The following is a 122,048-nucleotide window of genomic DNA, read 5'->3' as shown; positions in this document are numbered from 1 at the left end:
TTTCCTATGCACTGATACTAATTTCCTAATTTAATCTAATAATTTCCTAATCATTTATACAAATTTGTACTAATTTCTAAATTTAATCTACTGATTTCCTAATCATGGATTCTAATTTCTACTAATTTTCTAATAAAAAACCCGGCTTACGTCAACAAGGCGGGGGCTTGCGTCAGTGCGTGTGGCACCGCGCCGCATGTACCAGACGGCGGCGCAGAGGGTCGGGACGGAGGCGGACGGCGGCGCAGGAGGCTGGGTGTCGGTGGACGGCGGCATCGGGGACCCGACATCGGGGAGGGGGCCGGGCGATAGTGAAAGGCGGCGGCCGGCAGGGGCGGCAGCGCTGCTGAAGTGGCGCCGGCGTCCTGGTGCTCGGCGCATGGCTTCGTGCCACAGCGGAGAAGCGGGCGGGCCGGGGAAGGAGGAGGGTGTCGGGACAGGAGGGCGCCACGCCGTGGAGCCGGGCGTAGAGGTGAAGGGGCGCTGGGGTGTGGAGATGACGGCCGTGGTGCGGCGACGGAGGTGACGATGCGGTGGCGACGGAGGCGATCGGTGAATTTCGCTAAGTCCCGATGAGGGGGAGGGCCAGGATATTTACACCACCCACCTTTAGTCCCGGTTCATAATACCACCCAGGACTAAAGGGTGTTTAGTCCCGGGTGGTATTACTAACCGGGACTAAAGGGGCGTCCTTTAGTCAATACCAATCGTGACTAAAGGGGGCTTTAAGCACGGGAGACGAAAAAAGTATTACCAACCGGGACTAAAGATTCCTCCTTTTCGCTTCCCGCTTGTCGGGGATAGATCCCCAGTACCCGCAAGGAAGGAAGAAGATGAACTCCTACTAGGATGTCTCTATAATCATACTAGGACTCATACCAAGTAATTCTACTAGGACTCTTACCTTGTAACCGACTAGTAATCCCACCTCCTGGAGTATATAAAAGAGGGCAGTGGTACCTAGATCGGTAGACCAACAGAGGCGAAGACCTCATAGAACCACAAGAGAGGACCAAATCCTCAACACCAAACAACACCACAAATAGGACGTAGGGCATTACGCTACTCTGGCGGCCCAAACCTATATAAATCTATATCTTGTGTCCTCGCTTTTACCTTCCAGGTCCAGCGATCCCCCACCAACCAATCTACTACCTCGGGATACCCCTCGGTAGGTTGACAGGTATAAAACACCGACATCTGGGGTGCTAGGTAGGGGTGATCGTCGAGATCATCGAGCGAGCTTGAAGGACCTCATCATCAAGATCAATATACTCAACAAGAAGTAAGTCGTCGAGTCGAAGTTCAGAGCAGACAAATCTACATCGAGATAGAATTAATGCGCTCCGCCTTCCAATCGAAGACTGAGTCGGTTTCTACCGTAGGCTGCTGCATACAGCTTGTCGATCAAATCATGTGCAGATTGAGGCAAATAATCAAGTCGCCGACGAGTAGTTTGACTACTCATCTCGACTAGAAAACTAGTCGAGGACGGTCTACTTCGACTACTCGTCTTGACTAGAAAACTAGTCGAGGACGATCTACTTCGACTACTCATCTTGACTAGAAAACTAGTCGAGGGTGTGTTCCACATGATCAACAACTAGTTGGAATAGACTCCGACTAGTTGGCTTCATCAACAATCGATACGGCTTCATCGACAATCGTCCACGAATCAAGCTAAGACACTTTTTTAATTATTTTATATAAATTTTCCGACTTGTTTTCCGCATGCAGGGAAACACACCGACTACTTATTTGTGTACACCTCTCAATGCGAATTACCCTCTAGAGCTACATTTTGCCAATTATTCTTCGGGGATGTTGACCGACAGCTATGTGCTTGGTACACCGAATTATGGAGGCTATAGCCACAGGTTTGATGCACTGAGTTTTGGAGGCTCCGTCACAGGTTTGGTACATCGAATTATGGAGGCCATAGCCACAGATTTGATGCACTGAATACCGAAGGTTCAGAACAGCTACACCTTAAGGAGGCACAAATCCTATGCGCACAACACGCGCTCTCCTCTCTAAAAGGTAGAATAATCTCAACGACTACTTTAAGCGCAATCACGCTCTCTTTTGGTCGTGCCGACTACTTATTTTAAAAGTCTTCTCTTAGCGGTCGCCGATATCCTTGAGTAGAACACGCCTTAATTCGTGATAGCCTCGGATCTTCTGTCATGCCTAAATACTAGGACGCGAGACAAAGATCTCTGTAGCGGTAGTGCCAGTACACATACACAAGATAAAGATCTCATATGCAGTGGTAATGGCTAAACATGGACTGAGAGCCTAAACGTAATAGACTAACTATTCGGGAAAAATATGGCCGAAACAAGAGCATCACACACAAAATTTACATTATATTCATCATTGAATAAATTGCAGTAGTTTGAAATTCTACAAATATGCTACATAATGTATGCATTTCTTTTTTCAGGTCAAGTTTCGGCGACAATTCCTTAGGACGTTCAGCGTACCTATAATGCTATTTTAGCTTCCAGGCTCGGGGCAAAGTGCCAATTACTACTCGGAATACCTCCGGTAGCTCCGCTAGCTCTCAAACTCAGGCGCTAAGCGCCAATAACTACTTGAAGTGGCTCCTATGACTCACCTGGCGCATAAGCTCGAGGACTGGGTATCGCAAAACAACTCGGATGATGACTTGTGTGAAGACTAAGGACCCTCGAATTGATTAATTAATCATTCCAAGGCTCGGGGGTTGATAAGCTACACCCAACAGTTGATTTTTTCAAGACGAAAAAAGAAGATTCAAGATTTTATTGACACTCTGCCTGAGTCTTCAATTCAACCTAAGGCTCGGAGGCTACTCCATATGGAGTGTGACTTCCGCCGCCCTCCATATCACATTCCAAAGATGAAGATTACAAAATTAAGACGATCAAGGGCTTGAGCACACCATAGCCTCATGACAGCTTTGAGGAACTTTGAAGATTCAGCCAGACAAAGTACTCGAAGAGCACCAAAACTACTCAGCGAGGATCCGAAAAGTACTCAAGGTTGTTGCATTTGACTATGAAGCGCTCGGGGGCTTGTCGGGGATAGATTCTCAGCATCCGCAAGGAAGGAAGAAGACGAACCCGTACTAGGATTCCTCTGTAATTCTACTAGGACTCATATCATGTAATCCTACTAGGACTTCTACCTTGTAACTGACTAGTAATCCCGTCCCCTAGAGTATATAAAGGAGGGTAGGGGTACCTAGATTGGTAGACCAACAATTGTGAAGACCTAAGCGCAGGGAGCAATATACAACACCCCAAATAGGACATAGAGTATTACGCTACTCTGGCGACCCGAACCTGTATAGATCCGTGTCTTGTATCTTCACTTTTACCTTCGAGTTCCAGGTCCGACGATCCCCACTAACCAATCTACTACCTTGGGATACCCCTCGGTAGGTTGCCGGGTATAAAACACTGACACCGCTGGTGCTATTGGTTTTGTAGTTTTAATTTATATATATATTAAGTTGTTTTGTACTGCTATTATTCAAGAAAAATAAAAAATTTACATATTTTGAGCATGCAAAATTAGATTAAATAAGAAAGTATATTTATAATAAATTTGAATCCATCATTAATTCTATACTAGTTTATTAAGTTTCTAAAATAATTATTTTAATGCATCAATCTATCAACAAACTCTTCAATTAAATAATTTGAACATGCAAAAATGCAATTGATGTATGTGGTTAAGTTAACATTGTTTATATTGATCGAATAATCATATGATGAGCTAAAAGCTCACATAAAGGATGATCATATATAACACATTACATAAAGGTTCACCATAGAACTTTACAATATAATTGAAAGGTTCTGATAGCCATAAAGCATTACATAAAGGTGTACCATATATAGTGCATTACAATGTAACATTAAAAAACTTCTTCTTCATGAAAGTTACTTGGTCATAATCGCCGCGTAAGTACGGAGCCTCTTCTTTGGGTAGCATGATGCTTGGGTCAACGTCAACAGCAAATGGAGGCATGCCATCAAAATGATCATAATCATCTGACTGGTCTGTTTTGTCCTTGACTCCCATGATTTTTCTTTTACTTGGAAGAACTTTGTGGTGTTTTGGCTCCCATGATTTTTCTTTATCTTCTGAAATTTTCTTGGGTTTGCTAGACATGTACTTCACATAGAAAACCTGATGCACATCATTGGAAAGGACGAATGGTTCATCATTGTATTTAGTCTTGGTTAGGCTCCCTATTGTCATTCCATACTGATCTTCCGTTACGCCACCTCCAGTCAGCTTCACCCATGGACAACGAAACAGAGGGATGTTCAGCGGTCCATATTCGAGTTCCCATATATCTTGTATGAAACCATAATATGAGTCCTTGCTCCCATTGCTGTCTATGGCATCTATACGCACACCACTTTTTTGGTCTTGAGCTCTCGTGTAAAATGTATAACCATTTATCTTCTAAACTTGGAATTTCACGATTGTGCTAGAAGGTACCCTATCTAACCAAGCGAGTTGTTCGTGAATTGTGGAGTTACCCATAAGGTGTTGATGCAGCCAAGAGGGAAAAATATCCATGTGATGACATATAACCTAGGCATCGTATTTCATCGAGTATTGGGAAAATAGAATCTGCTTGTGTTCCTCAATATACGGAGCCATAGAGGATGATTGTTGTAGAACCGTGAAGTGTGCTTTATGGAACAAATCACTATCATTGTTCAAACTTGATTTCCTTCCAAGGGTGCCCTTTCCCCGTAGCCTCCCCTCGTGACGTGATATAAAATCAACACAAAACTCAATGACCTTCTCTGTTCCATATCCCTTGGTGATACTTCCTTCTAAATGAGCACGATTAAGAATCTAGTTTTTTAGGACTGACATGAACCTCTCGAAAGACCACATATTGTGTAGGAATACTAGACCGGGAATAGTAATCTCTTTGACTAGGTGAACCAAGAGGTCCATCATAATATTGAAGAAGGATGGTGGAAATACCAACTCAAAGCTGACAAGATATTGTGCCACATCATTCTGTAGCTTTAGTAGCTTTGTTGGATCGATTGCCTTCTGAAGGACCGGGAAGGGACCAGAGGGGGGGGTCAATGGTAGCCGATTCAAATTTTCTCCAAGAACTTCAGCTAAAATCCCACAACCGTTTCTTCTAGCAAAATCAAGTCTACTTAGCTATGCATGAGCTAATGGACCTAGGAATAATGCTAGAAACCCAAAATGACAATAGCGGAAGCAAGAAAGAGTCCAAATGAGTCTCGGAAGGACGTTGAAAACCAATGATAGAGGATACAGTCATTAGGGCATGCGTGTATCTTCTGAACCTCCAATCCCAGAGGGCAAACAACCTATTTAGCTTCATATGTTGTGGATGGCAATTCATTATTCTCGGGAAGCATGTTCTTTACAATTTTCAATATCCCCTAAAATGCCTTATCGGACACACCATTTTTTGCCTTCCATTGCAGCATTTCCAGTGTACTACCCAACTTTTTATGCCCCTGCTTGCAATCTGGGCACAACAATTTTTTATGGTCATCTATCATACACTGTAACTTTTATGATTCCTTCTCAGTTTTGCAGTCTTTCTGTGCATCCCGTAGCACCTGACCAAGATCATCAATAGGGTTGTCTTCTACAAACTTTTCTTCATTAGCCTTGCCCATTGTAGTATCTACAAAAAGTTGGCCTGCAACCTAGTCCAAAATGTTGTTATCATCTTCCTCTTCTTCGTCGTCTTCCATTATAATCCCTCTTTCGCCGTGCTTGGTCCAAACCAAATAGTTAGGCATGAAACCGTATCTAAACAAGTGGCTATGAAGAGTCTCCCAGGAAGAGTAGTCCTTGTTACTGCATTGGAAACATGGACAACATATGAATCCCTTCTCTGGCTTGTTGGCTTTGGTCACTTCAAAAAAATAATGCAAGCCATCAACGAACTCCTTGGTCCGTCTGTCTGTGTTGTACATCTATTGCCAGTCCATCTGCATTGTATGACGTGAAAAATGGACATTCGTATCATTCACTAGTTCAACAAAAAGAAAAAATCTAGAATCCTGGAACAAGACAATAAAGATACATTAAATACTACATACGTTCTACAATGGACTTCATGGAGTCAAGAATCCTAAAATAATGGTAGAACAGAGCAGAATGTTCACCCTCCAAGCCATCTCTATGGTGACGGTTACCCCCAGTTAAGTCTATGGAGAGCCACCCTCGCTCCTTCAGTACTAGAGAATAGTGTAAGCACATTCATGCCATGTGCAGATACTGTTCTCTGGTATTGGAGGAGCGGAGGTGGTACACCCATTGCCGATCGATCTGCATCATACTTGATCAATATTAGGTAGGGAAAAAAATAGAGTAAATGTGTTTACAATATTTAGTCCTTGCAATAAACATGAGATAAATAAATTATTGGTCAAAGAAATAGAATTATTGTTAAATTAGAGTGACATGAAAATTACACCAGTCAACCTTCATATCATTTACTAGTTCGACAAAAATAAAAACGATTGAATTCTGGAACAAGATAACAAAAATACACTAAACACTACAGACACTCCATAGTGGACTTCACGGAGTCAAGAATCCTAAAATAATGGTACAACAGAAGATCTTTGAGTCCACATACTCTGGCTGAATATCATAATGGAATCTTCAAATTATTGTTCAAACGTCTTTTGGAGCAGGCCACATTTTCCTGATAGAAGTACGGTGGCCCAATAGCCTGTCTAGGCAAAATATTTGTTCACTGAGCATGGCCCATTTTAGCAATCCAAAACTGACCAAAAGTTGATGGGTCAAGGTCAGTGAACAAATCTCTGCCTGAACATGCTATTCGACCACCATACTTCTATTATGAAAATGTGGCTCCAAAATACGTTTGGAAAACTATTTCAAGATTCTTTTACGATATTAAGCCAGATTTCATGAACTCGAAGTTCTTCTACTCTACCATTATTTTATGATTGTTGACTCCCTAAAGTCCACTATGGATCGTTTGTAGTCTTTAGTGTATCTTCTGTTGTCTTGTTCCAAAATTCTAGCATTTTTCTTTTTATCAAACTACTGAATGATATGAAGGTTGACTGGTGTAATTTTCATGTCACTCGAATTTAACATGGAAACTATCCAAAAATTCTAGCAAGGACCAAATTCTATTTCTTTGACCTACATTTTATTGCAAGGAATAAATAGTATAAACACATTTATTTTATGTTTTTCCATACCTAATATTGCAAGTTCTTTATCTAATACGAAACATATATAACAAGCAAGCTATCCATGAAATTGTTGCTCAAAAACATGTATAAATAAAAAATCTCTCCATTCTCCCTAGCTCATTCTAAAAAACTCAATTTTCTCTATCTCTAAAGCATAAAATAAGCATAATAACAATAAATGATGGGATGATGAAGTAGCTAAGCTTTACAACACTTTGGATGAGTGAAATCCCCACGCAATTGAGGAAAAAAAATTGGGCAGCACCTCCCTAAGCTTGAAGCCTCGCCATGGAGAAGGAACCCGAGCTCTCGGTCCGATGAGTGGCTTGGGTGTGGCGAGAAAGAAGAGGATTTTTATAGCATGGGCGTTTAGTCCCGGTTGGTGTAACTAAAGGCCACTCATTTTAGCCGTTACTAGCTATTGCAATAGGAACTAAAGGGAGCTCTTTAGTCCCGGTTTATATTACCAACCGGGACTAAAGCTCCCGTCGGAGGTGGCCGTCGGTGGTGGCTATTTGACCCGGAACTGAAACTCGTTTAGCCCCGATCCAAAAATGTCCGAGACATGTCTCTGGATGGAACGCTGTTTCTGTACTGGTGCTTTTTTGGCTCGTTAAAACTCCAACATGACACGTGGCAAGCAAGTGGGTGTATTCCATAGAGACCGACGGTTACAGCTGGCCACCGAAGTCACTTGATCAAGAAAAATGAAGTCGGCATGCAAGCAGTACGTCGTTTCGTCCCTGATTGGATCGCTGGTGGCATCACATGATAAGATATTTGACTCCACATAGAACTGGATCTAGGAAAGTTGCATCACAGGAATAGGATGATGTGACATGATTCGAAGTAAATTAATTAGTACTCACTCCATTCTTAAATAAGTATATTTCATCTAAGACAAATAAATTATTTTATTTTAACTTAATTAGCTTGTTCTACGCATATATTTTTTTTAATGACACAGTAAAAAAATTCGTAGGTCTATGGCTCGCTAGCATCAAGTCAAGAAGTCGAATAAATGAATTACGCGTCCACATGCTAAAAGTAACTGAGATCAGATCGCATCTCCCACTGACTTTTACCATGTGACAAAGTTAATGACATGATAAAACATCGTAGTCAATGGAACATTTTTAACGTATATAGGATGCTCGAGGCCTATCTTCTTCACAAGTTCTAAAGCTGTCAAAGCTATAGAAAGGACTCGTAAAGACATCAACCTTTTTTATGTCAGGCATACCCAAAGACTTAGGAGGGACAAGTCAATTTTTCTTTTTTTTTTGTCGGGCCTACAAACAAGACGGGCTCCAGATACCCCAAAAGCAAAGACTTAGAAGGGGCCAGTCATTTTTTTTAATTCTTAAAACTCCAGCTTAGCTTGCCGCATGACGGTACATTCGATACTGCTGATCGACGAACAAATGCGATGATCACAATGGATGCTTGCAATGACCAGAGTACTTAGTCTTTTCTTACTTTAAATAACTACAAGACAACAATGATAAGGCATCACCGTGTGCCTTGAGAGATGACTTCCAACAAACAATAGTACACCTCACATTAATTATTTGCATGTTCGTAGGTCACACATGGTGGCATAATTTTAGTCTTTGATTGGGTCGGCGCTGACCGCATCATGATGCGAAACAATGCAGGCATGCTGCATGACGTAGATATGCTGACGTAGATATGCTGCCGTCTAGTACCCGATTTGATCGCTGGTCACATCACGGGATAAGATATTTGATCAAGACTGCATGACTAGAAAAAATAGGATGCTGTCAGAACAAGTTGGTGAGGCGGTGATTAAACTGATGACATGTGTATAGAACATTTTTCAGAAGAAATGACGTGTTACAAATAGAAAAAAACAAAGACTGCTTGGAGTGACCGAGGGTTAGTCTTAGTTTAATGACTACAAGATAGTCATATATAGTGCTTTAATATAAAATTAGAAGGGCATTGATCCTAAAGATGTGCATTCCGTCAAACAATGCTAGCCTGTTGGTGACATGCACATGTGTGAACTACCATGACACCATGGAATACCTGATTGAAATCAACCTTGATTGCGAGGCATGGATAGATATCTTTTTCCTTCATCCGTAATCTATGGATGGATTGAGTAGTATTTAATTAGAATGATGGCATTGGCACATGCACACGAAAGAGAAAAAACAAATTCTACTAGCAATGACTTGAGTTTGTCTTTTCATAGCCTAATGACCTGAGAATAATCCCTAAGACGCGGATTCCATCAAACAATGCCAGTTCTTTGGTAACATGCATGAGTATACTGTTTAGTCTCCGGTTGGATCACTGATCACGTCAGCAGGATAAGATATTTGACCAAGACTGCATGCAGATCTGGGTCAAGAAAAATACACATAGGATGCTGTCACATATATGATTCCATATAGATTTGTTAGTAAGTCAATCTGGATCCATTTTTTTGCTTCTTAATATAACTTCAAATTAGGCATCTGGCAAGCAATTTATATTCGATAGAGGCCAACAAATACAGCTGGCCACCGAAGGCAGTTGATAAAGAAAATGATGTCGACATGCGATTAGCCTAATAATTCTAGCAAGGACTTGTATTAAATCTAGATGGCATGGATTTTTTTTGAACAAACTCCCTCCGTTCAGGCATTGTATGGCATGTCACAGTCTACCAAATTAGACTTTGACCATTCATTTATCTTATATTATATTATTTATGGTTATAAAATTATATTCATTAGAGAGTACATTTGATTCCAAATCCAGTCATGTCAAATTTACATTACAAAAATAAAAAACTGTGACTAAATTATTGGTCAAAGATACTCCCTCCATCTATGTTTATAAGGCATAGCATGACTTAGCATGGTCTTCCAAATAGCACTTTAATCATTCATTTATCTTATGTTATGTTACTTATGGTTATAAACTTATAATCATGGTAGATTATATTTGATTACGAATCCAATCATATAAGTTTATATTATAAAAATAAAAAATTAATAATCGAATTATTGATCAAAGATTGCAAAGTTTGAATCTTAATATGCATGTGCACCTTATAAATAAAAACGGAGGGAGTAGTAAACTTTGAATCTTGATATATATGCGCGTACGCCTTACAAATAGAAACGGAGGGAGCATGTAAGTTTAAACCAATATCAGATCATCAGTTCATTTTACAGTGGGAAGATATGAAGTAAGTTAATATACTGACCGGCCAACTAGAATGTATTTCAAAAGATACTAGCTAGTAGCCAAACGACTTGTAGCGGAGCTCTCCTCCATCAAACATAGTACAAGAAAACTTATAATTTTGGACATGGGATCAGTTCATCACCTAGGTTTTTTTGTGCGAATTGAAGCACAATATAGATATACAGAGGCGGGCGCAGGATCTGGACTATGGGTATTCAAAATTGGAGATGGTAAGAAAAAAAATTTGATAGAATAAATTATAATTTTATAACACAGAATTAAGTGGTAGCATCATTGATTAATAAAATTGATCACAAATTAAAATTGTCTAGCTACTAATGATCAACATATAAAAGTGGCAACATGTGAAATAAATAGAGGCTAAAACAGCAAAATGGTAACAAAGATTACTACTTACAAGCTATAGGAGCTCAGGCCGCAGGGCGGCAGCCGGCCAGAACTGCAGCCAGGACTCCGGCAGGGCGCAGGCCGCCCGCAGCACGCTGCGGCGCTGCCCTCCAGTAGCCGCCGGCGCAGCCGCCAGCCCGCCCCTGAGCCCACCGCCCAGTCACCAGCACTAGCCGCAGCAGGCAGCACCGCCTGCGCGCCCGCCGCCGCGGCGCCGCCGGCCCGTCGGCAGCTGCGCCCCGCGGCGCCTCCGCTCGCCGCTCGGCGCCAATCGCGCGCCGCAGACGCGCCGGCCGCAGGCCGCCCGCCGCCGTCCTAGCGGCTAGCCCGCCAGCCGCGGCCTACTGCCGGGAGCCGCCACCGCCGGTCCGCCACCGCCGCCGCCGGATGCCGCCGCCGCCGGATGCCGCCGCCGCCGGATGCCGCCGCCGCCGGACCCGGACGCCGCTAGGGTTCGCGCGCCTGGAGCCCTGGACCCTGGACTCCTGGAGCCGTGCACGTGAATGTGCTCACGGTGGGGGTGGGCCGGTGGGGGACTGGGGGCGTGGGTAGGCCGGATGGGCCGAATGGGCCAATTGGGCCAGTCGAGGGAGAGCGAAGTTGGCCTCCGGTGGGCCTTTTCGAGTGAAATGTGTATGCTAGCTTTTGTATTTTTGTTTTTTTCATACATACACCTAAAATACACTATATATATGAAATTTTTTTGCAAAAATAATGGGTATTCAATTGAATACCCTTGAATCAAAGTGGGCCCGCCACTGTAGATATAGATGCTTAAAAACATGCATACACACTGACCCATACAAATACATAAAAGCAACCCAACCCCTAGGAGAGACCGAGCGACCGAGCTGGTGTTTCCTAAGATATATGAAGTCACCGTAGATGCCCACTGTTGACAGGCACGGCACCTACCACCGAAAGAATATTGCTAGTTAATTCTTAAAATAAATCTAGAAAAATACGATCACCCATGCTAAGTCGTGAACTCGAACCCAAATGGACAGTTCCACCACAAGGAACTAACCATCACCTAGTTTTTACTGTTGGAATAAGAAGTTTTATCTACTCATATACATGTCGAGTGCCTAATGGCTTAGAAGTATGACTTAGAATAGATCACCAATCTGTTGGACTATTTGTGTTTCTTCAAATTATTTGCAACTAAAATGTCACATGGCATAGAATATTTTTTAGAATAAATAACATGGCCTATGGCACCAAAGAGAAAGCAAAGAATGCTTGGAGTGACCAAGGGTTAGTCCTTTCTTAATTTAGAGACTAAAAGACAATCCTCATACTTTAATATTAGAAGGCATCTGAATTCCGTCAAACAATGTTATTCTGTTGGTGACATGCACGCCTGTGAACTACCAATTCCTGACTAGATCGCTTATCCCATCACATTACAAACTAATTTGATCAAGACTACATAAAAAAGAGGACCTAGAAAGAATACGCCATCACTTATATTTTTGGGATGGAGGGAATAGTAGTAAAATTGATGACCTATATGGACACAAGCACATAATGTTCTTAACTAACGGAAAAAACATTGCCTGCTTTGACACGAAAGAGAGAAAACAAACTCTGATGGACCAGAGTTAGTCTTTTCTTTGTCTAATGGTTAGACACTAGGTCACAAAAGATTTGTGCTGGCTGGTCATAGGATTTTCAGTACTGGCGGGCGATGTTGGCACCCGTCAGCATAAAAGGGTCTGGGCCCACTCCGTCAAAATCCGCGAGCACAGATGCATCTGTGCTGGCGGGTGATATAAGCACCCGCCAGCACAAATAACATCTATTTGTGCTGACGGGTAACATAAGGGCACACCACCACAAATGAGGATTTACTATTTTCTAAGGTTTAAACGATTATAAGGATATTTATTGCAATTAACATGTATTTGAAATAAAATTTTCACAAACAAGATAAATTTTTTTTAGAAAAATGATGTTAAAGATACATGTTTCATTTTAACTCAAACCATGAAAGTCCATGAAAGATCCACAAAGTTTTTAGGTACATTTCTCACTTTTATTAAAACTTTTAGTGAAAATAAATTCTAATAATATTTAAATGTGGTCCAAAAACTATATAAATTGGTATGGAATCATTTTATGATTTCACAATCTTGACATAAAAGTTTCAATATGTTATAAGAAAATTGGAATATATATTGTTCACAAATGTATACTTCATCTACAACATTTACTAAATTAGTACTATAGTAACATGTGAACTGACTAATTTATAAAAATTATGATTTTTATCCAATTGTAATTTTTAGATGCACTACGTGTGACATGTATGTTTATATGTACAAGTTTCAAACATGTTTAAATTCATTTACTAATTTTTTAAAAAACTATTTTTTTAAATTATCTGTGCTGGCGGCCAGCAGAGATCGACTTTATTGCCCGCCAGCACAGCACATTTCTAAACTTACGGTGGTCGCCACATCAACGATCCACACCTCTGAAATAATGATCTCTCATTGGCTGAACGAGGTTAGCTCGACTCAGCACCTTATCTCTCTCTCCCGCCCACACGCTTAGGCCTTATCTCTCTCAAACTCATCTCTCTCAATTCCTCCCACGCTCATTCTCACTCTCTCCCTAGCTGGCACGGGTGGCGAGCGTGTCCCGCGGCGGCGGGCGGCCCTAAACGCGGGGGATTCGGGGGCTGGCGCGCGGCCGACACTAGCTGAGCGACATAGGGGCACGCACGGCGGCTAAGGCCAGCCCCAGCTGTGGGTGTGTGGGTGGCAAGTACGGCGGCAGGCGCGCGGCGGTGGCAGCCCCGGTGCGGCGGGTCGCAGAGCCAGCACCAGGCGAGTGGCGCAGGCAGACGGCTGGCTCGACCCTGGCTGGCGCGGGCGGCGACGGCCGGCCAACCCCAGGCGCAGGGGCGTGGGCGGTGGGCACGCGACCGGCACCAGGCGCGGGGTGCGGGGAGCGGTCATGCAGAGGCGGCCCCGGCACGACGGGTGGCGGGCGGGGCTAGCACCAGGCGAGCGTCGCAGTGGCGAACGTGCCTGGCGGCGGCGGCGGCAGCCGGCCCCAAGCGCGGGGGCGCGGACGCGGGACGCACCGGCCTTTTTTTCTTTTTTTTCTTTTTCTTTTGATATTTATATATTTTTCTTTTGTTTTTATGTAGCACTGAATATGAATATTTCATATTTATGTAATAATGTTGTGGAATGTTTAATAGTATAAAAATTTATATATTGTTCATATTTTAATTTGCTTTGTGGTCGAAGATACCTATTTTAAATTGGCAGGAAATGATAATTTTAAAATTGGTAGGAAACAAAATTAGAAAAAATGGTGGGGGGAAATTAAAAATTTAAAAGGAAAACTATTTGTGCTGGCGGGCATAGAAAACTATTGGCATCTCTGGCCCGCCAGCACTTTTCCATTTCTGCTGGCGGGCGCTCACCCGTCAGCACAATTGCCCATTTCTGCTAGCTCAAGGCGGTTAGGCAACCCGTCAGCGCAATGTATTTTAGTTGCCAGTACAGATCTTTTCTAGCCTAGTGAGAGTACAATAGTGTATATTTAATACTGGAAGGCATCAGTCTGTAAGACGTGGACGGCATCAGTCTGTAAGACGTGGACAACATCAAATAATGCAAGTTCATTGGTAACATGTTAGGAATAGGACTAGTACCATTTAATCTCCGATTGGATTGGTGATCACATTACATGATAAGATATTTGATCAAGACTCCATACAGAACTTTATCTACGGAAAAAAATATATGATAAATTAAGGTCTATATTGTAAGGGTATCTTGGATACCCATTGCTAAACTTTAGCACCTGTCACATTGGATGTTTGGATACTAATTACAAAATTAATTGCACAGATGGAGTCTAATTCGCGAGATGAATCTATTAAGCCTAATTAGTCCATGATTTGATAATATGGTGCTACAGTAACCATTTGCTAATGATGGATTAATTAGCCTTAGTAGATTCATCTCGCGAATTAGACTCCACCTGTGCAATTAGTTTTGTAGGTAGCTCATGTTTAGTCCTCCTAATTAGCATCCGAACATTCGATGTGACCCTGCTAAAGTTTAGCACCTCGTATCAAACACCCCTTAAGATGCATTGTCACATGAATTAAAAGTTTTTTTTTATTTATGGAGGGAGTGCCATCTAGTCCTCGATTGGATTGCTGAAACATCACAGGATAAGATGATTCATCAAGACTGCATACAGAACTGGATCAAGGAAAGTTACATATATGGTATATATAGATATAGTATAGGATGCTATCACATGATTCCCAATATATTGATTAGTAATTCAATCTCTGTAGGACAAAAACTGATAGGTAGTTTTTTTTTTTTTTTTGCTTCTTAAAACTCCAACTCGACATGTGGCATTGGTACATTCACTAGAGACCGACGATTACAGCTGGCCACCGAACTCATCAGTTGATCAAGACAAGGATGCCTTCATGTCGACATGTGATTAAGTTTCCTGTCTATGCCGACATCTATCAAAGATAGGAAACAAAGAATGACTGGGACGACTTAATTACTACTCTCTGTCCTATTAAAAGTGCAGTTCTAGTTTTTCAGATAGATTAGCGTTGTAAAAAAACTCACATACCCTCATTAGCCACATGCAGTTAATTTTGACATGTACATATAGTGCGACACTAGCGACAAAATAACACGGAAGCTCTTAGAGAATACATGATGGCCTCAGCAAACAAAACGCAGTCCTTAGGTAACATGGATAAAAATTTCAACACCTTAATCTGAAAAAAAAAACAGAGAAGTCAACGCTGCAGGTAGTGGGCAAAATCATGGAGCAATCTTTGGACATGGTGACCGCGTTGGTAAACAGAGAAGGCGCGTTGGGCGTCTTCTTTTGCGAGAGTATGATTTTGGTCTATTAATTTTGAGACTTGGATGCTGCTAGGTCGAGGTCATCTTCTTTTGCGAGAGCATGATTTGGATCTATGAATTTTTAACAGCTAGCGGCAGAAAAACAATGACTCGGATATGGTGCTAGCTCGAGGTCAAGCTGACCAACTTTATAAATTTGGCATCCGAGCACATCCTCAGAGCATAGCACACAACAATCGATTGATCGAAGAAGAAGTCGCTTGCGCAGCGCAATGGGTGACCTCCGCGGCAGCATCGCCTTCTTCGGAACCTACAGGCCGCCGGTGCCACTCGACATCTACTCGCGCCCTGCCGATCCGGCGGCCAACTCCGACAACGAGCCGCTCCTCCTCACCGACGGCGAGTCGTACAACCACAACGGCCGGGAGATCCCTGCAGCGGCGCTCAAGGAGCTCGTCGCGTTCCTGCGCAAGCGCGACCCCAAGACGCGCGACGCGTCCAGGGGCCTCGTCTTCGTCTCCGAGAGGGACAACGGGCTCGAGACGCTGCACGTGGCCCTGTACAGCGACGGCGAGCCAACGCCCAGGGTGCTGAGCCTGGCCGACATCTACGGCGCCGGCACCTTCGGCGGCGTGCGCCTAGAGGACAGCGGCTGCTTCGGCGGCGGCTTCCAGGCCGGCGGCCGCACCGTCGGCCACTCGATCATCTACGTCTCCACCAAGGATCCTGTGAAAGCGCGCCGCACCCCGTGGACTGTCGTCTACAAGACCAACCTTGCCGATGGCAAGACGGAGCGCCTCACTCCACCAGGTATTGAACTGTATCATCATAAATTTACTGTAAAAGGGGAGGAAATTCCTGAATTAAAGTGTATGTTTCCTGCTGCTTGCAGATCAGTACGATTTGAGCCCGGCCGTGTCGCCGTCGGGGAAGAAGGTGGCGGTGGCCAACTTCCAGTTTCACCGGTGGAACGGCGAGATCGAGCACCTGAAGACCGACATCGTCATCATGAACGTGGATCGGCAGGCGCAGGGTGGCCTGGAGCGCAAGGTCACCATCAGGAACGCCGGCTGGCCGACGTGGGGCAGCGACAACGTCATCTTCTTCCACCGAGCCAACACGCCTGACGATACGAAAAAATTGGATGTTTACTGGGGCGTGTTCCGGTACGACATCAAGGCCAAGAAGGAGGAACGGGTGACACCGGAAGGCATCCGCGCCATGACTCCGGCGGCCATCAGCGAGACCAGCGTGGCCGTGGCGACCCTCATCGAGAAGTCCCCGGCGAACGTGTCGGCTGCTCCCCGTAAGAATGTAGAACAGTACCGCCACATCGAGATCTTCGACACCACCTCGCCTAACTCGCCGTTGAAGATCACCAGGGGAATGGCTGACCACTACAGCCCCATCGTGCTCGACGGCGGCAGCCGCATCGGCTACCACTGCTGCAGGACCGACAAGCTCATGCAGGTACTTTGCTTGTGTATTAATTATGATTTCCTGCTACAACCTTGCTGATTGATTAGCTAGCAATGACGATGCAATATATACACATTTGTACGTACAGGACAAGAAGGGGAATGCTGTGGCCCCAAAGAAGTTCGACAAGCTGCAGACCCCGGCGTCGCACAAGGACGTGGGGCTCTTCAGGGTGACCGGCGTGTTCCCGAGCATTTCCATGGATGGCAAAAGGCTCGCCTTCGTCGACAACGAGTTCAAGGCAGTGTGGGTCGCCGACAAGGACGGCCTGCGCGTCATCCACAAGGAGAACGGTGAGAACAAGGTCTTCTCGACGGCATGGAGCAACAGCAAGGAGAAGACCATCCTGTACATCTGCGACGGCCCGGCCTTCACCCGCGCGAAGACGGTGGAGATCAAAGCCATCGTGAAGAATGAGGAGACCGGTGAGTGGAACAAGCCGAACAGGCTGACCAAAGGGGAGTTCAACCATGCGTTCCCGTCGAGCAACCACGACGGGAGCAAGTTCGTGTTCCGGTGCACGCGCGACAGGACCCACGGCCAGAGCGTGAGGAAGCAGAATCACACGAACCTGTACATCATGGAGGACGCCGAGGAAGGGGAGTGGGGCGAAGGCACGGTGACGCAGCTGACCGATGGGCCATGGGTTGACACACACTGCAGCTGGTCGCCCAGCGGCGACTGGATCGTCTTCTCCTCCTCCCGGGATAAGGACCCCGACGCGCAGCCCGGCACCCTTGACGCCGGCTACTTCAGCATCTACATCGTCAACGCCGCCGAACGCGACCCCACCAACAAGACGATGCCGCCGCCTGTCCGTGTCGTCCACAGCGCCGATACCTTCATTGGGCACGTGAACCACCCCGTGTTCAGCCACGACATGAGGAGCCTCATCTTCACGTCCGACCTCGCCGCGGTCTCCGTGGAGCCCATCTCCATGCCCATCTTCATCCACTCCGTCAGGCCGTACGGCGACATCTTCTCCGTCGACCTCCGCGACGACAAGGACATCGCAAAGAACGAGAACATCACCGAGTTCCACCGCCTCACGCACAGCCGCTACGAGTACTCCACCCCGGCGTGGACGAAGTTCGCCACCGTCGATCCCAATGAGCAGTGGAACGTGCTCAAGACCATCAGCGACAAGGGCTACGTGCCGACGTGCCCGTACCTGAAAAACGGCGCGGAGGGGTGGCAGATGGCCGGTCACCTCACCATCTCAAAGAGGTGCTGCTAGAGCCCGGCTGCGCGCGGCTCCATGGCTATCCTTCGATCGATCCCTTGTCTCGTTTCATTAGTATATTTCCTCTCCATGTGGCCTTTTGATTTGAGGTTTCTTTCTGAATTTCCACCGCCAGAAAAATAAGAGGCAAAGCTCTGCTCTGCTCTGCTCAGCTCGCTGTTTATTTGTCTTTACAAGGGATTATTGCCCGTGTCACCTTTAATAACTATGTGTTGCAGTTAAAAAAATAAGGTAACGGAACGGCTTGAACTATGTAAACATACTTGCTGTTTGGTTGTATTTCTCTTGCAAAAGTTTGACCATGGAGACCCTCAGGTCCGGGGAATTGGCCTATCTGATTAGGTTGGCTGATGCAAGCAGGCCTCCACATCCTATCGGATATGAAGGGTTATGGCCGATCGAGCATATCCAATTGATCAAATCAATCTTTCTTTTAGTACACTACTTTTCTAACCTAGGTGCTATTGTTTTCGTGTCTCTTTGGTGTAAGGAAACGTCCTAGAACAGCAAGGTGTCCTTGCCTTGCATATCCCACCTAGGCAAGTGCTTGTTGGATCTTTGTCAGAACCTTATGAAATTGAAGGGTACCGTTTGCTCTGAGCACCACAAGGTGCAACCTTGCAGGACGCATGTGGTGCGCTCATATGACGGGTGCTTTTTCCTCATGCTTCCACACAATGCCCCTAAGTAGTCCACCTATGCTTCATTTATTTGTTACAACAATGACATGATTTTTTTCATTTTTCCCTTGTTGGCTGAATGTTTGTATATTATTTGTGCATATAAATGATTTCAAAAGAAAAGGCTGTGAACTGTAAAGTTGTAGATCTTGTCAAGGAAACAAACCTTTTGATCTAAAATTCTCTTCATCCGAGAAGAGGTGTTCTCAAAATGTTACGGATAGTAAATGGCGCGTAGAGCAGATTTTGGCACAAAGATGACTTCAAATAAAAAAAATATTTATATACCATCGAGAGCTACAATTTCTATGTACAGTTTGTCTAAATCCCCCTTCATATGAAAAGGTTATGGATATTCACAGCACAGCTCTAACTATCGACCACAGCAGTTATTAGTGGTTCTTAGGCTAGAATCAACTGCACAAACAAGCAATTATCAAAGTTGATTGGTGTCTAGAACGGGAGTCTGTTCATGCCATTTACACAGTCAGTTGTTTTATCGGACTGGTGGTGGAAATTCGTCCATGTATACATGTACGCGTTCCCACAATTGGTTCTCAGCCCCTCGAACTTTGGTGACGTGGATTTACAGTATGTTGTATTTTTTAAACCGACTGTGCAGACAATTCATAGTAGAGTTTTACATTCATATGATTCCAAAGAAGGAGAAGAACATTTAAAAAAAACTACATAACTTTATACCTTTAGCAAGTCGAGAGTGCATCGTTTTTATTTAGACATGCTAATAAGTGCATCGTCTGGGTGAGCCATTCAACCATGAAGAGATTGATTCTGTCATCCAAATCTTGCCTTCTGACAAATCCCCTAGTTTAGATGGTTTTAACACTGATTTCATTAAGAGATGCTAGCCCATAATTAAGCAAGATTTCTATGATCTCTGTGCAGCTTTTCATTCTGGAGATTTATGTCTTAGAAGTATTAATGGATCCTATATCACTCTACTTCAAAAAGTAGATGGACCTTCAACGGTGCTGGACTTCAAGCTAATTTCTTTTTTGAACACTTCAATGAAGCTTCTGACAAAACTACTAACTAATAGACTGTAGAAAGTAATAATAGATATTATTCATAAAAATCAATATGGATTTATCAAGTCGAGGACTATTTAAGACTGCCTGGCATGGTCCTTTGAGTATCTCCACTTATGCCACAAATCAAAGAAAGAGATAGTTATTCTCAAGCTGGATTTTGAGAAAACTTTTGATAGAGTAAAGCATGAGGCCATGTTAACTATCATGAAGCATAAAGATTTTAGCACAGTTTGGCTGGATTGGATGAAAAATATTTTTAGTTTCGAGCACCTCCTCCATTTTGTTGAATGGTATTCCTAGGAAAACTTTCCACTGCAAGAGGGGAGTGAGACAAGGTGATCCCCTATCACCTCTCCTATTTGTCTTGGCAACTAATTTACTGCAATCTCTTCTGAATGATGCTAAAAGGCAGGAGCTCCTTTAGCTGCCAATTCCTCTTTTACACAGCCAGGACTTTCCTATTCTTCAATACGCAGATGACACACTCATCATTATGGATGGCAGCTCTTCTTAGCTTCAAGTGCTTAAAGATATTCTTCATTCTTTTGCTCTATCCACAGGCCTTAAAGTTAATTATTCCAAGTCAATAATGGTGCCAATCAATGTTTCAGAAGATAGACTACAGGTACTATCCCAACAATTTGGTTGTGCTATGGGATCTCTACCTTTCACATATTTGGGGTTGCCTCTAGGCTTAACAAAGTCAAGAGTGGAGAAATTTCTACCAATGGTGTCCAGGTGTGAAAAGAGATTAGTCAACACCTCTATGTTTATGTCCCAAGCTAGCATATTGGAGTTAACCAATTCAGTATTCATTGCTCTGCCCATGTTTTATATGTGTACTTTCCTTTTACATAAGTCAGTTTATAAGGAGGTGGACAAATACAGGAAACATTGCCTCTGGCGTGGCTCTGATATCAACAAAAAAAAGCAGCTTGGGAAATGGTCTGTTTGCCAAAATCAGAGGGAGGTTTGGGTGTGCTCAATTTACAAACTCAGAATGAAGCTTTGCTAATGAAATTTTTCACAAGTTCTTTAATAGAGAAGATATTCCATGGGTCCATCTGATGTGGGAGAAATATTATGCTAATGGTAAGCTTCCAAACCATGTCAAAAAAGGCTCCTTTTGGTGGAAGGATGTATTGAAATTGTTAGATAAGTTCAAGGGTCTAGCAGTGGTTTCCATTAATGATGGCCAAACATATCTTCTGTGGACTAATTTATGGAATGATAAAGTACCTGCTCAAGTCTATCCTCAGCTATACTCTTTCACAAAAAGATAGCACATATCTATTCAGAAGAGTCAGGCTATTGAAGATTTAGGTCAGTTATTTCATCTCCCTTTATTAGCTTAAGCTCTTGACCAGCTTGTTGATCTTGCAAACAGTCTAGAAGGTCTAACTCTAAATGATGATCCTGATGTATGAACATATATTTGGGGCAATCCTTCATTTTCATCCAACAAGGTCTATTGCCACATAACTGATCACAGACAGATCCATCCAGTGTTTAGTTGGCTTTGGAAGTCATGTTGTCAAAATAAGCATAAAGGTTTCTTCTAGCTAGTCCTTAGGGATAGACTCAGTACCAAGAACATTCTTCGAAGAAAGAACTTGTTTCTCCCTTCTTATGAGTGTGTCTTACTTCCAAATGGAAGTGAAGAGACATTGTATCATCTGTTGCTAGGTTGCCCTTTTGCTCAGCAATGCTGGATTCATCTTGGTCTATTCATCAATCCTACTGATGAACCTTTCTCAGTTCTAGAGAGTTTCAGAAATCAACTACATGTTCAGTTTTTCGTGGAAGTAATTATCATGAGTTGGAGTATTTGGATGGCTCGAAATGACTGGATTTTTAAAGGGATCCCTCCATCAGTTCAATCATGCTTGATTCGCTTCAAGTCTGTTTTTACTCAGGTTATTCTTAGAGTAAAAGAGGATTGAAAAATTCCTATGTCTTCATGGCTAGACCAGACTCTGTACTCTTCTTGATTTTTTTCCTTTCGTTTTTCATTTCCTGAATGTTTGTTTGTAAGACTTTGTTCCTCCTTTTAATATATTATAATCAGTTGGGGCATACCCCTCCTGTTCCTTAAAAAATAAGTGGATACTTTGAGGTCAGATCATAAATTGATTTAATATACAAAAAGATAAGTTAAAATTCTTACTTGCTAATAATTAAGAGAATATTGACTTAATTCATGAGCAAGCTCTGTCATCAGGTACCGCGGAAGAAAAATTCATACATTTTGTTGAAAGTAGAAAGAGAGATTGAAAGAATAAATCTGAGGATTCTCTTTTTTTATTGAATGAATGGTCTAGTTACATATTTATACAAGGGGAAAGGGCATCATGTCCCTTGCGAGTTGGCCCTTTCATGAAAAGTCCACACCCTTTCATGAAGTTAGCCCCTTCATGAAAAGTCATCTACAATTATCTCTAATATTAATTGATCATTAATTAAAGTATTTCACAACCACCAACGATGAAGTCCAACTACGAAAAAAGAAGACAGATAATACATTGATTTGTTGGACTTCTTAACACTAACATAATTAAAACTCATCATGTCTCAACAGGTACAGCAGGCCACCTAACTTGATGATTAAAACTGAAGATATGGACAGCTGCGTACAGCATGCTTGAGCATGCAGTTTTTTAGTTTCATGGGTACAAGACAATCATGGGCATTTAATTAATATTAGAAGGCATTAATCCCTAAACATTGATGCATGTGAGTAGTAAGGGCCTGTTTGGTAGGGCTCTAGCTTCGGCTTCTCCTGCGACTCCAGCTAAAGCCCTACCAAACAGTTTGGTCAAAAACGGCTCCACCCCTGGAGCACTAGAGGAGCCGGAGCCGGAGCCGTTTTATATGGAAAAGCCGAAACCATAAAAGTGGCTCCTCCGGCTCCTTCTCATTTTAGGAGGAGCCAGAACCCTACCAAACTGGCCCTAAATATTAATCCATGATTGCCTTTTTTTCACATATGGACTATTTAATCAAGTCTAAAAAGAGGACCAGGGAAGAATATGCCCTGCATGACGTAGATATGCTGTCGTCACATACATGACTCCAAATAAGCGTGGCAAAAGTACCATAGAGAAAATAAAACCATGCATGAAGCTAAACTACATGGTATAATTCGTGCTTCTTTATTTTATCATGACTGAAAGATGGAATTGTTTTCATATAAATCGTGCTTCTTTATTTTATTTTCCATGACTGAAAGATGGAATTGTTTACATATACTGTGTCAATATAGCGATTCATTTCTGCACCAATGAATTTGTTTTTGTCATGAGATTCGTTTTTTTTTTCAGCATAGTTTCTTTACTTTGGGAGCCAATGTATGTAGTGGCTTATTTCCTAATGTTGCACAAATTTGGTAGATACATTGCACCAGATTAAAATTTGACCAATCTTGCAAAAAACAACTAGTTAAATGAATTAGAGTGCATCTTTGTTTACGCACCAACTTGCAGTTGTTTCCATTTTCTTAGAATAGAGGACGGAAATAATAGAATTACTTGCATTTCCTAGATTAAATTTCATATAAATTATAATAAAATATTTTATGAAAATAATTGAGGGTATAGCAACTGGGGGATGACGTGGATAGGCTGAGGGTCGCGGTGAGCTTTAGAATTAGCGGCCCTCCCTTGTATAAATATTATCGATGCTAGAAATAAAAAGAATTTTATTCCCCAACTGAATTTCCGCAGGCAAGGGCTGTCTGAAGTCACCAGCTTCCTTAATTACCACATGCGGTTTTCTCTCAAACCACCTGTGGAAATTGCATGTGATTCTGTTGACTATCTGCTTGTGAACTTGCTGTACATTTTAGCAGGTGACGGGAAGAGTTGGATGAAATAATAGAGTACATTTTAGCTGCTATAAAGGAAGTTGGATGAGCTTTGTTTCCATGAGCCAAAGCCAAAATGCCAAGACCGACAAGCCTTTGGCAATAATTATTCTATTAATATTCCTTTGACAACAATTACTCTATTAATATTTTGTCTATGTGACACAGAAGTATGATCATTATTAGAAAGTATTTTTGAATTTGTATCTAACAAGTTCGATAAAAAAAATGTATCGTCTAACAACATTTAACTTTGTGACACAAAACTTATGTATAGATACAATAATTTTTGGTCAAAGGCTTCTCCTACCGTAACGAAATAGGCTCCATAATTTTAATCGAAGGGAGCATCTTAATATATTCGACCTTAACAAGGCCTCGAATGTGAACTTATTGACAGTTTATATATGTCCACATCACAGTACAGACAATTTGCTCAAGACCCTGCATAAAAGAATGGACCCGGAATTGTCGTTCATATATATTATATTGAGGCTGATGTCGCATGATTCCAAATATTAGACTCAATAAAATGATGACACTTTCTTACAGGTGTGGGTCATATCAAGACCAGCCAGCAAAGTTTATTAGGCCCCTGGCCGGTTCCTAGACGGCTAGGAAAGGAGCATCTCAAATGGATTTCGAGCCTCTCAAATATTGTGAAAGAAAATCTTGAAATGTGATAGATACTTCGTTAAGGAGCGTGGTAAAAGTTTCCAAAATTTGTATAATGTGCATCTAAAACAATTAAAAAATTTACCACTAGGATACGCCACCAATCACGATATTGGAGCAATTGTTTATATATGTCAACTATTCCACATCGCGATAGGAACAATTTGCTCAAGACCAAGCATTAAAATAAGGGACCACCAATGATTACTGTCATTGTGACATATTGAGGCTGATGTCACACATGAGTCCAAATAATTGATCATCAATATAAAACGATGACACTTTCGGTGCAGGTCATATCAAAGAGCCCGGCAAGATCGATGCATTTCCGGGCCCCTGTTTTTCGGACTATTACGAAGATCACATTTTAAGGCCGTAAAAATTTATGAGTCAGGAAAAAGGATCAAACGTGACAATACTTCATTCCAGATTTCAGAAAAGCTTTTTCGTAAGATGAACACTAAAATTTAAAAATATTTTTAAAATGTGTACCACTAACGTGTGCACCACCAGCCAGCCACTACCATCGGCACCACCGCACCAGCCATAGTTTGATTTTTTTTATGTGCTTTATGAAGTAAAAAAATAGTCATTTTACAAAAAAAACAAAAAGAAAAATTGTAGAAATTACAATCTGGACATCCATAGGATGGTAGGAGCATATCATCACTGAGAGAAGGCTTAGCTCTAGACACTGAGAGAAAGAGATCGACCTGAACTCCTGCCAGTATGGAAAACTAAAAAGGACCCACCATCGAAGGTAACTATTTGCAAGATTATTCGGCATATACAATGATCACAGCCTCCACATAACACGAAGAGGGGAAGTGTTTTTCTCTGCTCTTGTACCGGTACCGTGTCCACCAGTAGCAGACAGACAGATCCAGAAAAAAAAAATGTGGGAGAGGTCCAGCAGATTTGCAAAAAATGATGGCTAAAAAGGAGATGCTCAACTGTTTTCCTCAAACCTGCAGGGTCTGCAAATAAAGTGCTCATGTCTAAGGAGATTTCTTATGTCAAGTCGATCATTTACGAGAAGCTAAAACAAGTTTTGTGTTTCTTTGTGCCTCTGTTAACATACTCCAGATGCATTAGTTCCTAGGCTAGCTAGTTTAGGACTAAAAGTTCCAGAACCCCATTTATCATTTGAATTTTCTTGATTTGCGCAATTGTCAAGTGATCCAAGCAACTATGTATGTTAACCTGAGTAATGAAACCTCAGCATTTGCTGCTTGTGTGGCCTTCGGGAGTTATTCCAGATGGAGACATGCGAGAGATAGATAGAGAAGACCAATCCCAGTTTGACATGTTTTTCTGATAACAATTAGAATCAGTTATTTGTACTTAATTTGGAGCTAATATTAATTGTGTAAGTTAATCTGAGGAGCCCCTCCTGCCTCAGTCTCAACCTAAGAAGTCTGCTTTGGAAATTAAGCCACAACTATCAATAATCTATCATTTGCTTTGGTGACTTTATCAGCAACTGTGGTGTTTCCGATTAAATTGTAAGTATGGATGAGCATTCAGATATGCATGTGTTCATAGAATACACAGAGAAACTAGCTTGTTCCATGGAATTGCATACGCAGCTGCCATCACGTATACCGTATAGGGTCAAAAATTATAATTATTCTTACGCAAATACATAACTTGCATCCACGCGTGCAGTGGAGGAGGCCTCAGGCGGCAGACGGACGACGCGTCGGACGAACCGTGTGGAGGGCGGAGTAGAGTGCACATCAACACGGCCAAAACAATAGGAAAGATAGAGATAATCTCGCCTAGTAGGCCCGCCGAACGCAACGCGGATTGCCCGACTGGTATATCCAATTCTTCTGTTGATTCTGACGCTTGTGAAACGTGCATCAAAATTATTGCTTTTCTGTAGACGCTTGAAAAACGTCAGCAATTTGCATTTATAGCCGTGTTCATTAAGGAACCCTCGACAGAAGTAGGGTTAAGTGACTCGTGAACTTGCCTAGTGCATGGCACTCTCTTCATAGGAACCAAAAAATTCTAAGACCTTTCCCGGTGCAAGTTTCGTTACAATATTTGCATTTACTAAAGTGCCACATCAATAAATTAGATGACATGGCACCATATGCTATTTTATAAAACTATGAAATGAAACAACTAGTTTCGTTCATCAACTCAAATATCTTAGATAACATGTCATTCTTGGAAACTACGCAATGAAATATTACGCTGGGAATAGCCTTAACTATATAGGAATCGCACAGCTTGGTCCAATTGTTTTTACACTTGAACACGTGTAGTGATAATTAATTACGTAGAAACACGAACATGGAACTTTCTCTGCATTTTCCTGGAAATTTAGTAGGCTCGCTAGTTACGGACTGTTAATCATACTGTAACTGTTCATTCAGACAGCATTAATTAACGACCTACATATAACACGTTCCTTCTTGAACAATTTTGTGCTAGAAAGGAAATGACAGCCTCCAGAGACTATATATTGCCTGCGCGTAGCTGCAATCAAGCAAAGGCATTCACAAATCACAAGCTTCACGGCGCAAGCAAATAGGTTTCTCGTCTCGTTACTCGTCAGTAGTGAATTGTGAAGCACTTCTATTTGGCGCAGATCAGAGCCATGTTGTCCTCCATTGGCCCCTCATCTCACGAGCCTCCTACCATGGCAATGAGAGACAGAGCCAGGCAGCCCTCACTTGCCACCGCGGCTCCCTACGTGGTGGAGGACTGCCTCGGCTTGCTGCAGGTGCTCAGCGACGGCACCGTCCTCCGCTTCTCGCCGCCGCCTTTCCCGGCCGGCGACGCCTGCGATGACGGCCGAGTGGAGTGGCAGGACGCCGTGTACGACGCCGACAACAACCTCGGCGTCCGAATGTACCGGCCTCGCCGCCGCCTCTGCGTATCAGCTGATAAGGCGGCTGCCGAGCACAAGAAGAAGAAGCTGCCCGTGGTCGTGTACTTCGCCGGCGGCGGCTTCTGCTTCGGCTCCTACTCCTACCCCAAGAACCACGCCCTGTGCCTCCGCTTGGCCACCGAGCTCCCCGCCGTGGTGTGCTCCATCAACCACCGCCTCGCGCCGGAGCACCGCCTCCCGGCCGCCTTCGAGGACGCCATGGCCGCGCTCCTCTGGCTCCCCGACCAGATCTTCCACAACCCGTGGCTCGCCGGCAGGGCGGACCCACGCCGGGTGTTCGTCTCCGGCACGTCCTCGGGCGCCTGCGTCGCGCACCAAATGGCCGTCCGGTTGGGCACCGCGGGGCTTCATCCCTTGAAGATCACCGGATACATCCTCCTGATGCCCTACTTCCTGTCGGAGGAACCGACCATGTCGGAGCTGAGCACGCCGGAGACGGCGTTGCTGAGCCGGGAGAGGAGCGACAGGTACGTCCGCCTGGCGATGCCGGCGGGGTGGAACAAGGATCACCCGCTGCTGAATCCGTTCGGGCCGTACAGCCCTAGCCTGGCGTCGGCCGACGTGGGGCGCGTGCTCGTCGTCGCGGCGGAATGCGACCTGGTCAGGGACAAGAACCTCGAGTACGCTGAGAGGATGAAGGCGCTGGGGAAGGACGTGCGTCTGGCATTGTTCCCAGGTCAAGGGCATGCCTTCTGCGCTATCAAACCACTGTCACCGGCCACGGATGAGGTCATACGTCTCATGAAACGCTTCATTTTTTAGATGAATTCATCACAGTGCAAAGCGAGGGTTGGTCTGCATTGTCCCTCCTAGCTTGTTGGAAGATCATTTGTTCATGAGTGCAGTGATGAGCTCTGCATCCTAAACACTTCACAGATTTACGCGTGTCAATATATACTCTATTCTTTCGTCCGTTGTTCTTGTCTTCTCTTCTCATCACAGACGAGTAAGATGAGCTTCTCCCTCACCATGAGATCAAGGATTACATGGGCTGTTTGCAGACCATGGACATAGCCTGCACTACGGGAAAGCTAAAAATTACCGAGTGTTTTTTCTTTGCCGAGTGTTTTTTTTCGAACACTAGGCAAACAAGCTCTTTGCCGAGTGCTAAGCTAAAAACACTCGGTAAAGAAAAAACACTCGGCAAATCGAGGCTTTGCCGAGTGTCAAAAAAAACACTCAGCAAACCCCCCTCTTTGCCGAGTGTCAAAAAAACACTCGGCAAAGAGGGAGCTTTGCCGAGTGTCAAAAAAGACACTCGGCAAAAAGGAGGGTTTGCCGAGTGTTTTTTTTACACTCGGCAAAAAAATAATTTTTTTCCTCTTTTCACCTTGAAATTTTTTCTACTCCCGACATACAACATGTGGTACTTCATGTTAAAATTTGGTATATTTTTGGATTTATTTGCTATATTTATTTAATTAATTGCATTTCAAGGAAATTTTTTGTATAAGTCAAATTTGAACTGCAAGTGATTCAAATTATGGAACAAAATGAGTAGAAAAATGATATTCATGTTATTTGGCCCCATTTGAGACCTGACCCATGAAATGAAAAGAAATTTTGAACATCTTGTTCAGGAAACACGACCATGAACGTGTGGCAGTAGTATTTTTAAATTGTAAAAAAACAAGCAAAGTCTAAAAATCATGAGATTTGTCATGATGTGATGATATAATATGTGGAGGCTGTGGAAAAAAAATTGAGAAGGTTTTGCACATTTCATCATGTACGATGTTTACAAACCGAAGCATCTCAGAAGAAGAACAGTAACTTTGAGAAGGATTCGATAAGATTTAGAGTCTAAGTGACGGTCGAGTTTGGTTTGACTACAAACCTTTTTGTATAGTCAATAGAGAACATATATTGTTTCATGTGAAAATTTGGTATTTTTTTAAACTGTTGGATATTTTTTATTTTTTTAAAAAAACTTTGCCGAGTGTCCTAGGTTAGACACTCAGCAAAGAAACCTTTTATCGCGGCGATTGTTTTTTCCCTGTACTGGGCCCGCCTCCCCTCACGCCGCCCCCCTCAAGACACCCCCGGCCCGTCTTCCCTCACGCCGCCTCCCCCCCCCTCCCGCGCCTCCCCTCACGCCGCCCCCCTCCTCCCCCACCCACGCCGGACCCCGGCTCCCCCACCCACGCCACCGGACGCCGTCCCTTCCCTCCCGCCGGACGCCGCCTCCCTTCTCCCCTTCTTCCCCGGCGGGGGCCAGATCCGGGTGAGGATGGGAGGCGGCCCTCCCTCCCTCGGCGGCCGCCCCCTCCCCTTCTCTCCGGTGCCTCTCCCCTGGCGCCTCTCCCCTCCAGGTCGGATGCGGCGGTGGCACCTCCCCTCCAGGCCAGATCAAGCGGCGGCTCCTCCCCTCCCGGTCAGATCCCCTCCCTTCGCGGCCGGATCCGACAGCGGCCGGTCACCCCCTCCCCTTCTCCTCGGCGACAGGTGGCGTGGCGACGGGTGGTGGTGGGTGGCCCCCTCCCCTTCTCCTCGGCGGGTGGCAGTGGGTGGCCGGGCGCCCCCTTCCCTTCTCCCCAGCGACGCGCGGCCCGCCCCTCCCCTTCTCCCCGGCGGATGTGGCGGCGTGGTGGGCGGCGGCCGTGGTGAGGCGGCGGCCGTGGCTGATGGGCTCGTCCTTCTTTCCCACTTCAGCCACTTCCTTGGCGCTCTCTGACAGCGTTGCAGATGCTGCGGCGACGACGGGCGCGCTCGCTGTCGCCGTGGGAATCGCTGGCTCTGCCGCGTCCGATTGAGGCTGGTGCACCTCTGCTTCCAGCTACAGGGACGGGTGGTAGCCGTCTTCCATGGGGACGGCGTGGACGACGAACATGGAGAAGGACCGGAGCCGGCCGAGGACCATGGACGACACGCTGCGGCAGAGCCTCCGCGTGGACGTAGCCGCGCGGTCGCCGCCCTGCTCCCCACGGGATGACGTGACCACGATGGCGCCGACAAGCACGTTGCACAACAGGAACAACGTCGCGCCGTGGTGAGGCGGCGTGGTGGGCGGAGGCCGTGGTGAGGCGGCAGTGGTGGTGGTGGTGGAGGCCGGTGGTGGTGGCCGGCAGTGGTGCCGGTGGTGGAGGTCGGTGGGCGGCGGCCGTGGCGAGACGGCGTGGTGGGCGGCGGCTGTGGCGAGGCGGCGGTGGTGGAGGCCGGTGGTGGTGGCCGGCAGTGGTGCCAGTGGTGGAGGCCGGTGGTGGTAGCGGCCGGCGTTTTTGGTTTTTTTATTTTTTTCGAAAAATATGTTTGCCGAGTGTTTTTTGGGCACTCGGCGAAAAGCTTCGCCGAGTGCCCGACATAAAACACTCGGCAAAGTTAACTTTGCCGAGTGTATTTTTGCCGTGTGCCGTTTGCCGAGTGTTACACTCGGCAAACGTTTCGCCGAGTGTTTTTTGCCCTTCGCCGAGTGCCCCCGGCACTCGGCAATTTTCCTGTGTCCCGTAGTGCTGGTACAAAAGGCAAGTCGTACCCCACCGGTTAACCACGGGTTCACAAACAGTTATCTAATACGTTATTCTTTGTAAACCATTCATCCGGTGCCGTACATTATCTTTATACTCCCTCCGTCAAAAAAAATGCAATTCTGGATACGTATTGGACAATCATTATATTCCCTCCGCCCAAAAAAATGCAATTCTGATTATGTATTGGACAAGCGCTTGTCAACAGACATATATAGAATTGCATGATATACAAGTGTCAGTCCTAAATTAAAGGTTTGGTGAGGCTTTATTGAACCTACAGGGTCTTGGTACGCCTCCATGGCTTCATGGGCGACCTCCGTGCGACTCCTTCAATTCCAAGCGGGTACTCCTGAGGACTCCAGGGTGCCTCATGAGATCCTGTTTTGCCTTCGGAGATATGCCCCTAATAAGGCTTCAGGGTTGTACCCAGTTACCTCTTACACCCTAGTCACATGAGAGATTATCCATGATTTAAATCCAAAATATTTACTCCAAAGATTAGTATTCTATATATACATAATCTACTGCATGTACGAATGGTCGAATGCACAATCTCAAGCTTCGTAGATTAGCTCTAAGCCTTTAATGCCTCCTCATCATAGACAGAGAAACTGTTTGTAGATATGGTAAAAAAAATAGTATAAACCTGAAACACGCCTTCTGCAATCATTCCCAAATGGGGTTGTGTGTGTGTATGTATCCCAACGGCGTCATAACTTGGCCTAAGACTTCTTTTAAACTAGTCCTAGCCTACAATAAGCTATGATAGAATAAGTACTGTAGGGAAAAGGCAACATAAAGAACTATATTATTGAATCATGCATACACTCACAATGCAAGAAAAATAAGGTAACATTAGCGTTACCTTATATTAGGTATGTATCTTTACAATTCTATGCTCTCATTTCGTACCTCTAGGAAAAGCAAGGAAAGGGGTGCACCCATGAGGTTGTAGGAGTAGTAGTAAAGATGTGCGCACACTTTCAGGTCCTCCCTCCACAGCTTCTGCATAAGAAAGGAGGAAACCTCCTTATATAATTAATTTATTTAAAGATAATTCTTCTGAAAGTATTCGAAAGGAAATCACAAGGTGAGAAGGCCATAAAAAACTAACACGAGTATCAGTATAATTCAAGCTTTTGTTGAAAGAAAAATGTATATGAACATCAGACTCGGGAAATATATGGGTGAGCATATATTAGCCTTGTTGCTAGTTTGATTCTTGTTAGATACTGCCTCCTTGCTTAAATATATAACGTTTAGGACAAGCTGGTTAATTCAAAAAAGATAGGTAAAAGTCCATTCTAAAATGGTAAGGTTTAGCTAAAAGTATCTGACAACAAACAAGACAGGGTTAATTTTAGCTAACTAATGTTTAGACGTCTAAACTTTAGTCAAGACTAAACTTTAGTTTTAGTCCATCCAAACGGTACCAGTGAGATTTTCGAAGGAGGTGTCAAACCGCGTTTGATTAATCCACTGAAAATTCCATTTTCAATTTGAAACCTTCTCGCGATGTCTAGAAAAATGACAAAAATAAAGAAATGTTGGGGACTTGAAAAATAATTAGTGAGGTACACGATTTTAATTAAACGACTTCTCGAGGTCGTAGGATATTGCTAGCTAGGAAGACTTGACCAACGCGATTCCGGCTGGCGACGTGAAGTCGGTAGCAAGTAGATGAGCTCGCATGTGTGAACCCATGTGGATTGGCACAAGAACATGCATGTTGATATTTCAGACCGCAACAAAAGGACTAAGGAAGTCCGTCATTGTTTAGTACATACAGTAATCGTTTTCATTTACAGAAACCCTCTAAAATCGCTAGTGTACTGTATGAACAACCACGACCCGGAGCCTGCCAACCAAGCCTCTAAAAATTGAAGTCAACCAAACATTTTAGTAGCACATGCACATGTTGACAGCTACAAATTAATTGTGGAGGGTAGAGCTGTTTTTGCGCAATTGCATGTACGTGTTGACGATTGACAGTTAGGAGTACACGCATAATGTTGTATCCATATTGGTTTGTTTAAACCATCGAGCCTAGGTGAATTGGCATGAGTCCTTTTTGTTTTGACATTTTTCTGACGAGTAACGAGACGAGCTAGAAACCTATTTGCTTGCGCCGAGCTTATAATTAAAACGAGAACGGCATCTCATTCCCATCCCAACCATCTTCCTCCTCTTGACCTCATCGTTCCCGTGTCATTTTCTTCATCGCCGAAGAGCCCCTTCACCCTTGCACCCACTGGCCACCACCCTCCCTGCACGTACACATCCACTGCCACCTGTGAGTCTGTGACCCGAGTCGCTACCTCCAATGGCTGTGGCTGCGGTGCACGTGCTTGTGTTCCCGTGGCCTCTGCAGGGGCACATCAACACGTTCGTGCCGTTCAGCAACGCCCTCGTCGACTCCGGCGTGCACGTCACCTTCCTGCACACCGAGCACAACCTCCGCCGGGTCCGATGCACGGCGGCGGCGTCACGCCTCCGCTACATGTCGATCCCGGACGGCCTCCCCGCCGACCACCCCCGCTCGGTGGGCGACATCTCCACGCTCATGGAGTCCATGTGGACGACGGGCGCCGCCGCATACCGCGCGCTGCTCCTCTCGCTGCTATCCTCCCCCACCACCGACGAAGGCGGCGAGTTCTTCCCACCGGTGACGTGCGTGGTGGCCGACGGCATCATGATGTTCGCCGTCGACACCGCCGAGGAGCTCGGCGTCCCGGCCCTCGCGTTCCGCACGGCAAGCGCCAACAGCTTCTCGGCGTACCTCGCCGTGCCCAGGCTGCTGGAGCGCGGCGAGACGCCGCTCCCCGTGGACGACCCCGTGCGCGGCGTGCCCGGCATGGAGGGCTTCCTGCGGCGGCGGGATCTCCCGCGCCTCGCCCCTGCCGCCGCCGACGGCCACCCCACCACTGAGAGCTATACGACGCCGGCGGCCGGCGGCGTGCACCCCTTCCTGCTGACGATGGCCAAGGGCATCGCCGACTGCGGCCGGGCACGCGCGCTCGTGCTCAACACCGCCGCGTCCCTCGAGGGCCCGGCGCTGGCCCACATCTCCCGCCACATGCGCGACGTCTTCGCCATTGGCCCGCTCCACGCCATGCCGTCCTCCGCCGCTCCGGCGGCGGCGGCCGGGAGCCTGTGGCGCGAGGACGACGGGTGCGTGGCGTGGCTGGACGGGCACGCGGACAGGTCCGTGGTGTACGTGAGCCTGGGGAGCCTCACCCACATCTCGCACGACGAGTTCACGGAGTTCCTCCTCGGGCTCCTCGCCACGGGCCACCCGTTCCTGTGGGTGCTCCGGCCGGACATGGTCGGCGCCGCCGAGGAGGAGGCGCTCCGGCGCGCCGTCGGGGACGGCACCAAGGTGCGCGTCGTGGGGTGGGCGCCGCAGCGGGACGTGCTCCGGCACCGCGCCGTCGGGTGCTTCCTCACCCACTCCGGGTGGAACTCGACGATGGAGAGCATCCTGGAGGGCGTGCCGATGGTGTGCTGGCCGTTCTTCGCCGACCAGCACATCAACAGCCGGTTCGTCGAAGCCGTTTGGGGAGCAGGGCTGGACATGAAGGACGTGTGCGACAGGGACACGGTGAGGAGCATGGTGACGGAGGCGATGGAGTCCGGCGAGATGAGACAGTCGGTGCAGGCACTGGCGCAGCGGGTGCAGAGGGATGTTACGACGGGAGGGTCGTCGGAAACGGAGTTCAAGCGGCTCGTCGGTTTCATCTCCGAGCTCAGCACGATAAACCGGAACCAGGCCAATAGTATTCCGGTTATGAACGGTGTTATGATCAGCCACAAGGGTGAAGACACAAGAAGGGAGGCTTGCATTTGAAGCTGCTCGTGAGAAATTGTGGAAAGCCGATTGCATACGGGCTTCTACCATAAATATGTCTTTCCATTACAACACTTATATATTTCCTCTTTTTCGAATTGCAACTTACTTCTGCATGACTACGTATAGTACATGAGAGAATAGTAAGTATCAAAGTGATAATTTAGGGTGCGCTTGGATCCTTTGCTCGGTATTGTATTGCTGAGCGAGGATGCACAGTGACCATGTGAATTTGGCTTCTTAGCCTAGACATCTCGGTGTCTGTGCAAGCAAGTTTTGCCTCGCTTCTACCGGAGAGCCTGCGTGGCCAAGCCTCTCGTTATTTGCGCTAGTGAGGCGAAGTGAGAGACCTCCGAAACCAAGCGCGCCCTTATAGCCAGCTATAATATTTGTCTCGGATGGCTCCACAGTTCTCTTTCGGTCTGATCTCTGGAATGGCTCTGTGCCACAGTTGGAATGCCCTGAGTTTCTCTTTTGCAAGGAATAGATTCTCAACAGTTAAGCTGCTGTCAACAGACCAGCATTGATTCAGAACTTCATCTCCCCCTTTCAATCCAAGCCCATCAACAGCTTCTGATTCTGCAAGATAGAATTCAAGAATTACCTTGGGATGAGGGATAGTCCGCTAACAATGCTATTCAAAGCATCCAGAGCATACAAAACGATGATTGGACAGAAGGATTATAGTGAACATGGCCTTGATAAGCCAGTTGTTCATGATTGTGGTTGCTTCCTTGGGACCTAGAATACCTTCACAACATGTTCTCAACACTTTGTTAGTCCCAATGACCATGTTGTCATTGAATCACCAAAATCATGAACAATTGGCTTATCAAGGCCATGTTCGCTACAATCTTCCTATTTTTGGTGATTTATGACAACACAATCAAAGCAAGCATAATTTTGCCAAAATTGACCAATTGAACCACTTACACTTGCTTGGATGCTTACCATCATCCAACCTCCCCCCTTTTAACATCTTCATATAACTCCCCCTTGATGTATTTCTCCCTTTTTCTTATATTTCTCCCCTATGTATGTTCACACATAGGTTCTTACATTGGCTCTTGCTTTGATTCCACATTTCTCCCCCTTTAGAATCAAATCGCCAAAAAGACAATCTCTTCCATTTGTAAGCCTACAAGACCTTGCAAACATAGCTCAAAGGAAAACATTAGTAGCCTAGGGAAATAGCTTCATGAACCATGATCCACATGTGATGGTACCAATGAAGATACCACTTAAAGAATTACTAGGATGGATTCATAATTCATGAACTTAGCATGACATTAGCGAAGCTCCCCCTATGTGTGTGCACAATATGATGGTGTGAAAAACAAGTGCACAACTAAGCGACATGAAATACTAGGAAGCTTAGAACATATCATGCATGGAGGTAACTCATAAGACAAAGGATTTGATAAGAATACCACTTGCAAGATTAAGCAATGCATACCTCGGGGGGATTATCTCTTACCTTGATGGCACCACTTGAAAGAGGATATCAAGAGAAACACATGAGGTACCACAAGGATAAGAAATGTATGAGTGCATTACCTTTGAACTTATATATGAGATGTAAGCTCGTAAGGACATGACTCAATAAGCATGAATGCTCATATTGCTATAGTCACTCTTATAGAGTTGTTAGTTCACATTAAGAGTGAAATAGCATTCTCTTAGAGTTGCATCGGATCAAGAACGCGCCATTTAAGAGACTACACAAGATAAGCTTGAAAACAAGTTAGTCTCAAAATCACAAGCCATAGGATAAGCTCCCCCTAAATGTGTGCATTTAGTGTTTGAATAACCAACCAAAAGTATGCACATTGTTTTTGACAACAAAAGGGAAGCTAACCCTATAGAATGTGCTCATGATACCAAAGATACTAAATGAAAGAACATGTATCATGAAAGAACCACACATATCAAACCATGTAGGTTGCTCAGGGGTTAGAGAGATACACAAGCAACCTACCATATAAAAACAACTAGGTATTGCAATATATATCATATGAGAACACAATGCAATCCTAGAATGGAAATGGAGCTACAATGATGATTGAGTTGTGTTCTAGCTACCATTACCTTTGGATGGGGACTTGGGCATATATGTCCAATGTTGTGAGCTTGGCTTCTTAGACTTGAACCTTCATCTTCTTGTGAGCCAAGCCTCCAAATCCCCCGTAGCCGATCATGGACTTCACATGTCTTTTGGAACCCAAACCATTTGAGGCCCTTTCATGTTGGTGATCACTTCCTTGGAAACCTAAATGGATCAGTTCCAACCCCACTCCTTCATCTTCCCAACTTTATGTGCAATCACCTTGCCATTGGTCTTCTTCTTAATGGCGTAGGTGTTGCTCTTGGCCTTGTTCTTGCAGTTGGGCTTGGTGTAGATGAGGTAGCTCTTGATGGTGAAGTTCATCTTCTTCACTTAAGGGTATTGGTAGGACTTGTGGCCTTCTTCATGACACTTGAAGCAAGTCACGGTTACTCCCTTCTCAAGCTTCTTCACCATGTGATCACGGTTATCTTGTGAAGGTTGGACATTGCTCTTCTTGTCTTGAGAAACTTGTACATTGTCCGTCTTGTCCTTGCCCTTCAACTTGCCCAATTTGCCCATGAGTCATTGCACTTCTTGCTTGAGCTCATCATTCTCCTTGGCAATGAGACCATCACATGATTCTACAATAATATTCTCTAAGCATTTCTCATTGCAAGATGGCGAGCAAGATTCATCAATTAAATTAATGCAAGAAGTTGAAATATTTACCTTAGATATAGGAATTGCACAAAGGATAGATGATTCATTTAGCTCTAAGGAATCCTTAGTTTCATTTTCAATGCTCTCAATTTTAGATTTGAGCTCTTCATGCTCCTTGCTAAGCAAGTTGAATTTGCACAAAAATTTTCATAATTTGTAGCAAAGGTAGCATTAAGATCATTGAGAGCATTGAGTTCTTTTATTTGCTTAGATTGTTTCTTAATGATTTCTTTTTGCTCATGGATTAGCTCAAGAAGATCATCAATAGAAGGAGAATCGGATTCATCATCACTTACATAGCTTTCCATACCTTGAGCCATAAGGCGAAAATGTGATGATGATGATGATGATGAGGGACCTTACATATGAAGCAAGTGGTAAAGTTCTTTCTTGATTCATCACTTGAGCTACAAGAACTTGATTCTCCACTGCTTATCCATTCACAAACAATGGTGAGTGCTTCTTGCTTGGATTTCCTCTCCTTCTTCTTCTTGTGCTTAATCTTCATGATCTTCACTTGATGATGATGTCCTTCTCTCAAGTGAACATTGTAGCTGTACATGTTGATCTTCTTCACGTACTTGAAGATCTTCTTGGCATACACATTTACGAAGGACTTGGTTTCTTCATCACTTGAGGAGATTTCATCATCATCATCATCATCTTTTTCTTCACTTGATCTTTCATGAATTGCCATCTTCCTCAACTTCTTCTCTTGTTGACTTGAAAAAGTAAGGCTTTGAGTTGGATAAGATGTTCTTTGGGCTTATCCTCGAGTTGCACCTTAGGCTTGTCCATTAGCCGAAGCTCAAATGTCATGATCTTGTTTAGGATTTGACTTGGAGTCAACTCGTCGAGCTTCTTTTCAAAGAGAATTGCCTTTACCAAATCATAATCCAGCTTCCGGAGGCTATGAAGGATCTTGCGATTGAGTTCCGCATCCTTCATGTTCTTCACACCTAAAGCATTGATCTCATTCACAAGAACATTTAAGCGTGAGTACATAGCCTCGATAGTCTCATTATCAAGTTGCTTAAAGCTATTGAGCTTATCAATGAGAACATCGTATCTTTCATTAAATACGTCCTTTGAGCCCTTATTGTTCTCTTTGATAGTCATCCATAGCTTATTAGCATTTTCACAAGTAAATACACGATTGAAAACACTTTCACTAAGTGAGGACAAAGTAATGCTCTTGACAATCACATCATATTGTTGTTCTTGTTGCCCTTTATTTTTCATACCCTTACTAGTGACTCTCCAAACATTTAGGCCCTTAGCTTAGAGAAATGTTTTCATGAGAACTTTCCAACATGGATAGCCCATGCCATCGAAATATAGAGCCAAACCTATTGCATCCATCCCTTTCCCCTATCGAGCTAACTCATAAGACGGTGAAGCCTAACCATTTCTAATGAGCCAGTTTCACAATTTGCCAATGGAATTTGTCGATTCTTTGTGAAATATGCAAGTTCCGGCTCCGATACCACTTGTAAGGAATCGGTGCTTGTAGCCTAAGAGGGGGAGGGGTGAATTAGACAACTTAAAAACTTAACCTATGACTTCCACTACTTTGCATGTAAGTAAACTAGATCATTCTATCCTAGAAGTGCATTCTATGGTTGATCTAGTGTGAAACCCTCATCCCAAAATAAGTTTTGCAACATAGAGTCAATCCTAACAAGATACTACATTAAGAAAGTAAACACACAAGTTGTAAGTATGAAATGCAGAAACGTAAGAGGTTAGGAACCACCAAGAGGTGTGTCGGCGCCTTGAAGCCTTGGTGGCTCACTAGCAAGTCTTCGACCCTCGGGCTTGGTGTGGAGCGGTGTCGACAACCTTGTGCGGGGGACGTGGAAATCCCTTTCCTTCATGGAGAAGCTCCTTAGTGAAGACGGCATCAAGGTGACCGAGGGACTTGGCGTGAGCCTTTGTGGCCAAGCCTTTGTGGCAAGTCAAGGAGCACATTGAGAGAGACTTGGTGACCGGGAAGCAATACTCTTGTGTGAGTGCTTCAACAACGTGGACTAGTGGTGGCTTAGTGGCTACCGATACCACGGGATAAATCATCGTGTCAACTCTTACGTTTTCGCATTTCATACTTGCAACTTGTGTGTTTACTTTCTTAGTGTAGTATCTTGTTAGGATTGGCTCTAGGTTGCAAAACTTATTTTGGGATAAGGGTTTCACACTAGATCAACCATAGAATGCACTTCAAGGATATAATGATCTAGTTTACTTACATGCAAAGTAGTGGAAGTCATATGTTAAGTTTTTAAGTTTCCTAATTCACCCCCTCCCCCTCTTAGGCTACGAGCACCGATTCCTTACAAGGATGTTCACCCGGCCTTTCTCTGGATTTGGAGGTCAAAATGCCAAATGAAACATAAAGTCTTCTTTTGGTTACTTCTTCAGGATCGTCTTAGCACTAGGGATCTGCTCAGGCGTAAAACCATGGTGTTGGACTCATATACATATGACTTATGCATCTTACAGAAGCTGGAAACGGTTGTCCATCTCTTAAAGATGTAATTTCGCCAAAGCTTGTTGGGCCTCCATTGGTATGTCAGTTCCCACTTCAAGACCTTTACTACAGATTTTTAACCTCATCAGAAGGAAATTGGTTGCTCCCTTATTTATGGAAATCATAATCCTGATGTCCTAGAGTATTTGGATAACTCGGCTGTTCAACGATATTGATCTGGCTGTTCATAATTGCAAAAGGAAGGTCATGCCAGAATTCTCCCTTCTACTCCATAGATTTGATCCCTTCCATGAAAGAATGGCTACAATCACTGTAAAAGTCTTTTGCAGCTGCGTCTGCCTCCTCCCTTCTTTTGTGACATCCTTTGAGCTTTATTCTTTTTGTTCTCGTGATCTTTCTTTATGTCCTTAGGAGGTCTTTGTTTTCTTGGATTTTGTAATTCATCTGTAAACTCTTTTATTTATATATATATCCAATAGGGGCTTGCCCCTTCAAAAAAAATTGGTGATGTGAGAAGGAAACAAAATTGGTGACCTATCGACTCCATTCAAGGTCAAGCTGACCGGCTTGATGGTTAGTTATAGTCATGTTGGATTCCGACCGTGAAAAGCAAGGGAGCCAGCTGTAAATAGGGTTTTTGGTACCCTACTTCCTGGAATACACAATCATTTCAAAACAGTAAATTATTAGACAACTTTACATTGCACAATAACTTTTTTCTCATTTCAAATAAGCATATAGTAAGTTATTATAACCAACAAAGCTTCACTGGATTGCTGCTTGCATTCAAAAGACAAAGGGTATGGAAGGGAAATAATTTAACAGAAAGCATTACAAGTACAAAGGATCATCAGCTAGCACACAAGAGAAGATCCCCCTTATTATTTCAGCAACACACCAGAACCTAAAATTATTGTGTCTCTTGCACATAAACGCCAATCGCGTCGAGATACAGCTGGCCGCGCGCAAAGAAACCCACAATGCTGCTGTTGTTTTGCACGGGGATGCTGAATGGTGCGGTTCCATTCAATTGGTTCCCAAAAGGCCCATATGTCCTGACGTTGGTGACAATTGCAAGGGTTCTAATGATGTTGTTGTAGTGGCGATAAGCGCCAATTGTTCCTGAAACTTCCTTCACAAACTCAGATGGGCCAAGGTTAATCTGCATTATTACAAGAACAATGAATCATTTAGGAGTAGTTATTTACTATTAAATAAAGGAGCAGAGCTAATCTTATTGGCCACGAATATGGTTTTCCTTGGCCAAAAAACAATGATAAAATGTGTTTAAATTTTCACTGACCCGTTGAGTACGCGTTCCACCTTTACCACACCAACGGCCTGTAGTGCACCTCTGGCCAGATTGGTTAATGTAGGAAAATTCAATTCCATCAATAACCCCGCCGTAACTTATTGTGATACTTTCTAGACGTGTTGGTGACGGTGTGCCTGGTATGTCCCAAACTACCCCTCCATTCCCACCACATGGCCCAATCCTGAGGACACGCGTACGGTTCTGGTTCATCCACATAGCAAATAATATAAATAGTTATGTGGTATTTTGGGGCGTTCAAAATGAAAATCCTTGGTAAATAAGAAAATTAGTTATTAGACTGTTTGTTAGCTACAGATGGTGAGTGAGAAATATCATTCGTACCACCGGCGGCGGCGGCGGCGGTGATGGTTGCGGTTTCAGCACGGGGAAGAATCCGCGGATGGTAAGTTGTATGATACCACCATCACTCGTCGATTGCTCCGGAAGATACTTTTTGTAGATGACTCCTCTTGCCATAGCAAACTGTTTTGTCCCGCCAACAATGGCGAACTCGCCAATGTCAACGTATGTACCCATCACCTCAAGGGTTGACCCACTGAACCTGTACCATATTCATACACAGGTAGCAGTATCATATCATTCACCGCAACGATGATAACTCTGATCTAGTACTATTCAGCACAAACCTTGATTAATAGTCATCAATCAGACAGTGTATAAAAAGTTACTGTGCATGCGTTGTGTACCTCGGAGTCTCGAACACTATGCTGAAGACATTGCTCCAGTTACCAGCATGGATGTGCAGGCCTTGCGCACGGGCAACAATGGCGGCGCCTGGGCCAAGTCCATCGTATATCTCCCAGTTGTTGACGGCTATCACGCCCAGACCGGTATCAGCATCCGATCTTGTCACTTCGGCTTGGTTCTTTCTAGGACCCGAAGGGGCGTGGAGCAAGTAGAGGTTGCTGAAATTGTACTCGTTGTTGTCAACGGTTACACGGCTTGGGGTGATTTGGAAATTGGCCATGGGTGGGTTTGGGAGAGCTCGTGATTGCCTTGCCGGAGAGAGAGCAACAAGAGCTTAATTATAAGCTAGGGAAGGGAAGGTTCTCCTGTTCTGTGTGAGAGAAATGGAAGGTGAGGATGGGCATTTATATGGAACGCTAGCTAAGCCGCAGCATGCCTTTGTTTCTCATTTCCACTTCCACTCTAAAGCCTGTAAAGAGAACAATTATCATTGACAGACCTCCAAAGTCTTCTCATTATATTGCAGTCTTCATTAGTCTTTCAAATTATCATTTCTCATGCTCCCGATCCATCAATCCGGCCACATGGATTCACAGTTCACATGCCAGCTCATCCCCATAAACCACAGGTCGCCGGCCTATTCATATGTTTTGTCTCTTGGAATTGGGATAGCTGCCTTAGACATTTTTTTTCCTCCTTCAGAACAAGCTTAGCGTATAATGATAAGAAACATCATCAACGACTACAAAATGAATATGACGGTCAATAAATTATGTATGTGTACAAATTCCATTTCAATGTCAGAGAGAAGCAATAAACTGCTGTATATGGGTCGGCAGCAAGCATCGATCCATTACTTGAGCAACCTGCAGGTCAAGTCTTCACAACAAAACAAACTCTACACGTCCTTTTATAAATTCCATCGTCTGACCCGTGCACGCTACATGATTTGTAGTAATGAATTAGCACAAAGTACTGTACTTAATTTGACTTGACACAGGATGGTGGTACTGTCCTCGCTGGAAGCATCATTATGAATTATCCTCGCTGGAAGCAAGGAAGACTTGATCTGGATGCAGAATTGATATTGTTAGTGGAGGATAATAATGTTAGCTTAGGAAGACTTGACCTGGTTGCAGCAGCGTCAAAACTTATGAATAGATGCTGAGCTCGCATGTGAACGACCCTTGCGAGATTGATGGAACGAGAGCATTCAAATTTGATATCTAAAAGACTACAAGCAAGACGGAAACAAAGAAGACGATGAAGTCTGTCAAAATCTATTATAGCTCGGATGTGACCCCAACCCACCCATGTGGATTGATCCAACCGAGAGCCTTCAAATTAATATTCAAAAGACTTGAGCAAGACCGCATGCAATTATCAAAAAGACTAAGGAAGTCTGCCAAAATTTATAAATGAAATTGCTTGCGTTTACATGCTTTGGAACGGAAACAGAAGATGGGAGCATGCGGGCCTAGCTATATTGCCCCATAAATATCTATGCTCACCTTCCATTTCGCTTGCATCGAGATAGAGATAACCGGCCGTAGCCAATCAAGCCTGCCATCACTCTACCCCAAACTCAGCCATGGCCAACTTCCAAATCACTCAATCTCCTTTGCCTGATGAGAACAACGAGTTCAACTTCAGCAACCTCTACTTGTTCCACACCCATAGCGGTCCTAACAGGAACCAATTTTCAGTAACAAGCGAGGATCCTGCTACCGGTCTGGGTCAGATAGCCGTCAACAACTGGGAGATCTACGACGGAGTTGGCGAAAGCAACACCATTGTTGCCCGTGCCCAGGGCATGCATATCCATGCCGGTAACTGGACCAATGTTTTCAGCATAGTGTTCGTTGACAAGAGGTACACACCCAGAGAACACATATGCTATCCAATTCATAATTATGGTCACATAGCCTTGTATAATAAATTAGAAACATTTATATGTAAGACAAGATGCATAGTAAGAACAGCTAGGACTGGTGAAGTTTTCTGCCTTTTCTATGAGATTGGAGTGATCATTGCTGGAGCATGATAGCGCTTAGCTTGTTGCAAATTAATGAATATGACACAGGTTTAGGGGATCAACGCTTCAGGTGATGGGGATATCAGTGGATGAAAATGGTGAGTTTGCTATTGTTGGTGGGACAGGGCAGTTTGCTATGGCAACCGGTGTCATCTCCAAAAAGCTTCACCAGCGAAGCAACGATGACACCATTGTACAGTTAACCATCCACGGATTCTCCCCTGTGCTGAAAGGGTGGTCGCCACCACCGGTAAGAGCTAGCTCTTTTTTATTAGCTTGACCTAACTCATTTTGCTAATCGCCATTTGTAAGAATCATTTTTTGTTGAAAACGAAGATATCATATAGTAGTTAACTCGATCTTTTTGTGGATGCACCAGAGCCAGGTCAAAAAGATTGAGCCGTTGGGTGGAGGTGGTGGGGTTGTTCAGGACATAGCAGAGGCACCAGGGCGTCTAGAAAGTATCACAGTGCAGAGCGGTGTGGTTATTGATGCGATTGCATTCTCATACGTCGACCAAGCTGGTCAGAAGCGCACCGCGGGCCCATGGGGTGGTTCGGGACGAAATTCTGAAACTGTAAGTGAAAATTTTGAACACGTTTAATTTCTACTAGGTGTGGTCTGAGGATAAGCAGCCAAACAACCTCTGGCCAACAGGATTAGATCTGCAGTTTTTCCAAGTAAATGATCCATTGTTCTTTGTGATAAAAACAGATCCAACTTGGGCCCTCTGAGTTCGTCAAGGGAATTTCCGGAACTGTTGGCCTCTATCGCTCGTGCAAGGTCATAGCGTCCCTTACATTTGTCACCAACGTCAGGACATGCGGGCCTTACGGTCTAGGAGATGGAACCCCTTTCACCGTCCCAGTGGAAGACAACCACAGCGTTGTGGGCTTCTTTGTGCGTAGCAAAACGTATCTTGATGCGATTGGCGTTTACGTGCAGCCACAATGAACCATAGAGCTGCTGCTGCTGCAATTTCAGTTGTTTCCGTGTGTTCTTACAGTTAATGAATAAGAAGGGGGATGGATCTTCTCTTGTCCCAGTGATACTCTGTACTTGTAATGCTTTCTATTTATTTATTTTTCCAAATATAATGGTCGCTCCTTGCTGTTGGGGATGGGGCATCGCTCATAAAAAGGTCCAAAACAAAATATACAAGTGTATTATCAGTAAATTGGGGTCATTATACAACCTGAGATGAACTACACTCTTCTGTCGATGAGATGCAAACATTGCTAGTAAGCCATCTCTCACACATGCATTCACTGCTCTTGCTGCCAATGAGATTGCGCAAACCAGATTCTAGCAGTGTGATCGATATGCCTAGTCCCCTTTTGAAAACAAACAGAGGTGGCAGTTCCCTTCTCTCTTCAGGGAACTGTCCCAGCATGATCCTTGGTTGGTTGATCCGCACGCAGCACAAGCATCAGGATTCAGGACAACCTTGACGAGAGTCATCAGGCTGGGACCATACTGGTGGCGCTCGCGGTCGCGGCGGACCGGAGCCCGCCACCGCCTCAAGGGCGACGTAGGAGGCGATCCCGACGACCGCCGCGGCAACGGCGAGGAATGAGCCGCCGGCGAACACCCCGGCCACGAGGACGGTGCACCTGTAGTAGGTGGAGGCGATGCCCTCTCTCGGCCGCCGCTCTCCGCTCTGGTTCCTCAAAGCGCCGACGAGGAACGCGCTCGCCGCCAGCACCGCCAGAAACCTGCGCGCGCGGCGGCCGCTCAGAGTGTATAACACACAGATGTTACCTAGAGAGGTTGCGTTGCAAGCTGCGCTTACCATGACAGCAGAGATGAGCAGACGACGGCGGCGCGGCGGCCGTCGGGCCGGGTCCTGCATCGGCCCCAGCAGCCGGCGGCGGCGGTAAGGACGACCTGGCCGGTCAGCAGCGAGGACGCCGCCGCGACGCCGCACCCGAACGCCGGCGTCCTCCGGTACACGCAGCTGGCCCCGTCGTACCTGACAAAAGACTGCACCACCGCCAGGTCAGTCAGTCTGCGGTTACTCATCGTGCACGGATGCGTCGTGACTTGTGTGCGCGTTATTGCCTTGGACTTGGTAGCCTCGCCGACGATCCCCAGCGCGGCGGCGGCGAGGGCGAGCGCGGCCACCGCGAGGCATATCACGGCCACATGTCCCTCCACCATGATAGCATCGCTCTGCTCCTTAAAATCGTCGGGGACTTGCGTGATTTGTGAAGGATCAATCGCTCGACGGTGACGAGAACAACAAATTAAAGCTAGCTGTGCGAGTTAAACTAGATGCTTTTGCTAATTATAACGATGTTTTCTGTGACGTGGGTTTATTGGGATAAACGGCACGCCTCTTGGACAAAATCGCCAAGGTTCTTCTGGAACACGAGCGATACCATTCGATGATTCGATCGAGGCAGGCGACAAAGTAAAGCGCGCGTCATAGAAAAATTTTAGCGATCGACGACACAAATTACATGGATGATCGTCTTTATTTGTCCCGGAACACTACTTAACTGAAAAACACGTGAGCTGTGAAAAAGCTCCTGTGAGCTGTAGAGAAGGAGAAGCTGTTGTGGATTGTGAGAAAATTGAAAGTTGTTTGGTTGAAACAACTGGATTGTGAGAAAACTTAAAGTTATTTGGTTGAAACAGCTATGAAATTGTGAGTTTTGTAAGAAATGTCTATAATGCTCCTGAAGGCCTGAGGGACTGTTGGTATGCATATTGATCGTAAAAGCACGTAAATGATATTTTACAAAAGAAAATTTAATTTTTTTAAGTTTTGCATCATAACAAAACTGTAGGAATAGATAGGAAGATGTGTTTCGAACGAAGGAATTTTAATCATGGGATTGAAAAAAGCATGCCAATGAAAAAACGCAATAGTTCTTAATGGTAGATTAATTAACATTATCTTTTTTTAAATGTGCTGCACGGGCCTCTTTAGCACGTCCAGTCAATTTTCTTTTTTTTTACAAGACTATTGTATCTTTATCTCTTCGTTTGTTCTTATCCGTTCAGGCATTCTTATCTCTTCTAGTTCAAGCATCTCTCTCACATCGCCAAAGCAGTGACAGGAGCGAGCTACCTAGGGGAGATGACGGGCAAGGTGCGGCACCGGCGTCCACCGGTTGTGCCGCCGCCGGCACGAGTCAGAGGAGAAGTGCAGCTCCCCTGCTTGTGCTCAGGCAGTCATCAGGCCCCGCGAGCGGACTTCTTCTCTACAGCTTTCTTTCCCCCTCCCTTCTTCTCTGCAGTTTCCTGGATCAAGCGGCGGGTACTTCTCCGGCGGCGGCTCGCCGGCGACGGGGACATCACCGCGAGCATCAGTGAGACAAGGCGCGTCTACGGAGCTTGTTGTGGTCGTGGGAATCGGGCCATAGGCGGCGAGCGGCGAGCGGGGCGGCTCTCTGAGCGCGTCCACAGCGGCAAGGCCGCGTTCCGGCGGACCGGCGGTGCGGGGTACGGGCGGAGGAGGCGAGCTCGGGGTGGAGGGGTTACCAGCGTGCGGTTTGTGGGGTCAGCTGGTGAAGATGATGGCCGGAGGGGTGCCGTCGACGGTGAGGTCTTGGCGGCGGCGGGAGGACCACGGGCGACCGCGGGATTTGAAATCCCCGGCCCTGTGGCCGCAGGCGCTCGTAGAGGAGAGGTTGGGGAGGTCAGGGTGCGGTGGGTGGCGGCTATTGGACGGAGACGGCCGGAGCTCGGCGCATGAGCTCAGAGCGGCGGCGGCCATGGCGGGTGGCAAACCCGTGATTCCCAGCTGCAGGGCGCGGCAGCTCCGGGTCGATCTGCGCGGCCACTGGCGACGAGGACGGTCGCGGCGGCGGCTGCGGCTGCGCGAGGAAGAGATGCGCCGCCGCAGGGAGAGGAGGGATCTGCCGGCGCTGGGTGCTGCGTGACGGGTTACTGTAGCAGGGTACCGAGGCGACCAGCCGCCAAATGCCAAAGGCCCAACAGCCACGAGCATACTGGAAACGGCCCAGACGATACTGGAAACGGCCCGCCGCCCGACCTCAGCCAACAGCCATGACTCGCCAGCTCGACCAGATCAGAGCGGGGCCTGCAGCGCCCCACCCGCCCCTTGATTCATTCGGGAAGATCTGCATCGTAGTAAAGGTATTAAATGCAGGATGAGGTCTGTCTAACCACCTCATGTCAGAGATATGACCTTTAAATGCAGGACGAGGCCTGTCTAATCGCCTCACGTCGGAGATATGACCGGACGGACGAGGGGAGCCCGGGCGAGACGAACCGACCTTTAACCAGGAGATTTAGGGTGAGGATGTAGATTTAGGGTGAGGCTACATCTTTCGGAACCGTTCAGGAGATTTAGGGTGAGGCTACACCTTTCGAAACTGTCCAGGACGACCTGCAGGATGAGATCATGCGCGCCGGTGTCATCATCACCTTCACCACGGTGACCTGTTAAGGTCAAGGTCATGCCACCGCGCCAAGCCTGGTACGATCCTATGAGCAAGGTGGGATCCAGCGATAGACTTTACAGCGAAGAATGGTCGTGAGCGCACTAAAGAGGTCGGAGAAAGTCGGGACGAGTAGCATGCTCCGTCCATGCCACCAATCAAGGCTCGTCTACCAGTACAGACGTCAGCAACAGTTCCTGTCACATTCAATGCCACGAGGTTGGTGGACGGGATGAGGGCACGTCACGGAGCAGGCCGTGCGTAAGCGGTCCACACCGCACAGGAGTCACTGTATAAGGTGTGCAAAGCCCACGACCGGTCAAAGGGATAGGACAGGGAGACTTCTTGGTGTAATGAGAATCTGATCACGCCACAACCCCTAACTTCTGAGGTCAGGGTCCCCTTCATTTCTCAACATTGTCGTCCGGTCCCTAGCTTATATAAATGGAGCCGGGCCTCCTTCCTCTCAAGCTCGCATTCATTCACACACGCGCACCCACGCATCGCTTACAAGCATCATGTTGTAAATCTAGTGCACTTGATCCAAGGAACACGACTCCTACCGAAATTGGACGCAGGGATCTTCCCAAACCAATATAACTCCTTATTTCTTGTGTGCTAGCCATTGGAAGTGAGGGGACACTGCACGACGGAAAGATGAAAAGAAAGAAAAAAATGAACCGGTACGCAACATAACCAACGATAGGTGGGTAATTTTTCGTGAAAATTTGGAAGCCACACCAGGTGGAACAGGGGGAGGGTGTATGAAATTTGTACTAGCCAAAAGCTACTTTTGACTTTGGCTGGAAGCCAACTCTTTTAGTTAGTTTTTGGTTTTTGGAGAAGCCACGTCATATTGAAAAGTTCAATTAAAGGCACCCTTAGTCGAGGTCTTCGCACAAAGGTATTTTTTCATAAGGGATCAGGAGTGGCATGCACATATCCTATCATAACTTTGACCATCTTTTTAACTTTGTCCAGTTGTGCACAGATAATGGCTACATAGCCACGTATATGTCAAGATTTTTCTTTAAATGAATAGTCTTACTATGATTTGTAAATAATGTTTTGTATAGTAAAAAAAATCACTAGTGAGCACCAAAACGAAATCGCAGGCTCGCAGCTCATCTGGCCCACCGTGTTGTTTGCAGCCCAATGGACAATCTGGACCGGACCGCCTCGGCCTTAGGCACCCAATCCAACCGAAGGCGGAGGAGGAGTTGAAAATTCCGTGCTCGTTCTGTGATTCTGTCCCACAAGCAAACACATCAGACAAGAGGATTGCATGAGACTACTTAGCTAAAGGTTTAATTTACTACTCACAGCAGGTTTAGCTCTAAGCGAAACCAAGTTAAGTTCTTCCACATGATTTTGTATACTAAGAATTAATTTATTATTTGATATAATGCCCTATTAGGATAATGATAAAAAAATTAATGTATTTTTCTAATATGTTTCATGATGTGTACTACCATCTCGCAAAAAAAATTAACTTAGGACTCCACTTGTGCAAGAAGGAAAAAAAAGATAAATTGGATTAGAGGGTAAAACCAAATCGCGTAATTTAAGGGTAAGTCAAAGCAATAAATAGTTTAAGGGGTTATTCGAACTTAGGTAAGGGACTAATTTGAATTTTTTTTAAATAAATTCTAGAGTGATGACTATCCATGAACTGACTGGCTACAACCCAAGCAATATTTACCAGATCGAGACCTAAACTTGGAGGATGATTTTGGACCTCTATTAATTTTTGAGGGGGCAATATCAACACAAAATTAGGTGATGAATTGAAAGCTACGTTGTGGTCTGGAAAGGTGGTGTTCGGTGCTTTCTTTCTTCTTCTTTTTTTTCAGACGTGCACCGTACGTGGCAGTACTAGCTACTCCAGTTTACTCCTACCTGATTTTCCATGGTACGACACGGATCCCTCATCGTGCCCCTTTCTTCGGCAACAATATTACTCGAAGTGATTAGTTCCACTTGGACCTCGCTCCTGAAAGACGGACGCCCTTAGCCACTCGCCAATGGCCACTTCTGAAACTGAAACCAGCAAACCACCAGTCCCTGGCATCCATGATCCATCCCTTTCCGTCTGTGATCTGTCGGGGAGACCGAGGCGACGTACGTGATGGCATCGATGGAGATGACACCCGGAAGATGCTTCCGGCAAAGCAGCACTCTTGCATCATCCACCTGGCCCTCGCCGTGCCGCCAAAGATCTCCCGGCAGATCGCCTGCGCCCTTTTTCTCTAGCCCAATAACCTATCCTCAGGCCGCCCTGGCTTCGAGAGAGAACGCCGGCGTCCTCCCGCCGGGCTACCTGGACCAATGGCGCCACCGCGAGCCCCGCTTTTTAATCCGATTGGCCGTCGTCGCCGTTGCCGTCGGGGAGCACCCATCATTGTCGCCGTGCGAGTGCGAGGGCTGGGAGAAAATGCAAGCGCTGTGCCTACGCGGCGGCTTGGGTGGCGTCTCATTGGTGGATGGGTAAGCAGGCCGTGTTTAGTTGGGGAATTTGGGAAGTGCCAAATTACTGTTACAGCACTGTAGCACACTGTAGCGTTTCGTTTGTATTTGTGAATTATTGTCCAAATATTGACTAATTAGGCTCAAAAGATTCGTCTCGCAAAGTACAACAAAACTGTGCAATTAGTTTTTAATTTCATCTACATTTAGTACTCCATGCATGTACCGCAAGTTTGATGTGATGGGGAATCTTCTTTTTGCATAGTGTCAAAGTTGGAAGTTGGGAGTAACTAAACATGGCCGCAATAGAGAGATGACGTGCATGCGGCAGGGCGTGGGTGGACGTGGCGCACCTCGGCGGGTGCGCCGGCAAGGCGGCACGGGGATTCAGGCCTGCCCGGCACTGTTGATGGTGGCCTAGTGGCCAGACCGCCAGACAATCACGAAAAGCTGCACAATTTGTTCCAAGATCGTGCATCCCATCCTTTTCTGGCAGTGCTAGCTAGAGTGTAATTCAATCATTTATTTTGAATTTGATTAGGATCGGCAAGTTTTCCAGCAAAATCAAGGTTTTCCAGCAAAATTAGAAGCACGTAAAGCCAATTTCTTTGATCTCACCGGATTTGGCTTCAGCTATTTCGCGCAAACCGAGTCATTGTAGTGTAGAGCTCTCTTGCAAACTGAGGCTAAAATAAACTAGAAGGAAAAAGTTCAAATTACTCCCTTCAAGTATAGAGAAAGTTCTATAACCCTCTAAACTGATTCAATTTACCCACTAAACTATGCTATTTGGTTCAACTTTCCCCATAATACAATTTGTCATTTTTGTTTCTCCATACACAAGTTGAATTTTAATTTGAGACTTTGCAGGATGGTAGTGGACACCATAATCTATATTAAAATAATATTTTATATTTTTTCATCATTATTTTTATATAATTTTGTATCTTATGGATAAATTTTATTATTAAATATCCTACCCTATCAAAATAGTGATGAAAAATTCATGATATATTTTTTAACATGTCTTATGTTGTCTGCTCTCATCTTGCAAAATTTGAACTTAAAACTCTACTTGTGCATGGAGAAACAAAAAAGACAAATTGTATTAAGAAGTAAACTGAACCACGTGGCATAGTTTAGGGGGTAAATTGAACAAAAAATACTTTAGTGGGTTATCCAGACTTTGGTTATACTTGAGGAAAGTAATTTGAACTTTTTCCAATTAGAAATCAGGTGAAGCTTCTTTTTGTTTCACCAGCTTTAGCTTCACCCATGAAGCCGTTTTGGGAGAAACCCTCCCAAACGGTCCCTTAGAGCAACTCCAAAAGCCACCCTAAACTACCCCTAATAACTTAATTTGGAAGAAAAAGAAAACAAAACTGCGCTCCAACAGCTCCTCAAACCATCAGCATATTTTTGCCCACCCCAATCGCGATCCCGTTGCTCCATTTATTTGCGTGTGGTCTCTCCGCCCCCAATTGCCCACTGCACTCCTTTCCCGTGCCACGTCACGCGTGTTCATCTGCTGGTCCCCACAAAGAAAGGGCAGCAGTGCGGCACGCCATCATCACCATGGGTATGCCGTCGGACATCCATGGATCCCCAGCCAGAGTGCGTGACGAACGCGCCCACCGACGGGTGCCGCAGCATGGTGGCCTGTGGCGCCCACAACACGAGGATCTGGTTGGAGTTACTGGTCGCCTTAGCGTGGTCCAGGAACCCTGGCGGGAGCAGCGGCCACGCATCCTTCCACAACGACCACAGGAAAGGAGCGACGCTGGCCTCGAGCCCGTAGGCGAGCTCGCAGAGCTCGTCAGGCGGCAGAGCGGCGACCGTGCCAAAGCTGATGTACGCGACGGCACCAGCAGGGCGGTGAGCGAGGCAGCCGTGGGGGTCTTTGGTGGCTCGTGCGGCGGCGCCGGGGAGGAGGTGGTAGGGGCCCGATGGTGATGGGGAGGCAGTTGGGGAGCGTGTCCTCCAGGAGGATTCCCAGCAGCAGCCGCTCGGCGAGGCTCGGCCGCGTGCCGCTATCCTTCCGCCTTGGCCGCCTTTGGCACGACCTTCGGGGTAGCGTGGTGCGGTCGGGCAACAGTGCCAGCATGAGCAGGGCGCACGAGCGAGGAGTCATAGGGGACGACGGGCTTCCGATGCGCTGGTCCCTAGCGTGGTGGCGTAGCGGCGGCGACGAGGCAGCAAGCTAGCAGCAGCGCTAGGAGATGGAGGAAGCTACACGACGGTCGACAAGATGTAGCATCTCGTGGCTGGAGAAAGTTAGGATAAGAACGACCGGTCAAGGAGGAACAGATAAAAGAAGAGAGCACTCGTACGCATTCATGGCCGACGCAGAAGAAATTGCGAGGGGGAAGCTGATAGCAGATGGGGCATACGTGCTGACATGGCTAGTTTTGAAGTATTAGGGAGTTTATTATTGGGGATCTGTTATGGCATGACATGATTTTGGAGAAGCAAATTTTTAGTAGAGCCCCCAATACATAACTTTAGGGAAGAAATTTTTGGGTGACTCCTGGAGTTGCTCTTACACATCCAAAAGCATTGACCGCTTCATTAAGTTCATAACTCATCCATAATTAACATTCAAAATGAAGCCCGGCTAATATTTTGATAGTGTTAAAATTTGCAATTTGATCAAAATCTAAAAAACTACTCAACTTTACTTAACCAAACACTTAAAAATATTATTACTAAAATATAGTTAGTATTGAACTACCACCTTAAGTTAAAAATATATGTTATTTAAAGATTATCTGCCGATCAAACCTTCTTTTATCTTTGACAAATGTTATAGGTCAAAGAAATACGGAGTACGTTGAAAATAATGGTTGGTTCCACTTGGTCCCGACAGGGTACAGCTTTACCTCATCTTCCACCCTCCGCCAACACCTCATTGTTCAAAGTGACTAGTTCCTCTGTTTGGTTGATGACCCTAGCCACTCCCCAATGGACGCTTTACCATTCGACGACCAGTAAGCACACGCCTGCTCCTTTCTGCCCGCCCCGGAGACCGAGACGGGGATAATCTGATCTGAGGTCTGAGCTGAGCAGATGCTTCGGGGTGTTTGGGAGGAGGGGGCTAAATTTTAGCCCCCGTCACATCGAATGTTTGGACACTAATTAGGAGTATTAAACTTAGAGTAATTATAAAATTAATTACACAACCCCTAGGCTAAATCGCGAGACGAATCTATTAAGCCTAATTAGTCCATGATTTGACAATGTGGTGCTACAGTAACCATTCACTAATGATGGATTAGTTAGGCTTAATAGATTCATCTCGCGATTTAGCCTAGGGGTTCTGCAATTAGTTTTGTAATTAGCTTATGTTTAGTCCTCCTAATTAGTATCCGAACATCCGATGTGACAGGGCTAAAGTTTAGCCCCCTCCTCACAAACACAGCAGCACTCCCGCTGCCTGGCGCACCATCCACCTGGCGTCCCGCTGTCGCTGGAGATCCGCGAGAAGATCGCCCGCGCCCTTTTTCTAACCTAGGGGCCAACCCATCAGGGGCAGGGCCCCGCGCGCTTCGAGAGAGAGCGACGCCCTGTCCGGCGACCTGGACCAATCACGCCGCCGCGGGCGTTGCCTTTTTTATCGGATTGCCCGATCGCCGGTCGCCGTCGTCGTCGTCGATCATTGCGCCAATGGCGTCGCCGTGCGAGCGCCACTGTTCAGTGCGGCGGTTTGGTGGTGCCTCATTGGTTGGAGGCGTAAACAATGGACCAGGACGTACATGCGGTAGGGCCCGACGTGGCGCTGTCCGCCTGTCCCGGGGGTGGACGTGGCGCGCCTCGGCTGGTGAGCCGGCGTTGGGATTTAGGTCTCATCTCTGCATTGCACGCCGCTGTCGATGGTGGCCACTGGCCAGACAAGCACGGAAAAGCTGACCGTGGTACTTTGCAACGTCTAGTACTGTTATCCGGTTATCGTCTTTGCGTCGATCGTTATTCCTGCTAAAATCCTTCGAAGTTACAGTCGATCCTATTTCCTAATGGCGATTAGACCATTGAGTAGCTAATATATGTGTAAATATCATCAATGAAAAAGAAAATGTTACTCCTTTTCAAAAAAAAAGAAAAAGAAAATGTTAGTGAGTTTCTCTTTTGCATACATTTTCATCCATACAGTACCTTAGTGACTGTGTCGTTGTCCGAAACGCTACCCATGTGAGCAAGTTCTCTGATACTATCTCTGAATGGAAATATATGATGCTCCTGCCGCTAGTTCAATTGTCTGGTCGGAAACGTCAACTATTCCTGATCGGAGGGAGTACAAGCAAAGATTTTTGTTTGAGTAAATGCGACAATCATTTATACTAGGTTAATGTAACAATTGAAAAGTCATGTAATCTATTTTTCGAAAAAAATCATGTGATAAAATCCTAACAGAATCACGGTGGATCGACCTAGGTAGGTGTTTGGAACAGCAGCCACGTTGTTGGCAAGGAGAAAGGTTCAGGCGCTCCCGTAGGTTGAGGTGCTACCGCGCTCCCAAAAACCGCGGCTGCACCTCTAGATGTGCATCAAAAATTTATCCAAAAAAGATGAATTGATGTTTCTTGTTATCTTCTGCAATCATACAAGGATGAAAAAAAATTTATGTAGGAAGAAATAAAAGAGAAATCAGTGCATGAATATTAGCGGACCTAATTGAACCCGCACCCTTCAAGTATATGCATGTCTTCATTTATGAGGATCAGCAAACTAGTATTAAAGTTATTGAATCCCTGCACCACAAATACATGGACACATATCGGTAGGATTAGTTGTTGGCACGTGTGCGCGCGCCATACAAAAACGGCCACTTGTCTTGCTTGCTAGCTTGTCCCTTTGCAATTCAGCAATGTTGATCAAAGTATGCAAATCCTAGTTTTGTTTTGCAATTTTATAGGGCAGGTACTGCTTGACATAAGTCACATGAGGCTAAACTATCCCTTCACCATTTGTAAGAGCTACTTGGAGTATACTGCTAAACTAGCTCCGGGATTAATTACACTGCTAATAATCTCTCCATAGATTCCAACCACCAAAGGCAGTAAGGCACCAACAAGGCAACAACGACGTCATCTGCACGCACTACGGCAGCGACCAGACGCAGCCACCTGTGAGGCTTCGAGGCGGCAACGGACAGTCCCGATCGTGCCATGCTGACATCGGACGGATGATAAACCCTATGACGGGTCAGCGCGATTCCTTTGAAACGTCAAAAAGACGTCGCGACCCCAAACCTGGAAAGCTGGATGCCTCGTTTGCTTGAATCACTAATCAATCCGATTGTTATCGCACAAGCCTCCGAACAAACAAATAATAAACCTCCATACATTTGGGGGAAGAATCAAATTAATAAGAGATAAAAATAAGAGAGCACGATTCCTGACTGGAGCTTGCACATCCAGAAGCATCCATCACATGCTTAGTTTTTTTCTTACACTTGCAGGTTCTTCTTGCAACTCTCAACTCTCTCCCCAGCCCTAAACTAATCCACAATTAGTATACCTGATCTGGCCTCGACATGCTTAATTGGGCCCGACCAGGCTAGCAATACTCCGGTTGAATCAGATACTACCGCACATCGTCACTCATCACTCATCAGTAAACAACGCATGCCTCGATTCGCTCGATAGAATACGCCTCCGTACGAGGGAGGCGTACTCCCTCATTCCTTTCGCTTCGGATAGGGGTGGTGCGGCCGCGCCCTGCTGCTCAGCCGCTCAGGGGAGGCCGCCGAGGGTGAGCGCCGCCTGCAGGTCCAGCCGCCAGAGGTAGCAGCCGGCGGCGTCCAGCAGCCACACGTCGCAGGGCGCCACCACGGATGACCCGCCGGCGCGGCGCGGGGCGGCGTGCCGGACGACGCGCACCCGACACGTGAACCCCGCGCAGGTGCCCCACGCCGGGAGCGCGCCGGCGAGCGCCACCGCCGGCGCCGAGGCGCCGGCCTCGTCGTCCGCGGACACCGCCCGGGCGAACGCGGCGTTCGACCACGTCACGCGGCCCCACTGGTCCGACACGAACGCCGGGGCGGCGTCGCCGTCGGGGCCGGCCCCGATGCGTGCCGCGGAAGACGGCGCCTCCTCCCCGTCGCGCCACGTCGCGGTAACCTCCTCCACCGTCACCCAGGTAGCCGCCGCCGCCGGCACTGGACGAAGCGCCCGCGGAGGCGCCGGGTGTGCTCCCGCGCCGGGCGCGGCCACCGCAGACGGCTCCACCGTCGCAGCAGCAGCGGTAGCCTTCTCTTCCACCGGAGACACGGGCATGAGCGGCAGCGTCGTCGGCTGGTGATGCTGCTGCGGCAACGAGTCCACGGACGTCATGCCCGACGAGGACGAGGACCGCGACGACAACGACTTCTCCTTCTCGCAGTCCTTGTCTTTCCTGCACTCCCCCACCGGCAACCCCGCCGGTGCCACAGGAGCAGAAACCGCCGGCGCCACTACCTGCGCGACGGTCGCGGCCCTCTTGGGCTTCCGCCCCCTCCTCCCACCACCCCCGCCCACGGCCTTCCGCTTCCCCCTCCCCGCCCCCGCAGCCGCCGCCGGCACGGGCGCCGGGGTCGGGACGGGCGCCATCGCCGCCGGCTTGGGCGCAATCGGCCTGAACTTGAGCATGATCCTCCCCATCTGCCACGCCGCCCCCGCCTGCTGCCCGCCCGCGGCGGCGCCGTACCTGGGCGCGATACAACACCCTCCCTTCCTCTCCATCCCCAACCTACCCCCCAACCAATCCGAGCAGCTACGCCTAGCAAGCCGCCAAAGCAAGCACCTCTCCCACCCGCTACTTCCTCTGCGCTCGCTCGCTCCCACTGGGAAAAGACACGACCACCACCGGGACGCCGGCGACCTGAGGGTAGGGTGGGGGAGGAGTGGGCCGCTTTAATACCGCGCCGGGTAGGCGGAGGGACACGCGTCGCGCCACGTACGTGTCGGGCGCCCTAGGCGCGCGTTATCATTGGCCGGCCTCGCGCGAACACGTGGCGGCTCACCGCGGCGCCGGGCAGGCACGTGAAAGGCCGCAGCCCGATTGGGCGGGCCAATGGCCGCCGTGGCACGCAAACGCGAGGAAAATCAAATCCCACCTCGCGTGCGCCCACCCGTAGAGCGCAAGGGAGACCTACCCGACGCGGCAGTATAAGGTAGGGCAGTGTCCCCGGCGACGTGTCCCCTCTGCTGTCCCACCCGTAGAGCGCAAGGGAGCCTGATCGCTTCAAAGACACGTCCTAAGGACCCACTAGACTGACATGTGGGTCAGTAGAATCCCTTTGGGCCAGGTGTCAGTGGCGAGGGCGACTGGGTTCCGTGTCCCGGGGGGTGCGTGGGGTAAAGGCCCGGTGGTCGGGGATTAGGCCAATGGGAGCGCGCGGAGTGTGCAGCGCTTTATGGTGGGGGCTGCGGGGTCGGAACACGTAGGGAGGTCAGGTGGGTCCGCTGGAGATGGCGCACGGACCCACCGCCGCTGCTTTATCGGCTATCCCCCGGGAAAAGACCCGCCACCAATATTCCACTAGCCCCACACCGGCACTTCGTATCTGTGGATGGTGTCCCTCACCGATCTGTGGGCCCGCAAGAACTCGCTAGATTTCTACCTGGTCTACTGGGCCCGAAAGTGGAGATTCTTTCCCATGTATCACATTAAAAAATCGCATCCGAAAATGACTGGATTTGTTCTTGTTTATACAGTGAAGTTAGCCACCGCTCATTTGGATTGCTAGGTGCTACTCCCTCCGTGTCAAATTTCAGGTTATTTTAGTTTTACGAGATTTATAGATATTATTATACATGTAGACACATACTATATTTAGATGTATAATAAAAATTATGCACTTTTTTAAGACCGCCTACAATTTAGGATGGAGGGAGCACTGGCTAGTGGTTATGTACTTCACATAGAAGTCATCTAACGCTTCTAAAATCTAAAATCTGATAACGCACCAATTATAAGTTGGTCGTCGATAACCTATTTCTCTATGCATGCCTCTCTAGTTACCGCAAGCTGTGCTAAACAAGCCAAATCACCTTAATAATGGTACGGTGACGATCAAAGAGGTAACACAGTCTTTGCACCACCTAACTTATGAATTCTAGTGCACAAGTTTAGACGTACTAGCAAAGGAAGTAGATTAGCTGAGTTACCTTGCTAAAAACTCATCACTACACCGATGTAAGCGTCGTATTTGTTTGTACTACGACATAATATACTGAGTTGAGATATGCTAAGATAAGTTGTATCTAACTAGTGCATGCATATAAAAAAACACATAGCAAAAAAAAATTAAGAAAAAGAGCGATAGATCTCCAATTTAGTTGATGGAGAAGTTAGTGTTGGGGTGTGACATGCCTGCAAAGCTCGTGCGAGAGGAGATCGATGTGCACAGAGAAAAAACGGTGCAGTGTAGCTCTAGCGCTCGTGAGGTGCAAAGGTCCTCAATATTGACTTGGCGCACAGTTATTGCGTACTATCATGTTGTGTGGTTCTTTTTTTGGGGAGATATCTTGAAACGTGGTAGTATGGTTTGAGAACGATGTCTAATACTTTCAACGAGAGGAGGCAGATAGGAATCACGTAACAGGAAATGTGCAAAGATGGGGAGTGGAGGTGAGGTGGTGGGGACGTGAAGCGACGGCAGGGGGTCTGGTACTCTGTTGTACGTGGACCAATGGGGGCGCGCGGGGAGCCATAATTGGCGCGGATTGGATTGGACCGGATGCGCGCGCGGGGTGAGCGGAAGGGGGGACAGGGACGCCGCCGGGGACGCGTGGCCGCCCGGCCGCCGGGCCCGAATCGCGCGTCGGGATCTCGTCGTCAAGCCAGGGCTGGCGGTGGTGACTGGTGAGGCGTTCGAGCGCTCGCCGTGTGGCCCGCAGTCCGCAGACGATCTCGTCAAGCTAGACCGCAGGCGCGGCCGTGTGGCTGGCTGGGCTGGCGGCGTCGGGATTGGTCCGCGCCGCGGGGCCCGCCGGTGTACGAGGGGGTCGGGTGGTCCATGCGAGGTGAGCCCTGCGCACCTGGGAGCTGGGGGTGCGGTGGGGCACTGGGGCAGGGTTGGAGTTGGAGTACAGTGGAAGTGTCGGTGTACGTGGCGACCGGCCCGGGTGATCGGGGTGGTTCGAGTTTAAAAAACCCTGCTGCAGTCATGCATGAGCCCTGAACGCAGGCCACGACGGCCCGTATAGTAGCAGGTGCAACATGGGCGACGGTTTTCATCCTACTCTATTTTCATACTTAAAAGAAATATGCTATCCTAATCGAGATTATTTCCTCTATATCAATTTCTACCACACCGGTCTTACTCTATATGTCATCCTCTATACCAACTATCACATATTTTATTTTCCTCCCTCCCCCCAACCGTTCCCCTCCCCCCCTCTCTCTCCCCCATCTGTAATCTCCCCGACGCCTCGCCTCCTGGGCCTCCTTCCCGCCGGCCCCCTCCTATTCCTCCCTGCCAGCCTCCAGGGCCTCCTCCCCGACCGCCCTCCTCCTCCTCCTCCCTGCTAGCCGGCTCCTCCTCCTTCCTGCCGCCCCCCCTCCTCCTCCCCCCGCCGGCTGGCTCCTCCTCCAGCGGTGGATGGGACCCTGCGGCGACGGCGGCAGTCCAGCTCCGAGCGGAGGCGCGAAGGGCGGTCATTGGGGCTGGCAGCCTCGGGAGGCAGGTAGCGGGCACCCTGGGCGTCCGCTAGAAGTAGCGGAGCGTCGGCCGTCCACTTGGATAGCGGAAGCCTCCTAGTACCGTGGCAGGGCCGAGCCCCAGGCAAGTGCGCCCGGTGCGTTTGCACAGGGCCCCCAAGTTTCTGGGGCCCACCAAATAGGCAGGGCAGACCTATAGGGCTATAGGCTATAGTTATGACGGCTCACCAGAGTCCATCCGTGATGCGTCCGTCGGCCGTCGAGACTCGTCTAGACGCGACGCGGGACTCGGGAATCGGCATCAGCAGGATCGAGGCGACAGAGGCGTCACTAACCGGCAACCGCGACCCATGTTAGGAACTCAGGAGTCAGGACTAGGGCTCCACTGCAGCACCACTCCAGGCGATCAGCGGATCAGGCGTCAGGTGCAGCATGACTCCTGCAGTTCGGCCAATTGCTTTTTAGGACCCTGTTTACTTCCTCCAAAATTTCAACTTTAGCCCTATGCAAAAAGAAGATTCCCTATCACATCAAACTTGCGGTACATGCATGGAGTACTGAATGTAGATGAAATTAAAAACTAATTGCACAGTTTTGTTGTACTTTGCGAGACGAATCTTTTGAGCCTAATTAGTCAATATTTGATAATAATTCACAAATACAAACGAAACGCTACAGTATGCTACAGTGATTTTGGTTGTCCAAAATTGGGCAACTAAACAAGGCCTAGTTTTCACCGCATCCCTTCAGTCTTGCTTTTTGCCTGTCGGTTGCGCATCAGGTATATTAATCTGGTCCAATTAATTTTCAATATTTTAATCAATATTGATGGGTGATGGCTAATATAATACCGATCCATCTAGGTGTTCTGTTATCTTTATTTTGGTTCTGGATTATCTAGTGTTTTAAAAGTCGAATAGGTACGGTTTTTGATATATCTTATTGTGATATATCATATATCTTATTGTGATATATCATATATCTTATTTATAGTCTTATTTTTTAGGGAGGTAGGCTTCATTTTTAGAGTTTGGCACAGGGTCTCGATTTTTATCGGCTCGGCCCTGTACCGCGGTGCGATGTTTTTTCCGCTGTCGTGATACTGGAGGACGGCTTAGAGGGTCCTGGTGCGGACAGCCTCGGGGCCTCAAAAATTTAAAGGCCTCCAAATCTTCAATTAGTACTAATTGACAAACCTTAATTACATAGAAAAAAAGCTGCACATGTACCTATGAAAGCCAAGTCTAAGATTCATGTTATTTGATATAAGCAGGACCTCCTCATCATGTTCAGAAAAAGATACAATTGATGATTTCTTTTCAAGGAATACCAAAAGAGAATGATGCTTTTCGTAGAAACATGAGGCCAGCTAGTTGCTTGAGTAATATTTTTACCGTTTTTGCACTAATATTTGATTAGCTCCTAAGTAAGAAGTAACATTTGTAGAAGTTATATACTTAAAGTGAAAATATTCTTTGGGTTTGTCGCATTTTCAGTTTTTAAGGTCTCTTTATGATTTCGTTCCGACACCTCCGATTACGGGCCTGATATACCACAGTACCACACCCCGCACGTACTGCCACACGGGCGAGCCTCGAGTGTTGCACCTAGTGGTAGGGCCACACGTACAGTAGCGATCGATTACGAGAGCCAAATTCTTAGGGTTTTGCTAACATGCAACCATCCTGAGCTCCATGAGAAATTTTCTTGTGTTGACAAAAGAGAGGAGTGCTGAATTGCTGGTAGTGGACAATCAACTAGATCCTGTCCCTACGTTCCGATAATTGTGAATCCCAGCAAATAAGGTACTTGCGTAGGTACGTACCCTTACCCTGTTATCCCCATGCTAGGCCGTACTAATAATACTGGTTTAGGTTGGGCGAGGTGGCAGCCTAACTTTGCCTCGTTTTATGCTGCTGTTCCCGGGCCCCTCGATGCCGTCTTTGTCTTTGCCAGTGCCCCGTTCCCGTTGATGGCTTGTTTATGTTTCGTGCCAACATCGTGCGTGCAGCTGGGCGCTGGCCGTCTGCGCCTAGCTACTTTGAATTCTAGCTGCATCTAAAATTCTTTAGCCAGCTAAAACTAGTAAAAGATCACCTTGGGAAATGCCCCGATATTCTCCTCAGTCGCCCCTCCCCTCCAACGCGGCCAGCCTCGCGCGCCACCCTCCGCGAGCTGGTCGTCGGGCGACAACGGGTAGTTCAGCAGCGATGACCTGCTGCCCTCACGGAGTTGGGCCTGCTCCGGAGGAGGTCCGCCCGCTGCATCTGCATGTAGCCCCTGCACCATCCTTTGCCTGCTGCTACTTGGATCTCTGCCTCGGTAGCTAGGGGAACAGCATGGAGAGAGGCAGTGAATAAGAGCGACGGAATGATGAAGATGAGGATGAGAGGAGTTGAGCTATTTTGTTTCTTCACATGTTATATATGGGCATCTTCGTTTTGTTGGTCAAGATGTCAGCAGCTATGACCACTAACCGAGAGCAACAATATTGATCAGCTAGTTGCGATTTTCTTCTAGTACAGTAATGAGTAGCATTTAATTTAGCTAGTGGATCAAACACCTCTAGGACCTCAACCGAGAGAGATGGGAATGAGATGAGCCCGAGAGTGGAAGTGGGGGCGTGACGCGACGGCAGGCCAGGTAAGCAGCAAGACGTGGGCGAATGGGAGCGCGCAGGGCGCCATCATTGGCGCGGTCATGCTTGCTGGTTGGGTGGGGTGGTGGCCTAGTGGGACGCCGAGCGGGACGCGGCCTGCATGCTCCTCCTGGGTTCGATCCCGCACTCCCGCTGGCCCGCCTGACTTGCCGCCTTGGCGGAAGCGCACGGGGAGTTTTCGCGCCGCAAAGCCGGCGTGCCGTGCGGCATGGCCAACAGGACTTGTGGCATCTAGGTAGCATACAGAGGGCCGAGGCAAGAGAGACCTGTTGACGAAGCCAGAGCGCGGCGTGCAATGCAAAATCTCGTGAGAGCAGCATGGGAGGAGGAGCGCACAACAAACACATGAGCGCATGCGTATGTGTGCATGGCTCCACGAAGCAGCGCAGACGTCTCGTTGCGTTGTGGTCATGCTCATGCAAAGCAAGCCTCCGTCTAATCCGCGGCGCGCGCCGTGCCCAGCCATCTTTCCGTCGCCGCCGACGTCTTCTGAGTTCTGAGTTCTGTCCTAATAAGCTCTAACCATCTTTGGATTCGAAGACGTCGTGAGCGTCGGCGGCTACCAATTAATTGACATACCAACCCCTCTGCCATGGCTGCCTCCGCCGCAGCGCCATGCTCCGCTGGCCTGAGCCTCACCGCCGTCGCCCGTGTGCCTCCGCCACCGCCGCGCCATGGCGGCAGGTTCGAGCCCCAGCAGCTTTGTCGACGGCCAGCGGCGACTCTGTCGTCCACACCAGGCAATTTTAACCAAACCAACCGTTAGCTAGACAGTAGACTGTATGAACATTGCATTCCTGTTATTGCCAAGTGGTTTGGCATGATCTTTCTGATGAGCGAAACGACATTTTTTTGTCCCTTTAGTTAGGAGAGGCGACCGAATCATCAGACCTGCAAGTGCAGTGAGCATGGATGGCTGGGCGCAGCTTGAAGCGCCGGTTGCGGTTGTCACTGGGGCGTCCAGAGGGATCGGCAGAGCCATAGCTGTGGCTCTCGGCAAAGCAGGCTGCAAGGTGCTTCTTCAGTTACATGTGTTCTGCTTTTGCCATATCACAACTGAAAAAACTACACTGTTGTTTTGAGGAAGAAAACTTAGTAGATTCTTGTTCTTACAAACCTTATTACAAGGGTACTTTATTCGCATCATTAAGAGGAAAAACGAAGAAACGTATGTCCTGCTGAACCACCTCGGCTTTTTTTACTGTCCAATAAGGTGGTTGTGAACTATGCCAAGTCAAGCACGGAGGCTGAAGAAGTGTGCAGAGAGGTGAGCTGATTCCCGCTCTTGATCCAACCTGTGTTACAGTTTCATGCAAACCATGGCAGATGAATACAGCACATCACCTTTTCTATTTGTCGTGTCTTGTTTTGTTTTATCAAATTTGCGTCGAATTGAATGGCGGTTACTGCAGATCGAGGAGTCTGGTGGCACGGCGATCAGCTTTGCCGCTGACGTCTCCTGCGAAACCGAGGTTGAATCCATGATGACAACTGTGAGTTTGGCTTTTCTCTAGCCACATTTATAGTACTACATAGCGATCTAATCAAACGCATGAGCGTGACTCATTAATTCACAGGTTATCGATGCTTGGGGAACTCTGGACGTGCTGGTAAACAATGCAGGTCTGAAGCCTGAACTTTTGCATCTACATCGTGTCAAAATTCACCATTCATGGTTCCATATAACGAGCAGGGATTACTCGTGATGCGCTGCTGATGCGGATGAAGCGGACCCAATGGCAGGAAGTGGTAGACGTGAACCTCACCGGCGTCTACCTCTGCGCCCAGGCTGCGGCGACAGTGATGATGAGGAGAAGGAAGGTACCGCCATTTTTCCCAAGACTCCTGCGAGGATCGGAGAAGCCGTTTGTTACGAATTACGATCATAGTCTCTTATGACACAAATTTTGACTACCTGGTTTCCCCTAGGGGAGGATCATCAACATCACATCGGTTTCCGGGATCATCGGCAACGTCGGGCAGGCCAACTACTGCGCCGCCAAGGCCGGGGTGATCGGGCTAACCAAGGCCATGGCGAGGGAGTACGGGAGCAGGAACATCAATGCAAGTAGCAGCACCCCCTGCTTCTTTGAGTAGATGAAGAAGAAACATAACATCCTGTCTGAACTCTGAAACCATGAAGACATGCAAAGCTAAGCTTGTCTGAACTTGCGTCAAACTTGGCTTGCAGGTGAACGCCGTAGCTCCGGGCTGGGTGGCGTCTGACATGACCGCGAAGCTAGGGGAAGACGTCGAACGGAAAGCGCTGGAGACCATACCATTAGGTAGTACACTGAACGATCTTCTGATGAAGGCTTCTGAATCTCGATTTTGTTTTGCTGCTGCGGTGGCTGCTGATGTAACTTACAGGACGGTTTGGGAGGCCAGAAGAGGTTGCCGGCCTGGTGGAGTTCCTTGCCGTTCATCCTGCTGCGAGCTACATCACTGGACAGGTGAGTAGGGCTAACAGTGTTTCCGAGTTCCATGCGCACGAGTTCTACCATCAATTTCGAGGTTCTCAAGTTGTTAAATCGTGCTGGTGCTGGTGCAGGTGCTCCCTGTTGATGGTGGCCTGTCGATTTGAGCGGTTAAGGAAAAAAAACAGTCAAATAACACAATACAAGTACTATTCAAAATTCAGAAAACTTGAATAATTATTAGAATAGAAAAGAATCTAAAACTTTTCGCAAAAAGAAAATCTAAACTAAGATCTTAAAAGGAATTGCTGAGAAAGAGGCGCTGTCTTTGCTTCAATTCCCATTTTTTAGATGAGTAATCTAGATGCTACTCCTTTTACATTTCGATCAAATTAATACTATTCCCACTGTTAAATTTATGATATTTTTGTACCAAAGGTCACAGCCTTCAACTCCTCTCAGTTAAAAGCATAAGCAGTGTAACATTAGCTCCATCTTGGAGGCTTGGAGCCACCTTTGCTTCCTGGAACCTACTAAAAGAGCGATAACAAGCCAAAATCAGAATAAGCACACCGTATTATAGTACACAAGTAAAATAAAACAAACTCCCCTCAAGAAACGTCGGCGCAGGCTGCTCGAACGGGCGCGCGGCTCGTGTTCCAGGCGTGCACGACGGCCATGAGACTGGACGGCGACGCCGACGCGGCCTGGATCATCAGCACAAGCCTCGATGGACGACGGCTTCTGGACCACCCAGCTCGTCGCCGGCGGATCCCGCCCGCTTCGGCGGACTCAACGAACGCCACGGCGCGCGGTCCGCAGCGCCTCCGTCCGTCCGTTGCCGCACTCTCCAGTCCCTGCTCAAGCACCTCGCCGGTGCGCGCGGCTCGGGTTACCCATACGAGCTCAAGCAACTTTGAGGTGGCCTCTTGCGCGCAGCTCAGGGAGGCCGCCGTCCCCGCCTTCTGCCTTGTGCGTACACAAATGTTTCGCTCGGCAATGAAACTCTTCACCAATACATTGATGATCTGTTATGGTGCACGCCATGTTCCGGCTCGACGCCGTCGCGACCGTGCAGTTTGACGGTCACCTCCAGGCTCCAGAGCCCCCCGCGACAGCTCGTGCTCTGTGCCGCTGCTCGCGCGTGCAATGTCAGGCGTAGCGTGCACATGGCGACGAACGGCGCCACGAGTCCCAGGAGTCGGGTCGCGTCCGATGTCGCCGGGATCGTCGACGAGAACCACCTCCACCGCAGCTGCTACAACGTGCCCTTGCCGACATGCGCATGTCGGCGTGCAGCGTCCTGTCCATTGGCGCCGTACCGGCAGAAGCAGCTCGTGTTCGAGGCGTGTTCGGCGGCACGAGGCAGCGCGCTGGACGGCGACGCGGACATGGACCCCTCGGCCGCACCCGCGTAAACTGCTTCAGCACCGCTCCGCTCAAGTGTTCCACGCCGCCGGCCCCATGTCGTCCCCGATGGCTCCCGCTTCGGCGGCCTCGGCGAAGTATACGAACACCTCCGACGCCGAGCTCCCCGTGCTCCCTCACCGGCTCCGCTCGACGCCGTGGGCGGTCACGAGCTGCCAGTGCGGTGCCCGCGCCTCTTCTTCCTGGGCGCCGCTGCCGCCGGCGCTCATCGGACGAAGCTCCAACGCAGCGCATTCGTGCAGGGGACCACGGAGACTTGTCGCCGCATGCAACTATTCAGGTCGATCGATCTTGGTCGCACGGGGCTGATCCAACGAACAGGAAAGGCCAAGGGGTGGGCGTCCTCCACGGACGGTTCACGGAATCAGATTTGCTCCTTGTCAACCGATTGAGATTCTACTTTTCTGTCAATCGATGTGCAGGGCCGTCGGATCAGCGATGGACGTGTGCAATTGATTCACGTGTAATCCATTTAATCGGGCCCGCCTGTGCGAGCTGTTGTGCCCGTTTTGGTGTTATCGGGTCCATGAGTGTTATTGGGTTTTGCCTGTGCTGTGGCTGTTGGCTGGCTTGCTGTCTTCTCCTCTCCCTCTTTCATTTCTCGATTCCACCGGATGGGTTAGGCTTCCCATGCGGCAAGCTGCCGTCAGTGCCGCCGCTTTCCTCTCCGGTGCCGGCAACCTGCTCTGTGCTCGCTGCTTCTGACCAGATCTGGGTCCAACGATGCTATTACTCTAGCTTGGAATGGGCCGCTCGAATTTGTGTCCTATTTTCCATTTTTTTGGCTAAGACATGTGACAATACATATTGAACATCAATCTGTTCAATCCCCTCACGAGCACCTCCAATTGAAGCCTTTCCTAAATTTTCTGTTTTTCTTAGGGTTTCCTGAAATTTATGAAATTTGGGGGATGGGGGAGGAATCTTAATCCCCTTTTTGTTGGATCTTGTTGGATAGTATCTCCATGTCCTGCTGAGGCTATTGTTTTAATTTCGTCTCATTTGGATTTGATTCGAGTTGTCTTTGGAGTTTTTTAGTAGAGCACAGGTAACAGTTTTAGCTCTGTTTCTGTCGTTTCAACAGTTGCAGTTGCAGCATGTCAGCTCGTTGGCAGTAGCGAGCATCGATTTTGTCTATCAATAGAAGCCTTTCATTTTTTTTTTCAGATTGGCAGCAGCAGTGCAGGTTCTTGTTCATTCATTTTTACAGCTTGGCTTTTGGTCACTTAATTTTTCACTAGGCAGCGACAACAAACAATAGCTCCATAGTAGCAGAACGTAAGCGTTGGCAGTAGCTTTTTTTAGTTCAGCTGCTCGGCTGGTTTGTTTTTCTGAATTTCTATCAGTTCGGTTCAGGACAGATAAGAAGCTAAGCGCCCTTGCTAACTGCCTTAACTGATACTTAGATGGAACTAATTGAAAGAGAGCACTCAACGTGGATTCATTCTTTATGAAGTGTCTTTTTCGAGCTATAGTTTGCAATGTGATAAAAACTTTTTTAAGCATTCATTGTCTTATCTTTTTAAGCTTCTTTATTTCCTGTTTAATCTGGATTATTGCTTGGCACTAGACACACTACTCTACCTGTCCTTGTCTCCATTGGTAGTAAGAGCATAGTAGTAGTGGTTCATCCCTTATAGTGTTTTTATCAGTAGAATACATGACCGCTAGTTCTTGTTTTCACAGAAGTAATCTTGGCCTGCATGCTGGTGGCTAAATCTTTGTGTCATCAGTTTTTCACCAGCACTTTTGTAATCAAAGTCAAGTCCAACAGCTGCCAGACAACTTTGTTTTATTCAGAGCTACAGTGCAGCAATGTGTGCTGATTAATGTTAGCCTGCATCAATACATTTTTGCTTACAATGTAGTCTCAGTTTTTGTTCGTTAGTAATTTGTGAGGGGTTCTCCTTTGCTTTTGCTTCCGTGATGCTTTGAGATATTCCTAATTGTTCCTAGGGTCATTCTACTAGAGAGTCTTTGTTGATTTGTGTAGATTGGTTTATGCACTTAAGAAATGATGTATCAGATGACGATGATTCCTAAATTTCAGCAGTTTCTGTAGGCTACTCACCATGGGCAGAGTGGATCGAATTTTGAGTGGGGACTGATGCAGGTTTGTGTTGTGCCTGTCCAATGCCCCATCAATTTTTTAAAGCCATGAAGGGGATCTGAATCTTTTTGTGTTTTCCCTAACGTTTGATTTGTTGTTGCTGCTGACTTGTTGTCGAGTGTGGGTTGGTGGGGGTGAGTGCTTAGTCTCTTTTCCTGTAGTCTCAATGTATATTTTTTTGGCCATATGGTTTACTGTTTTTCCTGTACATTTCTTGTAGAATTGGCCTTCTGTAAAAGGAATCTTTTTCATACATTTTTTCTTCTTTTTCTCATGTCATGGATCCTGAATTTGTGGTGCATTTAGTTCTGTATTTGCACATGTATTTTTGTTCTTTCAACGATGCTCGTAGATCCTATGGAATATGTCTTAGTATTTGGGCACTGTCAGGTGGTGCCCGTCTCTGTGTTCTGAATGTGGTTGTGCATTCTTTTCTAACCTCTTTCTAAGCATTGTCATTATGTTCCCTTATTTTCACCAGAAATGCATCTCTATGCGGTTTGTTGCAATGTTTGTGTGTATCCGTTGAGGCTGTACTTTACTGAGAATTATAGTCGAATTATTCAAAATTTCTCCATTATGCAACTGTATAATTTTAGAAATTGGATCTTGTAACTTCATTTTGTCTTGTCTTTCAGTTTTCTTTGTGGGGTATGATTGTGTTGTGTCGTCACTGAAGATATAACTGGCAGGAGAAGCCTTTCAGGTACAATTCTTTGTGAATGAGGTAAATTAGTAATTCACGCTCCTATTTTAGTTGCAAGGTATTTTCTCAATGCTTAACTGTTGAATTGTGAGTCCATTACATTCCATTTCTTCTGATTCTGATGTGCGCCATGAGCATCCAATTAGCTGCATTTGGAGATGTGTGTGTTATTGTGTAATTCACATGGAGTTGTATTGGTTTCTATGTTCCATTTCTTATTCATCTGCTCCATTCCCCCTTTCTGTTCATTCATCCACTCCTTTTCTTGCATGTCTATTGCTATTATTCTAATTTTTTGTTTACTGTTAATTGGATCTACTTCCGAGATCTAGTTTTAGCCTGGCCTATGACGTTTTACACCCAACTTCTTTTTTTTCTTTATACATTTCTGTTCTGTATAATCATCATGCCTGGAGATTAGTTGTGCTTCTGTAGCCAATGGCATGTTCTTGTACCTTTGTACTATGAGATGTTAAGTCTACATTTTCCAAGTTTTAGTATGAAATTATATATAAGTTGTACTAGAATTACGACTTCATGTAGTAGTGTAGTTTTTTTTCGTTATTTTGATATAACTTGTAGTGTCCTCTGATTTTAGTGGTCCAATTGTAGTGTTGTTAGCATTAATCTTGTTGCTAGAGGGTTGTGTCCAGGTTCAGTAGTGCTGAGGTTCATTGCTAGTAGTGCTAGGTAGGTTTTAGCTTATAGTCAAGGAGAATAATGGCAGGTCATTAATTAGGAGGATATCATGGGCATGCTTATGGCCCTGTATCAGCTATATATGCACGAGAAGTGATGAGGGCTACTCTGGCCGCATCGACCAAAACTGCTTGTGTGTGTCTACCAGATAGAAACACTAAGTCTGTGTTTGTGATAAACACTCGAGACTCGAGAGGGAGTGAATTCCAACAATTGTAAGTTTGTTGGCCTTCAGCATGATGCCTTTCTGTATAAAAAATCATTTTTTGTGAAAACTTATTTTTTTATAAAATCATTGTGTACATAGATTATACTCCAAAATGTACATTGTGAATATTTAATTTGCCAAAAAAATTCATGATGCCCCCTGCCCACTCCCCCCCTTTTCCCCTTTGTCTTGTGAGAGTAATGATCTTGTGGTTATTGTGCAGGGAGGCATTTGTGGCCCGTCAGGTCCCCACATTCACAAATCAGCCTACTCCATAGTATGTATACTCATGAATTAGCCTCTTTTGCTGCTATTCTTAAACCCTTTGCATCTGATTTACAGCACACTATTGATTTAAGGAGCGATTTAGTTCCTTTTTTTTTGTGTCATGACTTCAATACCTATTCACACACTCATTTCATTGAAAATGCCAGAATGGGTCCTAGAGGAGATTGACAAAAGGCGCCGCGGTTTCCTGTGGACCGGCAAAGAAAAAGCCTTAGGTGCTCACTGTACAGTTGCCTGGCCAACAGTTTGCAGGCCTACTGACTATGGCGGCTTGGGTCTATTAGACCTCAAGATGGCGTCCTTCGCCCTCCGTCTACGATGGCTATGGCTGAAGAAGACTGACGCGAACTGGCCTTGGAAGAACCTGCAATTGGAGTTTGCCTGAGATACTGTTCTTCAGCACATGTTCCAGACTTCCATTCAGATACAGCTTAGGGACGGCAATCTAGCGCTCTTTTGGCAGGATGCTTGGCTAGGACAATCTTCACCCTCTATTCTGGCACCAGATCTCTGTAACTTGATCGCGCCGCAGGTGAAAAGAACAAGGACGGTCGCACAGGCGTTGCACCAAAAGCAATGGATTCTAGACTTTGCCGGATGCGCTACAGTGCCTGCTCTTACACAATATGTTCTTCTCTGGCACAAACTAGCCAATGTTCATCTAATCCAGGGAGTTGAAGACCGAGTCTTGTGGAGATGGGACGCCTCTGGAGTCTATTCTGCTCGTTCAGCCTACCGCGCCTTCTTTTGTGGAGCCACAAAGTTCGCTGCCGCTAAGCTGATTTGGAAATCATGGGCACCAATGAAAGTGAAATTTTTCATCTGGTTGGCAGTTAAGGAGCGGTTGTGGACGGCTGATAGAAGACATCGACATGGGTTACAAAGAAATGCGGAGTGTACATTCTGTGAACAGGAGCTAGAAACGACAGTGCACTTGCTAGCTGCTTGCCCTTACACAAAGGAGGTTTGGCACATCGTCTCGACAGTACTGCACATACAGAACACCACCTCACTATCTGAAACCTCCTTAACGGACTACTGGGTGCATAAGCGGCGAGCCATGAGCAGATCACTAAGAAAAGGGATGGACTCCTTGTTTATGTTGATCTCCTGGATAATTTGGAAACAGCGCAATGACAGGAACTTTGATAGAGCCCCAAAAAGAAATCCTCTACAACTAACTGAGCTAATCCGAGAACAAGCTGCTGATTGGTGTGCGGCAGGAGCCAAACACTTAGCAATGTTCCAATGGCCGCGACAACAGCAGGACGACGCTGAAGCAACGGTACCTTAGTGGTTTCTTACCTTGACCTTTGTGTTTAAACGGATGTAAATAAGTTGCCATGTAAGCTCAAGCTACATTTCAAAACCGTGTGCGTGAGCCTGGTAGGCTCGCGTTGTAATAATTCTACTCATTCTTCTTAATAAAAAGGTACGCAGCTCTCCTGCTATTCTCGAAAAAAAAAAGTTCCTTTTTTGATCTACAGCTTGATGTATTCTTATCGTTTGTATTATTGGTCTTCTAGAGGGAATTGCCTTTTTTAAGTATGTTTTACCTTGTCAAATAAGCACTTCTGAAAATGTGGAGGCTTCCAGTATCGATGTTGTGTTAATATATATGCCTAATGCTAGGATTTTTTTTAAGTATGGTGTGAATTAGTGGTGAACTATTGTTCTTTTCTTCCTGATGCAGTATGCAAAGATCCTGCCCCTTGGCTTTGATCCACATGCTAGGAATTTAACTATGGGTGTTATTTTGGTGTACAATGTTCTGAAAACAGTAGCACTACCCCCTTTTTATAGGGTATATCACGATTTTTACAGTAAAAAATTTGTTAGTTTTGACTTTTGGCCAAAATATAGTTAAGTATTTCACATATCTTTTAATATGATATTGGTTTGTTACAAATGACAATATATTCTAAGAGAAATTAATTGTTAAAATTTGCTTTTCAAAGAACTTTTCCCTACATAAACAGAAGGATGAACCTTTATTGGTCCCTCTTTTTTTTCAAGAGAATGCATTTATTAGTGTAATTACATACTGAACTATTTGTTTTCTTTTTCGTTTCAGGAGTTGAAGCAGCATTGTTATGAGCCACAATTTCATAATGTCATGTGTAGAGTAGCATGTCTAGTTGTGTGTTATTTATTTATTTTTATCAAGAAGATGGAGTAGGAGAAATTTCATCTGAAACTCTTTTGAGTTTTTTGTTTGTTTTTAGTTAGCAAAAAAACCCACAAAATTGCCCACATATTTACCTCTTAAATTTTTTTGTTTGTTGTTTCTTAGATTTTTGTACGATAAATTTACCTGTAATCTTTTGGCAATATTTTAGTACGCAAAATAATGTCATTCATTGTTGCGCGTATGAGGTAAGCTCGCATCGCTTTGAGAATATTCAAGTTTTTTTAGAACGGAGAATATCCAGAGGTCAGAGCAACTCCAAAAGTCTTCTAAAAATTCTCCCCCAAAACTATGTATCAGGTTTTTTCTAAAATTTTATTTCTCTAAAATATTATCATCCCACAGCATATCTTCAAAAATTAACTTCTCTAATATTTTAAAACAAGCTACGTCGTCGTCATCATGAGTGGGTCCGATCCAATTTTTTTTAAGTGGGCCGAATATAGTTGGCCCAATCTCACCTCCCCCTCACCATCTCTCCCTCACCATCTCTCCCTCTTCCGAAGTTAAAGAAGGCATTGAACCTTCCGGTATTTTAGATTCGTGCAAGTGATAAGATTCATCAGACATCAAACACAAATTCTAGTTCCCTTCCCTCCCCTGCCTGTGTTGTTGCCCCCGTGCAGGCCCCACCGCCCACCCCTCCCTCCCCTGTTGCTGTCACCACCCCTCACGTGGGCCCTGCTGCACACCGCCTTTGCTGGCTGTCGTCGGAGCCGGAGAAGAAGGTTGGATTCAATTTTTTTAAAAAAATATTTGTGCAACTTTTTAAAAAAATATTGGATTCAACTTTTTCTAAAGAAATGTTGCTCAACTTTTTTTCGAATAAATGTTTAACTTTTTTGAAGAAATTTTGGTTCAACTTTTTGTTCGAATAAATATTAGTTCAACTTTTTGAAAAAAATGTTGTTCCAACTTTTTTGAAAAAATGTTAGATAATATTTTTTATCCAATGATTTTTAGTGAGCATCGTTAAATGGGAGGGTTGAGGAAGGAGGTGAGGAAGAACAAGATAGTTGAGACTAGCCTCGCTGGGGTGAAAGCCACCCTCTACCTTCATATCAGACCTCCATCGTTCATTCGAGCAGAGCTCGCCGCCGGTCAAATCCGCGCACACGAGTTCTGCATCAAGGGCGTCGTTCGCTACATTGAGGGCCGCGTCGTGGACCGCGCGATGGCTGTGGACGAGCACCACAGTAGCGGCGGCGGCGAGGGCCAAGGATGCGTGATGTCCCGGCTCGCCACCAGCAGCTCCTCCGCCTCGCACCCGTCGCTCCCGATCCCGATCCGGCCGCCCGAAGCCGAGCCAGCCAGGATGGCCCATTCGCTCAACTGCCTCGACGACCCCTCGCGGGAGCAGGAGGGCCTAACCGGCGTGGCCGCGGTCGAGCACGTGCCCCTTTCCGCCGTCGCCTCGGCCGGCTACCGCCGTGCTCCTCCCATCCCTCGCCTTCCTCCCGCGCGCCGCCCAGCGCCGCCTGCGGCCCTGGCAGCTCCTGCTCTGCCTCGGCTCCGCGGACCACGCCGCCGTCGCCGCGGACCTCAGCCTCTGCCTCGTCCACGTCGACGCCAACCGCGCCGAGGAGGTCGCCGACACCGTCATGGCGCTCATCCTCGGCCTGCTATGCCGGACGCACCTGCTGTCGCGCCAGGCATTCTCAGCCCCGGCCGCGGTCGCCGCCGGCTGGCTCGGCTCCGTTCAGCCGATGCGCCGCAGCTCCTCCGCCTCGCTCCAAAAATCGGCGGGAAGGAATCTGCACGCGGGAAAGGACAACCGGGGCACGATTGGGAGAGGGGTGTCCCGCGGAAATATGCGGCCTGTATTTTTTTTTAAGAATAGGGATTTGTTGGAGCTTGACTTTTTTGTTTTTCTCCCTGTATAAGATAGGGTAATATAAAAAGAAAGGTGAATATGCATTGCTTTATGAAGCGCGCGCCACCACGGACACGGAGCACCCCAAGCAAGCTAGCTGAAACTGTAGCCACGCAAGCCACGCCACGCCAAAGCCCAACAACGGCGTCACGCCGCGAGCGCGCGAGACGACGAATGCGGCGGCCATCTCGTGCTTCCAGAGCTCATCCGCGGCCTCTTCTTCCACGCATGCGATCGACGAGGTTGTAGCCAGCGTCGTCTTAGTCGAATCGTCGTGTCAGCCAGCGGGCGCACTAACAGCGGGTAGCGTCCTTGTTCTGCTCCCATGGAGGAGCACGCCGCCGTCGCCACGCCGCGCGCGGGCGCAGAGGAGTCCATGTTCCTGCCGTTCCTGGCGATGTTCGCGTCCGTCTACCTCGTCGGCTACCTCATCGTCTTCCGGCGCTGGGGCGCGCGGCCCCGCGCCGAGGCCGCCAGCTGCTTCACCTCGCTCTTCCACGGCACCCCCGCGGCGCTGCTCGCCCTCCGCGCCGTGCTCTCCCGCCACCGCGCCGCCGCCGGCCACCTCGCGGTCCTGGCGGCGCCCAACACCGCCGCCGAGGGCCTGGTCCTCGACTTCAGCACGGCCTACTTCGCCGTGGACCTGGCGCACTACCTCCTCTTCCTCCCTGGCGAGGCGCTCTTCGTGGCGCACCACCTCGCCACGCTCTACGTCCTCGCCACCTGCCGCCATGCGGCCGGCGCCGGCGCCGCCGCGCTGCTGCCGCTGGAGGTGCTCGCCGAGGCCACCAGCGCCGCGCAGAATGTGTGGACGCTGGCGGGGATGCGCCGGCGCGACTCGCCGCTCGCCGCCAGGGTGTACGCCGCGCTGTCGCCGCCGTTCTACGCGGCGTACACGGCGGCGAGGGCCGCGCTCGGCCCGGCGTGGTTCGTGAGGGTGGTGGGGTTCTTCTACGCGTCCTCCGGCGGCGGAGGCCGCGTGCCGGCGTGGGCGTGGGCGTCGTGGACGGTGGTCATCGGCGCAGGGATAGCGGTGAGCATCCTGTGGGTGGGTAACCTGTGGCTGGAGTACTTCCGGGAGAGGAAGGAAAGCAAGCTGCTGGAGAGCAGCAAGCAGCAATGATCAATTCTGCAGCATTTGCATTTGCATTTCCATTCCCATTCATTCATTGCAACACCCACTACAGATCTGCCCTCTCATAATTTGGGTGTCATTAGCCTTATGACTGTATCTGAGTATTCAAGAAGTTGTATGGCTATGCTAATAGGTCTGCTTTCTTAGAGTTAATTTGCATTCTGGAAACATTTCACAGTAATACAGAATCAAAAATTGCAAAAACAGAGCATTACCACTTCGGTAGAGACATCGTTAACACTCTAGATAGAAACTGCCAGTAAGCATGGAACCGTAATAATGCTATGGGGGAGGAAACAGCAATAGGATGGACCAAGTAGTTCCTGATATACAATAGGATGGACCAACTAGTTCCTGATATACAATAGTACGGAACCGGAGAAACGATCAGATCAGTTGTTAGTTGACAATAATGTCAATCTTCTACTCGGTACTTGGTTACAGCAGAAATGCTGCCATAAGCTAAGCAAAACTTAAAACGCTGATATGGCTTTCCTTGCTCAGCTTGCATGCACTTAAATCCTTCCTGTTGGATGGTTACTGGTGGCAAACAAGACCCCAGGCCTTTGGTAAATTTTCCAGCAGATGAATCAGCCTCTTTTCATGTTAGGTGATATGCTCCGGCAGGAAAACTATATGCGGATGATGGAGGCCTTCGTCCTGTCGGTGTCCTCATTGTAGTAAAGCTCCACAAATGTGCCCCCACCAATTCCCTTTGCCAACCTCCCAGGGTTCATGCAAATAAACTGTTTCTGAACATCGCTGCCTTCCCCAAGGGAAAGCACCTGCAAACAAAATGTTCTCAGCATCACTTCATTTAAAAGCAAAGGAAGTAGCTCATAAACAACAGACATGAGTCACAGTTTCAACAATGAGCTCCAAGATGGTTAAAACCCAAATATATGCATATTAAATTTTTTCAATAAAATGTACTGCCTGTCATAAACTTGTAATTACCTTCACAAATGGAGCAAGATCGGAAGTAAGCAGGAGAACATCTGGAGCCGATGAGATTTCCAGGGCTTCCTTAGCAAGTGAGAAGTCCAATGGCACACCAGCAGCAGGAGGATATAGAGGATAGTAGCTGCAGGAGGTGTGCAACATCAGAACTCTGAAACTACAAACATAATTCATCCCTAGTAAGACAACTGCATAACTAAATGGAGTCACCTTTGTTGCTTTAATATGTGTGTTGCAAGTCGCCCAATCCTGTCGCCAGGCTTTCCAACAGGTGGCTTGCGAGAAATTTCCTCACCACTGAGCTGTTTCAAGATGTCCACTGTACAACAGCCAAAGTGTATCTGGAAAGTCAAAAGGAAACATTTTTGGATAAGATTAAAGTTAATGATAAAGATTCAAATAACAACATTATATGAGATGAATTTTGTTCATAATATGCATATATGTATATATTAAGAAAGACACATTTTCCAGTAAGTTGCCAAATTTGGTATATATCTTATGGGCAAACACAAGAACAATCAGCATTCAGGTCTAGGAATCCCAAGCATTGAATAACTCTTCTAGACAACGCAACAACTAGATAGAAGATGCAGGAGATGAGGAGCATATTAAGATCACAATAAGGATACAGATTTTCTTTTAAGTTGAATGACTATTTTCAGAAAAAATCACAGAAGAATAGCAAAAATATTTTAACTGAAATTAAAGCATCACTATCAGATACTCCATCCGTCCCAAATTACTATTCGTTTTGGCTTTTCTAGATACATAACTTTTGCTATGTATCTAGACATAGTATATATCTAGGTGCATATCAAAAGCTATGTACCTAGAAAAGTCAAAACGAATAGTAATTTGGGACGGAGGTTATATTAGACAAGGACAACCATATGTCCGTGATATTATCTGTTACATCCATTTATATACCGTACCTGGTTACAGCTGAATAGACTTGGATTTGCCAGACAAGAAATCTGCATAATGTACATAAACCTTTTAAAAACAAAGGGATATAATCATCAAATAGTTCTCAAGGGAAATCCTACAAAGTTATGGATATACCTGATGTGTGATATCTTCTGGTAAATTCAAGTCAAATGCAGGCTGCATGTAAGCAACAGTACAGATATACCATTAGAGATGCATGTGCTGAGAACATTAAAAGGGCTTAAATAACAATAACACAATGCATTTGCACATAGTATCGGACTACCAAGCCTAGGTGATTAGAGCAAACATGAGTTAAAACTCTCAGCAAAATTTACATCTAACTAAGCATATACTAGTTGATATGTAATGATACAGCAACATGTTTTATAATTGTTAAATCAGATCTGAATCTCAACAAGGAAAATTACAAACCTGAGGGAAAACAAAGTCATGGTGAGCATCACGCACGGATGGAATGAGAATTACACGGACGGTGTTCCCCAAATACTGGGTAAAGTCTTGTATCTGAACAAAAGTATATAAAAGACGAATTACTCTTGCATTTGACAATGTGCCAGCACGACATCTACAGAAATGAGCATTTACCTACCTTTCTCAGAATTTCAAAATGGAAAATATCATGAAATGTCTGGTCAACAGTTCCCTTTTTTATGTCAGGATGATCAGAATCAATAAAGGGTCCCATCTGCAAAAAAAACCCAGAGAGAATCAATTGCTATGTACAGTAGCAGAACATTTCAAATATGCATGCTTGTTTTGTGTACAAGATTGAGAGGACCCACCAATATGAGCAGTTGAGGTTGCTTACGACAAGCATATGACAGAAGTTCTTGCAATGGCTCAAACAACAGATTATCGGTGGTTGTGTAGGGACCTGCCGCAATGACCTATAAAAAGCATGAAGTATTCAAAGGTAAGCAATAAACTGTAAAATCCTATGACCAAATGGCATCTAAATTAAACTAATCTTTGGCATACTCTCCTGTCATTGAGCACATTAATACAATAAATGAAGAAAGTATAAACATACAGTTGACGCATAGGAAAAGAAACCAAAATAGAAGGGCAAATGAACTGACATATAAGCTTGGAGGAAACAACAATAATTATTCGTTAAACAGATATATTTGGTACAGCATTTTTTCCAAAGACCAGACAGTAACTAACCGATGACAATGCTCTTGGCAGAGTGCCAGCGTCAGAATTTTGGTGGTGGTTTCCATTGTCAACAGCTTGTTTCTTAGCACTAGGAAGTTGAGCATCCACAGAGACCGGTATCGAATCAATCAACTTTGATGCAACGAAACAGTGTCCACTGGGATTGTGGCCTTCAATACCCACCACCTGTTATTTAACTTTGTGTTAATTTGATTCAGTAGATAATGTATATGTCATTAGAACTGGCTGTGCTTACCTGTCCAGGAAACAAAGAGAAGTGATCAAGATCCTTCAAGTCAAGGCGCACACGCTGTCCCCTGGAGTGCTCGACACTAGAAAAAGATGTCGGTGTCGTTAGCCTAAACAAATAGCAAAATGTGACCAAGCAAAGATCACCACATGAATGGGCCCAAGCACACTCACCTGCCCTGAAGCAAGATGGATTTTTCATTCAAACGACCTTCCCCATCACAGGTTACCATGCCGACTGCAAACATTTTCTCCTGCAGAGAGCAAATAATTGGTTATGTGCTATCAAGGAAAGGGATGAGAATGAGATAAGTAGTTAACAGAGCAAAACTAAGGTGCCCTGCAGTTACCTCTGAAGCAAGAGTAGCATCTGCAGGTTCTCCACAAAACCCAGATGCAGAAAACAAGGTTGCCGATTTTCGTAACCGATCTTCCAAGTAATTAAACTGGAAAAGGGATGCAGTCAAAGAGCAGCTGCTAACAACAATTAAGAAAAAAAGATTGGCAGTGCCCTTACTCTGTCTTCCATTCTGTCATACATGAACCTGCAACCTGGTTCAGGCTGTGAGCGCTGAACTTGTAAGGAACATCTTTGACTTGGTTGGATTCTTTTAATTACTTCATCATCTGTGGTTTCAGCCTCATGTGTGCTTGGCATGCTAGCCGCATTATCAGCATTAAGAACATACTGCTGAGTAAATTTATTTACTCGAGTTGCGAAAGGGGTAATGCGGTCACCATTTGTTTTGGCCACTCTGCTGGATGATGGTCTGTCGCTTTTCAGAGTTAGCTCAGAGTTAAATGGTTCTCCAGGGGTTTTTTCCTGTTTAGAGCCTGGTGTCTCAAGAAATGCTGCTTCATCTGCGTGTGAATTGTTCAAGAGCCTGCAACAGTTACTCCTAGATTATGTATTTCCTTGATTATGATATAACTAACAAAGGTACTTCTGTGACAACCATGCACATAAGTGAATCTGATATGTGGAGCTAACATGTCAACATCGTTACTGGAGTAAATGTGAAGGTCGGCCTCTTCTTCTATTATCCTTTCTTTAACTTCATTTTGAAGGTGCGACTGAAAACCATCAAGATATGACCTTTCGAGCTTTAAGCCATCCAATTGCCTGCATAAATTAGTTCTTTCAGTTCCCCTAGTTGCATCATGTAATAGAACGGAAATAAAAAGCTTTACAATGATAAATATTGGAACATACCGAAAATTTAATAAGTGAAGTTCAAAAAAGCCAACAGTAACAGTATGGTTAAGTTCAGAAAGTCTAACAGTAACAATATGGATCCTGCCGTCCTGGTATCATAATCATATCAGGGGGGATCTCTTAATGCTAAGAAGCAAAAATTCAACATGAGCTGCGCTATTTTAATGGTACGTAAATATGGATAGGATTTAAAGTCTAAACAAGAGAACCAGCAAAGTTTGATAACAGTTAATGTAAGCCGATGTAGTGGTCATTTACGCTCAAGCCAATAAAACAAACAGTGAACCAAGAGGATCACGCAAAATATCCAGAAACTTGTGGCAACAGAATTATTTGATATTGCTTTAGTAAGGGGCTAAAAACTAGTCCAATGAGCAAACAAGGTTCAGGCCTCCATTAGTTAACAGGTGTGTCCTGAATTTCCGCTTTCCCTCTGGCAGTTCAGATGAGAAAAGTGTCTGGACTGGCATGTCATGAAGGTTCTTCAAAAACTTATCAGAACAAGTAACATCTTATCAAAATTAACCTAACATCTTATCAGAATTAACCAGCACCGCCGCACAAATGATATGCTTGGTTTAGCGGCAAAAGAAGTTACCATTGTTTTTATAAGTTTATATACCCAACTTCACAAAAGAATGTGCCTTTTTTCCCCCACATACAGTGCCAAAATGACCTACAGACATTATTGCTGGCTTCATTTCATCTGCAGAAGGTGCTACAGTTGATGTTATTTGCAACATCCTTATCTGGGATGAGCTGACCTGTTGAGGTAGTAGACCTCCCAGTTGGAGACGAGGTCCGCGGGGCTCATCTTGTAGTTGATGCAGTAGGTCAGCACTGCAAACAAAACCACACTCACATGAGCACAGATCAATACCGAGGCCAGCCGAAAACCGGAGAAGGAGGGGAGGTGGGGGCGGGCGGGCGTGCTTACGCGTGGAGAGGATCTGGGCGGCATCCTCGGGGCCGGCGCCCCCGATGGAGAAGCCGCTGCTCTCAAGCTCCGCACGGATCTCTGCCTCCATCGCCCCGCCGCTGCTTATTCTGTGCGCAGTCGAGGGTACTTCGCGAGCGGGGGACGGCGACCCTGCGGCGTGGGTGGAGAGAGAGAGGAAGGCGAGGGATCTGGGGACAGAGCGAGGTGGGGTAGCGGGAAATGAGGTGACGAAATGGCGGGAAAGATTTTGCGGCGGGGTGGACGGAGGAGCAAGCAAACCCTAGCTAGACGGACGGGTGGGGTGGGCCGTTACTTGTTGGGCCATGTGGGCTTGAGTAAACCGGGCCTGGTACGGAGGACGAACCGAGTCGACTCAGTCGAGGTCCAGATTTTGAGCTACTCTGAGATTGGGTCTGAAGCACATGGGCCATGAGTTTGGTGAGGTCAAAGCATATTGGGAGGATAAATGAGCAAATTGGGAACGTTTGGGTTGTTTTTCTCTTTCAATTCGATTCGATATTTCGAGACGAGCTTTGTGTATGTACTGTTACCAAAACCTTTGATGTCACTCCCTCCGTCTATTCGTTTTACCTTTTCTCCTAAATATATACTGCGTTTAGATACATAAATTTTTTTATGTATCTGAAAAAGCTAAAATGAATAGTATTTTAGAACGGAGGGAGTATGTTAGTAAATTGTTTCGATATAAACAATAGATAGAAACATATGTGTTTGTTTTCTCAATGGTTTCAAATCATCTAACTAATCACGATTCTCTTCACTTTTTTTTTCTATTCAGTTGCCGTTCACCTTTTTAATTAATCGTTGCTTGTAGCAACTTCTATTGCATGACGGTGATATCATGTTTGAACTTAAGTTTAATGTTGTTGAGGATTGTTTATATGTTGAAGTTTTTTCCAGCAATAGTAAACGAATCTAATTGTCATAGCAGTCACCAAAGGCGGATACAGGAGGCTATAGGCCCCCTACCAGCTCACACCCATGAATATCTCCTTGAGCCCCCAACATTCTTTGGCTATAGACTGAGGAGAGCGAGGGAGAAGAGAAGAGAGAGGAAGGATAAGAAGGATGGAGTAGATGAACCCCTCAGGAACCGGTCTTCATCCATCACTAGCGGACACTATTACAATGAGGGAGGATAATATCATGAGGAAACACACCTTCACCAGTTAAAAAGTTTTATTTTTTGTATGAATTGTAAATAAAAATATCTCTGAAATTAAAAGGTGTAAATCAGACAGAGTGTAAAAGAATCTAGCAAAAGTATTGTTTATAATACCATGCACGCAAGCTAAAAGTAGCATCACAATTTTGCAAACGCATAATTCTTTGCAGGTTCCCTACGTTTGAACCATCTGAACCCCTAGCCAAAACCGGCGACGCCGACGCAACAAACCCCACGAGGAGAAGCCCGTGCGTCTGCGTGCAGGCTGCCACGCCGCCTCTCACTCGCCACCAGCCCACGAAAACCCAAGCTGTTCAAACCCCACCCTCGCCTCACGCACGGCCGGCCGCCGCCACCACCCGCACGCCAACTACCTCTCGCCCGGCCCCACACGTCAGTCCCTCGCCAGTATAAACTTCCCCTCCCCTCACCTCCTCCTCCCCCTCTTATCCCCTCGCCTCCTCCCCACCTCCGCCGCTGCGCTCCCCCTTCGTCTCCGCCCCACCTCCCCCTCCTCGGATAGGGTTAGGGCTCCCCACCCCCCACCCGCGAGCGCGCGCGCCATGGCCTCCTTCACCTGCTCCCAGGTCGGCGCGGCGGCCGCGGGCGGCGCCTCGCCCTTCCTCTTCTCCCGGCGGCGGGGGAGCGGGCCCGCCCCGCCGAGCTCCCCCTTCGTGGGCCGGCGGCTGGCGGCGGCGGTGCGGATGCGCGCACCCTCCCGCGGCCCCCGCGGGGGCGCCGCGCTCCGGGTCACCTGCGAGAAGGTGGTGGGGATCGACCTGGGCACCACCAACTCCGCCGTCGCGGCCATGGAGGGCGGCAAGCCCACCGTCGTCACCAACGCCGAGGGGGCGCGCACCACGCCCTCCGTCGTCGCCTACACCAAGACCGGGGAGCGGCTCGTCGGCCAGATCGCCAAGCGCCAGGCCGTCGTGAACCCCGAGAACACCTTCTTCTCCGTCAAGCGATTCATCGGGCGCAAGATGTCCGAGGTCGACGACGAGGCCAAGCAGGTTTCCTACGGCGTCGTCAAGGACGAGAACGGCAACGTCAAGCTCGACTGCCCCGCCATCGGCAAACAGTTCGCTGCAGAGGAGATTTCCGCGCAGGTATAGCTCTTCAATCCTCAGTCACCTTTCCTCTAAAAGGAATCCTCGGTTACTGGAGTGCACTTCACTGCAAGTTTGTTCTCAATGCAATTTGGTAAATGTGCTACGTTTTATATAGACATTCGAGCTAGATGATGTAGATAGATGCTATGTTTGTTGTTCGTCAATTGGGTATATCAAAAAGTTATCAGTTTTACCAGATATAGCTCTAGGAGCATACATGTTTGTATGCACCTAAATATAGTGTATGTCTAGATGCATACAAACATCTATGAACCTAGAAAAGCCAAAACGACCTACAATTTGAAATGGAGGGAGTAATAGTTTGTCATGCAACTGGATATAGGACCTTTGAGGAAAAGTTTTGTTCAGTCATGGAAATACGTTTCAATTTAAAGACATTTTCATTTTAATTTGGCACTGGATAGGCCATGTTTGAATCCTTAACTTGCTCTGGACTCTGGAGTTCTAATCCTTTCGAGAGTTAGCGCCTGTTTCGAGTGCGGGGATTTTTTCCAGAACGCTGCACAATGTAAATTACGGTTGCACCAAGCTGGGCTTTGCGTATTTTAATTCCAGTCTGAAACAAGTGGCATTGCTATATGATTTCTATCAACATTGATGATTGTTTGAAGTTGTTGAGTTATTTGTATACTGTATTTCAGTTATCACCTGTTTAATTTGTATTTTGAGTAGCTTCCAGACAAATATGTTTGGGATGCTTGCTGCTTATCATTTTACTTTGATTTGTTGTACATTTGACTTATCATGGTTTATTACTGTGACAGGTTTTGCGGAAGTTGGTGGATGATGCATCTAAGTTTCTTAATGAGAAAATTACAAAAGCAGTGGTTACTGTCCCAGCATACTTCAACGATTCACAAAGGACAGCAACAAAAGATGCTGGTCGTATTGCAGGGCTGGAAGTTCTTCGTATTATAAATGAACCAACTGCTGCATCATTGGCGTATGGTTTCGAGAAGAAAAATAATGAAACAATTCTAGTGTTTGACTTGGGAGGCGGTACCTTTGATGTATCTGGTAAGCAACGGTCTCCCTGTTGATTTCTCCATTATAATTGTCCAGGAGTATTAGCCCTACTTTCTCAGGTTTTGCCCAGTTTGATCTATGAGGTGTCAAATGGTCTGTCCAGGAACTTTTAAGTGGTATTTTACATTGCTCAACTCTTTGAGCCATGTGTTTGATGAACACTACTTTTAAAGAGAATTATATGGTTGCAAGAGTTATTATTACAAAGATAAATTATAAGGCATGGATCCCAGATCTTTTCTGGTCCTCTTGGATTGCTCTATTTGGTTATTGAACTCATATTGAAGCTTTCTGAGTTGTGAAGTCAATTTCTGTGATCAAATTAACAACTTGTTGACCAGACTGTTGTAATCATGTCGATCATTTTCCATTCATATTTTTCTGTGTGAAAGTGAGATTCTGCCGGTGTCTTGCTGTTACACTTTAAATGATTTCTTATGTTTATACTCATCTTACGACTAAAACAATACCATCGTGCAGTATTGGAGGTTGGAGATGGTGTATTTGAGGTGCTTTCCACATCAGGTGACACCCACCTTGGTGGTGATGACTTTGATAAGGTGCCAAATTTTCTTCTGTTCTTTTTTAGCTATAAATCGTACGCTGAAACTTGAATTGTATCAACTGATGCCATTTTGTTTCTTTTTATGCTGTTATACATTTTACTGTGAAATAGTTTTTTCTTACATTTGAGTCCTTGCCTTTTGGTAACACGGTTCTGAGTAACAAACACTCTGTAGATTTCTGACTTCTATGTTAGAATTCATAAACATGTGATTTGAACTCCTGAAAAAGCAAATGAGCAATACATGTGAAAAGTCAGAACACATTGTGTAGTACCAATTGAATGCAATGTTTAAAAATGGGGTGCTAGGCGGAGCAGCATTGCCGTGCTTAGCTAGGCATTTTTCTGCCTTGAGCAGTTCAGGGCTTTGATAGGATTGGGGAAGATGAACATTGGTCATGCAAGTCATGGGTGCATGATATGTCAATTTTTATGTTCTAGTATGAAAATTCAATATATTTAACACACCCTTACTCTGGTCACCTGGAAAATGTTCTAGCATTTTTTTTCTCAAAGATCGATCATATTGAATTTGGAAACCAGTCTAAGTATCTAACCAATTTCAGACATTATGAGTACAATTGTTTCAGCACAAGTTCTGCAATTTTTGGGGTGATAGCTCTCCAGTATATTGATCATGTTATCCTTGACCTGTGCAGAGAATAGTAGATTGGCTAGCTAGCAACTTTAAGAAAGATGAAGGCATTGATCTTCTGAAGGATAAACAAGCCCTTCAGCGGCTTACTGAGGCAGCAGAGAAGGCTAAGATGGAACTGTCAACGCTCACACAGGCCAACATTAGGTAGGTTACTTCTCAGTTGTATGTACAAAGATAATATTTAAACTTGAACTTCTCTGCTCAGCTGTTGATCTACATCATTTGGAATTGCTTATTCATGAACGCCTTAAATGCAGCTTGCCATTCATTACTGCTACTGCTGATGGGCCGAAACACATTGAGGCAACCCTCTCGAGAGCCAAATTTGAGGAACTATGTTCAGACCTTATCGACAGGTAATCATGGACATTCTGTCGGTATTTTGAGTCCAGTTCTTTAAAATCATTTATGTACTTGTATTTATGCTCGTTTTACTAAGGCTTTACTGACATTCTCTTTGGCAACAGGCTTAAAACTCCTGTCAATAATGCTTTGAAAGATGCCAAGTTGTCGGTCAGTGATCTAGATGAAGTGATTCTTGTGGGTGGATCCACACGAATCCCTGCAGTGCAAGAACTTGTGAGGAAGCTTACTGACAAGGATCCCAATGTTACGGTCAACCCTGATGAGGTTGTTTCTCTTGGGGCAGCTGTGCAGGTGATTTTCTTTATTCTCAAATGTGATCTCGTGTTGCAGAGTATAATCCTTACATGGAGAGCCCTTAGTTCATGTTTCTTCCCCACATGTTTGTAAAGCTGCGTTTATAATGAACTGCAGATAGCATGGCATTACATAGTAAAGCATCATTTTCGACTTATTCAATATGCCACATTTAATATCCATTGTAATACCAGGGTGGGGTTTTGGCTGGAGATGTGAAAGATGTCGTTCTTCTGGATGTTACTCCATTATCTCTTGGTTTGGAGACATTGGGTGGAGTGATGACAAAGATTATCCCCAGGAATACCACACTGCCCACCTCAAAATCAGAGGTATTCTCAACAGCTGCAGATGGACAGACGAGTGTTGAGATCAATGTTCTCCAGGGAGAGAGAGAGTTTGTCAGGGACAACAAGTCTCTTGGAAGCTTCCGGTTGGATGGGATTCCTCCTGCACCTCGTGGTGTCCCACAAATTGAAGTGAAGTTTGATATTGATGCAAATGGTATTCTCTCAGTTGCTGCGATTGATAAGGGCACTGGAAAGAAACAGGATATCACCATTACTGGCGCTAGTACGCTACCTAAGGATGAGGTATGTCACAAAACTTCAGCTTAGGCATTATTTGGTTTGATAAATGGTAGTGAGCTGTTTGTGGTGATTTGGTGGCCGGACATAAAATTTGCCAGATTTATTTCTCGTCATGTCAATGATGTGGTGCTGGTTTCCTTTTGATCTGGCGGTATCATTGACAACTCTGATGTCACTGTTATGTTTCTACCATTCTGTAGAATAGTATGATACCTCTGGTTCCATGAAAATTAGTACCTGCATTGGTGCATGAACCCTTCTTGAACTGCCTCCTTTTGCAGGTTGAGAGAATGGTAGAAGAGGCTGACAAGTTTGCCAAGGAGGATAAGGAGAAGAGAGATGCCATTGACACCAAAAACCAGGCAGACTCTGTGGTCTACCAGACCGAGAAGCAGCTGAAGGAGCTCGGCGACAAAGTCCCTGCTCCTGTGAAAGAGAAGGTGGATGTGAAGCTCCAGGAGCTCAAAGACGCCATTTCTGGTGGATCAACACAGGGCATGAAGGACGCCATGGCTGCTTTGAACCAGGAGGTGATGCAGATCGGGCAGGCAATGTACAACCAGCCTGGTGCAGCTGGATCTACCCCTGATGCTGAGGCCGGGCCTACGCCTGGTGCTGGACCTGCGAAGGGACCCAATGATGGGGATGTCATTGATGCGGACTTCACAGATAGTAACTGAGGTGTGATTGATGGATCCGGCGATGTGTTGAGCATGGGTGGCAGTAGGGAGTGAACAAAATCGTTCCCTTTTTTGTCCTTTGAAATGTACTATAGGCTATCTAGTGTGGAACTGATAGAGATAGTGTTTTTGCAAACATTGCGCTTGATTTTGACTCAGGGATTATCAGAATGCTCTATAAAGATGACAGAAGGGCAAAAGGTTTTGATGGAAATTGTAGCTCATTGGAAAGATGTTTCTTGCAATAAAATCATGACCTGATCAGTTGCCTGTCTATAGTATATTGTTCGGTGTTAAATAAAAAGTCAGTCCAGCTCCAAACAGTCAGTCCGATCTTGATGTGATCAAGCGAGTTTACACCTCTGCAACTGCAAGTAACATACAAACTACAAAGCATTGAACAATTGCCCCAGTACCATTGACAGAGGCCTGGCAATGCTTTTCCTGTACCATGCATGTTTGGTCGATGTCAAACCAGAAAGTTGGTTGCGACCATAGCAATGGTGGCTGCCTGCTGTTGTTTCGTACAACAATGAATGTCCAAATCTCGATGGGATCAGGACACTACATCTACACCTCTGCAAGTACTGACATGCTACGAGGAAATGAATGCCCGTTAAAATACACTGATATCTTGGTTCTCATTTTTCTCACTCCGAACTGTGGAGGGCTTTGGCGTTTACAATGCCCCTTGAAATGCCTGTAATTCATGATTTTATCATGCCATTAGAAATGTTCGAAAGTCTTGACCAACTGCAAACGTACGTAGATCTCAGTCACAAATGATGGGAATCAACATTTTATTGAAATTCAAAAGTGATACTACTTGGACTCTTGGACTTCAATGTGCTGCCTCCTTTTCCATTGCCTTGAGCTTAAGAGTTTCCTTGTCCTGGGGTAGATGGATCTTCCAATACCTGTAGGAAATTGGGTTGTTCTCCAAATTAAAACCCTCTATTATTTTTATCGTATCCACATCCATTAGAACAAAGTTTCTGCAAAATCAAGATTTTGCTTCATGTAGTGCACACAAAATTGGCACGTAGGCTCCCCAAAAGCTTAAGTGATCCAGGGACTAAAGTCCATTAAAGCAGATGAACAAAAATCAAAATATCCCTAATCAATGCACAAAATCTGCATCCTAAACATTTTGTAGCACTCCCCAATTGCTCTATATATGCACAAAATCTGTTTTGCTCAGGGCACGCTGCCTTGCCGCACTGCTGGCCGGTTCTAGGCACCTGGCATAGCATGAAAATTGCTCATACATTCGAAAAATTGTCCATACATTTGAAATCATCATAGTTATGACCTACTAAACAAATCATCGGCTATCCAATCACGAAACTGATTCATGCTTTGATCTTCGTCCCTATGACATGTGTTAGCTGTATTTCCTTGAGAAGACGATGCTTCGGAGAATGGAGCATAGTTTTCATCATGATCACACAAATCAAAGTCTGCATCCGCAAAAAAACTCTCTCGAATGAAATTATGAAGTGCTATGCATGCGATAATTATTTGGCTTTGCTTTAGCATCGGATAACTTGGTAGATCTAACAAAATCCTCCACTTCATCTTCAAAACTCCAAAAGACCGCTCGATGACATTTCGAAGTGAAGTATGTGCATAATTAAAGTGCTCTTTTTTACCTCTTGGCATTGGGCCTTGTGAATACTCCGATAGATGATACTTTGTACCCTTGTACGGTGCAAGATAACCCGGTCGGTTTGGGTACCCAGAGTCGACAAGATAGAACTTGCCTACACATTTAATTTTTTTTTATGTAAGTCACATGGCAAGTTAGACAAAAGAGAGCATAGAACACGTCAATACCTTGAGGTGGATGCAGAAACTTGTCTCCATACTTCTCAATTGCATCTTTGAACACCCTCATATCATGAACTGAGCCAGGACATCCCGCCACGACAAAAGTAAATCTCATATTGAAGTCACATATGGCTATCACATTCTGACTGGTATATCCATGTCTTCTCGTATGTTGCACTACATTCTAGCTTATCTTGTTATTTGTAATTTGAGCTAAGGTTTGTTGTTCCTCATTTCTGGCAGGTTGTAACTCTGTAATCAACTCCTGAAACATCTTCAACATTGGACTTTTGCTTTTCTTGGGTGGACTTGTGGTTGTATTTGTAGTGCTGCTTGCCCTCTTGCGGCTGCTACTACTCATTGGACTGTTTAGAAAGCCTTCTCCATCTGCATCTTCACCTTCCTCATCACCATATGCTCCTTCACACTCATGAGGTGCTTGTCCAGGGATGCATGAGGTGGATCCATCTATTGTCACCCCATGGAACATCTCAGCTAGTTGCTCCATGTACGTAGGTATGGCGTACTGGAACTTCTTACACTCCGGTTTTTTCTGAAATACACAAATGAACACACAAAGCAAAGATAAATTAGACCACAGACATGAAGATATAATCACAGTCATGAAGATATGATGACACGGTTCAAAGATAAATTACCTCCGTGTGTTTTTCCAGAAAGCAGCCGATGCTATGATTGTTCCATCAGGTGCTTGGCCTAATACAATTTGTTGATTAAGAAACACCCAGCAAAGTGTAAAGGGTCTTGCATTGAGTCCATTTGTTCCTCATTTGTTTGGTTGAACGTGTGAGGCCAGTCTTTGTGAAAAATTGTTGTCGCATCTCATTGTAACCTCTACTTGATCAGGTAATTCCCTGACCTCATTTGTTCAACAACAAGATCACAGAATATATGTGTGTTTTCTTCAGTCCAATTGGCCTTGTCAAAATGATTCTATTATAGAAAACATAATTAGGTAAATCCTAATGGACCAAATCAACATATGTACTACCTAATGGAGCATCACATCATAGCAAATCAACTCATGATAAAAGAGCAAAGCTAGTAATGGAACATCTTATCAGAGGAAATCAGAGCACGGATCTGGATCTTACCGAATGGGAAGGCCTTCAAAGCCGTTGTCATCTTCCTCCTCGAGTGCGCTGACATGCTCTGGAGGAACGGAGCTGTTTCTGGGAAATGTGGATCCACGGCCTCTGCGGTTAGCCACCAATCCCCCATGGATCCCCTATGGCCTCTCTGGTTAGTCATGGATCCCCTACAACCTCCCCCATGGCCTCCGTCGGATCCTGCTCTAGTGGTCAGCGACCTCGAGCGGCGACCTACCCCACGGCCTCCTCCAGGGCCAAGGGGAGGTAGCCCTTGGTCGCCTGGAGCAACTTCCACCTGCAGGTACTTCTGGTACAAGCCAAGGTGGGGGAAGTCGTCGGCCTGGGAGTTGAGATCCAGATGCTCCATGCGCATCAGGGGAGCGGAGAGGCTGGGGGCCGCCGGACGATACGATGCCGACTAGGAGAAGAGACTGAAGTCATCTTCATCGGGGGCGTCCGGGAAAGCAGGGAAGCTACAAGCCGACGATGAAGAACCCACCTGAGAGAAGTAGTCACGGTAGCCGTTCCCGTGGCCGTCCATGGTGGATGCAGTGGTGGGGAGGAGCGGGTGCGGCAGTGTGGGGAGGAGTGGGGGCGGTGGCGCCGGCGTGGGGAGGAGAGGGGGCGGTGGCGGCGGGGAGGGCAGCAAGCGAGGGTGACCTGAAGGGATGGTTCGGGACAGGTGGAAATGGGCAATAAATGAGGGGCAGGGGTGTCCTCCTGGGCTTTTAGTCCCTTTTAGTCACCTCCCAAGGGACTAGAGGACTAAACCCTTTAGTCCTCCTTTTAGTCTCTCTGTTTGGAAGTTTAGTGATTAAAAGAGGCCAAAAGGAAGGGACTAAAGTTTAGTCCTATGGAACCAAACATGGCCTAACTATTGCTTGCCCGGTTGTTCTCGAGTACTAAATTAAATAAAATTATTCTTCTGAAGTGATTCTAGAGATATTAGCCTATGGGTGGATTCCATGCGCTGGGCGCCGGATCTGATCGACCGGCGCCCTTCCGGCTGTGACAACCTGGCAGCATAGTGGGCTTGGTGCGGTGTCGGCCATGATGCCACACGTGCATCTAGGCCTTGCTGTGGTAGGCGTCCTACCCTAAGCAACGGGTGTGAGTTCGCGATGATGGCAGTCGGCTCTCGATAATGATAGCAGTGCGGGCGTGTTCGGCACCATCAGCAGCTTGGTGAGCGTATTTCCGCTCAGGCTGCTGCTGGCATGGCGTGGTGGAGGTCGAGGCGAAAGCCTGGTCAGTGACGCTTGCGGGTGCCACTGCCTCTTTGGAGGTGACTTCGTTTGCACCTCCCCCGTGTGGCGATGTTTTGATTCTCCAAGTGTAAACCCAGCCCAATACTTGGGCTGACGATGATGCCGTCATTGGCGTCGTGTTCTTCTTGAAGGCATCGTCGTGAAGATTCATCTGGTGTTTCAGCATTCCCTGTTCGTGCTCAGCTGCTCATGGGTGATCTTCATTCGCTTGGGAGGTTACCTTCGGGGAACATATTGGCCGCGATTTATTAACGTGGCATGAGAACATAAGCACCGGTAGAAAAATGAGCATTAATCCCGGTTTGGAAACCTCATATATCTCAGTTTTCCCAATTGAGACTAATTAATCGGGACTAAAGGTCCCTATTTTTAATCCCGGGTCTTTCACCCGGGAGGCCCTCCCAAATCACAAGTCACGCGATTTTTCACGTGAAATATGCGCGTGCGCGGTGCGTAGGATTCAAACCCACGACCTCAAGCCTCGCGCGTAGCTTCTTTACCATCTCACCTGCACAACACATCTAACTGAGTAGGGGATGCAATCCTTTTGTAGTAACTCGTTGGGGACCCTTTAGTCCCGGTTACTACAAAAGGAATAAAGCCCTCGGAGGCTTTAGTTTGTAACACCAACCAGGACTAAAAGTGTCTCCATGGACTACAAATTTAGATCCGGGACTAAAGACTCCTTAGTCCCGGGTCAAAAAATAACCGAGATTTTTGTTGAGGATGGAATGTTGTTTTTCTACCAGTGAAGGGAGACTATCCGTTTGATAGCAGAGCAATGGAGGCTTTGGAAATTTTTGGTTAAGAATGGATGGATAAGCAATATTAAACATTTCTTATGATTATTTTTCTCTTTTGTGTACTCTTTCTCCTTTTATTTTTTAAGATCAGCAATTAAGCTGAAGACTCTGTAGAACTTGGTTGTGTGCGTTGATCACTGCTTATGATTATTTTTCTCTTTTGTGTACTGTTTCTCCTTTTATTTTTTAAGATCAGCAATTAAGCTAAGACTCTGTAGAACTTGGCTGTGTGCGTTGATCGGAGAGAGAGGCTGGATATATTTCCATTTTCTAAAAACAATAAAATTATTCTTTCTCGTGCAGCTTGGGTGAACATTGAAGTATTCATGACATCTGAAAACCATCTATTTTCATTCAATGTAGATAATTTTTTTTCCATATTCCTCTCACATATAGTCAATGGGTTCATGGCCTAAGAGGAAACTATTGGTGATCAATGGACTTGGGACACATTTGGGAGGCAGATATAATATAAGTCAAAATCATCTTCAGTTGCTTAAAAACTAAATTTTTCTGTTGTTCTACAGTCATCCAAGCACATTCCTTTACTAAGATTTTCACAATCTCAAAGAAACTGACTATTGCAGTAACAACTGACCGTTGGGTCCCTCCGATCCTGTAACAATTATCAGGTTGATTTTTGTTAAGTAAAACACATCCAACAATTCTATGAAACAACATGTGTTGCCTTAAACTTATGGAAAGCCTTTGTACTCAAGATTTCATCGATTTCTTTTTATAATTAAGATTTCATCAATTAATGTTTGTTTCCAAAACTCTTTGACAGAACAAAGACACATGGAATACATGGCATAAACTTCATAGAGTTATCTTGAACTCAGAAATATCATGATAAATTACCAGATAATCACAATGACTCACTAGGCATATATTTGAATAATGTTATTGTACTTCTGGATTTCACGGTAAACTCGAGTACAATGAAACTATATAGCACATCCTCAAACTCTCAAACCAAATATCAGAAGAGAAAAGACTCTCCAACCACTCATCACACCCAAATGGTCTTTTATTTCTTATAGAAATGCCATCTTCTCATGTTTTGTTGCAGAGCATAATAAAACACGTCACAGGAACACTGCTAGCGAAGTATTCAGCATTTCACTAGCTTCCATCTTGTATATCCTCTCTGTTGGATGAACCGAATCGAAGAACACATACTTATCAGTGTCTTCGCACGTCAATGGTTCCTCCAAGCCGCAAAGGAACAACGCCTCGATAATTCCGGTGCCACAGCAACCTTGTGCTACATTCTCAAATCCTGGTAACCATTAAGAAAGACATTTTCACACTGTTAAAACTTCCTACTGCACTGATACTCTGATCAACGTAAAATATTGCATGTTGTAAGCATACAGCTGCTAACATGAACGCGTGCTTCACAAACCCTTAAGATGAAGATGAACAGCATGCATACCAACTGAAACTAAACGAAAGATCCCACAAAATACTCTTCTTGAAAGCCAAATTAACTTACCATATTTCAGCGGGTTGGCAATAATTGAGGACACCAAGCTGTACATGTCCGAATACACCACCGTCGCTCCAGTGAGCTCACTGTTGAGCTTACTCGCCGTCTTCTGCAGCTCGGCGTTAAACAGCAACGCGAACTGGTTGAACTCCTCCATGCACTGGCCCGGCTGGTGAAGGTTCACCGTCCTCATGGCAGGCACGCACCCCACCGGCAGGATGCCGGTCAGCTGGATCCTGCGCCCGCCGAGCTGGTACACCTCGCGGACGGCCGCGCCGGCGATGTCGGTGAGCAAGGCGACGTACTCCGGCGGGCTGAACTGGGAACGCCGCTGGGGGAGGAGGAAGTAGTTCACGCCGATGTCGTTGTTGCCGATGCTGAAGTAGTAGAGCGCGTCGGCGATGATCTTGTTGGCATTGGACTCGCCCTTGGAGACCGTCAGCCTCTCCTTGTACTCCTTGAAGTACTCCAGCTGCTGCCTCACGTGTATTACGTTCTGAAACGAATAATTAAGATATATGTTAAAAACCTAAAGTTTGTGCAAAATCATGATTTTGAGTTCGAAGACGTTATGATCAAATTTCATATTGAGACAGGTGATAGAGATTCAGCTCACGGATATATCTGCGGTCAAGTCGTCGAGTCCAGTGCCTCCGGAAGCAAAGCTTACACCCATGGCGAGCTGGTCGATGGTGCAGCTGGGGTCAAGGTAGGCTGGCACAGACGACGGCAAGCCGAACGCCTCCGAGATGAAGTCAGTGACGAGGCGGCCGTTGGAGAAGCGGCCTGTGGCGATGCCGCCGTCGAAGTCGCGCCCGTACGGCGGGAAATCGCCCTTGGCTATGGTCAGGATGTAGTCGTTGTTGCCGGAGTCGACCGTCGAGTCCCCAAATACGATGATCGCCGAGACCTTACCGGCGGCGGCCGCCGCGCTGGGTGACAACAGTGGGTGCACTAAAAGGAGCTGAAAGAGGAAGTGCAGATGACGCTGCGAGAACATCTTCGATGGTTGCTCTAGCTTGGGAGCGAGTGCGTCTACAATGACTGAAGAAATAAGCTGTGTGATGATGCAAATTTGTAGTGTGTGCTGCTACCGACAGGGACGTATCACGTATGTGAGGTGGAGGTGGATTAACTGATCCCAGGAGGCTGGCAGCTGAGCTTCTCTCCACCGTTCGTCTGATTATATGGCCCGCTTGAATAAATTCAGTTTGATAGGTGGGCGTTTACATGTACTTTTAATACTGTGTAGTCACATCGAAGATATTCGAGGCCTTTCAATTCACTACTACAGAAAGTAGTATCACTGTCGGCCTCAAACCGACCGGTTTGGGATCCATCATATCCAATTTGACGGTGATGGGGTACGCCATTATCGTTGATTTTGGAATCGGCAGTGATGCCTATTAAAAAAATAAAATAAAAAACCCCCGCGCCCGACCTCCCCGCCGTCGGGTGCCGCCACCGCGCCGCCGCCGGATCTTGTCACCCCTTCCCCCCACCCACCGCTGCCGGATCCCCGCGCGCCGCTGAGGCTCCCCGGCACGAATCCGTGCGCCGATGCTCCTCTCCGCCTCCGCACCTCGCCCCTCCACCGCTCCTCTCTGCCAGGCTGAGGGGTTTGTGCAGTGAGCAGAGGGGGGATCAGAGGGAGGAAGAGAGGGAGGGAGAGCCAAAGGGAGGAAGAGAGGAAGGGAGGGCCGGAGGTAGAGATGGCAGAGTAAGAGAGGGAGGGAGGGGGCCAGCAGAGGGAGATGAGGGAGTCAGGGGAGGGAGAGAGCGAACGCGAGAAAAGAATGAGCTGTGATTGATAAAATTTTGGATCCGACCTCCCCTTTCACCACCGGACAGTGGGAAGACCCGGCGGTGATAGTTTTCACCACCAGTTTGAAACACAAACCGACGGTGATGCTAGTTTTCACCGCCGATTATGTTCTGTATCACAAACTTTTTGAGAGAATGGGAGTTTCACCGCCAGGTTATCTGAAACCGGCGGTGATAGGGCGTCTGGGATAACCCAATCTGTAGTAGTGATTCGGCCTTCATTTAATTGCACCATCATCCAATTTGTTTCAATTTCACTCTCTATTTGGACGAATTGACTAGCTACTTGGTCTCAAAATGTGACTAATCCCCTTTACCAAGATTTTATCAACACATTGGACTATATGGATTAACCATTTATCTCATGTATATAGGGCATTCCCTTGCATTGATAGTATTCATGTACATTAATCTATCACCTACTATTCGACAACACTTTCCGCAGCTATGTAGCTACTTGATGCTGCTAGAAGAAACTACTAAACTACTTTACTGGATCATAGCATCAAAGCATCTATTGTTTAGTTAATTAACACTATCACTGAGAATAGCATATAGAAGGGTTAGTCTTTCTTTTGGTATTTTCTTCATTAATTTGTGTCATCTTCCGATCTGCCTAACTTTTCGATTGGTGGATATTTATTCCAAGGTCAAGGGCAAGATTTGGCAACTGGTTTTAGGGGTGTTTGTTTCTTTAGTACCTCCTAAAATTCCTGTCACATCGAATGTTTAGATACTAATTAGAAGTATTAAACATAGACTATTTATAAAACCAATTGCATATATGTAGACTATACGAGACGAATTTATTAAGCCTAATTAGTCCATGATTTGACAATGTGATGCTACAGTAAACATGTGCTAATGATGGATTAATTAGGCTTAATAGTTTCATCTCGTGAATTAGCCTCCATCTGTGTAATTAGTTTTATAATTAACTCATGTTTAGTCCTCCTAAGTAGCCTTTGAATATTCGACGTGACATGAATTTTAGTCCGGACTAAAGATCCAAATACCCCCTTATTTTGTTTTTTTATGGGAGAGGTGGCAACAGGAAGCCGGATGATAGATTGATAGCACACCACTTTGACAACCGCTTGATCAGACGTTTTGTAGTAATGTATTAATCAATTAATTATAGTGATGCCAAAAGATTTTTCATATTTTCAGTAATAATCAATTAATTAGATGGTTGTAGCATCAATCAACATGCTACTTTTTCATCTCCAAGTTGTACGACAAGCAAAAGTTTCATTTATGTTTGTCGACAACTAGTACTACTATAACCCTCAATGGAAACCTTACACTGTTCAATGAAAATTCCATTCTTCTATTATTAGGTCGAGCTTTTAGGCCTTTATCTATGGTTGGATCTTGTTATGATTTGGATCTATAGCTTGGACATTGAGTTGGCTCAGCCTGTTAAGAATAGCAAGCTGGAAAGCTCAGGGCCGGGCTTGTCGAAAAACTTGAGTTGGCTTTTTCGGTTCGCAAGTGAAGTTCAATTTTCTTGTAAACCAAAAGTACTATGGTTCAACTTGAACGGGTAGAATATAGATAAAAATTAAGATCTTTAATATTGTTTATGAACAATAAAAAAACAAAAAAATGATGCAGATGGTTCTGCTTCTCCACATGAGCTTCTGAACACAGATTTTGCGATTACTTGGGTTTGGAGTAATGGCTAGATACCAAAGCAGCTGTTGGCCAAAAGTTTAGATGCAGAGTTTGTGAATATATCGAGCCTAAGGAAACATTTTAGGAAGGTCGCTCATATGACACGAACCAACTTACAAGCAGCCTCAACTTTAACCAAGTAGCAGATCGCTGCGTATAACAATTCTTTGAAGATTTGTGACCCATTGAAGAGGATTTTCTTGCCTTGTTGACGCCAGATAAGTCACTGGAGAAAGATCAAATGGAGTTCATCAAATAACTATTTCAGTTACCAATCATTTGAATCTTATATGAGTATGTAACTTGTGTTCACGTGTTGTGCATTAAGGTAAACATCCTCAGTGAGGTAATTGTTTGCACTGAAAATTGGTAGCTTGAAGGAAAACTGAATGATTATTGGCAAATGGCAGCTGCAATCATAATACGGAGAAACAAAAGAAACATATACACATAGACAAAAAAAAGGAAAAGGAAAATTACCCATAAACCCCCTCATGGATCAAACCAGATTTCTTGTACACAAAGAAATAAAGAATGATCACATAATCACCGTTACCTTTTTGTCGTGAATAAACCGAAATACATAAAAGGCCCAATAACACAAAGCAGGCAGCCCAAGCCCATTACTGACGAGAAGAAACCCTAACTATAACCCAACTCACCCTTCCCCACCGGCCCATTCCACCCCACCCGACCGACCACGCCGTCACCGCCACCCGACGCCCAAACCCTACTCCCTCGCACCCATCTCCTCCTCCCTCACCCTCTCCGGCGGCGGCGGCAGCAGCTCCGGCTCACGAAAGCGAAGGAACGACAAGATGGCGACGATCGTGAACACGACGGAGGAGGAGCCCATGCTGGCGGTGGTGCGCTTCACCGCCGAGCTCGCCTGGGCCGACGCGGGCCCGGAGGTCGCCGACCCCGAGGTCACCCGCCTCTGCCTCGAGGCGCAGGAGCACATCCTCGCGGGGCGCTGGCTCGACATGGCCTCCCTCATGCTCGCTTCCGCCGACCTCCTCCTCACCTCCCCGTCGCGCGTCCCGGACAAAGGTATATTCCTTTTTCTATTCCAACTCAAGATTTGATTTGCTTGCTTGCCCAAGAGAGATTTTTTGAAGAGCTAAACGTTAGTGAACTAGCTACTGCATGAGGGTCCGCACCCCTGCAAGCCTGCATGCATCCATCTGTTCATTAGGCTCTCCCATGGCTGCTTCTACTGCAAATCTGCTATGTCCCACCCATCGCTCTGCCACATTCGTTGTTCTTAGGACTCTCGAGCACTTCTGTTCTCGAAGCATCGGTAGGCATTGTATTGAGTAATTTATATACACGCTTAACAAACTACAAGCACTCATGCATCATCTCATCTTTTAGTGTACTTAATGGCTTCTTGACCTCACGGCCAAGGCCACTCGCTGCACTTAACAGCTAGCTGTAGCAAGATAGCCCGGCCACTGTGCTCGCTGGGTGGACCGCAAGTATTCAAGTCTGCTTACTGGCCATTCGTTCACAGATAATCCTTTACATATTTGTTTGCTTTAGCACACTGCTCATTGACTGTATCTATTCGATGCTGTTAGTTTAGTTTTACATAATATATTACTTGTATACCCACTGCTTGCTCCTGGATGGCAATTGAGCCTTCAACTCTTCTCTTGCAGATCTCGAGTGCATCCTCTCCGTCATCTGCAGCCTCGTCACCAAGGCTGGATCTGAGGACCAGGCGCTGCAGATCACCGACCTCATCTGCGCCAAGCTCACCCAGCAGCCCGAAGACAAGCCAGCGCTGCGCCTCAAAGTGTAAGAAGCAACCACTATCAATTTAGAAATTCCTGAATGCTAGGTTCACTTACAAATTACAATGCTGTTTCCAATGTATAGTCTGTTCAGCTTGTACAATCTGCTCCCGAGCCCCTACGGCAAGGCATTTGTTTACAAGAAGGCTCTCGAGCTGGCCACTGCTGGGAAGGCTGCTGAGTGCATCATCCCATCATTCAAGAACATCGACAGCTTTGTCAGTGAGTGGGGAATTGGAAATTTAGAACAGAGGGAGCTGTACCGTGCCATCACCAGGATCCTCAAAGACCATAAGGGGTGAGGCATGCATGCTGCTTGCAACTTATCATCAAGTTACTTTCAGTATACTGTCTGGCGAGATTTTGCACTGATGCAATTTCATCCCTTTTTTTATTGACAGCATGACCAAGGAGTACTTCAACTTCCTCAACAAGTACCTCACCACTTTCAAGGGATCAGATGATGACTCTGCTACAATTGACGATGCCAAGGAAGAGGCTGTTGCGGCAATTGTCGAGTTTGTCAAATCATCTACTCTCTTCCAGGTGCTTGATTGCCCCAGTCTATGCCTCTGTAATTATCAATTCTATGAGAAGAAATTCAGGGAATATAGTGCCTAAGAAGGACCATTGTTTTTCATGAGCTGTTCATTATTGCCTCACAGAGTCACAATATAACATCAGAATCTTTATCATTTATCCAAATGTGAATTTGTTTGATCAGACTGTTGAAATTGGTTATAACATGCCAGCATTAGTCTCACTGTCAAAATATGCTCTAATGCTACCCAGGTTGCAAATAACCAGTGATGGTCCTCTCAGTATCTTCTCGTGTCCTAATTGTGTGATCACCTAACCAGTTTTGTTTTTTCTTCAATCATTTAGGTTGCCAAATCCTTCCACTACTCTTCCATTATGTAACTTTATCCCTTGTATGTCATTAATAATCCTGAATGTATCTGAGTTGTTGCAAATTTGATCTTGACATCAATGAATATGGTGGTCATCTAGTTAAATCCTTCTCCAGTTTTGTACTTCCAAACAGTGTGCTGGATTGATGGGAACTTTTTGTAATTGCAGTGTGATCTACTCAATATGCCAGCTGTTGCACAGCTTGAGAAGGATGAAAAGTATCAGTTGGTTTATGAACTTCTAAAGATATTCCTTACCAAGAGGCTCGATTCCTATTTAGAGTTTCAGGCTGCAAACTCTGCCTTGCTGAAAGATTATGGTATGTTCTCCTGCTGGACTAGTACTAATGATTCTTCCCTTCCGGATTCAAGTGTCTCATGCATCCTGGCTTCATTTCTTTGATTCTTGATGAACAATCGACAGGACTGGTTCATGAGGAGTGCATAACCAAAATGCGCCTCATGTCTTTGCTCGATCTGAGCAGCCGTTGCTCTGGCGAAATCCCTTATTCAGCAATCATTGAAGCACTTCAGGTAAATTGGCTCTTTTACTTACTGTTTAGTCAATCGAATGGCTTCTTTTACCTTGCTGAAACTTTAATTGACTTTGATAATGCTTTGTTAGATCAATGATGATGAGGTGGAGCAATGGATTGTGAAAGCAATCGCGTTCAAGATATTGGATTGCAGGGTCGATCAGCTTAACCAGACTGTCATCGTCAGGTATTCACGTCGCTAAGACTTTTGCAGACAGCCTTTATATTTTAGCTGTGGATCAGGGTTTCTCTTGTTCGTCATAGTTGGTTAACTTGTGATCTGCTGTGCGAATTTCAGTCGGCATACTGAGAGGATATTTGGGCTGCCACAGTGGCAGGGTCTGCGCACAAAACTAGGAGCCTGGAGGGTAACTTCTTGATTCACATTGAATTTGCGACTTTCTAAGCATGTTATCTAGAGAGACTATGGTGTGTTGCCCCCTCAGTGTTTGCTGTGCTTCTGATTGAGGTATCTAAAAACTGTGATTCAGGGAAACATTGCCAGTGCTATCAACACAATCCAAGCTAACAAAGTCACTGACGAAGGGACACAAGGGATGCAAGGCTTGATGATCCGCTGATTGAGGGCAAGTCTGAGAATTGAGTTTATAGCTGGAGGGATTAGATGAGGAATTTTGTATTAAGACAACTTGTAATATGAGTTAGACCAGTGATGATTCTGGATAAATTTGGTTGCCAATGCATGCTCCACAGCACCATTGTTCCATGTATTGTGTCAGCACAGCTGTGCAAGTCAGTTGTTACACATACCAAATTTTTTGACTTGCCCATAAAAAAAGACGTGCTTTTATTGAACTTATGAAGTAACATGCAGAAGATTTTTACTTTCGTTAATATACCTTTTGGGTTTTGAACTAAAATGAATACGTTTGTAATAGGTCATGGATGAACATGTGCTGATACTTCATACTTCCAGTCTGAAGAATGGCCCATTTTCTGTATTATGGAAATGTTATCACAGGCTATTCAATTAGTGTGGAAATTATAGAGTGCTTTACCAATGGAGAAGAGTCTTTTTTTTAAGCACTTTGTTGTATGAGAGTTTATCAGGATGTGTCCAAAATCTTTGATAGGCAACTACCAATGGATTCCTGTATCATATATTTGTCGATGTTAGATAAAAAAAATCTTTGCGGGTCTGGCTGCTGTTGATAATTTGCTCTCCAAAATTTTCAGACCTCGAACTGTCATGCGTATAAGCGTAGTATCGGTCATGCCGTGCCGTCGGAAAAGTAGAACGTTCGCAATTCATTGATGGACATGGAGGCCTACTATTAAATTATTATTAATAATTATCGTCACTATTTTTTGGCTGAGGTATGTGAAAGGTGCAGATACACTTTTGCATACAAAACAGATCAGCCAGCTAGGATCACCTTGGATTGAATTTAGTATATCACTAGCTTCCTGCACGTCGTTCTAGATTACCGGCAGCAATGTAGTCTATGACGGCCCGACTTTGGTGATTATCTCTGTAAAGCCTATCTATAATCCTCTGCTAATGACAAATATTCAGTATTTCCTGACCGTGAAAAAAAAACAGTATTCCCTGTACCATTTTTGCGTTTTACGGCAGCCAGAGAAGTTTATGCAGTAGAAAATTGTTAGAGAAAAATTGCCAGCCATATTACAAAAAATTACTGCATTCTGCTTCTGTAGTATCTATTATACTGACTGTTAAGGAAACAGAAATTTGAATTGTTTTGTTTTGTTGGGAATTGATAACTTGGATTGTATATGAATGGTTCTGCCCAGGATTGTTGGTGTTCTTTTGTTCTTTCAGAGTGGTGCGAGGAAGAAGTATATAATGTGCAGGCATTGTGGATTGTGGTGATCTTGCAGTCTAATTCTGCATCAAGTTTGGAAGGCATCACTGCAACTGACCAACTGTGTGTGTGCACTCTGTATTGCTTGAAGTGAGGGAAAACGATCTACTGTGATCATCTGCAACATCTGAACTCTGAACTGAAGCAGCGCTGGTTTCCAGTGCTGGGCGAGCAACCCTCTCACGTGCATGCCGATGCAGTTAAACAACAAAATTATTCATCATACATATAGTTTAAATAGTACATTATTGCCCATACTAATTGTAATTTGTAAATTCCCGTACGGCCACCGTGGACGTTGAAGCTCAAAAGCATCGTTTGTAGCTTGGCTTTATAAGAGGTGCCAAGAAGTTTGCCGTTTGTATGTGGACTTTGAGAGCTGATAAATTTATAGATTTGCAAAGTAAGTCGTAGCTAGGAATAATGCGTACGGCGTGTCCATCTCAAAGTACTACAGCGATATGTTGTATATTGCCTGTTATTGGACCTTTTTTCTGAAAAGCTTGCCATTTGTGGACCTTTTTTCTGAAAAGCTTGCCATTTGTGGACTTTGAGAGCTCCGATTTGCAAGGACATGTAGGAATAGTGCGTGCTCATCTCAAAGTACTAGCTCGACTGGCACACGGCCTATACATGTATAGGTTACAAAATCTCCGAGGCCTAGGATCAAGGATGAGGAATGTATACGATACACCAGAGTCAGCATGCAGGCACGTTTCTTATTCATTCTTTATATGAACGAGAAGCGCCATGCAAGCTTAATTTCCACGCCTTGAAGAATGCTCGCCTGAAGAAAAAGATCGACATATATGCATGAGCTTTGCGTATACAAATTGACCCACGCATCTCGCCATCGTCTCGGCATATAATGCAACATACTCCTTCCGTCCTGCTGTATAATTTTTCTAGGTGTATAGTTTTTTTTTCTATGCATCTAGATATAGTGTGTCTAGATATATAATAATATTTATGAATGTAGAAAAATTAAAACGACCTACAATTTGAAACGGAGCGGAGTACAAAACTTGCAATGATCCAGCTCCCAGCGATATACCTCTCCCGGCCTATATGCGCCTACACCCGTTTATAGTTTGCATGCATGTGGGTTCTTAAAAAATGTAAAAAAAATAAAAACCTAAGTCTAAGTATATATAGGCTAATAAATGCAACATGTTCAATTGCAACATTAAAAGGGATCATTTGTGTGATCTGTACAAAACAGGGGAATGTCATGTGGCTTTTTGCAACTGATTTTTTTAATAGATCACATATTATCGCATTTTTATTATCCTAAATGTTTTTGCATGTGATCATGTTACATCTGTACATCATATTGTACATCAAATGGTTCTTTTCAAGAATATAAATAACTCATAAGTATCTGAACTTCAAATCTCTCACAAGGCTTGACTTATGGTGACGGCTCCAGTTGATTCTTTTTACTTGAAAGGCAACAAGCACGATACATTGAAATAGACTTAAAAAAGATCCATATACTCTTTTATGCTCCATGTTTCCCTCAATTTCTACTCTTATTCTATTTATTGCACAAAGGATTAGATTATGACATAATACGAAAGCTAACTAGCATACACGTATCATGAAATTTGAAGAACAATAAACGATGCAAGTTTAAATTTCCTGCATTTATATTACATGGTTTTGATTAGTCTGAATTCTGAATTTAAAGAGTGTGGCGTGCTCTGTGCTATGCTCATTAGCCACCTCTCGTGACAGTAGTTGTCCACCACGATGACATGGACAGTGTTCTTCATGCCCGTCATTGAGGAGAGGGCTAATACAATCCAAATGTTGAGCGAGAGCATACTATTGCATGTAACTTTATAGTTTCTTGAAATAAGATCAAAGCTCATTGGAACCTAAAATCTGAGTGGGGGCATATGCCCTATGCCTCCACTAGGCTCTCTTCGTTCTACCCCTTGCACCCAAGCCACGATGCTTTATGGAGCTCAATCTCTCCATCAATCTCATCAGCAAAGCCAACCCATCTGTTTACCCAGGGGCGGACCCAACATAGGTCTAGTGGTGTCCCGTGCCACCGCTCGACTTATGGGTGGCACTCGACTTATGGGCTTTCAATGCAAATTGGGTCATTTTCCTGTAGCTGCAAAGGTCCACCTACTAGCAGGCTGCCACTCAATTTTGGACTGGGTCCGTCCCTGTGTTTACCCAGTCTTGTAATGGAAATGGGCGATAGACTAGGTAAACAGGAGATATTGACACCATGCTCTGGCATATGTCCTCTCCGCCTATCGATCATGGGAGAAGATAAGTGAAGACATGGACACCTCGATAAGAAACGGGATCCTAGCCGTGAATAGGGGTACGGGAAAAGTTGCCACCCACATTTTTTAACAGGTGAGAGACCATAATTTGTATTGTGATAAATAGTTGCAATCTATTTTATTTTACAGTGTTCTACGAAAATATTGGATGATATTTTTTAAAAACACCTAATTTGGATCACGCCCATTAATCGTGTTTTTTTTCCATATAATTCCCTCACCCGCCCTTGGCCTCCCCTTCCCGTGCGCCACCGGCCCCGTCGCCGAAGACATGACTCAGCCAGCGATCGACCCGCACGAGGGTCTTCCGGCCGATCCACACACGGGTTGCACGAGGAGGCCGGCTCCAATTCCTAGACCCCTATGCCTTCCATCCCGGCACGATCTCGGCTTCCGAGCCGGGAACGAGTCGGTAACCCACGGGCGCCTTGATCATATAAACCCCGTCCGCGGTTGAGACGATCCCTCGAACTGAACCAAGCGCATCGAAACCGAATCCTCTCCCCAATGGCGGCGTCGGTGGAGAAGAGGCTCGTGCCCATGATGGCCTTCTGCGAGGCGCCATTCGACGGCACCCTGGATGGCACCACGGCCGCGTCGTCGTCGCCGGCCTCGAGGGGCGGCGCCACCTCCGCCTCCTCCTCCGGCGACGCCGCGGCGACGAGACGCACGATGCTGGCGGCAGTCGCTAAGGAGTTCCCGCTGATGTCGCAGCGGCGGGAACAAGCTCAGCAGCAGCAGCAGCAGCAGAGGGGTGGGGCGGTCGATGGCATGATGATCTTGGAGACCATCGTCTTGCAGTGACCGAAAGGAAAGGAGATCGCATACGTCTCCGTCTCGTCTCATTTTCTTTCGCTGATCTTAAAAAGAGTGTTCGTGTCTCGCTTACCATGGACTTTTAGAATGTCGAAGGTTATGATAATACGATTGCAAAGGCAGCAATTGCTGTTCTGTAATCGCCTTTACATTTTTATGCTCTCGAGACTTCTTGTGGCGCGATACCGATCAGCGATCACACTTGAACCGTTTCTGTGCAAACAAACATTACAAAGCTTTACGGTACTAGTAATACTAATGCACGTGCGGCACGCACGTGTTTAAAAAAAATAAAAACATGATTTACATTTTATTTTCATAAAACAGACTACTGATATATTTATTTAATCGGCATAAATAGCAAAGCCATAGAATTTATCTAAACATATTATTAAATCAAGGTTTAAACTACTTAAATTGCCTAAGTACTTCACCAGGATGAAAGTATCATGATCGCTTTTTTTAAACAAAGTGTAGACAAAAAATATGTGAATGGGTTCTTACTTTAGTTTTCTCTCTACTCCTCTCCACCTCCTTCCCTGCTTCTACCTCTTAACACTGTCATTCCACCCTGATTATTTCTCACTACTCAATTTATTTATTGAGATTGAACATGCATCCATAAACTTAAGCTGACAGCAAATTGTCTACCACCAAGACAGGTAGCATGTCAGGCCATAACTGGATATCACCCGGCATCAAACTCACACCCAAATCAGCTAAATAATGTGCTATAGAATTACAAACGAGAAGAAGTACAACCAAGTGCAAAACAGAGGAGGCTAAACAAGCATCATTTGTCATCTGGTACAAGCACACCGTGTGAACTCAATTAAGAAAAGACATTTCCTTCATTGGGTATTTCCGCCTTCCATGACCAAGAATATCATCTCTAATTATAACACATGCCACAGAATTCACCAGAAAATATAAGAATAAGGGTTTAGAGGAGGAAATGTATGTGCCCCATCCCCAAGCAAGGACATTTGAATATGGAATGAGTAAAATGGAGTGAACATGAGAAGGACCGCAGGTTAGACTTACATCTGAGAAACCCATCATAACACACTCCAGTTCCAATCCTAGTTAAGGTTTGGTGGCTTACGCTCGACATGCTTGCAAGAGATCATCAATTATGGCTACCAACCTTATCCTCCTGGCCTACCATGTCATGGGAAAAATAGATTCTGTCTATCAAACAAGTCTGATGAAAGATGAACATCACAAAAATGATGGTGCAGAATGAAAAAAATATATTTAATTGTATTGGGCAGAATCAAGCACATGCACCACATTCCTTCATCTCTATCACTAATCAGATGAACACCTTGATAGAAATGAGTGCAGAAGATGAAACTTGATGGCTCCAGTCAGGGATGCTTGATCGTGTTGCCAACAAACACTAATATTAACATATCACAGCTCTGCAGTGTGGCTGCATTTAGAAAATCTAATTGATACTGATAAACTGAATTTATGCCAGTGCTATAAGCTAACTGAAAGATTAACAAAATCTAAGAAACACTAAAAGGAACAGGTTATAGGTTTTTTTAATCACTCAAGCAACACAACCAGCTACACTTGGTGAAATGACATAGGTACAAACATAGCTTAACTTAATCACTACAATGCCCATCTATGATCTCACTGTCTACAACTAAAGTAATCCAACGCATTAAGCAAAACTAATGAACCTACCTGTTTGATCAGAAGTAAAATATATGGATGATACATCTAAGTATTTGCATTGATAAGCATGCATTATTCCGATCAACAAGCTAAGAAAATACTGAATACAGTTTTTGAACAGGCAAGGCTTTATCAATATACTCCTGCCTAATATATCAGGTCTATTTATTTTGGAACTCATGCGTGCATCTATGGTTGATAAATAGTTTTAGAAGTAGATTTGAAGGTAGTTTATTTGCTCCATTCGTGACACATAAAGACATGTTCATATGACTATAGAGTATATCCTAGTGAAAGTACAACAATTTTAGTAGACATACCTCAGGATGCATCCCATTCAATGGTCCAAAACCACTTCCACAAAAATTAGGCATCCGGGGCAATGAATGCATATGATTTGGACTTGCAAGGTGTTAAAGTATGCTTGATATTCTCCTTATTTCTTTGATATCTATTATTTTCCAGAATGCAAACAATTTCATCATATAAGATACATGAATATGCAAGTTCTACTTAGTCATCCAATGTGCCTAAAGACAGCTCTTTTTATAAAGCCGGCTCCTATACGGGAAGAGAGCAGATGAATTAGTGAATATGAGGAAGATTGGTAAACCGAATTATCTCTTACCTTGATTCAACATTCTGCCTCAAATAGGGAGCATCAGCTGCAGGACAGGCCCAAGTTGTTGTTTCTCCTGCAGAAACTCCTCCAGTAGCTGTGACGATCCAAGAATACCAAGAACAGGGGAACATGACTAAAGCAATAACGTGAGTAAATTTCACGAATCCAATCAGGGTGCCGTCTTACCTAATGTCATCCTATGATGCAAGGGGCCTCAAAATCGGCATTGGACATCACCCTAGGGGAAGCATCCATGGCGGCGGGTTGCACAGAGGTCGGATTAAGCTGCTACCAAGGCGGCAGTGGTGGATGAAGACCTGGAGGAGGAAGCAGAGGCAGATAGATAGGGTTTGGTTCCACGGGCCCCTTCCACCTCCACGTCACCTCATCCTCATCCTGTGGGTCGCCGCCGCCATCATCGAGGCGACGCAGATGGAGGGGGATCGAGGAGCAGAGGCAGAGTGGAGGCGGCATCAACGCGTGATTGAGAGGACTAACGGACAGGTCGTGTAGGCGAGCGCGCGAGGTGTGGCAGTGTGGAGGAGGCCACGCCGGTGGAGGATGAACGAGCGCAGGGCAAAGGCAGCGAGGACCTCCGCCGTGTGGTGTCTTGGTTAGGGCGTGGGGCGGCATTCATAGAGGGAGTCCGGGGGAGGCCGGACTGGTCAGGGAGTGCAGGAGAAAGGAGAGGCGACGCAGATGAATAGGGAGGCGATGGCCGATGGGATGGGCGCGACAGAGAAGGAAAGGGTGAGGAGAGAGGAGCCGCGCTATTCGATGTGGCTTTGATGGTAGGGGAATCACAACCGCTGATTGATGATTGATTTGTGATTTGCTTGGATCCTGATGTGGTCTATTTGGTAGGGATATCGGTGGTTTACAAATTTGGAAAGAGTGCATTATTAAGGCTGATGATTGATTCATGGTGAAAAATTTGAGGGTGAGATCGCGGTGGGTATGTCAGGTGGGTCGAAGAAAGCACGGTGTCAAAAAAAATTTGATTTTGGCAGAATCATTTTCCTTTGATCGTTTTTTCTGTCTCCCCTTCCTGTCACACCCCTTTGACCTGCGCAGTAGGTCCAACATGAGAGGTACAGGGAAACTATTTTGGGTAAAAAATATTTTCAATTATTTTGAATCTTTATAGTATAGATGAGGAATCAGAGAAACTCTTACAGATAAAATCAAGTTGACAAATGCATTTAATGAAAATCCAGCCCTCCCAACAAGATTCAGATGAAATGAAACGTGTGTTAACCGTGATATGCCATGGCACATTGCAACACCTGATAATGCCACAGAACCATGGAACTAAAGAGAATTGCTACAGCACTGGACACAAGAGGCAGAGGCTACATCTTCGTAAAATTCAGAGGTTGCCAATAATAGTACCAAACCAAAAGCAGCTCCCGCAGTTTTCATGCTCCAAACCACTATGTTATTGGCAAAAAAAAGTTCATTATGTCTAGTAAGTATTCAGATAAAAAGGACAAAATAGCAGGCCCTGTTTCTTCCTGAGACCCTCCAGATCAATTCTTAGCAGTGAGAGCATTGTTTTCCTTGATCCGAGATCGGTTGTCCAATTTGACAAAACGCTTCAGGTCTTCGTAAGGGAGTGTCTTGGGATCTTTCCTCCGCAGCTCACTTAGCACAGGACGCTTCTCAAGGAGGTGCCACAGCCACTCGGGATACTCAGAGTCTGCTTGAATTTTCGGATCTGAACCTTCCTTGAGGATGTTTGCCCCAAAAACTGTTGAACTCTTAAGCTCTTTGCTAAGGGCAGGAGTTTTGGCAGCATCAGCGCCACCTTTTCCACCCTTCTTTGCCTTGCTTGCAATGGCAAGACCTCTACTCTCTACCAGTTGAGCCGTATGCCTCGGAGCAACAACATGCTTTAACCCTCTTGTCCAAGACATTGCCATTCCCTGGTTGAAGTTTTCACTGCATACACATAATGAGACCTCATTATCAAACTGGTGAAATCAGGGAAAAAATGGTGTAGATACAGAAGATCAGAATCAGTAAATGAAGAATAAATATATTTGAATGGAAGTTATTCAAATAGATCCGAATCAATGCACGAGTACCTTGAAAATATACACAAATAGTAAAAAGTCCATTTTTGGGCCTTCATATTGTAGTTTGCTGCTGCTAGTTGGATTTCTTAATTCAGGGAGCTATAGTTTCTTATCATTAATATATTAGTCCACAAATTGAAAGTACTATTGTTGACATCAGTATTTTCACCTGTTGTTGTAGTGAATACACAAATCAGTAAATCACGACAGATAAGGCAGATTTGGGTAAGTATTGAAGTTGAGTGGTGGCTGGAGAAGATGGTAGCAGCAAATTTTTCCAAAGTGGCATGCTGGAAGGTTTTGTAACCTTTACAGTGGTATTTGGGAGACTGTGAAACTGAAAGTGGTATGCTTGCAAAACATAAGAATGGTAACGCGGTGAATATTCCCCTTAAAAGTACCAGCATCCAAATTGGAGCAGGTAGAAATCTAAAATATCATAGCCCCTATTGCTAGCATTAAGAACAAACCCATGCAAAATAAGTACCAAGTTATAAGGCATTTATCAACAACACAATTTCACATAATAGCACCATAGACATATGCCACTCTCGAGCAATCCAAACATTAGCCTACAAGGATTCTCGAACTGCACATTGAAAGAATAAACCGTGCTCATCAACATTCAAAACAAACCTCATATCTAACTAGTCCTGTATGGACAATTAATTGAAGAGCAAAGTGATGCGGCTACATTGATCCATAGCACGCTTGTACTGGCGCTGACCTTGCCTCACGGGGCAAGAGAAGGAAAACATTACACTGTCATTTTTGGTCAAACAGCCAAAAATATTCTAAGCAAAAAAAGAGCGTGTGTGGGCTACGCGTTGCAGGTATTCCTGGTTATTCGATTTGCTTTATCCTGAGAAAGATGGTGGATTCCAGATTTCCCTTCTTGCTGGATTCAAAGCACGAAGGGACCTAAGCGGGGGTATGAGGTTCAGCAAAACCCCCAAAATCTGAAAACAAAATACTAGAGCTACTCAAGCTGGATCAGCAAACAAATCCACAGGAAACCTGAGGAATTTTCCCATCCGCACGCCACCAGAAGATCCGGACTCGGAGCGCTCACGGCACAAGAAGAATCCCGCAAGCAAGAGGTGCAACCCATCCTTACCGGCGAGTGGAGGATCCGATCAGACTCCGGGTAGACGGGATGGACCTCCGCGCCGCGCCAATCTGGGGGTGGCGGCGTGGGGAGGCGACGTCGCTACGGTGGAAGAAGGAGCGAGACGCGTGCGGCGGCGCAGACGGCCGGGGACGGGAAGGGACGCGAGGGAAGTGAGTTGAGGAGGCTGGAGGAGCCCCTGGGCTGGGCCTCGGACGCTCGGTTTGTTGGGGCCATTAGCCCACTCAACACACACTCACTGTCTGGCGGACCGTATTCAGAGCCCAACAAGAACAGGCCCATTTTCGCCCCAGCCGCTCAAGCAAGGCTACTGGAAAACCAACGCCGCAACGCAACCACCGTCCACCAGCAAGCAGTTTGTTCGATCGCTCCACAAAAATAGGGAGGGAATCAGCCGAGCGGTTAGCTAGATCCCTGCGCCACCCGCCGTAGCCTATATCTACCAATACGCATCTCCCTCTTCCAACTACTTCCCCCAGATTCGCTTTCAAAAAAAAAAAAAAAAACTACTTCCCCCAGATCCCATTCCACCCTCCGTGACTACTACGCCTGCTGCTCGACGAATTCGTCGTCGTCCGTGATCGGATCCATGGCGCCCTCGTCCATGTCGACGGAGAAGGAGCAGGCCATCGACGACTGGCTTCCCATCACCTCCTCCCGCAAAGCCAAGTGGTGGTACTCCGCCTTCCACAACGTCACCGCCATGGTCGGCGCCGGAGTCCTCAGCCTGCCCTACGCTATGTCCGAGCTCGGATGGTACGCCTCGTTCCTTCGTCGTCAATGCATGATTACTGTTTCCAGATGCTGCGTAATTGTTCCTTGTTCTTGATTGATCCGAAACCGACGGGAACGAGTGCAGGGGGCCCGGCGTGGTGGCGATGCTCCTGTCGTGGATCATCACCCTGTACACGCTGTGGCAGATGGTGGAGATGCACGAGTGCGTCCCCGGCAAGCGCTTCGACCGCTACCACGAGCTGGGCCAGCACGCCTTCGGCGAGAAGCTGGGCCTCTGGATCGTCGTGCCCCAGCAGCTCATCGTCGAGGTCGGCACCTGCATCGTCTACATGGTCACCGGCGGCAAGTCCTTCGAGAAGTGCTACACCATGGCCTGCCCCGACTGCAAGCCGCTACGGACCAGCTCCTGGATCATGATCTTCGCCGCCATCCACCTCCTCCTCTCCCAGCTCCCAAACTTCAACTCCATCACCCTCGTCTCCCTCGCCGCCGCCGTCATGTCCCTCAGGTGAGTTCTTTCGCACTTGTTTTCGATCTCATGGGATCATTATCCGAAGTAATGCTGGATCTTCATGCATGATGGATAATGACGACAATGAATGCTTGCAGCTACTCGACGATCGCGTGGGCGGCGTCGGCGCACAAGGGGAGGGTGCCGGACGTGGACTACGGCAAATCGGCGTCGACGGCGACGGGGCAGACGTTCAACTTCCTCAACGCGCTGGGGGACGTGGCGTTCGCCTACGCGGGTCACAACGTGGTGCTGGAGATCCAGGCCACGATCCCGTCGACGCCGGACAAGCCGTCCAAGAAGCCCATGTGGCAGGGCGTCGTCCTCGCCTACTTCGTTGTCGCCATCTGCTACCTCCCCGTCGCCTTCGTCGGCTACTACGTCTTCGGCAACGCCGTCGACGACAACATCCTCATCACCCTCGAGAAGCCACGGTGGCTCATCGCCATGGCCAACATCTTCGTCGTCGTCCACGTCATCGGCGGCTACCAGGTACGTACGGTCATCCCTAAATCATCTCATCCCAACATCTACGTGTTCGACATCGATCTGTTCTGAACTTGTGATGTGCTTTGCATGAATACATCAAAGATCTACGCCATGCCGGTGTTCGACATGCTCGAGACGTTCCTGGTGAAGAAGCTCCGGTTCACGCCAGGGCTGCCACTCCGTTTGATTGCACGCTCACTCTATGTTGGTAAGTATTCAACTTTTGCGTTTTGCTGATTCCATGCATACCTCTTAAGGTTAATTACTAGTGTTCATTTGCTCTCTTGTCGCGCGCAGTTTTCACAGCTCTGTTTGGCATCGCCGTGCCGTTCTTCGGTGGATTGTTAGGGTTCTTCGGTGGTTTCGCATTAGCGCCAACGACCTACTACGTGAGATCCTTTATTTTCTGTTTCTTTCCTCCAACCATAGATTTCTACGCACTTAAAAAGGATATATGCTAGTTGTTGGGTTTTTACTAATTTGACTGAACCTGCGATCTTACAGCTCCCCTGCATTCTGTGGTTGAGGATCATGAAGCCAAAGACGTTTAGCCTCTCCTGGTTCACCAACTGGGTGAGTCATTGTTATTTCGTAAAATTTTGCTAGTTTAACTTATTCATTCATGAAGCATTTTTCATCATGCAAATTTTGGTAACTTGTTTATGTATGCTAAATTTCGTGTTGACCCTGCTGCAGTTCTGCATCATCGTCGGCGTGCTCCTGACAATATTTGCCCCCATTGGAGGTCTCCGGTCGATCATCGTCAACGCCTCCACCTACAAGTTCTTCTCTTGATCGACAGCCGCTCAAGACATTAATTGGTTAGCTAGCTAGATAATTGTGAACAATTAGCTAGGTGTGATCAATCCATTTATTTAAGTGCAACATTGAGGCAAGGACATTCCGTATCATGTGTGTGGTGTGTGAGAGGACATGTGGATGCTGGCACTCTGTTTAATTTGTGCTGCTGCAACTGCAACTTCTATTGTTAGGGTTTAATTCGTCAGAAGATAAGTTTTATTGTTAAGGTTTTGGTTTAAGTAATCAATTTCCTATGAGTTCCGGTGAGATGGGACAATTCCTTATTATTACCCCAAGCAAGTCGGTTGGGTTTCAACTTTGAAGTTAGGATCGGATTATGCACTAACTGCTAAACACATCGTGTATGTTAATCCGTTGTACTAACGCGTGCGCGGCAGTTGAACCGTGAGGAAAAATCGGAAATTTAGTTGTTGCAAGGTGAATCTTGTTCTCGTTCTGGTTCAGTTCATGTGGCAGTCAAGGATTAGCGCTGGCCGGCGTAAAAATAGGAGGCCAAAAGTGTTATTGCCAGAGTTTCAGCGTTGTTGGACATGGTTTCAGAAATCGTCACCTGGTTTTCAGAAAATGCTGGTCTAAAAAATGGTTGCCTTGATCTTTTTTGAGAAATGATTTTTGAAGGAATTTTGTTTTCAGAAATGTTGATGGGGTGCTCAACGATCCAGTGAACTTCACTCAGTAGAGAGAAATACTAGCTCTACCGCAACTAAATTTTGACGCACATCGATACCAAGTTTCGACAAGTTCAGCTCTCACTCACGAAACAGGGGAGATGGCCTCCGAACCATCGAGCATATATATCCCTGCAAATGCAATGCTACAGCATCAGATATCCATTGCTTGGGAGCTGGACGAAGCGCTCTTCTTCTTCCTCCTCCTTTTCTTGTCCTTGGAGTCCTTCCCGTGCTTGGCGGCATCATCCTTCGCAGTTGCAGGTGGCTGCGTTGCTAGCAGGTGCTGGTGGATTGTGGCGAACGGATCGAGCTGGAACTGCGGGTTGTTCAGTACAGCCTTCAGATGAGCAGCTTCCCGTAGCCTGCAAAGCAGAGTGGGTTTCAGAATTCAAAGCCACAGCTGGAACGGGCAATAGCTGAAGCAAGAAAGCAAGATGTCAGGAGAGGATTACACTAAAGTCTGCCTTGACTTGCAGTTCAGCTTTACTTCGGTCTTCTGCTCCGGTGCAGCTGGTTCGGGAAGGAACTCGGAGAGCGCTGAGAGATCATATGCTTTCAGTTTCTTCTGGCGATGACTCTGGTTCTGTTTCTGCACAAGAATTAAAACTTATAATGGACAACGTGGCATCATAAAGCATTAAGAACAAAAAGGGAAGAAAAGTGCAAACTAAAAAAAATATCTGGAGACACATAACTAGCTCAGTGCATGCAACGAAAGGGTTCTGAGTTAATTTTAAGTTCCCATCTATTGATAAATCAGGACTGTGAAACTCTATTTATGGCAATGAAGTTATTTATTTTTAAGGTGCATAGATACAAGTAAACATGTGTTCAGTACACCATTAACACACAGAATTATGTGGACATACAGGAAGCTTGCGCTAAGGGAATCAGACTGACCAACACCAATAAGGCAATGCACTAATGCTGCTGTGACTTTCAAATCGAAACCACTTATTGATGTTATATGACGCCCCATGCAATCTGCAACAGTGGAAATTGTGCAACGACATTTCACATCTTCCATCAGAAATGGGATGTTTCCTGTTTAATACTAATCCTTTGAATTGAGTAAGGGTTAGCTTTGATAGAGTAATGGTTGTATTTAAGCCAATAGTCAATAGCTCCATAGCTTCTTTTTTGTAAAATTATAGAATACATAAGGGAGAATAGTGCGCTTCAGATTAGCGACAGATGCAAAAACTAGAGTTAAGATGCATTTAGCATCATGCCCTTAAAATTACAAAGGCAGTTCTCCTAAATAGTATTGACCTCACTGAAAATTGATGCTAAGTTGTGGCCATCACACTAATGTTGAAGATGGAGGGTCTACTACTAGTACCAGAATTGGAAAACAATCTAGAAACAATCAATCATAGTTCGTAATGGATTTCTTGCAAGAGCCTTGGCAAATAGGACCCTGATGCTAGTTACGTCAGGTTGGACTCGGCCATGAGCAGCTAATACTGACCGTAACCTCTTTTCACACTGCTTGGTCCGCATTTTAGCAAAAGACTGAGATAAAAGTAATAAGCTTCTTAAGCTTTTGTGCAGCACAGTTCACAAAATTTAGGCCTGGTAACCTGGTTGTGCTCAATTTCTAGGCAGGTTGAATACAAGGTTCAAGAGTTAAGGGGTAAATCTCACTAGCCAAGCAAACAGCCAAAAAAATTCTAGCAATAGCTTTTGGGAAGGCCTATGTTAAATTGGTATAAACACTGAAACTTAGAGTGAATTAGTAAAACAGTGAATGCACTTGACCAAATTGTCCCAGGGCATGTGACCCTGTAAGGCTGTAATTGATGTGTGCTATCCTCCAGAAAAGCTATACAACAAATCAACCAGTCCTAACATATTGGATGTGGTTGTGAGTTAAGTAGTAGTGTACCACAACTTCTTCGGAAAGGTCATTAGAAGTTTACAGAACAACTTTTAACAGAAGTTCATATTGAAAAAGTTGTCTTATCATACATAGCAGTGCGGTACACAATAGGATTTTCTTTATATGAGAAGAAGACTAATGTTTAGAGATTAGTCAGCCTATAATCAAATGAAATTCGCAAGTGCGAAGTTCAACATACATGCAATATCTGAGATAAATCTGTTAATATGGTAATGAAGGATAGGAGTTTTATGTACCTTACTGATAGTCTTCTTAGCATTTAAGGAAGTAACAGCATCTTTTACTTCTGTAATAACAAAACAAAACTTCCAATGAGTTATAGCACAAATTATGGTAAATGAAATAGGCCATGTTATTATGCAAAATAAAAGCGAGGTAGGGAAATGGAAGTGGAATGCAAGAAAGAACACACTTGAAATTGGTCCTGTTATAACTTCCAAGTCACCTTTTCAAGTACTCACGGTAAACTATATCAAGCTACAACACAAATCATTGAAAGTGAAGAATGAAAACATACTCCTTTGCTGTGTGCAGGGTAGAAACTTGTAGGAGACATTTGCAACTGCAAACTAACCCCTAAATGCCTAATCATCTGATTCTCTTGGCTGAAGGAAGAGGCCTGGGAGTAGGCACTTTGCTGACAAATTTCTGTTATGTTAACTATTTGGTGCAATTTCCATTCTGCCAGAGCTACTACCCTTCCTCGAGAAGAAAAAATTGTTTAACAATGGCACAAAATTGGGATGGCAAAAACCAATTTTTTATCCTAGTGTCAGCAGTCAATTCTTCCAAACAATCAAACTGCAACCCTCAATATAGTACTACCTACACATGTCTGCCCATCTAGATCTGATAAAACAGATGATGAATTATAGACGACAAGAACAGCAGCATCAAACATTATCAATCAGGATTTTTGCAAAGGAAAAGATTATCAACTCAACAGGAAGGTCACACCTACTTGTGTAAAAGCTGAGCTTCTTTTCCAGTTTTTGCTTAGATTTGAGCTCAGACTTCTTAGACGACCCAGTCCTGCAGGCATTTTTCAACAAGGAGCTTTCAGAAATGTAGTAGAAGCCAAGTCCAGGGGAAAAAATTAACATTTTTCACAGTCTCCTCCAAACATCAAGCATGAGTCCTACCGAATGAGAGCACTACAATGGATCAAGGACTAGTTCAGCAGAACAATAGCTTCCTAATTTACGCTGCTAATTCATCTGATACCTAAGCCCTAGTCAATGAGCGCAAGCATAGCCCTACACATCAACAGGAATCAAACGAACTGCGACAGGAGAAGGGAAGATCGGGGAAGGCACGGACATATCGGTGCGAGGCGGAGGAACGAGCCGGGGAGGAGGGGAAGACGACGCCGATGCGCCGGCGGCTACGACGAAGTGTAGCGGGCACTGGAGGCGGCTGAGGAAGACGAGAAGTTAGCGACCGGCGGCGGCGGCAGCTGAGGGGACGAAGGGAGGCGTCTCGATGGCGGCGGCGGCGCTTTTTTTTTTTTCCCCTGTTAGGGGTGTGGTGCTCGGTGGCTTGCTGGATAAGTGGGTGGGTTTCGGGCCGGGCCCCAATTCGACTGAGGAGGAGGACATGGGGCAAGCAGCCTAGCCCAGGAGGACCGACCGTGGCTGGCTCTTGAGTGGGCCGAGGTCGCCGGGCTTCAGTGGCACATTGCGTGGCTTGATGAAGAGATCAAATAATCCTTCTGATTTCTCCCCCTCGTGCGTGGCTGTGTGACTGCGTTTTGCCAATGCCCAACAGCCAACACCTCTCCTTATAAAAAAAAAAAAAAAAAAAACAGCCAACACCCCCATCTATCCAAGGAGGAATGTTATATCACTCCATGATATAGCTAGTAGGTCCATGTGCATTGCATGTTTGGTCGACCAGTCATTACATTGTACCGTGCGACATGGCATTCACGATGTATTTGTCTGCTTCCTAGGACCTGACCTGTGCTTTCATGCAACTGATCAAGATGTCGGCCGTAGCTCCAATGCATGTCTGGTCACTGTCATGCATGATTGATCTGTATCCAGCCTTCCCGTCCATGAACCTGGAAGCTAGGTCTCCGTTCGTGAACGATTGATAGCCAGAAACGCTAGTCGTCGCTCGCGTTAGGGCTAACGAGCTGAAAATCGAGCCTGGCGTACATCTCTAACATGGCCTAGATTCCCTAGCGGGTCGACGAACAGGAAATGGATGGTGATGAATTGGCGGTATATGTATGTGTGCATACAAAATGTAATTAATGCTAAGCTACTGATTATATCATATCCATTGCAAGCTAGCTCTATGGATCTACTGATTATTTCCATTGCAAGCTATACGTACGCAGGCAATCAGGTGAGTTACATAAGAGGATTTTTACCTTACAACCATTGTAACAAAGCTCATCATCTTATAAATATGTGGAGTTGGAATTTGATCCTACAGACCGCTTGTTTGCAGAGATAAAATTATACCTGGCAGCTAAGCAGTGGCTCTATTATTGCGCCTGCTGCCAGGTTTTTTTTGGACACCCACATCGCCTCCGCTCGGGCAACTCGATGTGGCAGCCGTGCCACCGGCCACCGCCGCCCCCTCCCTCCCTCCCTGCCACCACCGGAGGGGCCTGCCGGAAGTCCGTGTGGGCCCCTAGGATGGCGGCAGCGGGGCATTTTCACCGGCGCGCGTCGCTTACAGGCAGAGGAGCGGTGCGGAGCAGCCCCACCGACCGGGGTGACAGTGGAGGAGTGGGGCGGTAGATCCGGGGTCTTGGGACTGGATCCCCCCCCCCCACCCCTAGCTGCCGGATCCTGCGGCATGTGGTGGCCAACGCGGGGTGGGGCGCTCGCAGCTGGCCTGCCCCTCGCATCGTGCTGATGGCGCCGCCTGCCGCAGCTGGGCACGGAGAAGGGGAAAGGCGGGGCGGCGAGAGGGAGGGGGAAGAGGCGGAGCCCACGGCGGCGCAAGTGGGCGCGGAGGAGGAGTGCGCGACGCTGCGGGAAGCGGTGGTAGCGGCGCAGTTCACGGCGTCAGAGCTGCGAGCCGAGGTCGAGGAGGAGCACCTCGCCTCTGCCAACGCTGCCAGCAAGGCCATGGCCATGATGCTGTGGCTCCAGCGCGAGAAGGCCGAGGTTCAAATGGAGCTCCGCCAACTGATGGCGGTCCGTCCTACCCGCGCGCCGATGCGGCCAGCCTGCCCCTCGTGCTAGGTGCTGGCAGTGCCCTGCCCTGCACCTTGCGTGGATGGATGCTGCCGGCGGTGGGAGAGCGGCCCCCGACCTAGCGGCTGCCTAGGTTGACGGGGAGGAGGGTGCGAGGCTTGGGAAGAGGCGACTGTGGCTGCGTGCGGGTCGGCGCCGGGACAGCTGGTGGTGGGAGATTGATCTGTTGTTTCCACTGCAATGCGAATTCGTCGGCTCAGAGTCGGATCAAGGCATCAAGCCGATGTGGTTTTTTATATTTCAAGAGGAGTCAATGCGGCTTTGAATATTGCAATCAGACGTTGTTAGCTCCAAAGACAAGCATCGAACCTCTATAATTAGTTTCGAAATACGAAACCTTCATATTTCGAAACTGGAGGGCCTGTATTGACACCAAATTTTAATCAGTAAATCCCATAAGATCCAGAGTGAGAGATGGCCGGCTGCAAGCATCCATGCACACTGTGATCGGCAAGTTTCTGGGGATGAGAGTATCATGCGGCAACAGTTCAAATAATGGTATGTTCAGAGATATTTTTTTCTAGCCGATTGACTGTTCGTTCAAGAGAAGGATACGACATGGACAAACCTGTCAGACGTGGAGTCCACCATTATGATAACTTCTATCGGATTGGTCAGGCAAGGTCATTAGAATAAAAAGGCAGGATTGAAGGAAAAAGCCTCCACGTATAATCAAAGGTGATTAAATAAATAAGGAAGGATACGACATGTGTGTTTATTTGCCTTGCATACATCACCTGGGAAGTCCAGATTAATCACGCAGGTGGATCTGTCTTGGTACGGATGGATTGAAGAAGGCTTCAATAGAAAGGGAATTAGAGTTCATGCATCTTAATATATTTAGTATTAGGTAGTTTTGATACGGTTACTTCCAGGAGTCATTAGTTCAGAGTATAAATATGTACCTAGGGTCATTGTAACGGATATCCAACGATCAATACAACATATTTACCTTTACGCATCTACCTTTCGGCTTCACGCTATTGCCCTAGGAGTAGGAGTAATGTAGCTTCTCGACGAGTTCCTTCTAGCAAGCTGGGCTGCATCGACCTCGATCTCCGGCAAGCTGCAAGTTCCCGTCATTAGGTGTACTAGACTTCAACTTCCGGGCGCATCGCTGTCGTTGGGTCTGGTTTCATCTACCAGTTATCGAGTATCTTGGATCTTTGACTTACAGCACATCGCTTCTATCTCGATCTACGGTATTCACGAGTTATCCTACCTTGATTAAGTTTGCATCGGCTGATATTTATCTATTCTATCGTTTTGCCGTCTAGTTTGCTTTAATTAGCTCTAGATCGTATCATCGTAGACGATAGAACACTTAATAGCCTGTTGCATCTTAATCTTGGTTACCCCTCGAGTGCTATTGGAATTGAGTTCTATTGTGATTAGATTCATCGGCTAGCAAGGTTTAGATTGGCGTCCTGCTGAGTATTTCTAGGCTGCAACTATCGGGCGCATCGCTGTGGTTTCACCTAGAAATATTGGCAGTAACATTAGTTGAATCTCCTCG

General features: G+C 46.1%; 16 protein-coding genes and 1 long non-coding RNA gene across 21 annotated transcripts; 10 read left to right on the top strand and 7 right to left on the bottom strand.

Annotated features, from left to right (window-relative positions):
* Positions 1-15,826: 15,826 nt before the first annotated feature.
* On the top strand, positions 15,827-18,704 carry LOC117847607 (uncharacterized). Its single transcript, XM_034728835.2, has 3 exons — positions 15,827-16,534; positions 16,617-17,194; positions 17,292-18,704. The coding sequence occupies exons 1-3, from the start codon at positions 15,997-15,999 to the stop codon at positions 18,438-18,440; spliced, it is 2,265 nt and encodes a 754-aa protein (XP_034584726.1). The 5' UTR covers positions 15,827-15,996; the 3' UTR covers positions 18,441-18,704.
* An 8,473-nt stretch (positions 18,705-27,177) lies between these two features.
* LOC117850862 (strigolactones hydrolase CXE15) lies at positions 27,178-28,533 on the top strand. Its single transcript, XM_034732740.2, has one exon. The coding sequence runs from the start codon at positions 27,327-27,329 to the stop codon at positions 28,380-28,382; it is 1,056 nt and encodes a 351-aa protein (XP_034588631.1). The 5' UTR covers positions 27,178-27,326; the 3' UTR covers positions 28,383-28,533.
* Positions 28,534-32,985: 4,452 nt separating this feature from the next.
* LOC117850413 (myricetin 3-O-rhamnoside 1,2-glucosyltransferase UGT709G2) lies at positions 32,986-35,186 on the top strand. The gene has a single exon (XM_034732241.2). It carries the CDS (start codon positions 33,411-33,413, stop codon positions 34,932-34,934), a length of 1,524 nt encoding a protein of 507 aa, XP_034588132.1. The 5' UTR covers positions 32,986-33,410; the 3' UTR covers positions 34,935-35,186.
* Positions 35,187-40,890: 5,704 nt separating this feature from the next.
* Positions 40,891-42,649, bottom strand: LOC117850003 (agglutinin). The gene is made up of 4 exons (XM_034731770.2): positions 42,212-42,649; positions 41,847-42,066; positions 41,493-41,705; positions 40,891-41,351 (listed from the first exon to the last, which is right to left on the bottom strand). The coding sequence occupies exons 1-4, from the start codon at positions 42,490-42,492 to the stop codon at positions 41,100-41,102; spliced, it is 966 nt and encodes a 321-aa protein (XP_034587661.1). The 5' UTR covers positions 42,493-42,649; the 3' UTR covers positions 40,891-41,099.
* Positions 42,650-43,665: 1,016 nt separating this feature from the next.
* LOC117847703 (jacalin-related lectin 35-like) lies at positions 43,666-45,292 on the top strand. The gene is made up of 4 exons (XM_072292596.1): positions 43,666-44,084; positions 44,296-44,497; positions 44,627-44,824; positions 44,962-45,292. The coding sequence occupies exons 1-4, from the start codon at positions 43,804-43,806 to the stop codon at positions 45,199-45,201; spliced, it is 921 nt and encodes a 306-aa protein (XP_072148697.1). The 5' UTR covers positions 43,666-43,803; the 3' UTR covers positions 45,202-45,292.
* Positions 45,293-45,381: 89 nt separating this feature from the next.
* On the bottom strand, positions 45,382-46,617 carry LOC117847704 (uncharacterized). Its single transcript, XM_034728967.2, has 2 exons — positions 46,040-46,617; positions 45,382-45,962 (listed from the first exon to the last, which is right to left on the bottom strand). Exons 1-2 carry the CDS (start codon positions 46,405-46,407, stop codon positions 45,677-45,679), a joined length of 654 nt encoding a protein of 217 aa, XP_034584858.1. The 5' UTR covers positions 46,408-46,617; the 3' UTR covers positions 45,382-45,676.
* A 9,831-nt stretch (positions 46,618-56,448) lies between these two features.
* LOC117847580 (uncharacterized) lies at positions 56,449-58,159 on the bottom strand. The gene has a single exon (XM_034728803.2). The coding sequence runs from the start codon at positions 57,839-57,841 to the stop codon at positions 56,855-56,857; it is 987 nt and encodes a 328-aa protein (XP_034584694.1). The 5' UTR covers positions 57,842-58,159; the 3' UTR covers positions 56,449-56,854.
* Positions 58,160-63,586: 5,427 nt separating this feature from the next.
* On the top strand, positions 63,587-66,334 carry LOC117849999 (3-oxoacyl-[acyl-carrier-protein] reductase 4). Of its 3 annotated transcripts, none has more exons than XM_034731766.2 (10): positions 63,587-64,163; positions 64,288-64,436; positions 64,637-64,690; positions 64,836-64,916; positions 65,001-65,046; positions 65,117-65,244; positions 65,353-65,487; positions 65,615-65,708; positions 65,812-65,876; positions 65,975-66,334. In XM_034731766.2, the coding sequence occupies exons 1-10, from the start codon at positions 64,016-64,018 to the stop codon at positions 66,005-66,007; spliced, it is 933 nt and encodes a 310-aa protein (XP_034587657.1). In that variant the 5' UTR covers positions 63,587-64,015; the 3' UTR covers positions 66,008-66,334. The 3 variants fall into 3 exon arrangements, with proteins under 3 accessions (XP_034587657.1, XP_034587651.1, XP_034587656.1); XM_034731765.2 differs by having other exon boundaries at positions 63,592-64,163; positions 65,794-65,876; XM_034731760.2 differs by having other exon boundaries at positions 63,588-64,163; positions 65,615-65,876.
* Positions 66,335-67,521: 1,187 nt separating this feature from the next.
* Positions 67,522-73,610, top strand: LOC140222335 (uncharacterized). 2 transcript variants are annotated; one of them, XR_011897722.1, is made up of 5 exons: positions 67,522-69,381; positions 70,017-70,084; positions 71,215-71,268; positions 71,426-72,711; positions 73,354-73,610. It is a non-coding gene; the product is annotated as an uncharacterized lncRNA (long non-coding RNA). The 2 variants fall into 2 exon arrangements; XR_011897721.1 differs by having other exon boundaries at positions 67,523-70,084.
* Positions 73,611-75,052: 1,442 nt separating this feature from the next.
* On the top strand, positions 75,053-76,628 carry LOC117850653 (TLC domain-containing protein At5g14285). The gene has a single exon (XM_034732511.2). The coding sequence runs from the start codon at positions 75,666-75,668 to the stop codon at positions 76,461-76,463; it is 798 nt and encodes a 265-aa protein (XP_034588402.1). The 5' UTR covers positions 75,053-75,665; the 3' UTR covers positions 76,464-76,628.
* A 32-nt stretch (positions 76,629-76,660) lies between these two features.
* Positions 76,661-82,201, bottom strand: LOC117850652 (uncharacterized). Its single transcript, XM_034732510.2, has 16 exons — positions 81,950-82,201; positions 81,777-81,852; positions 80,788-80,919; positions 80,314-80,680; positions 80,147-80,242; positions 79,971-80,050; positions 79,804-79,879; positions 79,557-79,733; positions 79,172-79,276; positions 78,979-79,074; positions 78,801-78,893; positions 78,501-78,542; positions 78,371-78,412; positions 77,646-77,776; positions 77,433-77,559; positions 76,661-77,260 (listed from the first exon to the last, which is right to left on the bottom strand). Exons 1-16 carry the CDS (start codon positions 82,038-82,040, stop codon positions 77,108-77,110), a joined length of 1,884 nt encoding a protein of 627 aa, XP_034588401.1. The 5' UTR covers positions 82,041-82,201; the 3' UTR covers positions 76,661-77,107.
* Positions 82,202-83,628: 1,427 nt separating this feature from the next.
* Positions 83,629-88,724, top strand: LOC117848821 (stromal 70 kDa heat shock-related protein, chloroplastic). Its single transcript, XM_034730373.2, has 8 exons — positions 83,629-84,247; positions 85,036-85,288; positions 85,778-85,857; positions 86,522-86,664; positions 86,778-86,876; positions 86,988-87,177; positions 87,375-87,773; positions 88,052-88,724. Exons 1-8 carry the CDS (start codon positions 83,702-83,704, stop codon positions 88,448-88,450), a joined length of 2,109 nt encoding a protein of 702 aa, XP_034586264.1. The 5' UTR covers positions 83,629-83,701; the 3' UTR covers positions 88,451-88,724.
* A 5,604-nt stretch (positions 88,725-94,328) lies between these two features.
* LOC117847687 (GDSL esterase/lipase At2g42990) lies at positions 94,329-96,077 on the bottom strand. The gene is made up of 3 exons (XM_034728938.2): positions 95,572-96,077; positions 94,962-95,451; positions 94,329-94,745 (listed from the first exon to the last, which is right to left on the bottom strand). Exons 1-3 carry the CDS (start codon positions 95,953-95,955, stop codon positions 94,552-94,554), a joined length of 1,068 nt encoding a protein of 355 aa, XP_034584829.1. The 5' UTR covers positions 95,956-96,077; the 3' UTR covers positions 94,329-94,551.
* Positions 96,078-99,130: 3,053 nt separating this feature from the next.
* Positions 99,131-102,515, top strand: LOC117850657 (uncharacterized). Its single transcript, XM_034732514.2, has 9 exons — positions 99,131-99,506; positions 100,118-100,256; positions 100,338-100,550; positions 100,654-100,798; positions 101,333-101,483; positions 101,588-101,697; positions 101,789-101,886; positions 101,998-102,067; positions 102,191-102,515. The coding sequence occupies exons 1-9, from the start codon at positions 99,275-99,277 to the stop codon at positions 102,278-102,280; spliced, it is 1,248 nt and encodes a 415-aa protein (XP_034588405.1). The 5' UTR covers positions 99,131-99,274; the 3' UTR covers positions 102,281-102,515.
* A 7,797-nt stretch (positions 102,516-110,312) lies between these two features.
* LOC117848232 (large ribosomal subunit protein mL54) lies at positions 110,313-112,310 on the bottom strand. Its single transcript, XM_034729568.2, has 2 exons — positions 112,175-112,310; positions 110,313-110,920 (listed from the first exon to the last, which is right to left on the bottom strand). Exon 2 carries the CDS (start codon positions 110,899-110,901, stop codon positions 110,509-110,511), a length of 393 nt encoding a protein of 130 aa, XP_034585459.1. The 5' UTR covers positions 110,902-110,920; positions 112,175-112,310; the 3' UTR covers positions 110,313-110,508.
* A 361-nt stretch (positions 112,311-112,671) lies between these two features.
* On the top strand, positions 112,672-115,009 carry LOC117848230 (lysine histidine transporter 2). Its single transcript, XM_034729565.2, has 7 exons — positions 112,672-112,942; positions 113,046-113,429; positions 113,531-113,924; positions 114,024-114,129; positions 114,219-114,310; positions 114,426-114,494; positions 114,618-115,009. Exons 1-7 carry the CDS (start codon positions 112,776-112,778, stop codon positions 114,714-114,716), a joined length of 1,311 nt encoding a protein of 436 aa, XP_034585456.1. The 5' UTR covers positions 112,672-112,775; the 3' UTR covers positions 114,717-115,009.
* Positions 115,010-115,410: 401 nt separating this feature from the next.
* Positions 115,411-118,846, bottom strand: LOC117848231 (uncharacterized). 2 transcript variants are annotated; one of them, XM_034729567.2, is made up of 5 exons: positions 118,638-118,846; positions 118,279-118,349; positions 117,554-117,603; positions 115,867-115,997; positions 115,411-115,776 (listed from the first exon to the last, which is right to left on the bottom strand). In XM_034729567.2, coding segments are annotated over exons 1-5 (465 nt in total). In that variant the 5' UTR covers positions 118,640-118,846; the 3' UTR covers positions 115,411-115,565. The 2 variants fall into 2 exon arrangements, with proteins under 2 accessions (XP_034585458.1, XP_034585457.1); XM_034729566.2 differs by having other exon boundaries at positions 115,867-116,003; positions 118,638-118,844.
* Positions 118,847-122,048: the final 3,202 nt, after the last annotated feature.

This window comes from Setaria viridis, chromosome 3 (assembly GCF_005286985.2).
Source record: "Setaria viridis chromosome 3, Setaria_viridis_v4.0, whole genome shotgun sequence".
Lineage (NCBI taxonomy): Eukaryota > Viridiplantae > Streptophyta > Magnoliopsida > Poales > Poaceae > Setaria > Setaria viridis.
Note: the sequence above shows the minus strand (reverse complement) of the source record. Positions and strands in the feature narration are given on the sequence as shown.

Coding starts and splice junctions, on each gene's coding strand:
- LOC117847607 (XM_034728835.2), top strand. CDS start 15,997: ATGGGTGACCTCCGCGGCAGCATCGCCTTCTTCGGAACCTACAGGCCG. Junction 16,535..16,616: donor GGAGCGCCTCACTCCACCAG/GTATTGAACTGT, acceptor TGCTGCTTGCAG/ATCAGTACGATTTGAGCCCG. Junction 17,195..17,291: donor GGACCGACAAGCTCATGCAG/GTACTTTGCTTG, acceptor TTGTACGTACAG/GACAAGAAGGGGAATGCTGT.
- LOC117850862 (XM_034732740.2), top strand. CDS start 27,327: ATGTTGTCCTCCATTGGCCCCTCATCTCACGAGCCTCCTACCATGGCA.
- LOC117850413 (XM_034732241.2), top strand. CDS start 33,411: ATGGCTGTGGCTGCGGTGCACGTGCTTGTGTTCCCGTGGCCTCTGCAG.
- LOC117850003 (XM_034731770.2), bottom strand. CDS start 42,492: ATGGCCAATTTCCAAATCACCCCAAGCCGTGTAACCGTTGACAACAAC. Junction 41,706..41,846: donor CGCCGCCGCCGCCGCCGGTG/GTACGAATGATA, acceptor TGGATGAACCAG/AACCGTACGCGTGTCCTCAG. Junction 41,352..41,492: donor GTGGAACGCGTACTCAACGG/GTCAGTGAAAAT, acceptor GTAATAATGCAG/ATTAACCTTGGCCCATCTGA.
- LOC117847703 (XM_072292596.1), top strand. CDS start 43,804: ATGGCCAACTTCCAAATCACTCAATCTCCTTTGCCTGATGAGAACAAC. Junction 44,085..44,295: donor ATAGTGTTCGTTGACAAGAG/GTACACACCCAG, acceptor AATATGACACAG/GTTTAGGGGATCAACGCTTC. Junction 44,825..44,961: donor CGGGACGAAATTCTGAAACT/GTAAGTGAAAAT, acceptor TGATAAAAACAG/ATCCAACTTGGGCCCTCTGA.
- LOC117847704 (XM_034728967.2), bottom strand. CDS start 46,407: ATGGTGGAGGGACATGTGGCCGTGATATGCCTCGCGGTGGCCGCGCTC. Junction 45,963..46,039: donor TGCTCATCTCTGCTGTCATG/GTAAGCGCAGCT, acceptor CCGCGCGCGCAG/GTTTCTGGCGGTGCTGGCGG.
- LOC117847580 (XM_034728803.2), bottom strand. CDS start 57,841: ATGGAGAGGAAGGGAGGGTGTTGTATCGCGCCCAGGTACGGCGCCGCC.
- LOC117849999 (XM_034731760.2), top strand. CDS start 64,016: ATGGCTGCCTCCGCCGCAGCGCCATGCTCCGCTGGCCTGAGCCTCACC. Junction 64,437..64,636: donor TCGGCAAAGCAGGCTGCAAG/GTGCTTCTTCAG, acceptor CTGTCCAATAAG/GTGGTTGTGAACTATGCCAA. Junction 64,917..65,000: donor TTGAATCCATGATGACAACT/GTGAGTTTGGCT, acceptor ATTAATTCACAG/GTTATCGATGCTTGGGGAAC.
- LOC117850653 (XM_034732511.2), top strand. CDS start 75,666: ATGGAGGAGCACGCCGCCGTCGCCACGCCGCGCGCGGGCGCAGAGGAG.
- LOC117850652 (XM_034732510.2), bottom strand. CDS start 82,040: ATGGAGGCAGAGATCCGTGCGGAGCTTGAGAGCAGCGGCTTCTCCATC. Junction 79,880..79,970: donor TCCATCTTGCTTCAGGGCAG/GTGAGTGTGCTT, acceptor ATCTTTTTCTAG/TGTCGAGCACTCCAGGGGAC. Junction 77,560..77,645: donor CACATATTAAAGCAACAAAG/GTGACTCCATTT, acceptor CACCTCCTGCAG/CTACTATCCTCTATATCCTC.
- LOC117848821 (XM_034730373.2), top strand. CDS start 83,702: ATGGCCTCCTTCACCTGCTCCCAGGTCGGCGCGGCGGCCGCGGGCGGC. Junction 85,289..85,777: donor CGGTACCTTTGATGTATCTG/GTAAGCAACGGT, acceptor ACCATCGTGCAG/TATTGGAGGTTGGAGATGGT. Junction 87,178..87,374: donor CTCTTGGGGCAGCTGTGCAG/GTGATTTTCTTT, acceptor TTGTAATACCAG/GGTGGGGTTTTGGCTGGAGA.
- LOC117847687 (XM_034728938.2), bottom strand. CDS start 95,955: ATGTTCTCGCAGCGTCATCTGCACTTCCTCTTTCAGCTCCTTTTAGTG. Junction 95,452..95,571: donor ACTTGACCGCAGATATATCC/GTGAGCTGAATC, acceptor TATTCGTTTCAG/AACGTAATACACGTGAGGCA. Junction 94,746..94,961: donor TGCCAACCCGCTGAAATATG/GTAAGTTAATTT, acceptor AATGGTTACCAG/GATTTGAGAATGTAGCACAA.
- LOC117850657 (XM_034732514.2), top strand. CDS start 99,275: ATGGCGACGATCGTGAACACGACGGAGGAGGAGCCCATGCTGGCGGTG. Junction 99,507..100,117: donor GTCGCGCGTCCCGGACAAAG/GTATATTCCTTT, acceptor CTTCTCTTGCAG/ATCTCGAGTGCATCCTCTCC. Junction 101,698..101,788: donor CAATCATTGAAGCACTTCAG/GTAAATTGGCTC, acceptor ATGCTTTGTTAG/ATCAATGATGATGAGGTGGA.
- LOC117848232 (XM_034729568.2), bottom strand. CDS start 110,901: ATGGCAATGTCTTGGACAAGAGGGTTAAAGCATGTTGTTGCTCCGAGG.
- LOC117848230 (XM_034729565.2), top strand. CDS start 112,776: ATGGCGCCCTCGTCCATGTCGACGGAGAAGGAGCAGGCCATCGACGAC. Junction 112,943..113,045: donor GCTATGTCCGAGCTCGGATG/GTACGCCTCGTT, acceptor GAACGAGTGCAG/GGGGCCCGGCGTGGTGGCGA. Junction 114,311..114,425: donor TAGCGCCAACGACCTACTAC/GTGAGATCCTTT, acceptor GCGATCTTACAG/CTCCCCTGCATTCTGTGGTT.
- LOC117848231 (XM_034729566.2), bottom strand. Junction 116,004..117,553: donor CTAAGAAGACTATCAGTAAG/GTACATAAAACT, acceptor ATTCTTGTGCAG/AAACAGAACCAGAGTCATCG. Junction 115,777..115,866: donor AAGTCAAGGCAGACTTTAGT/GTAATCCTCTCC, acceptor TCTGCTTTGCAG/GCTACGGGAAGCTGCTCATC.